The 139964-nt window shown below is 38.9% G+C and overlaps 2 protein-coding genes across 4 annotated transcripts; both read right to left on the bottom strand.

Moving 5' to 3' along the window:
- Window positions 1-24258: 24258 nt before the first annotated feature.
- Window positions 24259-88016, bottom strand: UGT80B1 (UDP-Glycosyltransferase superfamily protein). Of its 3 annotated transcripts, none has more exons than XR_016099385.1 (15): window positions 86677-87999; window positions 82750-82898; window positions 82145-82384; window positions 79490-79601; window positions 64357-64527; window positions 53493-53556; window positions 51660-51717; window positions 51366-51543; window positions 40543-40673; window positions 28188-28290; window positions 27040-27116; window positions 26625-26672; window positions 26030-26179; window positions 25796-25911; window positions 24259-24684 (listed from the first exon to the last, which is right to left on the bottom strand). XR_016099385.1 is itself a non-coding variant. In XM_088945531.1 (15 exons), exons 2-15 carry the CDS (start codon window positions 86900-86902, stop codon window positions 24484-24486), a joined length of 1908 nt encoding a protein of 635 aa, XP_088801657.1. In that variant the 5' UTR covers window positions 86903-87102; window positions 87414-87992; the 3' UTR covers window positions 24259-24483. The 3 variants fall into 3 exon arrangements, 2 of the variants coding, with proteins under 2 accessions (XP_088801657.1, XP_088801656.1); XM_088945531.1 differs by lacking the exon at window positions 25796-25911 and having other exon boundaries at window positions 86677-87102; window positions 87414-87992; XM_088945530.1 differs by lacking the exon at window positions 25796-25911 and having other exon boundaries at window positions 86677-88016.
- Window positions 88017-116580: 28564 nt separating this feature from the next.
- On the bottom strand, window positions 116581-119332 carry LOC148851581 (monooxygenase 3-like). Its single transcript, XM_088946600.1, has 5 exons — window positions 119008-119332; window positions 118690-118752; window positions 118358-118535; window positions 118019-118244; window positions 116581-117624 (listed from the first exon to the last, which is right to left on the bottom strand). The coding sequence occupies exons 1-5, from the start codon at window positions 119226-119228 to the stop codon at window positions 117062-117064; spliced, it is 1251 nt and encodes a 416-aa protein (XP_088802726.1). The 5' UTR covers window positions 119229-119332; the 3' UTR covers window positions 116581-117061.
- Between the last annotated feature and the right edge of the window lie 20632 nt (window positions 119333-139964).

Raw genomic sequence — 139964 nt, forward strand, 5'->3', positions numbered from 1 at the left:
CAAATCCTTGCTTCTTCTATTCAAAAAAGTTGGGGTTACATCTCAGTGGGCATTCTAACGACTCTAACTATCTTTAATATAAGAGGCAAGGATTTGGGACTGTTAATTTTTTATCAACGTTTGGATGATTGATAAAGAAAATGAAATGACATTAGAAGACAAATTGTGTCTTTTCAAAATGCCACTTAATAGCTGGTTAACGTAGGTACTAAATTGATACATTTTGAAAGTTTGGATACTAAATTATTGTGTTTTAAAGTTTAGGGACCAAAGTAGCACTAGGCCCAAAGTATATGGTACTAATCGAGAATTTTCTGTTTTAAATTTTCATTTTTTTTTCAAAATTTGGAAAACACACATCTGAACAAGGCTTTAAAATATGTCCCTTAACAGAAGCCATTCTGTCGATCGCTTTCTGGGTCAATGGTTCGACCGTTCAATTCGAACGGGCAGCCCATTCCAACGTGTCAGCGGTTTCTGGGTTAATGGGTCGGCGGGTTATTTCTACTTTGTTGTGCTTATTAGATCCGGTCCCGTTTGCAACAGCGATGCTGACGAATCTAGCCATCGTGGAAGTGAACAAGGTGACCATCAGTGCCTTCCCGTTTGCAATTATAGGTCTTGTTTCGCTCCTTCGGAATGACGACAGGAGGGGGAAGAAAGAAGCAGTGATGGCTCTTTACGCCCTATGTTCCTTCCCTGATAACAAAAGGAGAGTTGTTGAATTTGGGTCGGTGCCAATTCTGATCGAAATGGCTGGTTCTAGTATCGAAAGGGTTGTTGAGGTTCTGAGCTTGTTGGCCAGATTTTGGTAATGAAAAGTTTGATGGTTCTGTCTGGATTTTGGTCAGAGTGTTATTGAATGGAAGTCCACGCGGTGTATAGCATGCGCCCAAAAAAATGTATTGGGAGGTTAAGAGCGAGGTCAGTGAAGAAATTTGTTTTGGATTCCTCGAAGGTGAGAATGAGATGATTAGAAGAAATGCTTCGAGTTTGATTCAGACTCCACATAGGTGTTCATCCATGCTTTGATTTGAGGTGGGGTCTGTGGAGGTTACTTTAGTTCTGTTCATTAGCCTTCCTCTGTTGGATGGTCAATGTATCTTGTACATTCTCAATAAACATATCAAGTTTTTATTTTTGTTGTTCATATAAGAAATCTTCATTTTGATCCTCTAAACTGCCGATCAAGGAAATAAAAAAAAAAAAAAATCTGTATTCTGAAGACAGAGAAATTGTTCTGTAAAACTTCTGAATAGCTGTTTTTATTTCTTGGAATATTGTAGACAAAATTAATTAATTCTACCTGAGCTACACAAGTGCCTGACTTAACTACTAGACTATGATCAATATTAACTGTTTGCTCCGGAAACTCGTCTAGGAATCCAAGACGAAGGGAAGCTTAGGTCTTGATGGGCGGAGGAGTTTAGCATCGAGTTCTAAATATTGAGATTAATTCCGCGTTTAAAGCGAAAAGGAACAGAAAAATACTAATAATTAATAATTTAAGGAAAGACAATGAACAGTATAAAGTAGAAAAAAAGTAGGGTAAATTATTGAATCTTCCCCTAAAGCTTTTGGTTATTGCTGAAATCTCCTTTGAAGTTTGGTAATTGCAATTACCTCTCTTGAACTTTTTGACATAATTGCAAGTTAATAGACCTCTTTTGTTAGAATTCTCTAAAAGGGAACATGAAAATGTACAAAAGACCTATGATTTACTTTTGACCAAAATATTTATTTTTCAAATTTTCTGTTAGTCCAAACCCTTTCAATCTCTTTTTTGAAATTGATTTATTTTTAAAATTTGACATTCATATTAATCACTCAAAGGTAAAGCTGCAATTTTAAATTTTCTTTTTTTGTTGTTGTTTATAAAATTTGTATTTTTTTTTTGTAGAAACCAGCCTCAATAATAGCTGCATTGGTATTTTAGACATTTCCTTGCCTCTTGTTAGAAGATTCTCACAGGAGGGGGTGTACTTGCAACTATATCATAAAGTTTAGGGGAGTTGATTGTAATTACCAAACTTCAGGGGAGGGTTTAGCAATGGTCAAAAACTTCAAGGGAGACTTCAGCAATTTACCCAAAAAAGTAAGATATTTCATAAATTAAAGAAAAGGGTATTTTAGGCATTTAAAAAAATTTAAACAATTTGACAGAACCTGATGGAACACTAATAGAATGGGGTCTTTGTCTAATGACTAAAGTTAAGGGGATCTTTGTTGCAAATGAATGTTTATGAGGGTCTTTGTCATTGACCCCATAGTAGGGGGGGCTTTTAATTTAACCCTTATTATTTTAACTTATCGTCATAGATTGACCCATTTGATCAAAATGGTTAAATTGCTGACCTACCATGGAAAAAAGAAGTGATTTTGTTTCTAGATTAATTTTTAAAACAGAGATTTGGAACAATAAATTAGATTTGAGTTTTTTTTTTTTTTTTTTTTGTAACAATGACTGGATGAAAAATGATTTAGGAAACTCTTTCTGCAATCGACATGAAATGGGGAAATGCCTACTATCATTAGTTTCAATGTTATCCAATTGCTGTGGATTATTATTAGTCTCCGAAAATTTCAGATCTCATTGGCAGCAGCAGTTCGGGACAAAAACCCCATCACAGCAAAAGTTAATCTAATCTACGATTGTAATTGCAGGAAGTTGGTAAAAAATTGCCAGTTCATTATTTTTGCCAATATTCAAGGAATCAAAACCAACCATTATGTTTGCCAATATTTATAATTTTTCTTAACAATACAAAGTCATATATACAGGCAAACAACCCTTAGATGATCCAAAAATCAGTTTGAGGTGGTAGGTGAATCTAACGGTTAAGTTGCATCTAGTCATATTGATACTTGGGTATAGCCACACTTACTTCGAGCAAGGCAATCCAACAGGGTCTTAAGTCTTCAATCTTCATCCAAGAAGACGTATGTGGCCCAAATCATTGGGAACAAAACAAGCAAATGGCAAGGAGCTTAAGATGACCTTCCTTCCCTTGCTAGTTAATAAAGACTGTTCTTTAAATGTTTGACAAATCTAGGTTTAACGACTCTTTGCAAGCAAACAATTAAAGACGATTTGTGCAATTCATAATGCAGAAGGAAACAAGGGTCTGTTTGGTTGTAGTTATAGTTGGAATTGGAATTAGAATCTTTTTGGTTTAGACAGAAATGAGATTGAGAATAGAAATAAGCAGAAATGGGATTTCATTCCCAAGAGAGGGGTAGGGAATGACTATTCCTTCAAATAGGAATAATGTGATTGAGATTCTGATCCCGCCCAACCAAATAGTTGGAATCGGAATAGATCATTTTAATTCCGATTCCAAACCCTTATTCCTACAAACCAAACGGGGCCTAAATTTACTCGAAACATTAATTACTGATGTTGGATGTTTTAAATCCTACTACCAAATAAACAACAACTATTGAGATTCTCTCTGCATGTATACATCTATCATGTTCGATATTATATACTTATAAGCACATTGTCCTAATAATTTAAAAGCAACATCGCCATACATAAAATGATCAAAATCAAAAGAGCCACTCCCTACATTTATCAATGCACTCATCAGTGACTCTGAAGTACTTCCGACGCCAATTTTTACTCACAAGCAGCGGAATAATAACACCCAAAAGCCCAATGCATAACAAATAGCTACATATGAATAGAAAAACAAATCTCCATTCATAACCTTGGCTAACAAATTCTCCCGGCCTAAATGGTCATTGCCATAGGATCCCGATGACTGGTTATTGAACAACGAACAATTGACTTGCAATGCTGGTCCGCAGAGTTCATGGTTACTAATATAACTACTCTCATTAAAAGTGAGAAAGTTACTTTCTTAAGGAATCCTGCCTGAAAGATTATTGAAGGCTACGCTAAAGGAAGAAAGAAAATGGAGTTTAGTTATTTGAGGTGGAATCCTTCCATCTAGTCTGTTGTGAGAAAGATCCAAACTTTCTAACTGTTCTAGATTTTGAAAAGATTTAGTAATTTTTAATATAATAATATTTATTAAATTTATGAATAGGATTTAGTAACAATATTTATTAAATTAATAATTACCTAAATTAAATTAAATTAACAGTATTTATCAGTAATAGTTAGTAATTATAATATTTTATTAAACAATCAATAACAATACTTTTAATAATATTATTAATTATTTTTAATATAACAATAATTACTAAATTTATTAATAACAATATTTATAGTTTTAATTTAAAGTAAAATTAACATCAATATCTATTTATTAACAATATTTATAATAACAGTAATTATTAATTATAATTGATGTCACCGTTTCTGGTCACGTACCAATTTTTTATTTTTTGGCTAAGTACCTCGTCATTTGACCTGCTCCCAAGAGAGGATGGTGGAGCTCCCTGTTGGCGAACTGCCTGGGGGAGAGCTATGCCGAGTTGCCTGAGCTATGCCGAGCTGGGGAGAGCTATGCTGAGCTCCCTGGTGGTGAGCTACCTTGGTGGACTTGTCATTTGACTTGCTCCTAGGCGGCCTGTAACTCAGAGGATGGTGGAGCTCCCTTGTGTAGCGCAACCCGATTGCCCTCTACATGTGGTGATCTTCTCTCCTTTGTAGGTGGCGGGAGCTGAGGGACCTGGGAGAATTGAACCAGGGGGCCCGGGGGTATTTATCCGGTGGGGACTCTCCGATGCCTAAGTTAGCACTCTGATTGTAGAGAACTTGAAGATGATATTGGAGGAATGAGAGAGCTAGAGAGCAGGGATTACCTCCATTTTTTTCATTCTCTCCCTTGGCTTTGGGGGTCGGAGTCCTTATATGGTGGTGCCTAGTCACATCAGGTGTAACCGCCACTACCCTAGCCATTACTGCTAGGACTGAGGTGGCAGGTGCATGCTGTTGCTACAGGGTACGGACTCGCCAGGCGTGCCATGCTTTTTAGAGACGGCAGGCACGACACCGCCTGATAAGAGATGTGGGCGCTACCACCAGATCCAACAGGTACGGATGTCAGGCAGGAGATCTTCCTGCGATATGTCGAACTGCTCTTCTACGAGCTACCTTGCAAGTGGCGAGCTGCCTGGGGGAGAGCTATGCCGAGATGCTTGTGGCAAGCTCTACCGAGCTTCCTGCGGCGAGCCATGCTGAACTATTTGTAAGTGGCAAGCTATGGCAGGCTCTGCCGAGCTGCCTGAGCTGTCTGTAAGTGGCAAGTTGTGGCAAGCTCTGCCGAGCTGCCCGAGCTATCTATAAGTGGCAAGCTCTGCCGAGCTGCCTGAGCTATCTGTAAGTGGCAAGCTATGGCAAGCTCTGCCGAGCTGCTCGAGCTACCCAGTTGTCAAGAGGCTGCACTTGGTTTGCATGAGGTGTCAGGTGTCACAATTTCACTGGAGGGCCAAATCCGCCCTCATCAATAATCACTAATCTTATATTAATAATTTATAATAACAATATATATATACATACGCCCTCATCAATAATCCTAATCTTATATTAATAATTTATAATAACAATATATATATACATACGCCCTCATCAATAATCCTAATCTTATATTAATAATTTATAATAACAATATATATATATATATATATAAGGGGCTACACAATGGAAGGTACCATATCGCCCAACCCTAGTAGCAACGGAATTTGATCCTAGGTCTTTGCTACAACTACTAGAGATCTTACCAAATAAGCCACCGTCAAACTAAATTTGTTTATTTAGTTTGGTTCGATTTAGTTTTCATTTCAATAACCAAATTTGAGTACCCCTAGCTTTCATTGCTTGTGGCATGACATTTGCATTTTGAGATGGAAAATGAAACCCCAAATATACATGACCCATACCTTTGGTTGTAATGTGTTTGTTGTCTCTATGTCATTAGTGAATAAAGGTCAATAGGGATGGTTGGTCATCGTTGTTATAGACTAAATATTAGATTTTGGTCACTATGACCAGTATAAGAATGTAGCAATACAAAAAGCTTTCACTAAGAGGGGAGAAGAGAAGAAATCTGACTTTTGGTTCAGGTTTGAATCATTTCAGGACTAGGTGGATAATCGCGACAATATATCTAGAACTAGAATAAACTCATTGGTTCCGATTCCTAGAGCCATAACCAACCTAATCAGTTCATGAACATTGTGTTTCATCGGGTTAAACCTGACTCATTGAATGCCCTATTTCTATGTAATATAAAATAACATATATATTATCTATAATATACATATAGTTAAATATATGTGGGTCAAGTTAAGCCCAAGGCAGGTTTAAAGCATTAGGCTTATGCCCAACCCTAAAATTTGGGGCTCTAATGAGGGTCCGTGCCTCAACTAGGGCTTAAACACAAAATCTAGGTCCAAGAGCAAAATTTTCCAACTCACTAAAATGATCACCCTTGTTTTATGGCAAAAATAGTAGGGTAAGGTGCTTTCAGTACTTTAAAACACATAGGTAGCAAAAAAGTTACCCAAGACCAATTCATTAGTTCTTGGGTTAGACCGGTTCGGTGGACGGTTTTGGCCTTTATTTGGAGTAAATAGGGTTAGGTGTATGAATGAATTGGTTAAGGGTTGGGTCATGGTTTAACAATAATCTTACAAGCTAGTCTTGTCCAATTTTCTAAACATTGGTTAGTGTTATATGTTTTATTATATACAGAATAAATAATGTTGTTTTGAAATATGTAGAATATATTGATTTATTTATATTTTATTTTAGTTTTTCATCTTTCACAAATAAAAAAAGTTAAAAATTACACTTTGAGGCAACAAAATTGGTAAAGTGGTTGAAATAATTTATTAAATAAATTATTAGTTATTATTTAATTAATAAAATAATAATTAATAATTACTTATCTATATTGTATAACTATTACTTTACTAATAATTTATTTATGAATTTAAATAATTTAGTTTAATTGTCAATATTATTTTCATTCATAGGTAATTAATTAGTTTACTATAAGTGGTTTTCATATATAGTTTATTATTTTCTATAAATTATTAATTTACTTAATAATTAAATTATTTTTGGTGATTAGTTTTAATTAATCAAGTAATAATCAATACTTATTTATTTTATTTTAGAAATTATTTTCTTTTTATTAATGTACTTATGAAATTATTAATAATTTATTTTCTTGTTTAATTATTATTAAATAGAAATCATTAATTATTATTGTTATGCAATAGTAATGAGCTAATAATTTGTCAATTATTTTCATTTACTTTAATAAATTCTTAATTATTAATTTACTATAAAAAAGTAAATAATAAATATTTTAAATGAATATTATATGATTATTATTTATGAGCTAGGAATAAAATGATTGTAGCTAAATATGATTAAATTCATAATTATAGCCACAAAGTTTTAGTTATCCGTGACTATAATGATAAATAGCTCTTTAGTCACGGACAAAATAATTTTTAACCACGGACAAATTGTCCATAGCTAAAGGTCAACTTCTGTTTTTGTAATTTATAGCCATAGATACATTATAACCGTGGTTATAAATATCTTTTAGCCACGGATAGAATAACTTTTAACCACTGACAAATTAACCGTAGCTAAAGCGCTCAATTTCTGCTTTAGCTACGAATACTTTATAACCGTAGTTATAAATATCTTTTAGCCACAGACAGAATAACTTTTAACCACAGACCAATTGTCCGTAGCTAAAACTCAACTTTTTGCCATGAATATCAGATTGTCCGTGGTTTTAACCACAGAATAACTTCTAAGGCCCGAGCCCAGCCCAACCATCGGGCCTACAACTTGGGCCTGAGCCCGACCCTCATAAAAAGCCCGAGCCCAAAATTTAGCCCATATTGTTAGCGGTTGAATAGAGGGAGAGATTATAAAGAAAACAATAAAAAATGTATATATTAAATTATAAATATATATATTTTAATAAATATTATATTATTTATATATTTTATATAATATATAAAATACATATTATATATTTTATAAAATATATAATGCTGAGTCGAGCCAAACTTTTTTGACAAATCCCGAGCCCAGCCTGAAACATAATCGGGTTTACTGTGTTAGGCCCGAGGTCAGGCCTGCGGGCCTAATTACATGACCAAGCCTGACCGGGGTGCGGGCCAGGCCGGGCCGGACCATCGGGCTACCCGACCCATGAGTAGGTATAGTTATATCCCATGTTTTAGCTACGTTTTTTTTACCGTTGCTAAAGTGCCGTAGCTATAGCCGCATTTCCTGTAGTGTGGCAGAAATCTCAGCTTGGTAATTTGTTTTGTAAGCCATCATCACTACAAGGCTGCACTGCCATCCTTATTTTTTAGGCATCGTCTTCTTCGTTACAAGCAGACTTGAAAATCTGGTTGGGGCTAGCAGAACAGAGGCCATTGTTCTTCACCGCAAGCTAATTGAAAAATCTGAAAATCTGATCCTGAAAGCTCCATCACAAACGAAGACATTGCTACAATCACCAAATCTGTTCGTTCAAGATTTCCCAACCTTTTTGGGTTGAAGTTGGGCTGAATCAAGTGATTTCACTATAAAACCCCAAGTGGGACAAGCATTCCCAATACGAACTCTGTAAGTTCGAAGGCCACTTTAATTATTTACTTATTTACTTCTGTTTGTTAAGCCAATTAAATAAACTCAAACAAATATTCGATTCAGCCACTTATTTGTTTCTTTACATTTGTTTTTGTTTTTTCTTTTTGATTCCTGGTTTGTTACCTATTGAAAATATACACGAGAATCAATTTGCGGAGTGGCTTGAACCTGTAAATATCAGTTCATGACAGACGCCAAGTAGAGACTTGACAAGGCAGTCCACAATCAGTCTACATTTGACCTTAAAAGCTAAGTACTTCTTTGTTTTACTTATTGATCACCTGTGTGTGTTATTTCTATTATGGCAAGTAAGGCTATTATTATTGAATTAAGTAAAACTGAGAAGTTAAATGACACTAATTTTTCTACTTGGAAGAGAAGGATTAGACACAGTGTTGCTCAAGATGATTTGGATTACTTATTAGATACTGATGTATTTGCAAATCTTATTGAAAATGCTTCTCTTGCTGAGATTAGAAAATATGCTAAGTATGAGAAAGATAATAAGATTGCTCGTTCTACTATTTTGACTTTCATGGAACCTGATGTTGAAATCTTATTTGAAGAACATAAAACACTAAAACAGTATTTGATGTTGTTACTAAAGGAAGAAGATTCCATTACTGATAGTGTTAATAAAATGACTGTTATTGCTAAAGAATTGGCTGCTGTTGGTAACCCTATATTTGGCAAAATTCAGGTTTCTACTATTCTACATAATTTATCTAAATCATGGGAACAAGTAGTAATTTCACTTAATTTATTCGGTACAACTGTCACCATGCAAAATTTACCCATGTTACTTACTATTGAAGCCGAGAGAAGAAATAAAAAGAAGAATTCCCATGCCTTAGTAACTAGTCCTACTCCGCTTGAACTGTTTAAATTGGGTGAGAAACCCAAACCCAAATTCTAAAAGGGAAAGGGTAAATGGTTCAAAAAGAATAACTTTAACAAAAAGAAGAAAATAAATTGTTATAATTGTGGAACTCTGGGTCATTCCAAATACCATTGTCCTCAAAAGAAACAAAAGCCTGTTACTAACACCAAGGACATAGTTTGTGTGGTTTCAAAAGTATTCATTGTTGATTCTGATTTGAGCTCGTGATGGATTGACTGCAGATCATCTCAACATGTTGCAAGATCAAAAGAATTCTTTACTGATTTGAGAGAAATGCAACCTGGTCAGCACAAGCTTTTCATGGAAAACAACTCTTATTGTGATGTCTTAGGAGTAGGAACCATAAAAATCCCTGTAAAGGATGTAATCAATTTCATTTTGTCAGACACTTTGTATGTTCCTACTCTTAGGAAGAATCTGATTTATGTACCACGACTTGATGAAAAGGGTTTTGAAGTCCGTTTTAGGAGTGGGAAGGTATCTATAGGAAAACATGGGAAAAATCTATTATGGGAGGTGAGAGAAGATGGTTTGTACCGACTTTCTATTAATAATAAGATTTCTACTACTTCTACTTATATTGACTGTGCTTTGTCGATTTAGACTCTTACAAATGGCATTTGAGGCTTGGACACATAAATAGTGACAAATTAAAAGGATGTGTGACAATAGTTTGTTACCTCAAATGAACATAGCTTTTAAAACTTGTGAACCTTGCTTGCAAGGAAAAATGCATAGAAAACCATTTGGAAAAGCTAAGAAATCTGAAGAACTCCTAGAAATCATTCATTCTGATGTTTGTGGACCACTTAATGTGAAAACCCATAGGAAGATGGAGTACATTGTAACTTTTATAGATGACTTTTTGAGATTTGGCTTTACTTATTTATTAAATAAAAAATATGATATTCTAGATAAATTCAAAGAATTCAAAACCTTAAATGAAAACCAAACAGGAAAGAAAATAAAAATACTTAAGAGTGATAGGGTGGAGAATACATTTCCAAACTATTTGATAGTTTTTGTTTAGAAAACGGAATTATACACCAATTAACTATTTCTTACACACCCTAGCAAAATGGGGTGGCTGAAAGAAGAAATAGGACCCTCTTGGACATAACTAGATCTATGCTAAGTCATTCGAACTTAGGAACCAATTTTGGGGGGAAGCTTTATCTACCGCAATTTACATACTAAATAGAGTCATTACAAAGATTAATAAACTAACTCCCTATGAACTCTGGATAGGTAGAAAACCTGATCTTACAAATCTGAAAATATGGGGATCTATTGCCTATGTTTGGGTACCTAACCAACTTAGAAACAAATTGGATCCTAAAAGCTTTAGAGCAACATTTATTGGGTATTCTGAAACATCAAACATTTATAGATTTGTGAGACACAAATCTTATGGTTCCCTTGAACTAGTTGAAAGTAGGGATGCTGAATTTTTAGAAGATGAAGTTGATCCTAACGATCCTAAGAAGTTGGTTGACCTTTTTGAGATAGAAAAAGAAAAGGCTATTGAAAGTCCTATTAACTTTGAACCTCCTAATTTGGACATAATAAATAGAATACAAAGAGAAAGAGTTTCCTCTTCTAGATATAAAGACTTCTATTCATTTCAAAATGATTATATAACAGATTGTGAAGCTGATCCATTAAATTTTATAGAGTCAATGGCCTCTGATGATCATGAAAATTGGAAAATAGCCATGGACGAAGAGTTTGATTCAATGGTTAGGAATCAAGTTTGGGACTTAGTGGAATCACCCAAGGATAGAAAAGTTATAGGGTGCAAATGGATATTTAAAAGAAAGTTAAAACCCGATGGGTCAATAGATAAATATAAAGCAAGATTGGTGGCAAAAGGCTACACACAAAAAGAAGGAATTGATTTTGAAGAAAACTATTCCCCAATTGCTAGATTTACATCTATTAGAATAATACTTGCTATGGTAGCCTATTTTGATTGGGAACTATTTCAAATGGATGTAAAAATTGCATTTTTAAATGGGGAACTCAATGAAGACATATATATACAACAACCAGAAGGGTATATAGTAAAAGGGGAAGAAAGAAAAGTGTATAAACTAAAACAATCATTATATGGATTAAAAAAATCTCCCCATATGTGGTATTACACTTTTCACAATGCCATTATAAAACTTGGTTTTGTTCCAAATACATTTAATCATTGTGTATATGTCTTGAATAGTGGGAGCTCCATTATATTGCTATCTCTTTATGCAGATGATATCCTAATTGCTGGAAATGATTTAGAAATGATAGAAAAAACAAAGGACCGGCTGAAATCCCAATTTGAAATGAAAGATTTAGGAGATGCCTCATTTGTTCTTGGGATAAATTAGAAAGAGATAGGAAAAATAGAACACTTTCACTAGCTCAAGTAGTGGGTAGCCTAATGTACGCCATGCTGTGTACTAGGCATGATTTAAGTTTTGTCATTAGTTTAGTTACTAGATATCAAAGCAATCCAAGAAAGCCTCATTGGAAAGAAGTTCAGTACAGATATTTATTTGATATCTACCAAAAGAAGGAAATCCAGGTAGACTATGTGCCTACAAAAGGTATCCTAGCTGACTCATTTACAAAGGCTATTGCAGGTGATACTTTCAAGAGGCACAATTATAGTTTGGCTCTCAAATGCTAGCAAATGTCTCTGGCATAAATGGCCAAGTGGGAGATGTTAGTGTGAGTGGCCAGATGCACTCAAATGGATAACCTTGGTGTATGGATAAATCCTACGGCCGATGGCTCAGCCTACACCAATGGGTAAAAATGTTCATACTGCTAAATAAAGCATAGGTCTTATTCTCCACTTGTGTTATTTACTGTTACAGCTTGATTCACTCTTATTGGATAAACATACTGTTGCCATGTCAGATCCACTTGCTTGATATGATCAATGGTTTGGCTAGGTAGTTGAGAAAGCTTGGGCAGAAAATCCTATCTAGTGGGACACTTGTGTCTGACTTAACGGGCTGAATAGGTCCAAGTGCGCCTAAATCCATGCTGCAGAGAATTGTTACTGTTAGCACTCTAACAGTAACTTTCTTGAACGTTAGAAGAAGCACACACACATATATATCTATCTATCTATCTATCTATATATATATATATATGATTCTGTTCTACAGAAAGTGTGAGCTTCAACTTTGCTTTGCAAGGAAAAAGCCATTTTGGATCTTAGTCAAGTTGGGTCGAATCTGTATTCTTTGGCTCAGTGTCAGCGCGTCAGTCAAGTGTTTCATTTGCCCTCTATCAATCTGCTGTTGAATGATCAGGGACTAACAAAATTGGCCGGGTTATCATTCCTTAAATTATGTCCTTCTATACGGAACCAAGCTTATTCAACCTGAAACGCATGCAGAAGCCCTCTACAAGATATTGAGCTCCTCTCTTTTCTTTTCTTTTATTTTTTTCTCTTCCTATCTGATTTATTTTTTCTCACTAAATCTTTTTTCTGATTTTTTTTATTTTATTTCTCATATAAATTATTAGTAAGAAATTCTGCATATCCATGTGAAAAAAAAAAGCCTATGAGAGCAATTTAAGGAGGCAAGTTTCCACTGCGATTCATATTGTAGTCTTAAATAATCCAACAAATCAATAACTATTCATATTTTATTTCAAAAGAAAATTATTCATGTGGTTGGTTGTCTTAGATTAATCTGAATTTTATAGTTATGCTTAAACTATTTTCTCTTTCTTAAAGTGATCATTATATATTGAACATAGCAACGAATCAGGCTTTCATCATATCTTATGGAAACTAATTCTAAAATTTGGGCATGGGACCGACATGAGTTTTCTCAATTGGTTGTTTCTTTTGGATGCTACAAGACCCTACGAGTGAAGGTTCTTTATATAGAAACCAAGGTTTTTAAAACCGATTTGAAGAATGAATCGGTTAGGGCTCCGGTTTCTAAGTCGAACGATCTGATTGTTCAAACTGAACGGTTGGCCTGTTCTAATAAAATAATAGAAAAATCAAAAATCAAAAAAATCAAAACTGTTGAACGGTTCAACCACTTGGATCAACGATTTGCTGATCAAATCAACATTTTTTGCAAATATCCGGTTTTAGGGAAAAATGGAAGCTGATCGGTTCCTGGTTTTTCCAATCCAACCGTCTGGTCCAGTTCGGTTTTGAAAACCATTATAGAAACAAACTATAGAGAATTCTTGTTTTGATTTATCTTTTACAATTATAAAACAAGCTTTAGTTCTATTTGTTTAATTTTAAAATGAAAGGTCTTTTATGGACTTGAGTGAAGAAGCAAGTCAAAATTTTCATTAAATTGGAATTCTATAATAGATAGGTTGATTTTGATCTTGCTTTTAATCTCATGTTATACAAAAGACCCTTTGGCCATTTAAATCCTTTATTGTTACCAAAGAAAAAAACTGTTCCCGTTATTGTTGTTGTTCCTAATAATCGGAACAATCAATTTTGTAATGTACTTGTGTACAGCCTACTAGGTTAGGTTATATGATTTGATTGGGCTTACTGTCTATTGGTGGAGAATGAATAGTCTTAAAATACATTACACTGAAGTACTGAGGAACGTGATGAATCTTTCCAACTAAGTAGGGTAATCAAATTTTTGGGCATTCTATTATAGTGGTTTTTATGATTCAGTCCACCCTAGGTGGAGCTAGGATTTCCTAGGGTGGACTGAATCCTATCCGTGGATTGATGTTAAATTCATGGGCAGGATGTGGTTTATAAGGGGATTACTAGTATACTAGGAGGGGACTGCAAAAAAAAAAAAAAAAAAAATTTAAGGGGATTGCAGCCCAAAAATCCCTATATTATATGTCTCCATTATCTTAATATAAAGGGTAAAATATAAAAACCTTCCCCAAAGTTTCATTATCTTAATGTAAGTGTTGTAAGGGTGGTATGAGGATAAATTTTGTGAGGAATCCAGTCTCAACTACTTTAATATCATATGTTTCCTTAATACGTTACTTAAATATTCCCACTCCAAAGGTAATTGTTTGTTTGTTGGAATAAGAAAAAGAGAGAGCATTTTATATATATAAATCGATAAAAACATTTCCAATATAATATATATATATATAATTGAACAAACATTTAATTAATGAATTATTTAATTAAATGTGAAGAGATGGCATTGATATAATTGGTATCTGTTGGAAAACTTTTAAGCTCATTTTGTGACAAGTAGATTATTTCCAATGAAGAGAGAGATTAATTCACCACTGTAACTGCACAGGGCTTAAGTAGGAGAACTTATTAAGAAATGAGAATAACCCACTTCCCACGATTTAATTAATTATCAGCCAGTAATTAGCAGGTAGACAGTGAAGAGATTGTTAATCTATCTCAGGCATATACTCCTTGGTATTCAAGGCCAAAGATTAAAAAAAAAAAGAAGTCAAAAAGTCTCTATATATGTGACCATTATCAATTCTAAATCACTCTGCTTTGGTGTTATCTATAAATAGAAGGGAGTTGACCAGCAGAGAATCATGTGGAAGTTAAGGGAAGAAACCAAATTGTAAGACATATGCACGAGGCCTGTCAGAATTTCAAGATCTTAGACCCGGAGCAAGGGAGATCTAATAGGTTAATCTATTGCAATTATGCTTGCTTCCTACTTAATTTGTGTGACTCTACCATCTTTCTTGGGCAAGGATTCATACCAGTTGATAGGATCCTGGATTGGATTAATCGAATTGTTTCTTTACATGGTCTTAACTCTTACGAATGCAGATTCTTTTAGTTGTAATGGTACTCTGTTCATGGTGTGAGGCGCTATCAATTAAAGTGGATTGAAATTGAACACCCTCTACAAGGGAACCATGTGATGCAGGGGTACCATTCCCCCTTTTCTGCTTCCGATATATGGTTATATGCTTAGAACTAATAGTGGGTCACTTTTGACAGCCTGAAGGTGACAGGTTATTTTGGGTGTGGCATGGGTGTTTTGGAAGCAGAGCTTCAATCCACCCTAGGAGTTTTTTCATTTGTTTTGTGAAATCTCAGCAGCGCAGCTGAGTATTACGGCCTTGTTGTGGCTATTAATCACTGTCTGACTCCCTTATAGGGTTGATGAATAGTACAACATCACACCAAAAGTTCTTTTCTTATTGAACAGGATTCAAAACCACACCACCGCTAGAATAATTCATCCAACACACCAGCTGAGCTAAGCTACCCCTCAGTTGATAAAAATGCCTTTTTTATTTGGGAGCTTATCAAATGGTTGTATTATAAGCATTTTGATGATATTACTTTTTAAGTATGATATGATATAAAAAAAAAAGTATGGTACCGTAAAAAAGTGACATATTTATATAATTGGTTACCTGTTGGTAGTTCTGTAAGCTTGTTGGATTGCATGTAGAGTATATCCAATGAAGAGAGGTTATGAAATAGGCCTGAGGGTAGGCCTTCCTTGGTTAGAGAGTTTTCCCCTAAACTCAATTTCTTGACATTCCTCAATCCACTCAATCCTGCAGAGAAGTGAGTGCACCCAAATATGTATTAATTGCAAAGCTATAATTAGTAAAGTGATATATATGAAGGGGGTAGTATTTTTCTGTACCTTTACGAATAGCTGGTAAGCCTTTGAGACTATTTCCCGATAAATCATGGAATTCCAATGAAGTGAGATTTCACCACGGTAGCTGCTGTCCTATTCCTTCATCTTCAACGCTCGGATTGTTGTAACTTAGGTCCAATTGTTTAAGATTGTTGATTTGGCATATTGCTGATAGCATATATACAAGTAATTAGTTTATATTTATATTGTGCATGCGAATTTGTTTGTAAGATGGTGTATGTATTGATTGTTCATGCGTTATACCCTTAACAAATGGTGACGAGCCTTTCAGATTGATGCCTGAAACTACAAGCTTTTCCAGTGAAATCAAATTACTTCGCCTTCACTACTTCCATTATCATCATCGTCCAAATTGTTGTAATAAAGCTTCAATTCTTTGAGATTGGTTGCTTGGCATAGTGCTGCAATGCAATAAAAGACAAATTGTGTTATATATATCCCAAACCCCAAACCCAATAATGCATGAACCCATCGACATTATAAATAAATTAATGGTAAAGATAATATAGATTTATAAGAGGATCAATGACCCCTTTTAAATAACTAATAATGTCTTCATACTTTTATTAAAGACATTTGATGAATCATTGATACTATTGCGTGATAAATCAAGTGATTCCAGATTACGGAATAATCAGCAACCCACTGGTAATACATTTCCAACATTATTACCAAAATCGAGATTGTCGGAGGACAGGTCCAAATGTTTGAGATTGTTGGCTTTGCGTAGAGCTGCATATGCATACATTATAATTAGCAATGTTAATAAACTAATTAACATTGCTGTCATCTGTTAGAAGATTTCGACTTAGATCCAGCGAGAGATTTTTGGCTCCACACAGTGCTAAGACAACACACCACCAAAAACAAGTTAGATAAAAGCAGAGTATGATTGTCAATAAGAGTAGTTCGACAACAAATTCAACAATTACTCAGTTGTTAACAGTGAGGAGGAGATATGACGTTGATTCCCACTCAAGTCCACTTGTTCCAAGGAGGGGAGAGCACGCCCTACACACTCAGGGAGTCCATCATCGCCAAGATTGTTATCACTCAGGTCCAATGTCTTAAGATTGTGCAATTGGCATAATGCTGTACAAGTCAATAAATATATAAATATTTTTAATACTAATTAATTTAAGCATTGTTTGAAATTAATTTGAACTAGAAATATTGAATGAGTCGATTGTGATATTTGACCGCGCAGGCTGTCGGCTGTTTAGAAGTTCAGCACCCCGCATTTTGGTTGAAAATAGATTTAATCGTTAAAAAATGATGTCTCAAAAAGATACACAAAGCCCGCTAAGGAAAGTTTAATGGAGTTTTTCAACTCTTTTTTTTTTTTTTATTACGTCTTCAGATTAATAAGATTACTGTTTTTAAAATTAGACTGGACCGGACGGTCGGACCAGAAAAACCAGGAACCGGTCACCTGATCGGTTCCGCTTTCCTCCAAAACCATTTTTTTCCTCAAAAGCATTGATTTTGGTCAGCAAACCGCTGAACCGGTTGGTTAACCATTCAAACGGTTTTGATTATTTTCCAATTTTTTAATTTTTTTTGTCAGAATGAACTGGCCGTTTGGGTCAAACAGTTGGACCATTCAAACTGGTAGCCAGACCCCTGACCGATAAAATCATGAATAAGATCATAATGCAAAAGCTTACATAATCTTTTAGCTATCAAATTTGTCAATAAAATAATAGTATTAGTGTGCGTATATAAGAATTTTAGAAGCAAAAAGTTGCATTAATTACGTATGTACCTTCTGGCATAATCCAACCATGGATGTTGTTTCCACTTAAATGAAGGGATTGCAGGTGTTGGAAGTGAGTGAAAATGGTAGCATTTGGGTGCCATTTTCCTAGTACTGTACCATACCTCACATAAGAAATATCAATCCCAACCACCGGGGATAGAGTAGAAGATAAGTCGCACGCCACCCCTTTTCATTTACAACAATCATCTCCTTTATCCCATTTATCAATTATTGACAACACTTGTGGATGATGATGATTGAGTAGTGAGTCTCTGAGTTGTAAAAGAACCATCCTTTCGTCCTCCATACAGTAGTACCTTTTTGGGCTTGGGTTTGGGCTTGGATGATTGAGTAGTGAGTCTCTGAGTTGAATTACAACAACATCATCTTCTTACACAAGCACCAACTACACCTCATCTCCATCCTTCTCTGTTTAATTTTCTGCTATTTGGTTAATATATATGTAGTCTAAAGGTAGCCTTAAAAAGGAGGGAATTTAATTATTAGCTGAGTCAATTCTGAAGTCTTTAGTCTTCAACTACGAGTCAATTTTGTATGAACGGGATGTTTTATTCGGAGAAGTATGGATAGGTCCATTGTAGATTTTTGAATTTTAATGCAGAACTTAAACATTTAAAATGTTAAAAACCCTCAATTTATAAATCAATACCCACCTGTAAATTAACATCAATTTCGAGCTGACACCCACCTCTTTGGGCCTAAAAATTTTGACCTCTGAATTCAACCGTCATTCTCCCTTTATTATTCACTTTTCCTATCCACTCTTTATTCGACAGAAGTGGGGCGGCATTGCACTATATAGTCAATTTGTAAATGCACGTGCACTTCAACTACGAGTCAATTTTGTATGAACGGGATGTTTTATTCGGAGAAGTATGGATAGGTCCAATGCAAATTTTTGAATTTTAATGCAGAACTTAAACATTTAAAATGTTAAAAACCCTCAATTTATAAATCAATACCCACTGTAAATTAACATCAATTTCGAACTGACACCCACCTCTTTGGGCCTAAAAATTTTGACCTCTGAATTCAACCGTCATTCTCCCTTTATTATTCACTTTTCCTATCCACTCTTTATTGGACAGATGTGGGGCGGCATTGCACCATATAGTCAATTTGTAAATGCGCGTGCACCATTTAATCAATTTGATGGTAATTTAAAGTAAATATAACGTGCGGAAATGTAGGACTTCTCTTTGTTTCGTGGAAGTAAGTTTCTCAGCGCTGATGATATTTAATCTACATTCTTTCAGGTCCTCGTTGTTTATACATGCAGAGACATTAATTTCTCCCTTCGCATCATCAATTGAAAACATTGCACTGAAAAATTGCAATGTAGGAAAAGAAAGGTTTTGTTTTCGTTTTTCCTCGCGACATGATATGTCAAAAGATTTAATGCAATGGAAATTAAAATGAATAATCTGATGAAATTGGTCTTTATAATCTGGTAAAATTCAGAAGAAAGCACTGCGAGATAGGGCTATAATCGGTCTAACTTGGATCCATTCTAGTCCGGATCCAATCCATTTAGTATGTGAGTAAGAAAAACCAAAGAAAAAAACTTAACTGAATCGAAAATTTCGGTTTATCGAATTAGTCGGTCAGTTTGGTTTTGGTTAATTAATATAGAAAATCAGCGGCTAACCAAACCAATCGATACACTTATTTTTTTATATATTTATATAAATTTTATGCATATATTATATATTATAAATTAATAAATATGTATTATATATAAATATATATTTATAATAAATAATATTATTTATTATTTAAAATATAATTATATATATCTAGTTTTTTATTATATATATTTATAATATATACTATAAATATAAAAAATCGATGGTTAATCGAACCAGCCAACCAGTTAATCGATCGGCTTCGGTTGTTGGTTTCCCAAAACCAGTAATACTGGTTTGGTTTCAAAAATAGGTCAATTTTGGTTATCAGTTTTCCAAAAAGTCGGCAATACTCGTTTGGTTTCAAAAATAGGCCCACGATTCAGTTAACCAAAACCATGAGCACCCCTACCAAATCCTATCTGAAGTCTGAATTTGCTTTATAATGTTTAAAACAAAGGAAATTCAAAAAGTTAAAAAAATGTAGATTCTAAGCTCTGGATCCATATTGTATAACGAAGCATCTTGTTGAAAGGATGTTTCTCCTAGATAGATAGAAAGAAGGTGCTGAGGTGATAACCAGGGATGTCAGTGGGTCGGTTTTGGTACGGGTTTGTCTCAACCCTAACTCGCCCCTACAATGCCTCAACCCGAACTCAACCCCACCCACCTTCAAAACACATAATTTTTTAACCCGACCTAACCCTATAAGGTCTAACCTGATACCAACCCGACCTAACCCGTAGCATTTCAATTGTATTTTTTTAACACATTTTGAAGACCTAAAATCTATTAATCAGGTTAGGAGATTGTTTCATAGATTCTAAGGTGTTACTTTTCCCATTAAAAAAAAAAGAAGAAAAACAAAACCAACATGTAAATAAATTTTAAACTTTTAGGGTATAGAGTTAAAAGTCAAAACCTAAACCCGACTCGAGTTGAAGAATCAAAACCTTAACCTGACCCTAAAGCCAAATATGTTGACCCTAATTTAACCCTATAGAGTCAGGTCAAACTGAGTTTACCATTTAATCCGACCCATTGACATCCCTAGTGATAACATAACTGGCCACATAAATAATAAGAATAAATCGTGATCTTCCCATATGGAACTTCAGCCCTGTTTGGTTCATTGGAATAGGAGTCTAGAATTGGAATCAGAATGGCCAACTGTTTAGTTGGGTAGAATCACAATCCTATTCCCATTCCTTATGGAATGTCATTTTCCCATTTGAGACTGTTGGCATTATCCCATAACGATGGCAATCTGAAATTTCGCTTGAGCTCGTCAAATGCAACCTAACATTCCTTGGTCCATTGAAAGTCTTTAGCTTTTTAATGACTCAGAAAAGGGGTATGCATTGTCATGCTGGCTTGGACATAAAGCAACTAAGGGTGGCGATTCAACTAGTGAGTCTTTGGACTTCCTTAACACACCTCAAAGGTTGTATATCTAGGATTGCCTAGATCTTCTCGAGATTGACTTCGATACCACGTCGGATAACCATGTAATAGAGGAACTTACCCAACTTGACACTGAACACACATTTGTTTAGGTTGAGCTTCAATTTGTATTTTCTTATAACATTAAACACATCGATAAGATCGACAATATGCAAACAAAAAAATTTACTCTTAGCGACCGTGTCATCTACATAAACTCATACTTTATTTCCAATTAAATCATAAAAAAATCTTATTAACAAGTTGCTGGTAAGTCACCCCAACATTTTTAAGGCCAAAGGGAATGACCTTATAACAATACAAGTCAGTCTCAGTTACTGCGATAGTTTTTTCCTGATCTAAAGGATCCATATACATTTGGTTGTATCCTAAATAGGCGTCTATGAAACTAAGTAACTCAAACCCCAAGGTGGCATCTACATATCGATTTGTTATAGGGAGTGGAAATTTATCCTTCAAGTAGGCTCTATTAAAGTCGGTGTAACCAACGCATAATATGTGTCACTTCCCATTTGCCTTTTTGACAAATACTAGGTTGGCTATTCAATTCAGGTACTCCATTTTTCTTATGAATCTAGCATTGAGGAGCTTCCTGACGTTGCCAAATGTCCTCCATGAACATTCAAAACTTACATATAAATACCTTATTGGTTGGCCCCACATAACATATATAGGGCCACCCATTAATGCACCTTTTGTGAGACGTCAATACTTGACTCCAAATATTTTTATAAAACCATATTGCCACACAGGTTATATGACAAAAACGTAAAAACCAAAACCTATAAATTTTCTAGGTTAAAGAGATGGACGATGGAAAAAAACCAAAATTGTGAATCAACATTGTTAACCGTAATTGATGAACTCAATACAAAAAGAAAGAGAAGGGCAGCTTGTTCTTTCAGCTGGAACCTGGTAAGTCCTTTTAAAACCAACCAATGACTCATTCTTCAGTTCCAAAAAATTCCACCGAAACTGAAATAGATGAACACTGACAAAAATTCTCTTTCTTTGTCTAAAGACTCTAAAACAGTAGGATTAGTTAAATACAACAAAGAAACAAAAGAAAAAAGATGTTTTTCTATTTCTTTTTCCTTCCATCGCCCATTATTGGCAAATGGGGATGTTTATAAATGATGGTTTTGGTGTAGGTTCAATCATTCGTTGAACTCTCTTTTCCTATGGTTCTATTCTTGTTGGCTGTTACGTCCGATGGTTGACTCTACTTGAAGCAATCGCTTTCTTGAGTCTCCCTTTCAATTATGCTAATGAACAAGCCCCATTTCATTACAGCTCATCTTCTTGTGATTTGATGAGGAGTCTTAGTTGGAATTAAGAGGTTTAAGTAATTTCAGATCAGTGATAATTCTAGGGGCAAGTGGATGGTTGATTTTGACGAAATGAGATCTGGGTTTGGAGAAGTTATGGTTCTTCAAATCTAGAATCTAGAACATAGATCTGAGTAACTCTGCAATTGGATCATGAACTGTTGGTAATGGTGGCACAAATTCAAATACTAGAAGACATAGTGAAGTTGCTCTTGGCGTCACTGTATAGAATCTGAAATATAGATCTCATGAAAGCTCTACATGCCCAGAAATTTAGAGCTTCAGATATGAAGATTGAAAGTCCACCACTCCAAGTTATTCAAAGAAATTGCGGCCCCGTTTGCAATCTTTCGGCTGTTTACATGGCAGACTGAGTCTTTTTCCATTTGATTCGTAATAGATTTAGATTTAGTCGCCAAAAGTCGGTGTGTCGAAAAGACGCCATTTTGATTTGATTTCGAAAAGTTCCAAATGAAGTTTTTTTTGTCTTTCTCACGTTGAAAGACACGGAAATATGCACAAAAAGACGTGTAGAAGCCAAATTAGTTTCGAGCTGTTCTGTAATGGGCTAATGGGCTCATGTTGGACCAATATCCAATTCACAAACAGCCCCCTAATCATGATGATTGGTTTAGGCAATATGATTTGCCTAAGATTTCAGTTTTCTGAAAAATCCTTACTATAAACCCCAAAAAAGAAAACTAATTTGTCCTACACTGTTTTAAGGGTGTTCGGATGTAGTAGTTATGTTAAGTAAGCACAATGAGTGAACATGTAATAGCTGTGTAACACATGTCCCAGTTAATGTGCTTTTCATCCAAACATTTTTGCTCCATTAGACAGAAATTATCCATTATTTTATTATCTTTATCAAAATAATTAAAAATAAAAAACAATGAAAAAAGAAAGCGTAAATGAGTCCCAACTCCTAACTCAGTCTCGATATCTAAATGGCCATTATTTGAATGAGATCTCTGCGTTATGGTTTCTCTCTCACATCTATGGATGTGAGTTTTCATTTATTTTTCGTTATATCTGTGTTTGTTGGAGATGTTTTTTGGACAGATTTGAGAGACAACGGCTTTGATCCAGGCCTATGAAGCATATTTGGGATCTTTGGTTCTATTCATTTTAATTTTCGTTTTCCCTCTATTCTTTTTCTTATTTCTGTTGGGCCTTGGTCGAATTTGTGTGTGGTGTGCCTTTGGGGTTTGCCATGGGTATCCATTTGTTTTGTAGACTTTTCCGACGATTCTCAAGTTCTCTCCAGCAACGTTCATGCTCCAACTGTTTTGGTTTCTGTGGGGCTCATTCCATAAATGTTTGGACGGTGAAGCATCAGGGAGAATTTTGTAACAGGAGACAATCTTGGGCCTCTCCTGCTTTCACGTTTTCAATATTGCCATGGATTACATGTTTTCTCTATAACCCTTTGAGGGTTTTGCATACTTGATACAGACTCATTTGATAGGGAGACACACTTACTGGCTTCACCTCTGTTGGAGGCATTATCTGACATTTTTGGCGTTTCCTAAATTTGTCAGTTGCGGAGATTTTTCAAGTTGTTTATTTGCAATGCTCGTGATTACCTATTTCTGTCTCAGCACGCTTGAGTATGTTTAAATCAATTAATAAAAACTCAACGTATATTTAATTCTTTTACCCTAAAATAAACTACCGTGCTACTTTGGTCGCAAAATGCAACTCTAAATTGATTAGATTTTACATTTACAAAAATATTAAAAAAGGGTCAGTAGTTTACAAGTAAATATATCCTCCGCATTGGTTCACCAATTGGCTTGATTCAACAATGGACCAAAAATTCTCCAGGCAGGGCTAAAGAAAACAAGTATTTCGAGTACAGAATTCTGATGAAACAACAGGTTATGAAACCTTCACCAACTGGATATTTCAGAACTGAATAAGACCAAGAAACCCGCATAATGCAACTGCGACAAATTATTGCTACTTAAAAGTTTAAACTGAGAAATAATAACCTCGATACATTTAACTTATGCTATGCTAAATGGAGAAAACAATATAAATATGGATATTTTACTTATTACAAAATGAATGGAATACCAGAGCTGACTGGCCTAAAGAACAAGACGTATATCTATACAACACGTAAATCACCCACGTCAAAGGAAAAATAATAAAAGAATATTATGATGCACAAGGTAGGCAGCACCATTTCTCAATTAGCAGAAATAGCCACTGCAAAGGGTTCGGTTGGTCATCTTCCTCTGAGGCTGCATTTGTCATCGGTAGCTCTGCTGGTAAATGCCGGTGGAATGCGTCAACTGCTGCTGCAACTCCATCCTCATTCTCTATCTTCTGTGCTAATTCTGCTGCTTGTGACTTCACCTGAATAAATAAATAAAGAGAAGAAAAGATAAAGAAACAAAACACCGTCTAATACCTAATATAGATGCAACATATGATAAGAAAACCCTAATTCTTTCGACTGGAAACTTTAAGTATGCAATGAGTAAGCTCCAATTAAAGCTCAACGCCTCAACCATATATTCATTTGGGACATTATAATTTAGGGAGGTCCTCCTCCTAAGGTACCCTCTAAGCCAAAAGAAGTTTAGGTTTTATATTCACATTTTCCATCTGCAGTTTCCACTTTTCACATTTCATTCTCAAAAACACAAAACAAGATCAATCCAGTCTTTCAAGGTGCAGGACAGCTGTGAAATTATTGGTTTATTCAACTGACACTATCAAATCCCAATTCAATAAGCCACTTGTGAAACCGAAACCAGAGAAAGCAAAGAAAACAATGTAAATAAACAAACACACACACACACAAAAGTTTTACATGGTTAAATGGTTGCTTACATCAGTGGATGAACCCTAGAAAATTTCACTATAACCTCAATTACACACAGAAGTTTTACAGAGTTCTTTTACTTATAAACCCTAATTCAATCCCCAAAGAGAATATATAGCAGTTGTATGGTCATTTGGCAGCAAGTGGAAAACGGATTTGTGTTACTGGGAAAAACTAGAATGAACAAAGGCAACTAAAGCTGGTCACACCAACCCCAAACTTTTAGGTGGCTCTTGCAAACCAAAAAAGAAAGACATTTTTTGAAAGGATTAGGGATGACTTAATATGTATATGGAGACACTCTTTTTGGCAGAGACATAGGAAGTGCATAAAATAACAAAAATAACTATATATGGACAGGGTACAATCAAATTTATCCTTCAGCTACCATCTCATAGAACCCACTCCCCCCCCCCCCCCCACACACACAACAATGTCTAGGCAAGTGTGTACAATGCACTCCTAGAATACAGCACCCTAAAGAATCTAAGAATAAAAAGATTCCAGTACCAACCTAGATGAAAGGAAGCTTGTCATATACCAAAAGAGAAAAAAAGTGCTCATTCAGAACTAAATTCAGTTCCAAACATGGAATTTCAGTTGGTACTACTAGTGCTACTACAACTGTTTTTGTCATACCAATGTAAGTGTAAAGTTTTTCCCCAATACAAATCTGCCAATCAGCACAGAGACAAATTTGTCATAAAAGATTCAGTAGTGTCCAAAGAAATGTTTACACTTCCACTTGATTAAACCTGCACTTCAGATTCAAATATGCAAAGAGAGGAAATCGACTGTTGTAAGCAATTCAATAGTAATCCATTTCTAGATAAATTTAGCATGATTTGGCATATGACGACTACATCAAATTACCTCTGGCTGGAGCATAAATCTTATAGCATTTGAAAGGGATTCCACATTGAGCTCAGTTATAGGTATTGGTCTGGGTCCCAGCCCTATTTGATGAACCCTTTCACCCCAGAAGAACTGATCTCCAAAGAATGGAACAATGGTTGTTGGACACTGATAACAAAATAAATTGGCATTAGATCATTTATCATATATTTAGCTAGGATAATTAAAAAGAAATAGATTTCAGAAAATGAAATTTAACGAAACATCAGATGGCATAATTGCGTAGTTAATCCTTCAAAAAGAAATTTCTCTCTTTTAACATAATGCTAAAACTTGCTTTAGCAAGTGGCCTCTCAATCTCATCAATGCAACTTTTTTTCTGATTTCTTTTTTCTGAGAACTTTTATCGAAAAACAGAAAACACCAATTCCAACAAACCAACCTTTCCGCTGTCTCTATATCACCGCATGCAATACATGCATTTTCTACATGTTGATAAGTAACTTAAAAATGCCAAAAACACCACTTATTCAAACAATCTGAAGCATCAAAACGAACAAACTCAAAAAGTACATCAGAAATATGATAATGAAAAATTTTTAAGAAATATTACCCCAGCCCTTAGCCCCGTTGCAGTTGTACCAGCACCACCATGATGAACCTGTATATTTGCAACAAAAAGGGATTCCAATTATTATATTTGAGAAGTCGGGATATGTTATTAATCAATTATTGATCTTTCCTCTCATGCAAACAAATTCAGATAAAGCATCTCTTAATTTCAGAACCGTCATATTGTGGATCAGAATTAAACAGTATCTTGAAGCAGAACAAGAGACCACAAAATTAAAGCTATTTCAAATGGAATAAGAAAGAATGAAACATTACTTCTTAATAATTAAGATGTAAAATATCTCACACCAATATTTAAATTCATGAACATGCTAGAATTAATATATTCTTTCCAATAAATTTCAAATCCATGCATGCCACGGTGTCAAACATAAAATGTACATTTTAAAACTCACCACTGCAGAGCATTGAGGAAATAACCAATCATGAGGGCAATCCTCAAGAAGGAAAACACTGTCAGGAACCTCTAGAACTGCAAATTACAATCTCAGTTAGGGAAGAAATGCAGTTCAAAAATAAATAATGCAGTAGGATTAGAATTTAAGATAATAAATTGAAAGCGAAGTTTGACAATTGAATATATCCAGCTATATCTCTACTCAGATAGAATGATGATGGCCGGTCAAACAATTTTCTTTTTAGGATACTAGTTGAATGGCACGCATAAAATGCACATGCAAGAGGGGAAGGAGAGAGAGGGAGAGAGAGAGAGAGAGAAAGAGAGCTAGGGGTGTAAACAGATTGAATTCAAATTCAAATAAGCAATATCCGAATTCAACTAATTATTTTTGGTATTTAATATTATTATATATAAAATAAATATTTATTTATATTCAGTATATAAATACATAAATTTATCTAATATAATTTAAATATTATATATTATAAAATATTTAAATATTTTATATAATATAAAAGAATTATATAATCAACAAACTTGGATATTTATCGAATTGAGTCAGGTCATATCCAAATTTGACTGATTAAGATGTTCAAATTATCTGAATTTGATGTCAAATCTCAAATTCAAAATCGGATTTTCAGATTTTCATATGGTGGTCTTTATGTGAAGCCAAGGAAAGTATTAGCATTATATAATAAAGATTTTTTAATAAATATATTATATAGTAAAGATAAAAAAAGAGATGTCACATGAAAATCAATGTGAGCTCTATAATAATTTTATGGAGAAAACAAGGGAAAGTTGTGGAAGTCAGAACACAAGGACATGAACTGCATGGTAAAATTAAAACAGAATAATGTGCAATCAAGTAAACCTTAATTCAAGCAGAATTTACAGTCTAACCATCTAAGACAGAAGCAAGCTTATGTTCTAAAACCAATCAACAGAACTAATAATGGGTAGAAGGGCAAGTAACTGTCTAAAATAAGTGTCAATGCCAAGAAAGGCCAAAAAATAACCAGCGACTGATATAAATAATGTATTCTTACATAGAGCACACAGAGAGCAAGAGGCCCATCAAAAGTAATAAGAACTTTTTTTAGGAAAAGTAATAAGAACATTGAAATTAAGGGCACTTACAGATCCCAAGATCTCCCCAACCCCGATCAATTATACCCCTTTGTCCCGTGCACTCCAATGCCTCCAAAATAATATTTGTAGTCTTCCTGGCATCTTCAAGAGGCTTAACAAACAAGCATGATTTTCAATTAGAAACATCCTAAATAGTAGATATACGTTTATATTAGTAAGGAAGTAAACCTAAAAATATCAGTATTAAAGAAACATTCTATCAAAAAAGTATGAACACAACAAATGTAAGTTGCAAATCTCATTGATAATGCAGCAATATTAACCTATCAATATCTATCTGCATGATGTATTATCAAAAGAAGAAGCCAAATGGAGAAATTTCAAAAATTTAGGGAAACTTTCAAGGTAGGACAAAAGAGGCACCAATAGAATTCAGAACTGCCATATGAGTTACAGCACATAAGCAACTTGGCAATTTTTTATCAGTAACTGTAACATTTATTAAAGTTTAAAAGAGAAAAATGTTGCAAGGCTTAATTGTTCTTCATAACTGCTGTTAGTAGGACAGTTTCAGCGACTAGCCCTTTTTTTCTTTCTTTTCTTATTGTTTTTATCCTAGGATATGCCGCCAGGGGCATACTTGTAATTTCATCTCTTTTATAAAGATTAATATAAATAGAAAACTGGCAGCAGCCAGTACTGATTTTTTTCTCCTCTCATCCGTACCTCTCTTTCTTTCTCTCTCTCTCCCCCTCTCAATCACCACGAGCAACCACATGGTATCAGAGCAGGCTTTCTGGGTTGGAGGAGACCTATGATCCTAGCTTCAACCTTTCTAAAAGTGATTGGATGTGGCTACCTTTACAGAAACCCTAGCAGCGGCTTGTTTTCAGTCCTCTCTGGCGGCTGTATCTGCAGAAACCCTAGTAAGTTCTGGCGGCTACTTCTGCTGAAACCCTAGTGGTCCCTAGCGGCGGTTTTCTGAGAAACCCTAGCAGTTTCTGGCCTTAGGGTGGTGCTGGTGCAATGAAACCCTAATCGAAGAAGCGTGTTGATGGTGCAAACTCCTCAGTTATCCAGTGCTGAACAGGTGTGTTTTTGTTTTAGTTTATCTCAGTACTCTTTATCCAATGGTGCGTAGGGCTCATGCCTTGATTATATGATTACTAGTTTGGACATTGGATGGTTAGAGTGGGGGAACCACATTCAAACTGACAGTAATGTCTGTATTGGTGGTGCTGAACCGATGATCGGGCTGTTTACTGTTCTGTTTGGACGTTGTATTGACTGAACCCTTATTCTCAGCAGTAGTCCCCGTGTTCTCAGCAATTTTCAATAATTTGTTGCTCACATTTTAGGAGCAAACCCTGAGTTGCCACATTCTAGTTGTGGCGGCTGTGCTGTTGGGTGGCATTTGGACTGGTTTTTTTGTAGCATTCAATGGTAAATCATGAATTAACCTCACCGGGGAATACACCAACCCGCAACACAGCAGGTATGGGAGGTGAAAACATGGTTTTTCCCATGCCAATTACCCCCTTGAACGGTCTGAACTACCTAGAGTGGGCTAAGAGTGTAAAACTCTATGTAACGGCAAGGGGTAAGGCTGGTTACATCAATGGAAGGGTGAAAGAACCCAAGGGTGAGACGGCCGAACATGATAGGTGGGACCAAGAAAACAGTATGGTGATGTCTTGGTTCCTCGCAGCCATGGAACCTGATGTGAAAAAGAATTTTATGTGGGCAGACACCGCCAATGAGATCTGGGAACAGGCCAGAATTACCTATTCTGAGCAAAGGCATTACGCCAAGGTGTACCAATTGCAAGCTGAGTCCTCAACATGTAAACAGGGAAACCGTAGCTTGTCCTCATATTATTCAGCCCTTACCTCCATATGGAAGGAGTTGGACCATTATCAGGCCATAGAGTGGAAACACGATGATGATGCTAAGGCCTACAGGAAGCTAGTCTCTCAGCAACGAGTGTTTGTTTTCTTGTTAGGGTTGAACCCCTTATATGAACCATTGAGGGTGCAAATCCTAGGAAGCAAAGAATTGCCTACGGTACACGAAGTATACTCCCTTGTCCAATCTGAAGAAAGCAGGCGGAGTGTGATGGTTACAACTGAGGGGGAGTAACAAATTGCCTTGGTTGCGATGAATAACAGCTCAACAGGAAAGAAAGGTGATCCTAAGAAGGCAAATGATAAAGATAAACTATTTTGTACCCACTGTAGACGGTCACGACATACACGTGACATTTGTTGGGACATCCACGGGAAACCCAAGTGGGCAACAAAGAATCAAGAACAGGGTAAAGGTCATGTGAAAAGAACAAGCACAGCACATGTGGCAACTCAAGACACTCAAGTTGCCGATAGTACCTGGGACCCCCCTAATAAGCCTGACCCCAAGGAGGATATAATGAATTCATTCAGAGAGCACTTGGAATCTTATGGTAGGGCATTGCGGCAAATGGACAGCTCAGTCACTGGTACTCCCTCTACTTCTTTTGCATCTACTTCAGGTAATGTGGCTTCTGCATTCCATGTCACTCCCACAGATTCCCCTTGGATCATTGACTCAGGGGCCTCAAATCACATGACCGGTAAGCCTAACTTATTCCAGTCTTATAGCCTTTTGTCAGGAAGGGATAGAGTGAGACTTGCAGATGGTTCTTGTTAGCGTAGGGGTATTTCTGTCTTTATACCTAGATTAATGTTGTTGATCTGTAATGTTGTGTTGGAACAAGTGCTCCTAACTTAAGTAAGGGCACATAGATCTTTTTAGTTATTTTTAATAATAAAAATATTTCCTGGCCGACTGGGAGATGTTAGGTTGACTCTTCTAGTTCGAACCTGAATTCTCTCCTCTCTTTCTCTCTCTCTCTTTCACCTTTCTTCTTCTACATAACTGATCTCGGACAGGCAGAACTCTAAGGCAGACCAGAATTCTAACATGGTATCAGAGCTACTTGAATCTGCCTAGATTTCTGCTTGCCTAGGTTTCTATTCTCTGCGCACCCTATCTAGGGTTTTTTCCTCTTTTTTCTGTATTCGATTGGAGATAAGGGAAAGGGCTGAAAAGGAGTGATCGCCCTCTTCCCTTGGAGGTTTCTATGCCTCTAGTCAAGGTTGTATGTGGTTGGTTGATGTGATTTCTGAGATCGCCCTCTCCTAGTAGAGGAAGAATAGAGGGCTGAACTGTGTGTGCAGTGACTGTCGTGTGTGGACTGATTTCCTGCTCGTATGGTTGTTACTTCAGTGATAAGGTAAGAGATCTCAGTGCATGATATCTGTTATGGATTAAATAGGAAGTGTGTTTCAGACCATATGCTAGGGTTTCGAACAGTAATGTGCTAGGGTTTATGCTGGTTTCTTTGTGCATTTCGAAGGAAGAGATATGATCATATAGTGGTGAGATTTCAGGTAGTTGTAGGAGTAGGGTTTGTGGTGTAAAGAGCACACTTTTCAGCAACAACAAGTGCTGAAATCAGTGTGACAGGTGTGATAGGGTTCGTGGTGTAAAGAGCACACATTCTAGCAACAATAAGTGTTGCAATCAGTGTGACAGGTGTGACCTAGTGGTGTGTAGTGTGCAAATCTCAGTGATAAAAGAATTCAGCTTTCTGTTTTGGACTGTGAGTCGTGCCAGTTTGGGAAACACCATCGTGTTCCCTTTAGTTTTAGGATTGATAACCATGTGCCGAGTTCTTTTTCTTAAGTTCATTCAGATGTTCGGGGTCCTTATAAAGTGATGTCATATAATGAATACAAATATTTTGTCATTTTTGTGGATGATTTTTCAAGGATGACGTGGCTCTATTTAATGAAAGAAAGAAGTGAATTGTTTACCATTTTTCATAAATTTTATGTTGAGATTCGTAACCAATTTGGTACTCACATCAAAGTTTTTCATTCTGATAATGGCTGCGAATATTTATCCTCATCATTTCAGCAAGCTCCCGCATGCATCACATGCATGTTCCCAAACCTTTTTGGAGTGATGCAGTGCTTACCTCTTGCTTCTGATTAATCGGATGCCCACGTTCATCCTTGATGGTCATTCTCCGTTTCAGGTATTGTTTCCCACTTTGTCTCCATTTCCTCTTACGCCGAGAGTTTTTGGGTGTGCCTGCTTCGTCCATAATCTGGATCCCGGGAATGACAAGTTTGTGTGTGCTGATGTCAGCTTCTTTGAGTCTACTCCGTTCTTTTTGGGGTCCGGTGATTCTCCTTCCTCCTCATCACCTCCTCCTCTTCCACTTCCCGTTGTCAATCCTCCTTCCTTTGTTCCAGTCATGACCAAACCCTTGCCTCCGGTGCCACCACCTGTTGAATGCCCACCTATCTGTCATGTGTATACACATCGCCCACGCGCACCAGCTACTACTCCTCCGTCTACATCTCCGTCGACGGATCCGGCACTATACCCGCACTTAAAATCTGAGCTTGATCTACCCATCGCCAGTTTGTCACCCTGTTATCATCAGTTTTGTCCCTAAAGATGTCCAGGAAGCCCTTGCCTCTCCAGGGTGGTGCCGAGCCATGGAAGAAGAACTCTTAGCCCTTCATCATAATCATACTTGGGACCTCACTACTCTTCCTCCTGGGATGCAAGTTGTTGGTTGTAAATGGCTTTATACGGTTAAGTATCTGCCTGATGGTAGTGTTGAACGCCTGAAAGTGCGATTGGTTGCAAAAGGATACTCCCAAACCTATGGTATTGACTACACAGAGACCTTCTCACCGGTTGCTAAGATAGGGTCAGTTCGTGTTGTGATCTCTCTTGCCGCCATGTATGAGTGGCCACTATATCAGCTTGATATCAAGAATGCCTTTTTGCATGGTGACTTACTCGAGGAGGTCTACATGGAGCAACCTCCAGGGTTTGTTGCTCAGGGAGAGGATGGTAAGGTGTGTAGACTAAGGAAGGCTATATATGGGCTTAAACAGTCTCCTCGAGCATGGTTTGGTAGGTTCAATGAGGTGGTAAAGAAGTTTGGTATGAAGCAGTGCAAAGTTGACCATTCTGTATTTAGTCATGACTCTCCGGGAGGAAAAATACTGTTGGTGTTGTATGTAGATGATATTGTTATTATTGGGAATGATAACATTGGTATTGACAAGCTGAAGACTTATCTACAGGATCACTTTCAGACAAAGGATCTGGGTAAGGTGAAATACTTCTTGGGGATAGAGGTAGCGAGATCCAAGTATGGTATTAACCTGTGCCAGAGGAAATATGTGCTTGATTTGCTGGAAGAAACAGGCTTGTTGGGTGCCAAACCAGCTGAAACACCCATGGACACAAATACCAAGCTAAGCAGTGATATGGGTGAAGTGTTTGAAGACCCTGGCAGATACCGACGACTTGTGGGCAAACTGAACTACCTAATCATTACCAGACCAGACATCTCATTTGCAGTTAGTGTGGTAAGCCAATTCATGCAAAAACCTCTGATTCCTCATTGGAATGCAATTTTGAGAATTGTGAAGTATCTAAAAGGGGCTCCGGGTCGCGGTCTGATATACAAGAGTGGGGGAAAACTTGAAATAGAAGGGTATTCTAATGTTGACTGGGCCGGTTCTATGTTTGATAGGCGGTCTACTACAGGCTATTGTACATTTCTGGGAGGTAACCTGGTGACATGGAAAAGTAAGAAGCAGATTTTTGTGGCAAAAAGCAGTGCAGAAGTAGAATATAGGGCTATGTTGCACACCGCTTGTGAATTAGTGTGGCTAAGGAACCTTCTACAGGAAGTAGGGTACAACATTAACACTCCAATGAAGCTCTATTGTGATAATCAGGTTGCAGTTCATATCTCCTCTAATCCAGTGTTTCATGAAAGAACCAAGCACATTGAGGTTGACTGTCACTTTGTGAGGGAGAAGGTGCTGAATGGAGAGCTAGACACTACACATGTTAATATAGGAAATCAGTGGGCTGACTTATTTACAAAAGGCTTGAGTCGGGGAAGAGTGGACCACATATGTAACAAGCTGGGAGTATATGATATATACTCACCAGCTTGAGGGGGAGTTTTAGCGTAGGGGTATTTCTGTCTTTAAACCTAGATTAATGTTGCTGATCTGTAATGTTGTGCTGGAACAAGTGCTCCTAACTTAAGTAAGGGCACATAGGTCTTTTCAGTTATTTTTAATAATATAAATACTTCCTGGCCGACTGGAAGATGTTAGGTTGACTCTTCCAATTCGAACCAGAATTCTCTTTTCTCTCTTTCTCTCTCTCTTTCACCTTTCTTCTTCTACATAACTGATCTCAAATAGGCAGAACTCTAAGGCATACCAGAATTCTAACAGTTCTTTTTCTTCCATTGCAAGTCAAAGATCAATATCCCTTCCCCATGGCCTCAACCTGAATTGTGTATTGCATGCCCCTCAACTTCCCATAAACTTGCTTTCAATTAGTAGCATTACAAACTCCTTGAATTGTAGTGTGACTTTTTTTGTTGACTCATGTGTATTTCAGGACCTAACTTCTGGGAGGACGATTGGTAGAGGAAGCCTGGTGGACGGTCTCTACATTATCGACAACAAAGCTGGTCTCTCGGTGTCATCCTCAAAGTCGCATAGTCAGTCAAATAAGAGTCAAATTTTGTTGTGGCACAGTCATTTAGGTCATGTTTCTTTTGAAATAATAAAATGTTTGTTTCCACTTTTATTTAAGTCGTGTTCCGTGTCAGAGTTCATGTGTCAAACGTGTCAGTTGAGTAAACAATGTAGAACAACCTTTCATTCAAGCAATAAAAGATCAAATGTTCCTTTTCATGTTGTGTATTCTGATGTATGGGGGCCTACGAATGTAATCTGTAAGGGCAAATATAAGTACTTTATTACATTGATTGACGATTACTCTCGCTATACATGGGTAATCCCTATGCGTAGCAGAGATGAGGTTCCAAAGGTAGTGAAAGACTTCCAAAGGATGGTGTTTACGTAGTTCCATGTTGAAATATAGATCTTCCAATCCGATAATGCGAAGGAATACTTCCATGGGGAGCTCAATGAGTTCTTCGCCTCTCATGGGTCTATTCATAGAAGCTCATGCGCCAGAACACCACAACAAAATGGTGTTGCAGAAAGGAAAAACAGACACCTCCTTGAGGTAGCCCGCGGGATGATGTTATACATGAATGTCCCAAAAAGGTTTTGGGTGGATGCTATACTTGCAGTTGCGTATGTCATCAACCGCATGCCCTCCAGAGTATTGAATTACATGGTCCCTTATCAGTTATTGTACCCTTAGTCTCCTTTATTTTCCATCCCCATGAGAGTCTTTGGTTGTCGAGCCTTTGTCCATGATTTGTCTCCCTCCAAAGGTAAGTTAGACCCTCGGTCCATTCCTTGTGTCTTTCTGGGATACCCATCCTCTCAAAAAGGGTATCGGTGTTTTGACCCTGTTAGTCATAAATTTTTTGTGTCTATGGATGTGTCATTCTTTGAGTCCGAGCCATTCTTCCCTCCTCCTCAGGGGGAGAGCCGTAGTGTGGAAGAGGAGAAGCAGGTTCAGGTACCTCTTCCTTTTATTTCGGACCTCACTCCCTTCCGTGTCTTCCAACGTACTCGTCGGAGAGATCAGCAGTGTGATAGAAATGTGGAGTAGCCAAACACTGAGCAACTGACATCATCAGAATCCCAGGAGGTAAGTACAACCCCTAACCCTACTCCCACTATGGACGACCTAGACATCCCTATTGCCCAACAAAAGGGAGTCAGGTCCTGCACTACCAAACACCCCATTACCCACTTTGTTTCCTATGACTCCCTCGTACCGAGCCTTACTATTGGCAGTTGATTGCATCCCTGTTCCCAATAATGTTGCAAAAGCCTTAAAATACCCTGAATGGATAGATGCCATGAAGGAGGAGATTGATGCCCTCCACAAAAATCAGACTTGGGAATTGGAGGATCCTCCAGAGGGGAAAGAACCCGTGGGGTGCAAATGGGTGTTCACAATTAAGCACAAGGCATATGGAACAGTTGAAAGGTACAAAGCAAGACTAGTAGCCAAAGGGTACACACAGGTATATGGAGTTGACTATGATGAGACTTTTGCTCCGGTGGCTAAGATGAACTCGATTAGGGTTCTCCTATCCTTAACTGCTAACTTTGACTGGGATTTGCATCAACTGGACATAAAGAATGCATTCCTAAATGGTGACTTAGAAGAAGAGGTATACATGGTTCAACCTCCTGGATTTTGTGCCGAGGGAAGTGAAAACAAGGTGTGCAAGCTATGGAAGTCTCTCTACGGCTTAAAACAGTCTCCCAGAGCCTGGTTCAGTAAGTTTCACATGGCAGTTCAAGAGATGGGGTTCCATAGATGTCAAGAGCAGGTTGTCGTATTGATAGTGTATGTAGATGATATCATCATTACAGGGAGTTCGAGCTCAGAGATACAGAATTTGAAACAATTCCTTGCATCCAAATTTGAAGTGAAAGATCTAGGACTCCTAAAGTATTTCCTTGGGATCAAAATTGCTCGTTCAAAAAGGGGTATCTTTGTCTCTCAAAGGAAATACACCCTTGATCTATTACGGGATACAGGTAAATTAGGTGCAAGGCAGGCAGATACTCCTATGGATGTGGACCACAAGCTAGGTGACTGTATTGGTGAACCTTTGAAAGATGTAAAGCAGTTCCAAAAGTTAGTGGGAAAGCTGATTTATCTATCCATGACCCGTCCAGATATTGCCTATTCAGTTGGGGTTTTGAGCCAATTTATGCACTCTCCTAAGAAGCCGCACATGGAGGCAGTAGAGAGAGTCCTTAGATACTTGAAGAAACATCCAGGAACATGCCTACTATTTAGTAAACACAATCACCTAAAGGTGGAAGTCTTTACAGATGCTGATTGGGCAGGAGCTGTGGATGATAGAAAGTCCACTAGTGGGTATTGCACATATGTGAGAGGGAATCTAGTGACCTGGAAGAGCAAGAAGCAAAGTGTGGTAGCAAGATCAAGTGCAGAAGCTGAGTATAGAGCTATGGCACATGGGGTGGCCGAAGTCCTTTGGCTAAAGAACCTTCTAGGTGAGCTTGGAGTTGTTGTTCATAGTCCTATGTCTCTTTATTGTGACAACAAGGCTGCAATAAACATCGCTAGCAACCTAGTCCTACATGAGAGGACCAAGCATATTGAGGTGGATAAGCACTTCATAAGGAAGAAACTAGAAAAAAGGGAAATTTGCATCCCTTATGTCAACTCCAATGAACAACTTGCTGATGTCCTTACAAAAGGACTTCCGTGTTCGCGACACAACGAGTTATGTGACAAGCTGGGCATGATAGACATCTTCAGCCCAACTTGAGGGGGAGTGTTATAAGGCTTAATTGTTCTTTATAACTGTTGTTAGTAGGACAGTTTCAGAGACCACCCCTTTTTTTCTTTCTTTTCTTATTGTTCTTATCCTAGGATATGCCGCTAGGGGCATACTTGTAATTTCATCTCTTTTATAAAGATTAATATAAATAGAAAACTGGCGGTAGCCAGTACTGATTTCTCTCTCTCTCTCTCTCTCTCTCTCTCTCTCTCTCTCTCAATCACCACGAGTGACCACAAAAAACAAAGAAGTACAAATTGGACGTGGAGATAAAACAGCCTATCTCCAATGTCGAACTGCTTTAAACTGATCCCAAAACATTTGAAGCCTCTCAACCACTTGTTTTTCCAAAGAGTCAGCCCAAAACAACAAGGCGGTTTTGGGGGGATTGCCTAATTGCATTGCCTCAAATATTGTAGAAAATGAGCTCACTGCCTATTAGGTGTACGCCCAGCTGATGAGGCAGGCATTGAAGCATCTAAAAAAGCTAGGCAGACACATTTAAACATGAACAACATATTTTAATTGGTTGACTCATTCTATTAAACTAAACATGATTTAGCAAACAATTATTAAGTATTAACAACTCTGAACTCTTATATTTTCTGCACCTATTTCCATTTTATGTTGAAGATTCTTTTCTTTTTTGGGAATTTTTATGCTTCAAAAACTAAATTAAGATAATCTAAACAAATTATGTGAATGTTTCAATTGAGGAAAATTATGTGAAAACTTACCTTAGTGGCTGTTTGGTATGGAAATACTTATAATATCCATTAGTTTTTTTTTTCTTTTTTGAGAATGAGTAAAGTATACTTTCATACAAAAAGAATTCCCATACCACCAAACCCCTAGAGTTTGCAAAAAATATTATCATAAACAAAAAATGTACTATGATTAGAGCTGTTAAAACTTCAGTGTGCTGAAAACCAGGAATGTAGCTTGCCCCATATTTTCTGCCAAACATCATCAGCTGAAGATCCCTTTCTCTGAAATACCCTCCATTCCTCTCCTGCCATATTACCCAGAAGACAACCCCTAGAATCATTTGCCATATAGTTTTTCCTTTCTTATTCAAACCTTGCTCTCAAAGAACCATTCAACCTAAGAGCTTAAGCTGTTAAGTGAGGTCCTTGAATAGGGGTTTTATTCTCTATCATGCCCCCTCACACGAAAGCCCATTGGGCTTGAAGCGTGGACAGAACAGGCCCAAATATACCTTGTGCTGAAACTTAATTAATTAATTATAATGGGGGTGACAAGAGTCGAACACTAAACCACTTGGTCGAAGTGGCTCTGATACCATCTCAAAGAACCATTCAACCTAAAAGCTTAAGCTGTTAAGTGAGGTCCTTGAATAGGGGTTTTATTCTGTATCACTTGCAAATACTTGGTTTCCAGGAACGTCTGCACAGATTCAGGGCAATATATCCAACTATAAAAAACCTTAAGAATTTCTGTCCAAATGTCATACATGAACCTGCAATGAAGCAACTAGTCTACCCATTCCAACTCCTCATTGCAGAGAACACTATAAAGAATCAAGCTGCATCCCTCTCTTCAACAGATCATTTTTTTTTTGCCCAATCAATAACTGTTACTTTCATTAAATGATTAATGATGGAATATTCTTGCATCACATTTTTCTGATACCTATTCATTTTCATGCCTTACCAACCTGTTAGACTTTACTGATAACTGCCCCGACTTCTCAACTATCAACACCCTTCTATCCACTATTAGGAGCCATTTGTAAATCAGTCTTTGCAGAAGGTCTAAAAGAGGCTCCACCTCCCAATCATTTAAGGCCTTCTGAATTGAGAACTCCAAACACACCCCCCACTGGTAACCTGCACATAGTCAGCCATCCTTGCCTCTTTATCCATGGAACTCTCAAATAGAGAAGGAAGAGCATCCTTGAGAGGACTGTCCCACACCAAACATACCTCGCACCTGATTTCATTGGCAAAATAACTGTAGCTTGTTTCTATGCCTTTGAGCCTTTCCACACCAAGCAGCCAAAAGATGAGTTTTTAACCCTCAGCACACAGCCCATACTGCTTGCTTTATATTTAGCTTTGATCACACTTCTTCACAAACCACCCCTCTGCTCCCCAAACCCCCAACACCATTTCCCCAACAGAGCAATGTTCATTTCCTTGACCATTCAGATTCCCCCCCCCCCCAACACACACACACACACCTTTCTTATGATTGCAAACTTTTTCTAATTCACCATATGAATTATTGAATTATTATTATTCATTAGTTTACTTTTTAATGTAGTAGCTTCATTGAACTACTAATGCAATGTTATATTTTAAACATTGAAATTAATATATTTTTAAAGTTGTTATTTGATGAATATTCTTGCTAACTGTTAGTACAGATGACCGTTGGTTATTATGCAAAAGAGAATACAAACTTAACATGTAGGGGTTTTTTACTTGCAACAAGAATGAGGATGACAAAACTCAGAATGAACTTGAGAAAGAAAGAAAAGTAAGAAAAAGGAAATATATTATTGGTGATAATGATTAACGAAACCATTCCCTTTTTCTTGGTCCGTTATGGCATCTAGAAAGAAAGGAATAGATGTACTTTTCTACCGGTAAAGGAAGAGATGTATTTTGCAATAAACAATTCCTTCTACAAGGAAGGTGGCAGCTGATATTTGTTCTATGCTGGTGGAAAAAATCATGGTGCACTCTGAGTTCACAGATTTCTCTAGAATCTATTGGTTCACAGCTTTAGTCATGTTTAGAATTGTATTATACTATTATCAGCTAGTTAATCTCTCATTGGTCTAGTCAAGTTTTAAGTTTTCAGTTTTGCAAAACCTCTTTTCCATTTGTTGAAAATTTTCCTTTTAATATTTTTTTCTCTACTATACTACCAAAGGGAACAATGAAAATATTTCTAGAAGAGATTACTGCTCTATCTTAATCGCCTTTTGGGAAGTCTGAAGCACTTTTTGCAATGATTTCATACAGACAAACAGTATCTTTTCTTCACATAAAATCACATTGTGGATCTAGTTCTGCAGGAATGACATACCATGCTACCAAATCCTATATATATAGGTCTTGATCCTTTCTGAATCCAATCTGAAAACTCTTTCTTGGGCTGATATTTGGTTCCAAGGTTTAGGAAACAGAAACCAACGACATCTACCAAGGCACCCCAATCTGCACAATGACCATTTGAATTCAATCTGTCCAAAAAGTTTATGAGGCATAACATTTCCACTAGAAGTTCAAACTAACAAAATTCATAAACAATATAGTGACTAAAACATTCCTAAAACCGGCTTCACATTGTGGACAGAAAATTCTAAGTGCGTGTGACAATTGTTGAGAGCAAGGTTCAAAGTATCGATACGCCCGTGTATCGGCAGGGGCGTATCAGCACTAAAAACTCACCGCTTAATTATTGTTTTTAGTTTTTTTTCAAAATTTGATTTTCGGAGATGTTTTTTAAGTGGTTTTTTATTGAAATAAATGGGGATCCTGAAACACCTGTAAATAGGTGTATCGAGACCAAAAGATACGATACAATACGCCCGATATGTATATTGTATTTGGTTGAGAGACCAAAAGATACGTATCGTATCGTATCAATACTTTGAACCTTGGTTGAGAGATATATTGTATTTGGTTGTATTTGCCCATTTGGGTCGTTGGAGGTTACAGGGGTATATTTGTAATGTTGATAAACTTTGGGGACTTGTATGTATTATGAGGGGAAGAGGGGCCTATGTGAAATTCTGATATAATTAGGTTTTTTTATTATTTAAGCCATTGGTTGTGTGCGATTAGGGTGGAGATAGAGTGGATATTTTGTTGTGAATCTGTAGAGTGGTCAGCCATGTATCTCTTGTTCTTATAGTGGATATTTTTCCCTCTCTTCCAGTGGATCTAGGCTACCAAGCCAAATCACGTTAAACCTTGGTGTTTTCTCTATTTCTTCTTCTTATTTTCTCCTTGATTTGCTATTCTATTTTATTTAGTTGACGACAATTAAATACACAGTCAAGAAAAACATATTCAGTGCAAATGAATAGCATTAATATTTTTTTAAAAGACATCAGTGTAAAAATAGTGAAGGTCAAAGACTACAGCACCCTATATGCACGTTCCTTGTTTTGGTAAGAGACCTTGAGACTTTTTTTTCTCCTGGAAAGGTAGCCACGATTTGTATTGATATTAGAAAATAACTGATTACTATTGAAGAAAATATGTACACAAGAAGAAATGCAACACTACCCACAATTGTATCAGTGGCAGTGCAGCCTCATCCTCAATATACAGTGTTGCTACAATCAAAGAGCTTCCCAGCCTTGACCTGGCTAACTCATCAGCACTCAAATTCATTTCTAATTCTCTATGGAGATCCACCTAATTTGTACTCACAGGGATGAAAGATTGTCCCAGAACTCATTGGGCTAACGAGCCAGCCTCCATAGTCTTCTACCAGTCATTTAGCCCCACCTAATAGCATTACAAAATCTCCTTCAATAGTCTAAGTCAAGGGCCTGAATACCAGTAGGCCTAGGATTTCCAACAAAACTGCCATACTGGTTGATGTCACCTCTCCCATAGGAAGGGAGAAGGAAGGAAGGAGCTGTATGGGTGAATGGATTAGAGACAATTTAAGAATTTCCAGAATGCTTGTCTGTCGATCAATGAGGAAAACCATGAGGAACTCTTTAATAACCTATGTCCAATAGCTACGTACAACACCTGACCCTTCAAATGCTTCAGATGATGCTATTTAGTTTTTTTCGCTTCACATGGCTATTCCTTGCATCACAAACCCCCACACCACAAGGATAGATGAACAAGGACTTTCCAGTTCAGCATTCCTCTCATGTCGAGTCCAATCAGCTTTCATTGATAAAACATATCAGTGATCCCACCTGGGGCTAACAACTCCAAAACCTACCCAACCAAGGAAAAAGGGACATAGATTTCTAGTTTTATTACAGTTGATAAATACACCTGCAGTAATTCAGAAAATATAGGAAAAGAAAGAAAGAAAGAAAGAGAAAGGAGAAGAAAGAGGTTTCAGCAATAGGTTGTTGAAGAAGAAGAGAAGGGAAGAGAGAAAAGAAGAGTTTGAACCTCTCTCTCTCTCTCTAGCTCCCTTGATCTCTTTTATTAACTTAATTTTAAAATTAAGTACAATTACTTGAATGCCCTTAATGGGGCGGCCAACACTAAAGAAATAATTAAAGAAAACAAAACGAAAGCCCATAACTAAGGTCCATAACCAACAAAATAACCTCAAACACTACTTAAAAGAAATAAAAAGCACCAAGGACCATTCGGCCCATTTTCACTACACTCCCCTCAATCTGAGCATAGATGTCAATCATTCCCAGCTTGCTTACATAATGTTGAAGTTTTGCCTTTGGAATTCCCTTAGTTAGAAAATCTGCTAGCTGCTCTTTTGATGCAATGAAAGGAAGGCACGCCTTTAATAAAAGTCTATGTTATTTATCAAAAAAAAAAAAAAGGAAGGCACACCTCTTCTAAAGCCACTCTCACCCGTATAAAGTGTTTGTTTACCTCAATGTGCTTAGTTCTATATGCTGAACCAGGTTGTAAGCAATGTTAATAGCAGCCTATTTATCACAATACAACATCAGTGGCTTGTCACATGAAACACCCATCTCATCAAGGAGAGATCTAAGCCAATAACAACTCAAAAATCCCATGGACCACAGCCCTATACTCTGCCTCAACTAAAAGTTCTCCATCATTAGCTAAGAGTTTATGATTTACATCAATATGGGTAGGGGCAGGTTTAGCACCAAGTTTTCTAGTCTTAGTAAGAAGATCCAGCATATACTTCCACTGAGAAATAAAGATACCTTCCTTGGATCTAGTAACCTCAATGCCAAGAAAATACCGCAACTCCCCCTAAGTCTTTGATCTCAAATTAATAACTCAAAAACTTCTTGAGAGCACTAACTTCTTCTCTTAACAAAATGATTTAATTGTCTGAGTGTAGCTGAACTGAACAAAAGCAGTCATAAACCTATCAAACCAAGCACGTGGAGATTGTAGGCCATAAAGTGATTTCTTCAATCTACACACCTTACCTTGCATCTCCTTGCCATATTTACCAGGAGGAAGGGACATATACTTCTTCAGTGAGATCACCATTCACGAAAGCATTATTAACATCAAACTGATACAGAGGCCAATCATATTTCACTACTAAGGATAAATGAACTGTCACCAAAGTCATTTTAGCAACTAGAGAAAATATCTTAGTGTAATCTATCCCATATACTTGTGTATATCCCTTAGCAACAATACGAGTCTTATACCTCTCAATTGACCCATCTGCACGATACTTGATAGTGAAAACTCACTTGCACCCAATAGGTTCCTTCCCAACTGACAAGTCAACAATATCCCAAGTATTGTTTTTATGAGAGGCTTCTATTTGAGTCCTTATAGCATCCCTCCATTCTGGTGTGGCTAAGGCTTTTGAAACAAACTTTGGGATGGGTTGAGGAAATGGAGGCTAGAAAGGCTTAGTAGGATGGGGACAACAAGCTGTAGGAAAAGTGTTTGGAAATACAATGAGTTGTACATTTAGTCTTATCTTTTCGCAAAGCAATGGGTAGGTCAAGGTCTAGAAACAAGGGTGCTGGTGGTGGAGGTGTTGGGCATGTCCTCTCTTCAGTAAATGGAAGTGCTTGAGACTCAACTGGATGCGTGGGATCAACCTGTGTTTGCCTTAGCCTTTGCCGTTGGTACCACCTCTGGAGAACAAGATGAGTGATAAAAACTAGAGGACTAGCAAGAGGAGGGGGAGGAGAAGGAATGGAAGACCTCAAAGGAAAGGATCCTTCCACAGGAATGGGGGTAACTGTGGAGGGCTTGACACAAGACTCAACTAGAGTTGGGAAAGGAAGAGATGAAGAAACCAACTCAAGAGATCTCTCCCCCTTAGAAGGATGATTATAAAAAGGAACTGACTCTACAAAGGTGACATCCATGGAAACAAATCGGGTGCCACTAATGGGATCTGTGAATAAATCCTAGTTGTTTCTAGGTCAAAGTAGAGAAGAAGAAAGAAGAAAGAAAAGAGAAAGAAGAAGAAGAAGGAGAGGAGAAGAGTGTTCGGCTAAACTAGAAGAGAGGAAGTTCTTTAGTTACTCTCCTAGCCGACCCACTTGACTTTTATTCATAAAAAACTTGAGTTATAAGAAAGACAATTTAGTCCCTCATAGAAAATGGGACACATAACTTAAACTCAGATACAATAGACATTTCACTTTCAATAAGATACACCAAAATGACCAAAATACCCCTGACTCGAGCATTCTAACACTCCCCCTCAAGCTGGAGAGGATATATCATATAGTCCCAGCTTGTTACAAATGTAATATATTTTTCCCCGAGACAATCCTTTTGTGAAGATATTTGCCCACTGATTTCCTGAGCTCACATGAGATGTAGTTATTACCCCACTTATCACTTTCTCTCTCACAAAGTGACAATCCACCTCAATATGTTTAGTTTTTTCATGGAAGACAGGATTGGATGAGATGTGAACAGCAGCTTGGTTATCACAGTATAGTTTCATGGGTTTGTCAATTGAGAAACCCATCTCTTGTAGTAGGTTCTTCAGCCATACTATCTCACATGTGGTATGGGCCATAGCCCTGTACTCTGCTTCCACACTACTTCTTTCCACCACTGTTTGCTTCTTGCTCTTCCAAGTTACAAGATTGCCACCCAGAAAGGTACAATACCCTAAGGTTGACCTCCTGTCTGATAAAGAGCCAGCCCAATCAGCATCTTTGTACCCTACCATCTCAAGAGCTTCTCCCTTTTGGTATAACAAACCACGACCCGGAGCACCCTTTAGGTACCTAACAATTCTCAGAACAGCTTCCCAGTGAGGAACCCAGGGATGTTGCATAAACTGACTCACCACACTCACAGCAAATGATATATCTGGTCGAGTAATGGTCAGGTAGTTCAACTTTCCCACCAACCTTCTGTATCTTCCAGGATCATCAAACTCATCACCTGCATCCACACTTAACTTGGCATTGAGTTCCATAGGAGTCTCTGCTGGTTTAGCACCTAACCACCTTGTTTATTCAAGTAGATCAAGAACGTATTTCCTCTGACAGGTTGATCCCTTGTTTTGACCTCGCAACTTCTATTCCTAAGAAATACTTTAGCTTCCCCAGATCTTTTGTATTGAAGTGGTCCTGTAAGAATTTTTTCAGCCTGTCAATTCCATTGTTGTCACTTCCAGTTATGACAATATCATCCACATACACGACTAGCAAAATTTTTCCATCTTTTGAGTTATAGCTAAACATGGAATGATCAACCTGACACTGTTTCATCCCAAAGGCCTTCACCACTTCACTGAACCTGCCGAACCATGCACGAGGAGATTGTTTCAGTCCATAGATTGCCTTTTTGAGCCTGCAAACCTTACCAGCCTCCCCCTGAGCAATAAACCCTAGTGGTTGCTCCATATACACCTCCTCAACAAGATCACCATGTAGGAAGGCATTTTTATGTCAAGTTGTAGGAGAGGCCAATCATACATAGTAGCCAATGAGATCAACACCCGAACTAAACTAATTTTAGCCACAGGAGAGAATATCTCCATATAGTCCACACCATATAACTGAGAATATCCCTTGGCCACTAACCGTGCCTTCAATCGTTCCACACTGTCATCAGGAAGATGCTTCACTGTATAGACCCATTTACACCCAACAGTGTGCTTACCAGGAGGAAGGGTGGTGAGTTCCCACGTATGATTATATTGTAGAGCAGAGAGTTCTTCTTCCATGGCTTGCCGCCACCCTGGAGAGGTAAGGGCTTCCTATACAGTCTTGGGAATGGGAACCGATGAGAGTAATGATATAAACTTGCAATGAGAAGCAGAAAGGTGAGCAGTGGAAACATAGTCCGAAATGGGATGAGAAGTACAAGTACGTTTATCTTTCCGCAAAGCAATAGGAAGATGAAGATCTGAGGGAGAAGGAGCAGTAGCAGGATCTGTCGACGGGTGCTGAAGTGGAGAAGGAGCCGAAGCACTTCTACGGGTATACACTTGAGTAATTGGCGGCCTCTCTGTAGTAACAGGCATATGATGTGCATCTACAGTAGGAGTGGGAGCTACGAGAAGGGGGTCCACAACCGGAACAGGAAGAGGAACCACTGAGGGTTATAACACTTGTACCCTTTCTAAGTTCTTGAATAGCCAAGAAAAATACACTTCGTACCTCGAGCATCTAGCTTATCTACTCCAGGCTCCAAGTGCTGAATAAAACAAACACAACCAAAGACTCTTGGGGTGAGAGGAAAGGGAGAAAATGTGGAGAACAACACAGAGAAAGGGGATTGACTTCCAAGGATTGACATGGGCATCCGATTTATCAAAAAACAGGATGTAAGAACAGCATCACTCCAAAAGTGCTATGATACCATGTGAATAAACCCTAGTTGTTTCTAGGTCAAAGTAGAGAAGAAGAAAGAAGAAAGAAAAGAGAAAGAAGGAGAGGAGAAGAGTGTTCGGCCAGACTAGAAGAGAGGAAGTTCTTCAATTACTCTCCTAGCCGACTGATTTGACTTTTATTCATAAAAAACTTGAGTTACAAGAAAGACAATTTTGTCCCTCATAGAAGATGGGACACATAACGTAAACTCAGATACAATAGACATTTCACTTTCAATAAGATACACCAAAATGACCAAAATACCCCTGACTCGAGCATTCTAATAGGATCAAAACAACAATGCCCTTTCAATGTGAAGGCATAATTGATGAGGGCAGATTTGGCCCTCCAGTGAAATTGTGACACGTGGCACCTCGTGACAACTAGGTAAACACCCAGCCAACAAACTTATGAAGTTGGTGACCCACCCGGGCACCAGTCTGGCCGGCCTGGCGCGACCCCCGTGCCTCCGCGACCTGCGCACGGCCTGGCTTGCGGCCTACGCGAACTGCGCATGGCCTAGCACATGGACTGCGCGCAGCCTAGCACGCGGCCTGGCCGACCTGGACCAGCCTAGCACATGATCTGGCCAAACCACCCATAAGACGCCCACTGACAAACCTGGCCTAGACACTAACCCGCCAACTGACACAGGCGCCAACCTGACGACCTGGCCTAGACACTGACCCGTCGACTGACACAGGTGCCAACCTGACGACCTGGCCCAGACACCGACCCGCCGACTGACACAGGCGCCCCACTGACAACCCAGCCCAGACGCCGACTTGGCCGCCTGACACAAGCGCCAGCCTGACGACCTCGAGGAGTTCACCACCGTACTCCTGTTCTGACAGGATGTGACGAGTCTTACCATTTGGAGGCTTTTCACCCACCTAACCCGTGAGGACTCCGGTATATAAAGACCTCACCCCCCAAAGGGGAGGGGGATGAAAAAAGGGAAGTAACCCCTGGCTCTAGCTCTCTCATATTATCTTCAAAGCTCTCTACAATAAGAGTGCTAACTTAAGCGTCGGAGAGCCCCCGCCGGAAAAATATCCCCGGGACCTCTGATTCAGTTCTCGCAGGTCTCTCAGCTCCCGCCGCCTACAAAGAGGAGGAAAAGATGGAGTTCTCGCAGGTCCCTCATCTCCCACTACCTACAAAGGAAAGAAGACCACCTCATGCTAAGGGCAGTCGGATTGCGCCGCACCAGAGAGCTCCACCATTCTCTAAGTCACCGGCTGCCTAGTAGGGAGTTCGCCACTAGGTAGCTCTCCGCCAGGCAGTTCGCCACCGAGCAGCTCGCCACCAGGCAGTTCGCCACCAGGCAGTTCACCACCGAGTAGTTCGCCACCAGGTAGTTCGCCACCGAGTAGCTCGCCACCAGGCAGTTCGCCACCAAGCAGTTCGCCATCGAGCAGTTCGCCACCAGGCAGTTCGCCACCGAGCAGTTCGCCACCGGGTAGTTCGCCACCAGGCAGTTCGCCACCAAGCAGTTCGCCCCCAGGGATCTCGCCACCCCAAACAGTTCGCCACCAAGCAGCTCGCCACCGGCAGTTCGCCACCACAGCTCGCCACCGGCAGTTCGCCACCAGGCAGTTCGCCCCCAGGCAGTTCTCCACCAAGCAGTTTGCCAGTAGGTAGTTCACCACCAAGTAGCTCATCACCAAGGCACGCCACCACTGAGTCAAATGACGAGGTACTTAGCCAAAAAATTTTACATCACAAAACATTGGTACGTGGCCGAAAACGGTTACATCAATAACCAAGGAAGATACACTTCTACCCCTTGGGGTCAAACTTATGTCTCTTAGAACTAGGAATGTGGACATAACAAGTGCAACCAAAGACCCACAAAGGAATAGAGAAAATCTCAACACCAGGAAAGAGGACTCCAAAAGGATATTTTAACCCCAAGACTCGAGAAGGCATGTGGTCAATAAGGTAGGTGGCTGTTAAAACTGCATCACCCCAAAACTTCACAAGAACATGGGTAGCAAAAAGGATATGCTCCTTGCAACGTCCACAATATGTCTATTTCCTCTCCACTACTCCATTTTGTTGTGGAGTGAGGGCACAAGAACTCTGATGAACAACCCCAAACTTCTCTACTACACACATGTATCTTAATAGGTTGATATTCTCTAACACGCCCCCCTCACACAAAAGCCCATCGGGCTTGAAGCGTGAACAAGCACAAGCCACCCATACCTTATGTTGAAACTTAATTAATTATAATGGGGGTGACGAGGATCGAACACTAGACCACTTGGTCAAAGTGGCTCTAATACCAAGTTGAGAAATACACCTGTAGCAATTCAGAAAATATAGGAAAGGAAATAAAGGAAGAAAAAGGAGAAGAAAGAGGTTTCGGCAGTAGGTTGTTGAAGAAGAAGAGAAGGGAAGAGAAAAAAGAAGAGTTTGAACCTCTCTCTAGCCCCCTTAATCTCTTTTATTAACTTAATTCTAAAATTAAGTACAATTACTTGAATGCCCTTAATGGGGCAGCCAGCACTAAAGAGGTAATTAAAGAATGGCTCAAGTTTACTAAGCTACTCAAGCCCTATTAAAGTGGACAATTCCTTGAGAGCCAAGATTCTTGCCATGCTTCAAGGTCTTAGATTGGCTTTTCCTTACAACCTTCCAAATCTAAGAGTAGAAGGTGACTACAAAGTTGTCATTTTATAGTTTTTTTATAGATTCATGTCCCTGGGTTCTTAACCACTTGTTCTGGTTTCTTGAAATTAAGACTTTCACCAATTTTTTTAATGCAATACATTTACCTATATTAATAAAAAAAAATATTGATCGAAAGCATTGCAACAATGAAACATTGTTAAAATATTCAGCATTACATTTAATACAGATTAATGTTATACAAGGACATGGATCAAAGTGACAGAATTAAGCCATTGTACATCACCTCATGTACTCTTTTTTTCTTCAATAAAAAGTTAACCTCTCTCAAAAAAAAGGACATGGATCAAAGTAGTTAAAAGTGATTTGAGTGCCCATAATTTAACAATGGATATGAAATTAAACAGAATGGAATGGTGAAATAGGATTCATATAGCCGACCCTATAGTTGGGATAAGGCTTGGAGGGTGACGACAACAACTTTTCATGGAGATGAATATTAGGATTTGCATTGTGCACCATGGTTCTAGGTTTCACTTTTTCCAGAAACTCTCTCCATTTAGAGAGTTTTTCTCAAAAATCTGAAAATTTTGGGGAGTAGGAAGAACATTGGAAGTAGGGATGTCAACAGCTCACATTCAGAACGGCTTTGGATCAACTTGAAGTAACTCCAACCCTAACACAAACCAACCCAAGTAAGCAAAAATGGGATATCAAACCCAACCTATCCCACATATAGCACACTTTATACTAAACTGAGGCTACCTCTACAAATGTTTCAATGATGCATGTCAACGGGTTGGGTCCTGATTAAGGTTGACTCTACCCTAACCTGATAGGGTTGGGGCAATGCTGGTTTATCACTGACATCCCAAAATGCAAAAACACTAAGAAATACATGGAATTTATCAATGGAACATCAGGGAAACCTTAAAATAAGTATAGTTACATACTTTATTTATGAAGTCAAATTGAAGAGGCCTTGACAAAGACACACCTAATGGTTGCTCAGTCAACAAGAAAATTGCCTAAAACAGTAGACAAGTGCTTAGTTTCTAGTTTCATGAAGCCAGACAGCTAGGCAGTTATTTCCTGGACCTAAGGAACTGCCTGCTTTTCAAAACAGAACAATTAACAGAATGAAAAAACCACAGAACAGACCCCAAGACTGGATAAAGGAGGGTTGTGTCAGGTTGGTAGCCAGCACTAAAACTTTTTCCAAACTCTAATGAACATGGATGATTTGACTTTCAGCAACATATTTCATTTGAAGCAAGGTTCAAAATATCGATACAGGCTAATATGCCAGTAGAGCGTATCGGCCTATATCGGTGCTTTTTTCTCTTTTTTTTTTAATTTTTTCGAATCTGGTTCAGAAGGGTCAATTTAAGGCCAGTCTACCCCCTGAACCACTGACCCGAAACACCCCCCTGTAGGGGCGTATCAGGAAGCCCCCAATACGACACACACATATCGGGCAATATGGCCCAATATGTATCGAAATCTTGAACCTTGATTTGAAGTAGGGAATGGATTGTGAGTGAGATTTAGCAGAAAATAAGTGGTGCAGAGACAAACCTTCAAGCAATGCTTTTCCAGCTCTCTATCAAATTGTGGCAAACAAAATTTTACATATCAAAACAAAAACAAAAATGAAAAAGAAAGAGAAGAAAAGGAATGGAAAAACATAGATAACATCTAGGTATAATACATGGATAATCTGTACCTTAGGAGCAAAAAAGGCCATCCTTACCATTTGGTTTTGGCACAAGATGAGGACTCCACATATACCCTGTTGGCAAATGAGATATAGATCCATGGTATGTACTGAAATATGCAACAGGAGCAAGCTTCAACTTCCTTTTCCTGAAGTCATTTATGAATCCCCTTATGCCCCACCATATCAGTAAATCCACAAGAAGATATGAAAGCTGGATCCAGAAAAAGTGGAAAAATGAGAATACAAGATAAAAAGAAAAAAAAATGATATTCATTAACACACTAAGGAAAAGATAACTACAAGATTTACTGTGAACCAAGGGCATACCCAATAACCAGCACTCTGTGATACACGTGCCAATGGGTGAGGAAATTCATGTGTTGGCCTGCCTATAGATGATAGAAGTAAGAACATGCATCATTATCTTGAAAGCACTTTGCTTTGTTAAACTTCTTTTCCTTATAAAAGAAATAATCACTTTGATTTATTCCCATTACCATAACCTAGCACGAGAGTTACAATAATGGCCAATTGCCAAAATAAACCACTCAACAGAAGTTACATTACTTGAGTACAATACTCTGAGCTCATTGCTGAAGTCCTGATTTAAGTTCCCTCAAAAGCAAGACAATACAAAAATTGGTGTCACATTCCAAGTAGTAGAACAGAACTTGGTTACACATACAGTCAGGAGGAGCTCCAAAATTGCTTTCATTTTTATGTTTGAGTTTGACAGTATTTCCTTTTCATGCTGCGCCAATCAATAACTTTTTTTATATATGGTAAAGATATTATATTAATATTCAAGTAAAAGGGGGATGAGAAACCTTCAAAGCAGGTACAAAATGAATGCCTGTAACGAAGGAAAGAGCAGAAGTACTCCCAGAGAACAAAAGGAGAGGAGATTAGTAAATGGGAGATGGTTTCACCACTGGCTCTGGATAGAAAACACATATGAGGAGACAAGGCACATGTTAGGCCTTCTTTTCTACAGCATGTCACGGGTGTTAATCTTTCCAAGAAATACTTCCCAACATAAGCCTATACTTTAAGTGGGATTGGCTTGCATCAAACCTCTTTCACCGGAAAGTTCACCCCTAAGCGAATAGAATGTCTGAGAATTGAAAAATGAAGCACATGAGAAGAAACCATCAGAAGAGATTGACCACACTCTGTTGTCCTCTGTGTTCTAATCCAAGAAAACCTAATCCAATTTGACCAACAAAAGAACAAGGGAATCACATTCACTATCCCCTCAAACACCTCTTGAACCCAAAGTCCTAGTCAAATTTTGAAACAGGTTCAAATTTATGGTTGGAAAGGGGGTTGCAGCTTAAGGGGTGTGTCACCAAGCCACAAATCCTCCCAAAAGAATATTATATTCCCACATACTTGCTTCAAAACAAATGAGGTTAAAATAGCTTGGGAGTACCTCTTTGTATTTACCCAGCTGTTGTCCATAACACCAATGGCCTTGTGCTATTATCTCTTTCTAGGGGAACTCTCCATAACCATTTACCTAGCAAGGCTATGTTGCTCTAAATCAGGTTCCCAATTCCCAATTTCTAGGAGTAATCTACAAAGTTTAAGTGCCTTGCACCCATCTTTAGATTGTTAGCCTCAGCTAGCCCACCCTCCTTACAACTTCTTAACTTGGAATTGTGTCCCAATACTCATTATGGCCTAGGCTTACATTTCACATTTTAACTAACCTATCGATGTTTACAGCTTTTTAGCACATTCACATTTTCACTCTTTTATGGCTCCTGATAGAGCAAATAGTAGGACAGGGTTCATAAAGTTGGCCCCAAATAGTTAGAATTAAGGATGAGTTGAGTTGATTATATTTTTAACTTTTTCACAACTTAACCTTAGATCTTTGTGTTTTATTAATGAAACATGCAACCTTAATATCCACCGAACATGCTTACTGGCATTTCTTTCTAATGAGAACAGGTTACTTTCCCCTTAGCAAAAGCAACAAGGTTCCTTTTCAATATTAACTTAATAAGATAATAGAAAGTTAGAACATTCATCTTGTTTAAGATTTCAACATGCAATCTTAAATCTTTGTATTTGTTTTTATTTTCTTCTTTATTTATTGCCGAAAAAAAAGCATTTGTACTGATCATCATGGAAGAAAAGGTTGAGTAAACTCACGTCCATGGCATTGTGAAGAAGATATGAAGGGGTACACCAAGAGCTTCAGCAACATGTGCATGTCCTATAAAAATAAGCTTATATTAGAATATTTGGGTAAACTCTCTAGGAACCTACAAAATGAATAAGGTAACTACAGACGGTTTGAGAGGCAGACAAGTTTAAAATAGAAAATTCCAACACATGAATGTTAAAAAATATATAGGTAACATTCTGCTTCAGTAATTCAGTATCATTAGTACAAAAAAGAGGAAGTAAACGAAGAGAGTACATTAAAATGAATATTCAAATTTGGATCCAAGGTCCTTCTTTAGATTTTTTTTTTTCAAGTTTTAATAGAGTTGCTTGTACTTTTTCTGTTTAATCTAGTTGCTTTACTTCCTCTCTTCTTTCTCTATAGTATTAATTAAAAACACAAACTTTAATTTTATACTAAATGTTTTAAAAAGCCTATTAGCTCAAATTAAAATACATGAACACAACATAAAAAACATATTCAAAATAAAAATGCAAAAATAAAACCAAACATAACATATAAATCATATGGAAGCACTCAACAATTCAAACATGGAAAATTTTCAACCTGTTTATTTCCTTCCCAACCTCATTATCTCAAATAGCTAGCATGATATTAAATATTTTTCATTCCTAATTCTATGAGCCACCATTTGTACCATGCACCTTGAGGCAAGCCCAAACAAGTCCATGTTAGGGTCTTAAATTCTTAATTTGTATGAAAATTGGTTTTATAATTTTAATTATAGTTCCTTATCTTTTAAAAAAAATGTATTGTATTAAGAAGAATGAATGAACAACATTAGCAAAAAGCTGGTTCTCAGAGTTAGTAGGATTTGATACTAAAGCTTGAGGTTGAGGGTGTGGAGATAACCTCTCAAGAGGAGATTGCCAATAGGATTGTGGATCACTTCAAATCCATCTATCAAAGACCATTAGAGAATCGGTTAAAAGTAGGGAAGGAGAATTGGCCAACTTTGAACCAAACAGATAAGGGATGGCTGGAAAGAATGATTGAGGAAGAGGAAATTAAACAAGCTGTTTTTTCTATGGATAGGACTAAATCACCGGGCCCTGACGGATTTACAATGGCATTTTATCAGGACTGTTGGGACATAGTCAAAGAAGACTTAATTGGAGTATTTAGAGAATTTGAGGATAAAAATTTTGTGAGTCCTGGAATCAATGCCACCTTTATAGCCTTAATTCCCAAAAAGAATGATGCCAGACACCCCAAAGATTTTCGGCCAATTAGCCTGGTGACAAGCATTTACAAGATTCTGGCAAAAGTGCTCTCTAGGAGGATCAAAGTTGTCCTCCCCTCTCTCGTTAGCCAAGCACAAGAAGCCTTTATTCAGAATAGACAAATTATAGATCAAATCCTTATCGCAAACGAGAGTGTGGAAGAGATAAGGAGATCGGGCAGGAAAGGATTTGTTTGCAAATTGGACTTGGAGAAAGCCTATGACTTAGTGGATTGGAATTTTCTGCTGGAGATGTTGAGAAGACGTGGTTTTGGGGATAAATGGTGTAAGTAGATAAGAGGATGCTTACACTCTTGTCGTTATTCAGTGCTGGTGAATGGGATGGTTAAGGACTTTTTTTCCAGCCAATAGAGGCTTAAGACAAGGGGATCCACTCTCCTCTTTCCTCTTTACACTTGTTGCTGATGTTTTTAGTAGGATGATTTCCAAAGCAGATGAGGAGGGCCAAATAAAGGGATGGAGAATAGGGAGCAAAGGCATTCCAGTAACTCACCTTCAGCTTGCTGATGATATTGTTATTTTCTGTGAAGGGAATGAGTTAAGCAAAGTGGAGAACCTTAAGATCTTAATAAGTACCTTTGAGAGGGCCTCCAACTTGAAGGTAAATCTTGATAAAAATTGTGTGGCTGGAGTAAACTTGGAGAATAGGGAGATTGAATCCATTGCAGAATGCTTAGGTTGCAATATTTCTGTACTTAACCAGCCCGGAGAGGTTGCAACTCGTACCTTTCCAGTAGGACTTTGTACTATTTTTATTGCTGATTTATAAAATCATTCCAATTATCAAAAAAAAAAAAAGTTGGTTCTCAGAGCATCGACTTGTTTGGTCTTGCTTCAAGGGGCTTGTTTGAGGTTCTAGGGCTAGCCACCATGCTTCTTTTTTATCAATAAAACTTTCATTAATTCATCAGTAGAAAATTTACAAGTGGAAGACAAACACACTTATCTTCCAAGAGTCACAAAGAGCTTCAAGAAAGAAAAAAAAGAAAATACAAAGACACTAACGTTACAGCTTAGCCCAAAACAATGATGGGGAATTCCAGCTGCATCCAAATAAGGAGAAAGCCCAATCGACACCATTAGGTGAAAACCAGTCTCCCCATTTGCTTTACACAGAACACACCACTGAGGTGACAAGCAAGTATTGGGTTTCTTCTTTTGGAGTAGATCACCAGTGTTGATTCCTTCCAGATAGGCTTCCCAACAAAAACTACCAACCCTAGGAGGTATAGCTCTACACCAAACCTCACCAACAAGGAAAGGGGACAAGGTAGGACTGGTGGACTGACTTAAGATTTTGAAGAACGAAGCACACGAGAAAATGCCATTGGGGGTAGGTGTCCAAATTCTAGAATCCGCCCTAGTGGGGTTTAAGACAACGTTATCAAGAAGTGCAAGAAAACTCGAAATACAGTCGAAGACGGAGTCCCTCAAATCCCTTCTTAGACCCAAGTTCCACCCAATCCCAGAAGTGGAAGAGGACGGGGTGGTGAAAGACGAGATCAGCTCATTTTTCAAATCAGAAAGAGCATACAAAGACGGAAACTGATCCTTTAGAGGGGTGCTCCACACCCATGTTTGTTCCCAAAATTTTATGGAGTTACCGGAATTCAAGTCATACCTGATATTAGGGAAGAAAACTGGTAGCAGGTCATGAATGACTTTCCAAGGAGAATTGCTTGTGATCCTATCTTTGATTCTAGCGTCCCATCCATTGTGCTCCAGCCCATGTATACTTGTCACTATTCTAGCCCATAGCTTCTCCTTCTCCATAGGAAACCTCCACAACCACTTGCCCAACAGAGTCATATTCCTTCTCCTAATACTCCCAAGCCCCAAACCACCACACAACTTACTCCTACACACTATTTCCCAGCTAACTCTATGATCCCTCTTCTCCTCTCCCGGCTCCCACAGGAAATTTCTCATTATCTTCTCTAATCTGTTAGCAATCTTCACTGGGATTTTAAACACCAACATGAAAAAGATGGGTAAGTTAGCAAGCGTGGCCTTAATTAGTGTAATTCTCCCACCAAGAGAGAGGTAGTTGGCTAGCCACCATGCTTCAAAAAGCACAAAAAAATATAAAGTTAAACAAAAGTGCATGCCTAATCTGAGGCACAAGGCATGTCTTTTAAATCACTGCTCTCATCATAACTGTTCTCTCATCATTCCCAGTATATTACTTCTCTCCAAGTTTCAAAGTATTGATATGATACGCCCCGTATCGGGTGTATCATATCGTATCTTTGGGGTATCAATACCCCTTTTTAAGGTATTTAAAAAAAAACTCTTCTTTTAATAATAAATAACATAAAAATAACCTTCCTGTGAAATTTTGAAAAAAAAAAAAGATGAGTAAGGTTCAAAGTGTTGATGCACCCCTTCCAGCAGATGTAGCAAAGAAATTAGAAGCTAAAATGAGGGATTTTCTATGGGCTGGCTCGAAGGATAAGAACAAGTATCATTTGGTGAACTAGAAGCAAGTTCATGATTCCACGAGTGGGAGCCTAGGCATAAAGAATTTAAAACAGGTAAATGCGTCTCTGCTTGCAAAAGTGGCCATGGAGATTACTGAGGAACCTACCAATTTGTTGAGACAAGTAATTGCTTGGAGATATGGAACTAGAAATTTAAACTGGGACCCAGGTGAAGCATCTCAAACCTTTGGTTGTGCTCCATGGAAAGGTATTGAATCTGAATCTCATGATTTTTCCAAAGGAATTAAATACAAAATTAGAAGAGGCATTCAAATTTGGCAGGGCATCTGATGTGATAACACCCTGCTACATCTATCCTTTTGCTCACTATTCTTAATAGCCGCATATTCTGATGCACAAGTTAGTGAATGCTTTGAAATCCATAACAATAACGATGTTTGGTGTCCCAAATTCAGGAGATATTTCAATGATTGGGAGATTGCATCCCTCATTGAGCTTCTACAGAAGGTGAGCAGGTTTCACCATCTATCGACACAGCAGACTAGAGAATATGGATGTGGAACAAGTCTAGCCAATTCTCAGTTAAATCTAAGGCTGGGTGATGGGTCAACCAGTCTGACCAGCCGGTTAGACTGTGGGTTGAAAACACTGATATGAAAATGATATTTTACAAACAGGTATCAATAAAAAAGATGTTTTTCATATACCAAAAACATTGATGCTGTTAAGAGGTGCCGAATAGGAGTAGTTTAGTCTTCTTCTGTTTATTAAGTAACTTGCTTATGTGGCAGTGTTATTAGAGTTACTCTGCCCCACACTTAAGTAAGGTCATTTCTGTCTTTGTAACTACGATTAGAACCTAATATAGATTAAGGGGGTCGACTGAATGGGGGACCCATCAGATTTTCGACAGACCCTTCTTCTTCTTCTCTTCTTCTTCCTGTTCGGACTACTGTAGCAACAGACGAAACATGGTATCAGAGCAATGCTCCTGACCTAAGTCAGTTGGTAAAGCAACTCAGCACTATTCGTGACTCTTCACCCTCGTTTCTGATCAGTCGATGGAGAGAACTAGTTCGCCCTAGGTCAAACAGTACAACTTGTCTCTCTGCTGCACATAACCTTCTTCAACAAGGAAAGTGACTTCAGTAGTGAATGGTTGATTGATATTCTCAAAGGAAGGTCGGTTCTTTCTTCTTCTAGTGTTACTTATATTTCTAGGTAGAAACCCTACAAGAAGCTGTTGTACTGAGTAGAACCTAGAGAACTAGGTTCATTGTTGCCCTAGGAAGGGCTGTGTGTGCAGTAGCCGAATGTGTAGGGCTGCTGTAAGTTGTGGTAATAGCTGAATGTGTAGGGCTGCTGTAAGTTGTTGTGTAATAGCCGAATGTGTAGGGCTGCTGTAAGTTGTGTAATGCCTTCTTGATACGGTATAAGGTAGAATGCAATGACCTTGCCGAACTCCTTGTGGTTGTGTAATGCCCTCTTAAGTGTGTTAAATAAGCCTGAACTGGGTGCAGCAGATTTGGCTGTGTTGTGGTGCTTGAGTGGTTGTAAGAGGGCCTCTACTTGTGATTAGTGAATGGTAAACTGATACTTATGTGGGACATAAGTGTGTGAAATCAGCAGTAGTGTGAATAAGAACAAGTGTGTGAAGTCAGCAGTGGTGTTTAGAAGCTGCAATAGGGGCTGAAATATCAAACTGTGAACAACATCAATCAGCTTGTAGCTGAGAAGTAAAGTTAAAGACAACCGTGAAAAGGTACAATGGCAGCAATAGGAGATGGCTACAATGATCAGAAACCTAGTGTAGTAATTTCTTCCGACTACCTAGGAGTACAAATGACTTCAATTAAGCTAAATGGGGAGAACTATGTTCCATGGGCTAAATCCGTGGAAGTTTTTCTCAAGGAAAAGAAGAAAGCAAAGCATGTTAGAGATGAGAAGCCACCGGTTGACTCTCCAGGGTTTGATCACTGGGAACAAGAAGATGCTCAAATCATGACTTGGCTGTGGAATAGTATGAAACCCAAAACCAGTGCCAACTTCATGTTCCTTGATACGGCTAAGGATATATGGGAGCATGCTAAGAAGCTATATTCTGGACAAAATAACACAACAAGAGTATATCAGCTGTATTAGGAGTACTTTGATTTACAACAAGGAACCAAAACACTAGAAGAGTACTATGCCTGCATGAAGAATACAAGAATGAACTCAATGTCTATCATCCCCTTACTCCAAATATTCAAGTTCAGCAACAACAAAGGGAGCAGCTAGATGTTACAAGATTTTTAGTGGGGTTGAAGTCGGAATATGAACCAGTTAGAGCTCAAATATTGGGGGGCTCTACTCTTCCTACACTTGAGGAAGTATTCTCAAGACTTCGTAGAATCTCTTTGGGCCAGACAGAGAACCCCACACAGTATGATAGATCAGCACTTGTGACAGCTAGAGGTGGTGGACATAGTACAAGAGGGGGAGGTCATTCCAGAGGGGGCCGTGGCAATCCCATGATTGGTAGGGGTGGCCATGACTTAGGGGGAGGCCGTGGTAGAGGAAAAAATAATTCTACAAGGAAATGTACTCATTGTGGTAGGGATGGACACAGTGAATTTCTGTTATGATCTACATGGCCCTCCCTGTAAATGGGCTAATCATGCTGTAGCAGGCGAGGTTGCTATTAGTGATAGTAAACTGGCAGACCTAACTCCTTCCACATCTACATCTAGTTCTGGGAGGGAGATGGTGAGTGTTCCGCGTGATGAGTATGAACGGTTCCTTCAAACTACTTCACAGCATACCACTACCACATATGCCCAATCAGGTATCGCTTGCATGTCATCTAAAACTCCTTCCTGGATTATTGATTCTGGAGCCTCAGATCATATGACTGGGACTCCAGGTGTGTTCTCTTCTCTTGCTGAAACCTCCACACCACAAACTGTTACACTTGCCAATGGGTCCTCATCTCCCATCTGTGCTGTTGGTAATGTTGACTTGGCTTCTGTCCCTTTATCATCTGTTTTATACATACCTAAGTTTCCATTCAATCTTATGTCTGTTAGTAAAATAACCAAAGCTCTTAACTGTTCTGTTACCTTCTTTCCTTCCACTTGTGTTTTTCAGGATCTCAAGACGGGGAAGAAGATTGGTGGGGGGCATGAAGCTGGTGGATTGTATTACCTTGACGGCGGTGGATCTTCAATTGCACTTCAGACTTCCCTTACTCCTCTACAATGGCATTGCCGACTGGGACATCCATCTCTCAAGGTCCTCAAGATGTTGGTTCCATCATTGAGTCAGTTGTCAGTTTTACAATGTGAGTCATGTCAATTTGGTAAACACCGTCGTGTGTCCTTCAGTCCAAGAGTTGAGAGTTGTATGTTGAGTCCTTTTTCTTTGGTTCACTCAGATGTTTGGGGTCCGATCAAAATAGAGTCTTATAATGGGTACAAGTATTTTGTCTCCTTTATTGATGATTGTTCAAGAATGACATGGATTTACTTAATGAAAGAAAGAAGTGAATTATTTTCCATTTTTCAAAAATTCCATGCTGAAATACGCATACAATTTGGTGTTCCAATCAAAGTTCTCCGTTCAGATAATGGTCGTGAATACTTTCTTACTGCATTTCAACAGTATTTAGAACAGCATGGCATCATTCATCAGACCTCGTGTGCTTTCACCCCTCAACAAAATGGGGTGGCTGAACGGAAGAATCGTCATCTTCTTGAAATTGCTCGGTCTATGCCCACATGCATGTTCCTAAACGGTTTTGGAGTGATGTTGTACTCACTTCATGTTTTCTCATTAATCGGATGCCCTCTTTTATTCTTCATGGTCGATCCCCCTTCTCCATCTTGTTTCCCACTTTATCTCCGTTTCCATTAACTCCTCGTGTCTTTGGTTGTGTGCTTTGCTCATAATCTGAGTCCTGGAATAGACAAGCTAGATGCACGCTCAATTAAATGTGTCTTCCTTGGCTACTCTCGGACTCAAAAAGGGTACAAGTGTTACAATCCTATTGCCCGAAAGTGTTATGTCTGCCTTGATGTCACATTTTTTGAGTATGTCCCCTTCTTCTCCAGTCATGAAGCACCCCTGTCCTCACCCTTACCTCCTCTTCCTCTTCCTGTCAGTGATTCAGTTCCAGAGGCCGTTGTTGGAGTAGACTCATCTCCTCATCCAGTGCAAGTCACCACTGAACGACCACCGATCCGACAAGTGTATACACATCGAACGACACCGGCCCCTCCTCCAGCTTCTACCTCATCTGCGGATCCTCCCATGGCTCCTATTACTGAACCTTTAGATCTTGACCTACCCATTGCCTTACGGAAAGGTAACGTAGTTCCACACTCCATCCCATTTCCAATTTTGTTTCATTATCTCGTCTTTCTGCATCACATCGCCAGTTTGTTTCACTTCTGTCTTCTATTTCCCTACCTAACAATGTTCAAGAAGCTCTTAGTTCACCTGGATGGCAGCGGGCAATGGAGGAGGAACTTTCAGCTCTTCAACATACTCAAACGTGGGAACTTACTACTCTTCCACCTGGGAAGCATGTTGTGGGCTGTAAATGGGTGTATACTGTGAAATACTTGCCAGATGGTAGTGTGGAGCGTCTGAAGGCCAGACTTGTTGCTAAAGGTTACTCACAGGTGTATGGTGTGGACTATATGGAGACATTCTCACCGGTGGCTAAAATTGGTTCCGTTCGTGTCCTAATTTCCTTGGCAGTTATGTATGATTGGCCTCTCCTTCAACTTGACATAAAGAATGCCTTCCTCCATGGTGATCTAGTGGAGGAGGTATATATGGAGCAACCACCTGGGTTTGTTGCTCAGGGGGAGGGTGGTAAGGTGTGCAGGCTGAAGAAAGCAATTTATGGGTTGAAGCAATCTCCACGTGCTTGGTTTGGGAAGTTCAGCGAAGTGGTGAAGAGTTTTGGAATGAAGCAATGCCAGGTTGATCACTCAATGTTCAGCTATGACTCAGAAGCTGAGAACATTTTATTAGTGGTCTATGTGGATGATATTGTCATCACTAGTAGTGATAAATTGGGGATTGGCAAACTAAAGATATTTCTGCAAAATCATTTTCAAACAAAGGACCTTGGAACATTAAAGTATTTCTTGGGAATAGAGGTTGTCAGGTCAAAACAAGGTGTGAATTTGTGCCAAAGGAAATATGTCCTTGATCTATTGGAAGAAACAGGACTGTTAGGTGCAAAACCGGCTGAGACCCCTATGGAACCAAATGTTAAGTTGAGCAGTGATACAGGAGAAGTATTTGAAGATCCTAGAAGGTATAGACAACTAGTGGGAAAGCTGAACTATCTGATTATCACGAGACCCGACATCTCCTTTGCAGTCAGTGTGGTGAGCCAATTCATGCAGAACCCTCGTATACCTCACTGGGATGCAGTCCTTAGAATTGTGAGGTATCTGAAAGGTGCTCCAGGCCGTGGGCTATTGTATAAACCAGGAGGAAAACTTGAAGTAGTTGAGTATACAGATGCAAACTAGGCAGGCTCAGTGAGTGACAGAAGATCTACTACAGGCTATTGCACATTTCTGGGAGGAAATCTTGTGACATGGAAGAGTAAAAAGCAGACGGTTGTAGCCAGAAGCAGTGCTGAAGCCGAATATAGGGCCATGGCTCACACTACCTGTGAATTAGTGTGGCTGAGGAATCTCCTACAAGAAATTGGGTTTCACATGGATAAACCTATGAAATTGTACTGTGACAACCAAGTTGCACTACATATCTCATCCAATCCTATCTTTCATGAGAGAACAAAGCACATAGAGGTTGATTGCCACTTTGTGAGAGAGAAGGTTATTGCCAAAGAGAGAAATATAGAACATGTGGGCTCCAATGACCAGTGGGCAGATTTGTTTACAAAAGCTCTAAACTCAGGGAAAGTGAACTATCTATATAACAAGCTGGGATTATATGACATACATTCTCCAACTTGAGGGGGAGTGTTAAGAGGTGCCGAATAGGGGTAGTTTAGTCTTCTTCTGTTTATTAAGTAACTTGCTTATGTGGCAGTGTTATTAGAGTTACTCTGCCCCACACTTAAGTAAGGTCATTTCTGTCTTTGTAACTATGATTAGAACCTAATATAGATTAAGGGGGTCGACTGAATGGGGGACCCATCAGATTTTCGACAAACCCTTCTTCTTCTTCTCTTCTTCTTCTTCTTCTTCTTCTTCTTCTTCTTCCTGTTCGGACTACTATAACAACAGTCAAAACAGATGCGGACCAACCATGTAAAGAGCAACAGGTATTAACCTCATAATCAACACTACACAAAATTTTTTCATGAATAATACAATTAGAGATGCAACTTTGCAACAAAATCGTTGTAATTCATAAAAGTTAAATTCTCTAATAAAAAAAATCCATGGTAAAGATTCAATAATTGTATGTGTGATTATGAATACATCTAGGAAGCCAAGATGCCTAATGCATCATTTATGATCTTGGGAAAAGAAAACAGAGGTTTATTGTAGGCTAGAAGACCATTAACTGAACCAGGGAAAATAGTTGATCTGATGCAAGTTGAGGGTTCTAAAAAGGCTATGGAGGTTGAAAAGGACATAGGCTGAGGTACTAAGAAAAAGATGAGGACCCACAAGTCACCAATATTACAAAAAATATGGTCTCTGATAGAGTGGAATCACGGGCTCTGTGTACCCAAACCCAAATAGTTAGATTACAGCTTTGTCGAGTTGAACTAACTTGAGTAGGCCAACCACTAGACATTTACGCTCTTCAACCCACCAATTAAATGGTCTTAAAATATTTTAGGTGTAAAACTTATTCATACAGATGAAAAATGTTAATTATTTCAAACTAAATCCTTTTTATCATGCTTACTTGGAGCTCAACCGACTCTGCTCCTCACTTCTAGTGTTGTTTTGTGTTATTTAATAGATCGATCACTGGAGCCCATATTTCAAGTTTGACATAGCATATACATAAATCTCAAAAACTATCTTTCAAAGGAAAGACACTCAAAGGTTATGCTTCAATAGCATTATAAGGATTAAGAGGAAAGAAGCATTGAGCATAAAAGTATACTCTGGCCATCTAAGCTTCTAAGGTGTAAAACTGAACTCAAACACTCACCATATGCAGGAGGGTTTGCAATGATTGCCTGCGCTCTAAAAGGAGTGCCAGTGACCAAATCCGGTTCTGTGCAAGCAGGAAGAAGGGAATTAATAATAGCCTTCAGTTGCTTTCTCTGCAAAGATATTTCTCCGGGTGCAGAAGGAAGAAAACCCTTATTTCTGGCCATATCTGTAGTTCACATATAAATCCATAATTATGTAATGATAAAATAAAAACACAATATGAATCTGATAGTCAGAACTACAGAAACATGCATCAGAAGCAGGATAATGCACAAGATAACATAATTCAGGCTAATTGTAATGCATGTCTAAGTATTATTTAGTTCCTGGACATTTGAAGCCATAAGTTAGCTGAAAAGTTACAAACCCTTTCAAATTCACCTAAAAGAGATTTTTGAACAATTATTTTCTTTTAAGTTTTCCTTGATTTAATACAATTCTTATTTAAATTCTATTATACCCTACTTCATATACATTTCTTTTGACTTCCAAGATCAAAAGTATCTTTGGTGGAGTGCAGTTCCATGGACAGGGACACATCAAATTAATTATTCTTACACTGTTCTTATGTGTCTAAGGTGATAGAGTACAGTCCTTACTACATTGATGGGTGGGATGTTTTTCATTATCCACCATGTCAATTATGCAGAGCTGGCTAGTTAAAAGGTTTAAGTAGAAGGGGAACCTGCTTCCATTGGCCGTGTTCTGGTGCATTTGGTGGGGAGAGAAACGATTGGATATTTCATAATCAAAGGTCCAATGAATAGGATGTACTGGAGAGGATTAAAGGGAATATATTCCCATGGCTGTCAGTGCACAAGGAGTTCAGAAATTTAGAGTACAGCAGATTCTTTGACAACTACATACTTTTTTTGTTAATATCTTGCTCACAAAAAGTATGTATAGTCTGTCACATATTTGGGTTCATGCTAAACCCATATTGTAGTATCTTTGTGATAGTATTACAAATATATAATACCTTTTATATAAAGCAAAAAGAATTAGGCAACTGAATATATAGAGTAAGGCAAAAAGAAGGATGGAAGACAGAACAAAGATAGCTAGTTTATTCTATAAATATTAGCAGTAAGAAACTGTAAAGATGTTTCAAGATATAATTCCATCACTGTTAAAACTTGTTTCAAAAATAAGTACTTTACAAACATCTAAAGAAACCTTTACCATAAGAAGCTTAGTTTTACACTCTTTCCGTGAGGACACAGAAGAGGCCTGTTGAGAAAGTGATAGACGAGGAGAGAAGAGAGGGAGAGAGGAGAGGAGAGCCGAGAGGACTGAAAGCCCCTATTGAACTTAGGGGACGAAAGAATGATCTATTATTATTTATACTAGTACAGCCGAACAGTAATCCAAGAGGAAATTACATCAGTACCCTTATGGTACTAAACCTGAATACATAAACATAAACAACTGACAACACTCTCCCTCAAGTTGGAGCATAGATATCAATCATGCCCAACTTGTCACAAAGATCATGATGTCTGGAAAGGTTTAAACCCTTTGTAAAGATGTCTGCAAGCTGGTTCTCAGAAGTGACATAGGGGGTACACACTTCGCCTGTGATAACTCTCTCTGATAAAATGCTTGTCAACTTCGATGTGTTTTGTTCTATCATGTAGCACCGGATTGGCAGCAATGCTTATAGCTGCTTTGTTATCACAAAATAGAGTTATAGGTTTGGTCACTGGAAAACCCAACTCCCCCAACAAATTCTTTATCCACATGCCTTCAGCAACCCCGTGGGCCATAGCACGATATTCAGCTTCAGCACTGGATCTAGCTACCACATTTTGCTTTTTACTTCTCCATGTAACAAGGTTCCCTCCTATGAAGGTGCAGTAGCCACTAGTAGACTTTCTGTCACTTTGGAATCCAGCCCAATCTGCATCTGTATAAACTTCAACTTTCAAATGTCCATGCTTTTGAAACAACAAACCAGTACCCGGATACTTCTTCAAATATCGGAGGATTCTCTCTGCTGCTTCAAGATGAGAATACCTAGGAGCATACATGAATTGACTGAGGACACCAACAGCATATGCAATGTTTGGGCGAGTCATAGAAAGGTATAACAATCTCCCTACGAGTCTCTGAAACTGTTTCACATCCTTGAGTGATTCACCACAGTTGTCATCTAATTTACGGTTGGGGTCGATGGAAGAGTCAACTAGCTTCACCCCCATCTTTCCAATGTCCTAAAGTAAATCTAAGACGTATTTCCTTTGAGAAATGAAGATACCCTTCTTTGATCGGGCAACTTCAATTCCAAGGAAGTATCTGGCAGGTCCTAGATCCTTCACTTCAAACTGAGTTGCAAGGAAAAGTTTCAATTTCTGAATTTCATCCTCCCAATCACCAGTAACAATTATGTCATCCACATAAACAATTACAACAGCAATTTTACCTTCTCCTTTTTTCACGAATAGTGTGTGATCTGACTGATATTGCCTGTATCCTTTCTGCTGAACTGCCACATGGAATCTACTGAACCAAGCTCTTGGTGATTGTTTCAGCCCGTATAAGGACTTCTTCAACTTGCACACTTTCTGTTCATTTCCTTGGGCTAGAAACCCAGGAGGTTGAATCATGTACACTTCCTCTTCAAGGTCACCATTCAAGAATGCATTCTTGATGTCCAGTTTGTGTAAAACCCAATCCAGATTGGCTGCAAGAGAGAAAATGACTCTAATGGAATTCATCTTGGCAACGGGGGCAAAAGTTTCAGCATAATCAACTCCATACACTTGAGTAAATCCCTTTGCCACTAAGCGAGCTTTATACCTTTCCACTGTTCCATCCGCCTTATGTTTGACTATGAACACCCATTTACATCCAACTGGAACCTTTCCCTTGGGAAGATCAACAAGTTCCCATGTGCCATTTTTGTGAAGGGCATTAACTTCTTCCCTCGTGGCATTTGTCCATTCAGGAACTGAAAGAGCTTCTGCCACATTCTTAGGGATAGGGACACTGTCAATAGAGGTAAGGAAGGCACGGAATGAGGGTGAAATGTTCTCATAGGAGACAAAGTTGGAAATGGGATGTTTTGTGGTGTACAATCTGACCCCCTTCCTGTGAGCAATAGGACGGTCAAGATCATTAGCAGTAGAGGAATCATTTTCAATAGGTTCAAGGACATCATTGGGAGCTAAAATACCTGAGTGAGTATGATCCTCCCTCGAGGAGTCTGGTGGCACAGGAGGTACAGCTTTCAGATTCTCTACAGCTCTTGGATTTGGCTGGCCTTTGCGACGGCGAGAAAAAACACGAAAAGGTGGAGGGTCAGGGAGAGAGGGAAGCTGAACTAGTTTCTCCTCATGTCTACACTCCCCCTGAGGAGAAACATGATAGAAAGGCTCATCTTCAAGGAAAGAAACATCCATGGAGACATAGAATTTACGAGAAACAGGATCAAAAACACGGTAGCCCTTTTGAGTGAAGGAGTAACCAAGAAATATGCAAGGTATAGCACAAGAGTCCAATTTCCCACGAGTGGGAGACAGATTTTGGACAAAACACCGACAACCAAAGACACGAGAAGGAATAGAAAGAAGGGGAGCCTTAGGAAAGAGAAGTTGATGCGGGGCTTTGTACTCTAACCGACGAGAGGGCATACGGTTTATAAGGTAAGTGGAACAAAGAACAGCTTCAAGCCAAAACCGTTTGGGAACATTCATATGAAGTAGTAAACCTCGAGCCACTTCAAGGAGATGTCGGTTCTTCCGCTCGGCCACACCATTTTTTTGTGGTGTGCGGGCACAAGAGCTATGGTGAAGGGAACCGTGCGAAGAAAAAAATTCCGTGAGGTCACTATGAAAAAATTCTTTTGCATTATCTGATTGGAAAATTTGGATTTCAGTTTGAAATTGAGTGAAGACCATCTGCTGGAAATCTTGAATGATTTTTGGTACTTCTTCCCTAGTTCGCATCGGATATACCCATGTAAATCTAGAATAATCATCAATGAGGGTAATGAAATACTTGTAGCCACTCTCAGATGGTAAAGTAACAGGGCCCCACACATCAGAATGAACAATGTGAAATGGAGATTCAGATTTACTATGTCTTTGAAGAAAATGAGTTCTACAATGTTTACTCAACCGACACGTTTGACAAGAAAAGTCAGAGACAGACATTGACTTAAACAGATCTGGGAATACAACTTTCAAAGACTCAAAAGACAAATGACCAAGACGACAATGCCATAAATAGACTTTTTTCTTACAGGACTGACTCATAGACTCTATAACATGAAGACCAGCCTTATTCTCCAGCATGTAAAGTCCATCAGCCATATGACCCCTACCAATCGTCCTCCCCGAGGCCAGATCCTGAATCACACAATGAGAAGGGAAAAAAGTCACTGACCAATTTAAGGAATTAGTAACACTACTAACAGAGAACAAATTAATGGGAAAGTTTGGAACATGAAGAACATCAGAGAGGGTAAGGCCAAGAGGAAGAGAGAGGGTTCCTTGACCAGCTATGGAAGAGTATGATCCATCGGCTAGTCTCACCTTGTCTCTTCCAGAAAGAGGGTGATAGGTTTGAAAGTAAGAGGACGTACCAGTCATATGTTTAGATGCTCCAGAATCAATGATCCATGGAGAGTCATGGGTGTGAGAAGCAACATGGAAAGCAGTGGCAGGGTTACCTGACGTAGATGCAAATGAGGTTGAGGGAGGAGTATCCATCTGACGAATTGCTCTACCATAGAGCTCTAAATGGTCACAGAAGGAATTCATAATGTCCTCCCTCGGGTCAAGTCCAGTGAGATGTGTCTGAGTCACAGTAGAAATGGTAGGCTGATGCTCCCGAGTAGCCATGTTAGCCATGTGATGTTTCTTTGTATTTTGCTGCCCGTACTTCTTATTCACCTCTGAACTTTGCTTCTTAGTCAGATTTTGAGCCCATTTTGGTTTCCCATGAAGATCCCAACAGGTATCTTTGGTGTGTCGGGGTTTCTGGCAATGAGTGCACCACAATTTTTCCTCATCTTCTGTTTTTCTCTGGAGATCGCCTTTCCGGGAAGAAGATCCCCCACCAGTAGATACACCCCATTTTGCAACTAACACAACAGCATCCCCACCAGGGTTGTTCATCAAATTTCTCCTGCTTTCTTCAGATTGTACAAGAGCATAGACTTCCTGAACAGAAGGGAGATTCTTAGAGCTGAGAATCTGAACTCTGATAGATTCATACATAGGATTCAGACCATGTAAGAATGCAAACACCCTTTGTTGGGAGACAATCTGTTTGTACTTCTTAGCATCCTCATCACGTTTCCAATCCACACTTTGGTAGTGATCCAACTCTTTCCAGGCAGATGTTAAGTCAGAGTAATAGACCGATAAACACCTCTCCCCCTGTCTACAAGTAGAAGATGTTGCCTGCAGTTGATAAATTTTGGCATAGTGTCTCAATTCTGAATATGTAGACTTTGCTTGTTCCCAGATTTCATTCGCAGTTTCAGCCCACATGAAATTCTTCCTGATTTTAGGCTGCATGGAAACCAAGAGCTAGGACATAACAATACTGTTCTCTTGATTCCATCTATCATATTCAGCACTCCCGGAGGATGGTTCTTTTATCCTCCCATTAATGAAGCCTATCTTCCCTCTTGCAGTGATGTATAACTTGATCCCTCTTGACCATTCTAGGTAATTTAATCCATCAAGAGGAACAACAGCCATAGGGAAGGATAGGTCACCACCCCCACTCATTCCATTCAGCATCGTGGAGATTCTAGATGTGGCTGAATCTTCACTATTCATGATTTCAGGTTTAAGAACACACAACACCCAAGGCACACTGCCTCACAGAGCTGTTACAGAAAAAAAAAAAGGGATCTTATGTCCTTCGGTCCACAAAAGAAGAAGCACTTGCTATTTCAGCATACAACTAGGTACTTCTGACCTGCTGTTTCACAGAGAGCCAAGAACAAGCACTGTTGCTGCAGCACTTGGACTAGTCTGTATGACCTACGGTTTTACAGTTTTCATACAACTCCTTAGTAGAAGAGAAACACAAGGTGATAGTTCACCATACACCTAATCGGCTGACACCAACTTCAGGGAAGCCGAACAGTCACTGAGATCAATAATGTAGCCGAACAGCAAGAAAAGTCAAGGAAAAAACTTCAGTCCATCAACAATGTAGCCGAATAGTAGTGACACACCAGAGGAGAACACCACATTCGAATTTTAAGGCATCAACAGTCCATCGAAGGGTGCAAGAAGAAAGAACAACAAAAAACAGTTTCAGTTGAATACCAGGGCACCCGAACAGCAGATGGACAGTACCTTCTTGAACTCCAGCCTCTCTGCAAACCAGAACCTCCTCTTCGTACAACAGGTGACAGACTCTCTACAGCCGAGCAATCAATGAAAACAGCATATGGGCCAGAACTCTTTTCTGCACTAGGAAGCTGAACAGTCAGGCCGGCACCTTCTTCCTTCTTGAAGTCGAGCATCAGGGATACAGCTTCTAGGAGATGAAGAGGCAATCTACTTGGCATTGGAGAATGACCTCAACTAATTTGTTTTCAGGCCTGGACGAACTTGCTCTGATACCATGTTGAGCAAGAGCAAGTGATAGACAAGAGGAGAGAAGAGAGGGAGAGAGGAGAGGAGAGCCGAGAGGACTGAAAGCCCCTATTGAACTTAGGGGGCGAAAGAATGATTTATTATTATTTATACTAGTACAGCCGAACAGTAATCCAAGAGGAAATTACATCAGTACCCTTATGGTACTAAACCTGAATACATAAACATAAACAACTGACAACAGGGCCCAAGTAACAAACACCAGTCATGAATTTACTGTATCCCAATGCCATTCACCTCAATTGGGTTAGGTCTAAGGATGTCAACAGGTCAGGTCTAGGTAGAACTAGTCTTGAGATGATTATTAATCGGGAAAAAGTAATAGACCCAGTGTTAGACAGTTTATGCCCTTAGCTCCAATCAGATTGATGTACATATGCATTTATTGTAAATAAATAAAAGTACATAATTGATTCATGTTATAATTGGTGTGTTTCTATGTAAATTACCCTTAAACTGGACACTTATGAGACTCGTGTTAGTTTAGAATGTTCTCAGCCGTTGGATAGACTTGGGAAGTTTATCCTGCCAAGGCTGACACCGGTGTGCTGCCAAGAAGGTTGGGGCAACCTGTCTCAACTACCAGGGTTGGACCCAAAGCTCATGCAGTGTGTGTTTGTTCGAAACACTGAACCCGGACCAATTTCCAATTATGCCTTGGACCTTGGAGACTGGTGGACGAAACTGGAAAGTTACACAACCCCTAGACTCGATGATGGTACTGCACTGAGTGTAGGATTGGGTTGTCTTTGATATGCCAATCAGTGATATCCTTTGGGGGTCAAAACCTAGGTATGTTGGGACAGCCTGAGAATTCACTCAAGTGGGTGATCATAGTGACAAGATCAGCCCCTTTGTCAGACAAAGTAAATGATCAGGACTGCACTCTCTCTGATGGAAACCAAAACTACCGGTAGTCGGTTTCAAACTTGTTTGAGATTTGTTTTGCAAAATATATTTATATGATAATATATATTATGTTTTAAGAAAAAGGTTTTAATTCCCGGGACCCATCCGAGAAGAGAATGCAACACTGCACCTTGTAGCCAGGGGAGAGGTCCTTCCTTGTCGAGCAGTGTTTCATCATTATGGGCTGAGAAGTTAAGTGTAAGAGACCATTTAGGGTTGTTTTACCTGATGGACTATATCTCACTTAAGTCCATTGTCCTTGGGCCTTCATAGGATGGCTGGACTCAATGATCATTTAGTGTAAATGTTGGACCCATTAAGAGCTCATACTGATGGACTCAGGGGTTCACTGTACTTGATAATGAATTTGGCCAGGCTTTTTCACAAAAGTTGGGCCGAACCCATATGGGATTATGTGAGGTCATTATTGGGGTCCCATGACATACAAAGTGAGCCAAATGGGCCAGCAACTATCTAGGGTCGTGAGCCACTTACTTAATGGGCCTAAATCCCGTGATAATTAGATTAATCAAGTGGTCACATGAGAGCTTAAGTAGTCATGTGACATGGGCAAATATGGGTATGAATATGGATTTGGATCAGCAATTAGGATAAGAAGATAAGTCTTATCCACTTAAAGAGTCCAAATCCAAATAAAGATTTGGATTAGACTCCTCCTAATTGGATTAGGAGTGTTGATCCTTAAGGCTTATAAAAGGTGGAGGGAGAACTGCTCTAGTTATCACATCTGCTCTCAGTTCTCTCCTACTCTCGCCGCCTAAAACCCTAGTTCGACCTCCAGTTCTTGAGCTGATAATAATCAGTTCTGATTTCTGATTTTTGCAAGAAAATATCAGATTCAATTTGTGCTCACTACCCTTGCTCGATCCAAGTTGTTGGATTACAGTTTTTGCTAAAAGACTGTGTTGCTGAACCGACTTCAATTCAAGTTACGCCATCTTCAGTGGAAGCTGGTTATGGTACCATCTTCAGGCGTGAACTACCACTATGGGAGCTACACTTGTGGATTCCGTATAAAGTATACTTCACCATTCTTTTTGGTTTCAAATCTGGTCCGGTTCGGTGCAAGAATGATCCTTGAAAAATGCAATTTTTCTAAAACTAAGAATACGATTCCCAAAAGGGTAAAAGAAATTTTTTGAAATTTCGCCCAGCCATTTAGCATGGTTCGGCCATCCATATGATGGATTTCCCCTTCCTTCACCCAGAAACGTCCCAATTAATAGTCGGGCCCTATCAGGTCTTACCCAATAGACCTAACTATTCTGAAAACTATATATTTATTTATGTGAATAAACCCTAGTTGTTTCTAGGTCAAAGTACAAAAGTACCTCTCCTAGCCGACCCACTTAACTTTTATTCATGAAAAACTTAAGTTACAAGAAAGACAATTTTGTCCCTCATAGAAGATGGGACACATAACTTAAACTCAGATACAATAGACATTTCACTTTCAATAAGATACACCAGAATGACCAAAATACCCCTGACTCGAGCATTCTAACACTCCCCCTCAAGTTGGAGAGTATATATCATATAGTCCCAGCTTGTTACAAATGTAATCTATTCTTCCCCGAGACAATCCTTTTGTGAAGATATTTGCCCACCGATTTCCTGAACTCACATGAGATGTAGTTATTACCCCACTTATCACTTTCTCTCTCACAAAGTGACAATCCACCTCAATATGTTTAGTTCTTTCATGGAAGACAGGATTGGATGAGATGTGAACAGCAGCTTGGTTATCACAGTATAGTTCCATGGGTTTGTCAATTGAGAAACCCATCTCCTGTAGTAGGTTCTTTAGCCATACTATCTCACATGTGATATGGGCCATAGCCCTGTACTCTGCTTCCGCACTACTTCTTTCCACCACTGTTTGCTTCTTGCTCTTCCAAGTTACAAGATTGCCACCCAGGAAGGTACAATACCCTGTGATTGACCTCCTGTATGATATAGAACCAGCCCAATCAGCATCTGCGTACCCTACCATCTCAAGAGCTCCTCCTTTTTGGTATAACAAACCACGACCCGGAGCACACTTTAGGTACCTAACAATTCTCAGAACAGCTTCCCAGTGAGGAACTCGGGGATGTTGCATAAACTGACTCACCACACTCACAACAAATGATATATCTGGTCGGGTAATGGTCAGGTAGTTCAACTTTCCCACCAACCTTCTGTATCTTCCAGGATCATCAAACTCATCACCTGCATCCACACTTAACTTGGCATTGAGTTCAATAGGAGTCTCTGCTAGTTTAGCACCTAACAACCTTGTTTCTTCAAGTAGATCAAGAACATATTTCCTCTGACATAGGTTGATCCCCTGTTTTGACCTTGCAACTTCTATTCCTAAGAAATACTTTAGCTTTCCCAGATCTTTCGTATTGAAGTGGTCCTATAAGAATTTTTTCAGTCTGTCAATTCCATTGTTGTCACTTCCAGTTATGACAATATCATCCACATACATGACTAGCAAGATTTTTCCATCTTTCGAGTTATAGCTAAACATGGAATGATCAAACTGACACTGTTTCATCCCAAAGGCCTTCACTACTTCACTGAACCTGCCGAACCATGCATGAGGAGATTGTTTCAGTCCATAGATTGCCTTTTTGAGCCAGCACACCTTACCAGCCTCCCCCTGAGCAACAAACCGTGGTGGTTGCTCCATATACACCTCCTCAACAAGATCACCATGTAGGAAGGCATTTTTTATATCAAGTTGTAGGAGAGGCCAATCATACATAGTAGCCAATGAGATCAACACCCGAACTAAACCAATTTTAGCCACAGGAGAGAATGTCTCCATATAGTCCACACCATATAACTGAGAATAGCCCTTGGCCACTAACCGTGCCTTCAATCGTTCCACACTGTCATCAGGAAGATGCTTCATTGTATAGACCCATTTACACCCAACAGTGTGCTTACCAGGAGGAAGGATGGTGAGTTCCCACGTATGATTATGTTGTAGAGCAGAGAGTTCTTCTTCCATGGCTTGCCGCCACCCTGGAGAGGCAAAGGCTTCCTGTATAGTCTTGGGAATGGGAACCGATGAGAGTAATGATATAAACTTGCAATGGGAAGCAGAAAGGTGAGCAGTGGAAACATAGTCTGAAATGGGATGAGAAGTACAAGTACGTTTTTCTTTCCGCAAAGCAATAGGGAGATGAAGATCTGAGGGAGGAGCAGTAGCAGGATCTGTCGACGGGTGCTGAAGTGGAGGAGTCGAAGCACTTTTGCGAGTATACACTTGAGTAATTAGCGGCCTCTCTGTAGTAACTGGCATATGATGTGCATCTGCAGTAGGAGTGGGAGCTACGGGAAGGGGGTCCACAACCGGAACAAGAAGAGGAACCACATAGGGAAAAGAAGAGACCCCGGCATTGGAGAAAAAAAGAACTGATTCAAAGAAGGAGACATCTGGGCACACAAACGATTTATGAAACTTAGGGTTATAACACTTGTACCCTTTCTGAGTCCTTGAGTAGCCAAGAAAAATACACTTCGTAGCCCGAGCATCTAGCTTGTCTACTCCATGCCCCAAGTGCTGAACAAAACAAACACAACCAAAGACTCCTAGGGTGAGAGGAAAGGGAGACAAAGTGGGGAGCAACACGAAGAAAGGGGATTGACTTCCAAGGATTGACATGGGCATCCAATTTATCAAAAAACAGGATGTAAAAACAGCATCACTCCAAAAGTGCTTTGGAACATGCATATTGATCATCAAGGACCGAGCAGTTTCAAGAAGATGTCTATTTTTCCGTTCAGCTACACCGTTTTGTTGTGGGGTGTAGGCACAAGAAGTTTGATGAATTATTCCATGATGTTCTAGGTATTGCTGAAATGATGAGGAGATGTATTCTTTGGCATTATTGGAGCGAAGTATTTTCATATTAACACCAAACTGGGTGCATATTTTAGCATGAAATTTCTGAAAAATAGAGTACAATTCACTACGGTCTTCCATAAGATAGATCTATGTCATCCTTGAAAAATCATCAACAAAGATTACAAAATACTTAAACCCATTGTATGACACCACTTTAACTGGACCCCATACATCAGAATGAACTAAAACAAAAGGACTTGAGACACGACTATCAATTCTTGGACCAAATGAGACTCGATGATGTTTTCCCAACTGACATGACTCACAATCTAATGATGAAAGATGACTCAAGGAAGGAACTAGCAGCTTCAAAGCCTTGAGAGAGGGATGACCAAGTCAGCAATGCCATTGGAGAGGATTAAGAAACGACTGAAAAGCCACTAGAGGGCCACCACCATCAAGGTAATACAAACCACCGGCTTCATGCCCTCCACCAATCTTCGTCCCCGTCTTGAGATCCTGAAACACACAAGAAGAATGATAGAAAGTTACAGAACAATTAAGGGACTTGGTTAATCTATTAACAGACATAAGGTTAAAAGAGAACTTAGGAACATATAAAATAGATGCTAAAGACAATGAGGAGAGATCAACATCACCAACACCACAAATAGGAAATGTAGAACCATTAGCAAGTGTAACTGTCTGAGATGTGGAGGTGCGAGAAAGGGAAGAAAATACATCAGGAGTCCAAGACATATGGTCCGAGGCGCCAAAATCAATGATCCAGGGTGAGGCTTTGGAAGCTAAACAAGTCATACCTGAATGGGCAAGTGTAGCTATGTTCTGCTGAGTTGTTTGAAGGAACTGCTCATATATTGCCCGTGGTACATTCACCATTTCCTGATCGAAAGCACAAGTGGGTGTGGAGGGGGTTGGTGCAGCTTGCTGGCTTTCAGTAATTGTGCTACTACTTTTAGATGTAACATGGTTAGCCCAAGTGTTAGGTGGACCACGCAAATCATAGCAAAAATTAATTGTGTGCCCCTCTAAGCCACAATGTGTACATTTTCTCTAAGCATTACCCCTTCCTTTTCCACGGCCTCCCCCTGACTCATGGCCTCCAGTACGGCCACTGGCCCGGTTAAACATGTGTCCACCACAGTTGCTTGGAGGGCCACTGCTGCCACCACCACTTCTACTTCCACGACTACTCCTTTTAGTCACTACCAAACCAGATCTATCAGAGAAGGAAGAATGTTCCACTGGCTCAATGGATGTCCTCTTAAGACGGGCAAAAACTTCTTCAAGTGAGGGGAGAGCTGATCCCCCCAATATCTATGCTCTGACAGGCTCATACTCAGCCTTCAAGCCCACAAGAAACCTAGTCACATCAAGTTGTTCACGTTGTTGTTGTTGGATCTGGACATCTAATGTGAGAGGGTGATACACATTTAGCTCATTGCGGATGTTTCTCAAACTTGCATAATACTCTTCTAAGCTTTGACTTTCTTGCTTCAAATTGAAGTACTCTTGGTATAACTGATATACCCTAGTTGTGTTGTCTTGTCCAGAGTACAACTTTTTAGCATGATCCCAGATCTCTTTGGTTGTATCTAGGAACATGAAGTTCACACTAATCTTTGGTTCCATGCTGTTCCAAAGCCATGTCATTATCCGTGCATCATCTTGTTCCCAATCACTGAACCCAGGAGAATCAGAGGAAGGTTTCTCTTCCCTCACATGTTTTACTTTCCTCTTGGCCTTCAAGAACACCTCCACAGATTTTGCCCATGGTATATAGTTCTCACCATTCAACTTGATGGATGTCATTTAAACACTTAGATAATCTGAAGAGAGCATGATACCTGTTTTGTTGTCATTCCCAACTACAGTTGAAGCCATCTCAATTATGTCTCCTCTGAATATACACCACAATCTCACACTTGTCACAAGACTTATCCCACTTACAATACCACCAACCCACTTTCTTCAACTGCAGATTACACACTACACTCTAAAGCTAAAATCATTCAGTCAACACATCAAACACTTGGACTGCACACTGCAAGACCATTTACCACCAACACACCACTACTGAAATTACTCAGTCATTTCATCGAACACTTGTTCTGCAAACTGCAGAACTGATTACACACAAGGTCTAGGGGTTCACTTTTAAGCATTTAAAAACATAGATATGCCAGCCACCACAACACAATCAACACCACACCACTGCTGTTGTGGACATCAGCAGTCTACAACTCTTCTTTCAGCACACATGTGAGCAAGAAAACACAAAAAAACATGACTGATATGTGTATCAATTTCACCCAGCACCACAACAACTAACTTTCGATGCACACAAAAAAAAAATCAGCATTCACAATCCATTTCTGAACACACAACAGCAGTGTCCATACCTGTATACGACCAGCCCTCTTCGTACACTGAATAGAGAATCTAGTATACCACTTCAACGACCACCACAGTACCGTCCAGAGGCATTCTCACCTCCAGGCCCTCAAAACGACAACTCCTTTTCAGCCCTTTATCGAGTCTTCAATCAGATCAGCTGTAGGATGAAGAAACCTACTGTGAAGCTGGCGGTGAACCCATGAAGAAGACAGCAGTACGAAAAAAAACGAATACCAGACCTTAATGCCCCGATACCATGTGAATAAACCCTAATTGTTTCTAGGTCAAAGTAGAGAAGAAGAAAGAAGAAAGAAAAGAGAAAGAAGAAGAAGAAGGAGAGGAGAAAAGTATTCGGCCAAACTAGAAGAGAGGATGTACAAAAGTACCTCTCCTAGCCGACCCACTTGACTTTTATTCATGAAAAACTTGAGTTACAAGAAAGACAATTTTGTCCCTCATAGAAGATGGGACACATAACATAAACTCAGATACAATAGACATTTCACTTTCAATAAGATACACCAGAATGACCAGAATACCCCTGACTCGAGCATTCTACCAAAAATGATAGTAAAATACTAAATTGTTTATATGTTAATAAATTAAACAATTTAACTAATATTATTATATATATTATCTATCAAATTTACCATTTTAAACATAAAATATAATGAAATTATAATAAAATCAGGAAAATATTATACATATATATATATATATATATATATATATAAATTTAGTGAAATAATCGGTTCAGGACAAACAAGAACTGGAACTGACTCGATTATTAACCAGGGCAAAACCAACATAATCAGTTCGGTTCAGGCAGTCGGGCAGAACCGACCCATTGACAACCCTAATTAGGACAAATCTTGTGGAAGATGGCTAAGTGATATTCTGGGAAATTTTGAAAGAGAGGAGTAGAATAAATTTTTCACTCTCCTGTTTTGCTTTGTGAAACTTTATATCCTTACTAAGATACACTATAGGAAGAACATTTTTAGGTAATTCATGAGATTAGTGTTGCATTGGGGGGGGGGGAGACTTCTAATGCATCTGTACACACAACCAGTTATCTGAGTAAAATCTTACAATCTGATGAGGGTTATCATCAATATTCACTAGTGGCATGAAAAATCTAGAAGAATCAACAAAAAAGGTTTGAATAAGTCCACATGAAATCAATTATAATACAGGACAACCCATAAAGAAAGGCCATAATCAAATTAAACTTATACCACAATATGAAATGACAATTTAGAGAAGTCTAACACATGAAATTAAAAGGACTAAGTTCCACATTAGGGACCTCTTACATCCTGCCAAAACACGAGGGTCACCACCCAAAGGATAAAAATCTATACCAGCTGAACGAACAAAGGTGCAGAAATTAGCATGAGTTGCCAATCTAACATGATGACCAAACTCCTGCATGAAAACATCAAGCCAATGTTAACTATATATGATGGCAAAACAAGATCATTTCTTTACAGTAACATCTTGTCAGCAATAAACAGAAGTTAATTGGCAATCAAAAATTAGAAGCACAAACACTATCACTCTTTACAGATGCAGGATAATAGACCAAACAAAGACAACACTGCCCTGGAAAACTACATGGTAAAAGATTTACCATTTTCATTTCTGATCATTAAGATCTGCCAAACCTTTAGATTAACAATTTAGTTATAGTTCATAGAAACCTGTCACTCCCACTTCCCAAGAACCATTAGCCTTCAAAAGTAACATGCATATAATGGATAGAATATCAAATAAAGTTTCATTTTTTTCCTTTTTTGGGTGAAATTTAGCATATATCAGAACAAAACAAACTCTTATGAAATTAAATTCATCTCTCAAACAGTTTCCTTCGAAAGAAAAGTGCTTCCAACGTGGAAAGTTATCTCCACATTCAAGCTGTTATAACCTGATAATATAGAGAGAAAAGAGAAGAAAAAGAAGGGAAAGGATAGAAAAAGGATGCCTGATACAGTAGCGAACAAGAGAAAAAAAATAATGTGAGAGAGAAAAAGGGTCAACCTTAACTGTTATTCCTCTTTTGAGAACATGCAAATTACAGAAATGCCCCTGTTAAGTGATCCTTAACAGGGGAAATACAATGCTATACCCAAAAGACAGAAATGCCCCTTACAGGCATACATTTCAACATAAGCATTCACATGTGTACACACCAATCACAAAATTGGGCTGAATATTCTTAACCTAGGGTTCCAAGGTTGATCAGGCAAGTCAAAAGCACACAGAATACACACATGAGTATTTCTTTGCACAAAAAATCTCCAAAACTCCTAATTTGGAAAACCTAACCATGTAGGGGAAGCTATGTTAGCTTTTTCAGGGCAAACTAATGTTGTGAACTCTGCAAAATCTGAGATACATGTTGTACTTCAAGGACTAAGATTGGACAATGCATCTGGCTTCTTGGGACTACTAGTAAAAGGAGGCTCAAAATCAATTATGAGCTGATTAAAGGGATAAATTGACAGACTTTGGAATATAGATTATAGAAGCAAGACACCTCTGCAACAGTGTAAAAGCAGAATTGCTATGGAACCCATAGTCAGCCAAATCAATCATAGATTCTAGTGCCAGTTAAAGAATAGGGAGACAGGATCTATGTAAGATTAAGGGGGCTCTCAATAGAGAAAGGAATAGCATCATGCTAGTTGTATTCAATTTTATACTTTGTTTTTGAGAATGTACTGATGTACTCTTTTACATTAACATTGTACATTTCTTACAATCAATAAAGGATATAGCCCACTGATCAAAACAATAAGAAATCTCCTAATTTGTCATTTTTCCCAAAAATTCCTGGCTTTTGTACAAAAGGTTCATGAAACTGGATTATTTCCAGATTATCGATCATCAAAAGATGCTGGATGTCAGTACTAGTACATCTGCCCATGCAGCACTTTACTTGTTTGCAGAGAACTCAGACGTAAGGGGTCATTGCTTGGTGCAATGGTAAAAGGGATGACAAGTATTAAAACCCGTATTCAAGTCTAACCATGGCCACTTGTGAGAGAGAGAGAGAGAAGTCCAAAGGTATAATACAAAATACCCCAAATGGTATAATTCAAAATTTAGTGGTCACATTCAAAAGAATGTCCACAGAAACATCAGCTTTATAATTAATATCAGAAGTTCAGAACATTATTGTCATTATTATCTAGAAATCCACCAGATTTTTGACAAAAACATGATCCTTGAGACTGCATCATCTTGGTTCCCTTAATTAACAATAAATAAAAGAATGGTGGACACAGCAGAAAATGGATTCCAAAATAAAGCAAGGATATATGGATTACTAGAAATAGCTATTGGAAAAAGTAAGTATACTTAACATTTTTCCAGCTATGGATGCACTAGATTTTTTTCCATAGTATTTTATTTTAATCATACAACTTTAATATTCATATAGATCTACTAAATTTTGAACTTTTGACATATTTGCAAACAAAAAACAATACCAGAAATCCAAGTAACATAGAACATATTATATTACATCATAAAAAGGGGATCATCAAATAAGCACATCTATATTTGGGTATACAATACATTAAATCAGATCACAAAAGTCAGAGACATGTATAGAGAGCTAATACATATGACAAAACTGGCATCTCAAGCAAGCATTAACCAGGACCAACTGAAAAACTGCCTTCTTATTTATAGAGTCAATTGGATATAATTCTCAACATAAGCATATCCACAAAAAAAAAAAAAAAAGATGTGCAGACTTTCAATTTTAGGTAATTCTCTAACAATTCCTCGATATACAAACCCATATGATACATATTGCTTTATACCAGCCAAGGAACAATGAGCACAAAAATTCTACTTAATGCTAGACAGAAAGTACAACTGTTTAAAAAGAAAAGAGAAAAAGAAAGTATGTCACAAAAGAATAAAGAAAGCATTGAAGTAAAGTAAGGACTCATATTTGCCTGAAGTCTCTTTGCCACAGCTAGAAAAGGCTGAACATCTCCTCTTGTTCCAACAACAAGCATTGCAATTTTCAATCTGGGAATTGATTTATTGAACTTAGCAGCATCCTCAACACCAATGGGTACTGAATCAACAGTATCAAGCTCTAACAGTTGTGAAGCTACAGGTGCACTTTGAGCTACATCAACCTCCACTGTCCCGTCATTTTGGATTTTGACTAGGTTCACAATTATCTTTTTCTGAGAACCAACAAAAGGAGTGGCCATGATCAATAAGCCAAAAAAAAACAAATAATAAAACTATTTTGTTGCCAAAAACAATCTCACAGGAAAGACTGGGTGTTTTGCATAAAGACAAAAGGAGAAACTATAATGAGCAAAAAAAATGGAATTTTGGCATCTGTAATACAACACAGCTATGCATAAATACAACAGAATACATCATATATTCAGAGAAATATACATATTAGAGTTATGCATAAAGAAATGCATGTCATTTTGATGTGTCTTTAAAGTGTATATACTATATAGATACATATATGAGCAAGCATAACCATTAATACAACCCTATTCATGCTTCAAAAGAAAAGGATTCAGATATTAACCTTCTCACGTTCTGACAACCTGTCCAATTTCAAGTCAGACCTCGCAGGTTCCTTCTTCTCAGTCTTAAACCTAGACAAGTTAGCTTCATGTCCCTCAATTATCAGACTTTTCTGGGTCCTCACTGGTGCAGTGTTACAGTGCTCCAAGCCTTCAAGAAAGATACTTCAAAGTCAGTCAAAGTAACAAAAATGGTTTCCACAATTCTTTTGTTTCCAATCAGTGATCAAATTATCTATTTTCAAGAAGTCCCATTTGGTTCCCAGTTGCCATTGCCCAGAATTGCAGATTTGATCTGATTGTGACTCCAGAAGAATCAGTGCCAATCAAAGCAATTATTGCATAAGATGATGAAAAAAAAAAAGAATATAAAGAAAGTATAGGAGCAAGATGCTGTCCCAAAATTAATCAAGAACTCCGTTTTCCATATTAACATGGTTTACAGAACAAAAGGCCTCTGACATAGGAAATCATTGTCTACATGGAACGCTTGAAGAGACTAGTTTTCACTTTCGAAATAACAGTGATAGCTCCCTTTCCAGTGGATGATCTTCAGGAACATTATATCTTTGCAATCTGAAAGCAAATTAATGATTTTTGGACCTTTAAGTAAATCAAATCTCTGGATTTATACACCTCATTTCAAATATTCTTCCAGCAGTAAATACAAATAATTCTTCCCTTGTAAAAAGAGCCTTCTTTCTAAAATCACTGTTATACAAGGTTATTGGAACTGGAAGGACCATGAAAAAAGCATACCTGATGAGGTGTAATGTAGGACGTAACTGTTGTCTTTTAATGGGAACTCTTGCTAAGTATTTTAATTATGTTGATTTCCCTACATTGCTTTTTTTTGTCGGTCTTCAAACACAAAGGAATTTTGTCTAATGTTTACAACATTAACATCATAAAAGATTATGTTGTTACAGATCACAGTAAAAAAAAGAGAAATTTTGCACCACTTTACTCCAAGGTTCAAAGTGCCGATACTCTCAATATGCAAACTTTGTGTATCGAGAGTTCCGGATAACCAAAATCATTATACTTTTCTTTGAAAAATTGACAGGAGAGTTGTCTAATCATAAGCCAAAATATTAAAAAGCTAAAATCTTAAAATTCCTTAAATTTTGTGATTCAGTAACCCAAAGATACAATAGATAAGCCCAATATGGGGTGTATCATATCAATACTTTGAACCTTGCTTTATTCTATTAACTATGAATACCGATATCAAGTTTACAACCTAAATGAAATTTTAAAATGTTAGAAATTTCTTTCAAGTTCTTCTTTTCCTATGTAAATTTCAACCAAGTTGTGTACAAAAAATTGCATTACTGATCCAATTAATATCAGCACAAATAATTACCTCAATGAAAGTTTATAATATTTAAAAAAAAAAAAAACTGAGAAATATCAACGTCCAAATTTTGGTTTTACTAGGAAGAACATAGTTTCAAAATTGATATCAAAAGATAAAAAGTGTTATCATGTACTGATGCATAATTTTAGTCCCCAAACCACACATCCTTCCTTTTTAGATAATGTCAGATTTTTTACCTTGTTCAGCACCTCCCAAACAAACACTTCAATCTTTGGCAGCCTATGGACTTTCCAAATTCTTTAGAGAAAAAGGGTGTTAATGGTGCAACTTCAGCTTAGGACCCCCAGGAAAGACAAGCAAGATAAAAGACCATTTGATTCAATAGATCACACACACCTTATTATTACTAAACTTCAAGATAAGAAATATCTTATTGAGACACTTGATGGCATTACTAACCTCAATCTATAAGACATCTAAGAAACAAAAAATTCCAGGATGGTCTGACCAGTGATTTAAAAGGCATGCCTGAAGCATGCCTATGCACCTTGCCTAGGTCCTAGGTGCAGAACTTTCAGGAATGCATAATGTTTAACATCACATTAGCTATTTGAAGTAATGCAATTGGGAAAAATAAAGAGATTAAGAGCTTACATGCTTGAATATGTTTTATATGTTATGCTTGATTTTATTTTTAAATTTTCATTTTAAACATGTTTTACATGTTATGTTTATTTATTTTAATTTGAGATAATAGGTTTTTATAAAACAATTACTTTCAATTTTAAGTTTATGTTTTAAATTAATTTTTTTTTGCATTTTTTTAATGTTTTTACCATTTTTTTGCATTTTTGCACCTTGCTTCAAAAAGGTCGCCTCACCTAATGACTCGCACCTTGGGCGCAAAATTGCCATTGCACTTTTAAAACACAGGGTCATATATATGTATATAATATAGACAGCCAACGGATTTTCATCATTTCATGAGCAAGAAATGATGGTTCCATTGCCAGGGCATAAATCCAACTTATCAGAGTGCAAGCCATACTTGCTTTGGACCACTTAATCCATAAGCTCTTTTTTTCTTGATAATTATCCATAAGCTCTTAACTTCCTGCAATAATCATCCTCCTAGAAGGGAAAGATTCCTTTTCTTTAAATTTCACAAAACCTCATTGAACCTCTTCAGTAGGTTGCTCTCATTGAAAGTTCAATAGATATCCAGAGGAGGTCATCTCAACTCATAAAAATGCCCCATCTAATTTCCTACCTTACTTCCTGTCTATGTTTCCTATTGGTTAAAAGAAGTTTTTACCACAATATCCAAATTGCAAATGATCCTGTTCTGTGTCTCTTAGAATAGCCAAAATTTCTAAAGATTCTTCTGATCTCTTTTATAAATTTTATTATAGCATGAAACACAAACATGTAACACACCAGAAAATTAGAGATGGAGTTAGCCACATCTAACTCAATTAGAAGCACCATGTACCTCAGCCAACACAACTAGCTTCTAAGTTTCCAAGAACTGATCTTCCATCACTGGTTAAAGAATTTTCTACTAGAAAAAGAAGCATTACTGTGCAAATGTACTTCTGTGTGTGTATATACAAGGGAAGCCCAGTGCATGAGGCTCCTGCCAATGTTGGGTCTGGGGAAGGGCAGATTTACGCAGCCTTACCCCTGCACTCTGTGTGTGTGTGTATTAGAAATTTAATCTCACAGATACGCATGCATCTTGGGACAGAATCCATGCCTAATTCTTATAAAGGTAGAATCATAAAGAAAGGATTATGCAATGGTAGATCCTCTAGATCAATGAAAAAGGAATTACTTGAAAGTTTTCCCTCTCACATTCCACACAACTGATCATAAAAGATCACAATAATGATGATAGTAGCATTAACAATGAAAAATAAAACAAACTTCAAGCAATAGAACTGTATAGTTACAATGCTGCAATGAGGTGATGATTAGAGGGCTTGAATGCCAGCAGAAAGTGAAGAATTTTGAGAAATCAATTCCAATAACATGGTATAGTCAGTCACATGGTGATTTAGAATTCATCCCCCTTCACTGTGGACACCACTAGATTCCATTGAAGAGCGAAGAAAAGAAATTAGTTCTTTTTCCGTTCCTAGGAACAGCAGAAATGTTTACTGGAGCTTAAATAATTGCCATACTAAGTGGTCCATTCCATTGGCTATCAAGTGCTAAACTACATCTCTAGATGGAATCCAAGGTAATAGCTCTAAGTATTCCTGCGTCTGTCTGGTCTATCCTGTGAATACTAACCATTGCTGATGATGAGTTGCGGAACCTCAGCAATGTACAGGTGTATGTTAAGTAGTTTTATGGTCTAGCAGTACGAAGCCTCTCTGTTAATTAAATCACTGTGGGAAAGATATGTGATAATAGATTCTTAAAAATTTAATTACTTTGAGAAACTGAGCAAGGTTATGCCAGAAGTTTATCACGGAGAAAAGCATATTCCGATGCATAGAAAGGCACTCTCAATGCTCCCTCAATATTCCCAAACTGACTATTATATCCTTAGATTCATTATCAACAATACAAGAAACTCAACTCCCAGAAATCAATTACTTACTTCTACGAGGTGAAGCCCGGGCATTCAATTCTTTGGTCTGACAAACCTCCGATGCAGATGGATGAGGCGGGAAATCCATCTTCTCGTCCACTGCAGTGACAAAAGAACCAGAAGTGGCCACCTTGTTTGGTTTGATATTGTCGGCTTCAGAATCCATCACTTCCTGGCTGCCAACAGCATGGTCTTCTAAGTCTTGTCTTAAATGAGCAGTTCCATTACTCTCCATTTCATCAACAGTCGCTTCAACGACTGAAATCCACTGTACTTGAAGCTCGAAAGAGTGCAAACGAGCTCAGATCTCGTACCAGATGAACACATCAAAGACCATAGCTAAAACAGAAGCCTACATGTCAAGAGAAGACACCAAAAGCACGAAGAAAGGAAGGACCTTCTAGCGTTTTTCCCAAAATCTTGACCAGCGAACCTCTATTCCCAAAACCACCAGCCAATCAAACACAGAGAAAGTTAGGTGAGCACGTTTCCTATCGTTCAAACTTCGAAAACCACTAAAGATCGACCAAAGTATCAGTGGTCAGAAGAGAACAAATGAAGCCGAAAGTACAGAACGCCCATGGTAACTTGGCAATACCTACTGACAACTCATCTTGAGCAGAAGCTAACGCCCTCAATTAATAAAGAGCACTTAAAACTTTGTAAAAAAAAAAAAAAAAAAAACACAACCAAACCTTCAAAGAAAAAACTCAGCAAATTCCCCGACCCCTGGAAAAGATCTGTACCTCTATAAGTAACTTGATCGAACTTAACAATTCTGCAATCTCAGCAATCTCAACACTGACAACCTCCAAGAATCCAGAGACTCCTCACAATATCCAAATTGCAGGAAGAAATACCAGAACAGAACAGAACAAGACTTTGAATCTCTTTCCCCCAAACCCTACAGAAAGTCTCGGAACACGGCGCACTTCAAATTAATCTGGAAGCATCTCCATAAGTAACCAAAGATTCTCAAAGCATGATTGAACACGATAGATTAAATTGAAGTAACTAAACAAGGTTGTCAAGAGCTTCCCTTACTCCAAGAACGAAGAGAAGTGGTAAAATCCGATAGAGTTGCACAGAGTCGCAGACCAGAGAGCTTGGTTCCTGAGTGGCTGAACAGTTGGAGACAAAGACCGAAGAAAGAGACAGAGAAGTTGAAGCATTCGTCGTAGTGCAGAGAATGAACTCATGAAGTTTCTCACTTTCTCTCTCCTTGAAGCAAGCAATGGTGAATCACTACGTGTCCAGCGGGGGTCATGGATGAATCCCACAGTCCACTGAGATTCGCCCGCCTCGTCGGGCAAAACACCAAGGTCGGAATCACAGACAGACTATATGCCTCGCATAAATCAAAACATATAAATATATAATACGGATTCACCAAGTCATAAAGCCCATAGCCGTTGGATTGGAACCTTTATTATCTCTAATTAACAACAGATGCAAATAGTACCGGGGTCCACCTTCAAGACTAATGAGAAGTAAACACATCAATGGACGTGTTTACTTGAAGCACGACAAAAGAATGGGTCATTGAGACATGGAATCTAGGACGCTATTCCTTCCACCCCCAAAGGAAATTGCCTTTTTCTTAAACAGTGTGTCTCATTTCGGTTTTTTTTGGCTCCAAGAAGGCAAGAAGGCAAGAAGGACCGCTATATATATGCCTGATTGCGTGGGATAAAGTGATTTCATTTGTAAGAGTAAATGGAGTCAATTCCGGAAAAGGCTTATAACTAATAACCGGTGTCATAAAGAGTAGAGCCCATCAGCCCAATCAGGTGGTACATAAAAAAAAAAATAAAAATAAAAAAAAGCCCTTCCGGTATCATACCTGATTTATCCGATAAGAAAATATTTTAAGATAGGCTAGCGGTAAACTTCGAGAAAACAACGGTACTGAAGCGTTAAGAGTATCGGCCACGTTAAACGAAGGATTTAAGGAACCGATACAATCGCCCTCCGCCCCGCATTCACATGGTACAGCAATCAACGTAGTGCGTTTGCATCGTGATTTGGCCCCAGTGTTACAAGCAGATTGCACGCAACTCAAAAGTCAAACACGTGGAATCAGAGTTATTTATTTTCTTGTAATAGAAGGGAAAATAGAAAAAAATGTAAAAAGAAAGAAAGAAAGAAAGTTAGTGTTTACATCCGTTGCTGTTTTCTTGAAAAAAATGGTGTCACATCGCTGACACATCTGAAATTCGTTTATTTCAAACAATACTCATGTTTAGTTATGTATTTTTCTCATATCACGTCTCGAAAATTAAAATTAGGAAAAATGTGATATAAACCAATCGTACGCTTATATATGACATTGGAAAACACCTATATATTAGCAATAATAATAATCTAAAACAGAGAAAATAAAATGTTTTTTACCAATGCAGCACTGTTTGCTCAAAAAGCATAAGGAAATGGTATTGGTTCCAAACATGTCCAATAAAATGATCCAAGAACAGAAACGCTTTTCCATCAGCTTCAGGTGGTGGTGGTTCAAGGATTAATCTGTTGAGGTTATGGGTAAAATGGGTTAACTGATAATATCATATCTTGTTTTGCTCTCCTTATCATAGCATACATTGACAAAATGGGTTAAATGGGTTAATAGGCAATATCCTTATGAAACCTAGAGGTGGGAGATGGAGAGGGTGAAGGATTGGTTGTGTTCCAAATTCCAATGTCGATATACGCCTACAAAGAAATCAAATATACCAATATCCCAATTTTATTCAGTAATTTTCAGTTTTGGATTAATTCAATGCCATTCATCCGCATTTGAATATTGAATATATAGGATTAATGAATCAAATTAAAACTTGTCAAAAAGTAATAATTGAAAATGATTTTGATATCTTTACCATAATTCCGGTACTTGCCTTGGTTTCAGACATGTCTGGACCAGTCACCCAATCACCCCCACACCCTCATTCCCCACTCAAAACAAAAAATTCTATATTTATTTTCTTCATTTTTTCCATTCCATGAATTTATGACTCCTGTAAACATAAACAATACAAATCCAGTTTTACTAGGGCTCAGTTTGGAAGGAGTATAAATACAAATATGTACAATATAAATAAATACAAAATAATATATAAGGTTTTACACTCTATATATTTGTATTTATACTCTTTCCAAACTCAGCCTAATAGAAATTTATAAGTTCTGTGGGCGTGAGCCATCTATCAACTTTAAGCAATAAACATAAGTATAATTGGAATGAGGGGATCGATTTGGATCAGAGATGTCTTATTGGAGATGTAATTTCAAAAAATTGGAGGTAAAATTCTGAAGCATTTCTAAAAATATTATCTTTACAATATTATTTGCCCCCATTTAAATTATTGAGTTTGCTATTGGTTTCAAGCAAATTTGAAACTTAAATATTTGTCCCCAATTCCAAGGATTTTGGTTTCTACAAACCAAACAGACCCTAAATATCAATTGATTAAAACTTTGGGCATCTTAAAATTTTGAATCAAGAGTGCCTATATTTTGAACCTTGGTTTTTTGCGCATTGACAAAACCCTCCTATATCATCCTCACTAGTATTAGTATTGAGACACATTATGACTTTGATGGGAAAAGGAAAACGTGCTGGTCAAGTGGACATGAAGCTAAACTAAGTATCTCTGTTATATTTTAAAGATAAATTTATTCTTTATTTGTGAAAGCCTTGTTAATATTTTTCTTTGGGGAGTAGGAAATTGAGAGTTGTGTTTTATTATTATTATTTTTTTTTTTTTGTGAGAAAACTATATATTGTTTCAAGTATGCAACACTCATACTTATGGGTGTCAGTGGGCCAGGTTTAGGTTGGATCTCATTCGAATCAAAATGAATTTGAATGAGTTGGATGGACTAATAAGACATATTGAATTGGACCATGGTTTGGACTGGTCCAAAGTATCTATTAGATTGGATTGGACCTATTTCATCTATAATGGATTTATATTGGACTAGATTGAGTGAAGCAATACCTGGTTCATTGACAGAAGATAAATAGTATGGGTGGGACCAGGTTTGGGTTGGACTCAATCTAAATTAAAACCAATTTAAAGAGATTGGATGGTTCAAGCATTTAATTGAACCAATCTAGAATGGTCCAAAGTATTCACTGGATTGCAGTGGACCTAGTCCTCCATTTGTAATAGATTCATATTGGACTGAGTTGGACTGGTCCAATATCCGGTCCATTGATAGCCCTATTCACACCTTTATCCCTGTCCTAATAATAACAAATATATGGAGAAAATCCATGACAAAAGAATGAATGAAAATGAAAAGCTTATCTTTAATGGTAAATACACATCTTATGAAACGTGAACCTAAAAATATAAATAAATCATGTAATATATTGATTTAAATTTTAATTTAACATACAACAAATATTTAAAATGCTCTGCTATTGAACTTTATTTTCAATTGATCAATCATACTTTGCTTTTACATCATTACACGTCTCTCTTTCTCATATGTAGAGTATAATTTCTACTCTCTCTCATCTCTCTCATGTGATGGGACATATGTGGAGTATTTGGGCACATATTAATCCGGTATGTAATAACTACTCTTATAAGTAGTTGAATATCTTTTTCACAGAAAAAAAAAAAAAAAAAAAACTATATATATATACACAAAAGCATTCTTCTATGAACAAGATTTTATGTTAAAAATTGAAACAATTTGCAAAGCAGTCTGATGTTATTATGAATATTTTCTTATTAACTTTTTAAAATTTGGGATATAACACAAGAACTCCATAGGAGGTCACCCATCCTAATTAATGCTATTCTCGCCAAAGCACATTTATGGGAGTTGATGCATTGGTGTCGGTATGATTGCACTGTAATGTTAATATGAATACTAGTAAGTGTGCATATACTTTGCATGTGGCAATTTTGATGATAATGATGATAGTAAATAATATGTTTCCAAAATTTTCTGTAATTTTGTTCTTATTTATCACACTTATTTTTATTTAATCTGATAAATATACAATAATATTATAGATGTGCACAGATATCTTCTACTTTTTTTTTTGTATTTTTTATGCTTTTGGTAGAGTTCAAATTACATTTTATGCTTTGACAATTGGAGAGATCAAATTCAAAAATATGGATATTCTAACCATGAATAGGATTCAATGAATGTTAGTGGAATTTAATACCTTAAATATATGACTTAACGAAGGATTGGAATAAGGAGAAAAATAGTTCAAATTACATTTCTGTCCTTACAATGAGAGAGACCAATTTGAAAAATAGTGTATTTTACTCAAATAGAAAATTCCACACTTTTAATAGTATTATAGGTACAGATGTGGTCTTAAGTTTTTTATTCATTAATGTTGTTAATTTGCTTTGTTGACTCAACTAAGGTTTTGCACCATACATATTTGTATTTGTACTCCTTCCAAACTGAGTAATTTTTTCTATTAAAATGAAAATTTACTCCCATAATAGCTCAAGATTAAAGGATCAATTCTGCCCAATGAAAATTCCAAAAATCAAAACCCACTCACTTTTTTAAGTAGTAGAAATATAGATGGGCATCCACATTCATGTAATTGATATAGAGTTAAAGATTGTATGAGTGGACAATGGGATGTGACCAATCTAATGGATCATATTTGATGGACGGACTGGAAGTCTGGAACGGCCACAAGATCTCTCAAGTGGCAGATACAGGCGTGTTTGTGTAGATAATTAAGGCTCAGTTTGGAACGAGTACAAATGCAAATTTGTAGAATGTAGAAGCTTGTATTTTGTATTATTTTGTATGTATTTGTATTATATAAATTTACATTTGTACTCCTTTCAAACTGAGCCTAAGGTCCTTTTAATTCCTGTCCTTACATGGGCTGGTTATTTCTTTTTCTTATTATCTATATCAACACAGAAGTTTAAAAATGCTTCGCCAAGTTTTTGGTGTTTGGTTTCTTTTCCTTTTTAATTCGTTTTCATTAATTAGCTACCATGTCATACAATAGTCGTCATTTGTCAAAAAGAGGATGACACCCATCGCAAAATGCCAAAATTGTGAAGAGATAGAACCGAACTAAATTGTTTTGTTCTTGCAATTAACTTTGCCTTGATGATTAAAGCAACACATTGATGGATTGGCAACAAGAACAAGAATTAAATGGTTTGAAAACTGAACAAGTATTATTTATTAATTAATGATCAGAACTGAAATGGAGTATGAAAAAATTTGACAAACCATAAAGGCAATAGAATAGAGGTTGGAGGCAATTACACGCAACCAGGCCAACCATAAAGACCAAGGAAGAACCAGCCACATTGTAGGAAGAAAAGGGTTACCCTCTCTTCCTTGTTTGAAACTGATGATGCGCGATCTGGTCAAGTACTAATTGCCAGTTATTTCGTCTCCGACAGAGTTGGAGTTGTCTGAAACAAGGAATGAACTAGAGACTTCCGAGGAGGAACCCGGTTGGAACACTCCGAAACTCAAGTTAGTGTTCTTGAGGAGGCAAGAGGAAACAATGGATTCCAAGACTAAAAAGTACAAAAAATCACATACCTTCTTCCCCCTGAGATGGGGGCCTTTATCGTCACCTTGTATACTTACTTCCGAACCCCTGTCAGTTCGGGTATCATTACCTCTACCAGATCGGGACACTTCTTCTGCCAGATCGGGGGTCATTTCGGGTGTCATAACCTCCACTACCAGTTGCCAGTTCGGGTGTCATAACCTCTACTACCAGTTGCCAGTTTCCAGTTCAGGTGTCATAACCTCCATTGTTCCTTGTCAAGGCCGTCCTTGCCACGTCTGAGATGGCGGTGGCAGGTGGCCAATGGGGGATGGTTGTCATGTGTCGGACCCCTAATCAGTAGGGTGTGCCGCCTCCGTGTATGCGCTTTCTGGGCGTAAGGTATGGTTTAGTCAGGCGACTTGATGCCAAAGTGGTGTGCAAGGTGGTCTTGAGTTCAGACAGAGTATGGCCCAAACAGCCCTTGGGTGGGCAGTTCGATTCTTTGCTTTTTGTAAGGCTCAAGACCTTGAAGGGAGAGCTTGGGTTTCTCCTTGGGGAGTTTGGGGCTCTTCAACTCGAAGTTCGGTTTGTAGATTCCACTTTGGGGGAGCTGACTTTTTGCTCGGAGCTCGGGTTGTAGGGCCCGCTGTCGTGCCGAGCTGGCATTTCTGCTAGGTCACTCTCGGTTGCTTCCACGTGTCGTATGGCCAAGGGGTCGGGTCAAATCTTCCTCCATCAATTGCCCCCACTCCCCATGCTCGGGGTCTTGACCTGGCATGGGGAGTTCACGGGATGACAGGTGGATTTGCCTCGGGACACTCTGGCCTTGGTCTGAGACTTCTCTAGTTTGACCCGCTTGTGTTCCTAGCTCAACCGGGGCTGGCTTGGTTTGACCAGGGTTCAGTCCCGGTCTGCGCGCAAATGATTTCAAATTTTCAAACTTTTAAACATGCGCGCCAAACAATTTCAAATTTTTGAACGTGCGCACCAGAGTGTCTTTTCTTCGGGGAGTGCGCAGCTAACTTTGCAGGGAGCCGTTGGATGGTTTCTATATTGGCCGTTGATGCGCAGGTCCAGTGGCTTTAAATAGTGAGGGGACCCCCAGTCACTTTCCTCTATTATCTTTCAGCATTTGTTCCTTGAGCTCGCATCCAAGCCTGTCAACTTGCGTCACTCGTTCGCAGTCCGGTAGCTTTTCCTGGTGAGTCCTCATCTCTCTTTGTTTCAATGTCTAGCTTGGGTAGTTTACATAGTCTCCTGGGGGGTCCGATGTTGGTTCTACGAACCGAGCTGCTGCCCCCGACAGCCTTAGTGAGTCTGAGGCGGGGCCCGAGGTAGAGCTCGAGTTCGAGCCCATATATCGAGTCACCTAGGGTAGTTTGGCATCCACCTCCCGCCGAGGTTGGGTGCCAGATAAGTTTGGACCTTCCATTGACGCCTGAAAGGCTTTGGTCCCTTATTGTCCAGTACAACCTGCCTGGGGAGTATACTTACTTCGTACCTTCGGGCGACTTTCCTTGGGAACACGGTCTGAATGAGATCGTGATATTCCGGGAGCAGCTTGTTGTCAGGCTGCGCCTTCCCTTTCATCCTCTTATCATCGAAGTCATGAACCAGTTCGGCATTACTATAGGTCAGCTCCACCCGAACTTTGTTCGTAACCTTGTTGGGACTATCTCTCTATGCTGTGAGCACTGCCTTCCTTTAGACTTGTAAGTCTTTTTAGCTATCCTCATGCTCAAAAAACAGTCGGGTCCCCTACCCGGGCGTAGGAGGGCATACTACTTGTCACCTCGCCCGAGCTTCAAGCTCTTACACGACCTTCCAAACAAGGTCCTGGCATGGAAGCGAGACTACTTTGTGGTTCGAAGTGCTACGGGATGGTCATTTCCTACTGAGTAGGGTTTGGCCGCTCCTAACCCCGGTGTTACATTAGACGAAGACACGGTGAAGGGCCTCCAGGACTAGGCTCGAAAAGGGCTCAAATTCGAAGTCTACCTGACGGAAGACAAGCTTATTCAGGCCGGTCTGAGTTCGGGTAGGTTTCCTGCTCAAACGAAGATACTTGCTTTTTCTTTTATTCCCATCTTCTGACGTCGAGATCCCATTTTCAGGTGTTATGGAGGCAAAGAAGACCTGAGGTGCGAACTTGTTCGCTGGCATGAAGAGAAGGAAGCGACCTGTTAAGCGGGTCCATGCCGATCCTTCTTAGGTTGCGGAGCCTGAGGCACTGAGAATGGAGCCTCCCGGGGAGCCCGAGGTGCCCCCTTCAGTTCAGGAAGCGGTAGGGGCTCCCTATGCCAACACTGCCTATACCCGAGCTGTGCCTTCGGGCTCGGGTAGTCACGAGGAGGTTGGGAGCGTGCTGATGCCGAGCTACGCTCTCCGAAAGAGCAAGAAGGCTATTTGTCCTGAGGAGGTCGCGCAGTGGGCCGATCTTCCTACAAATCTCATAGGCGCTGTGCTGCAACTCATGCCATGGTGGTAAGTTGGAGCTGTTTTTTTTTTTTACCGAGCTGATTTGTCCTCGTTTTGGCAGGTGAACTCCTCTATCCATGCTTTGGAAATTCAGGCAGAGAGGGGCTTGAAGCGAGCAGAAGCTGCCGAAGCGGCTTCCCGTGTTGCATGGGCCGAGCTGTCGAGATCCCGAAGGGACAAAGAGGCCTTAGGAATGGTGGTGAGATATATGGCCGACCTGAAGTTGGACCTGTAGCATCAGGTCGAGTACCTTTAGGAAGATATTAGGGAGAAGACTCAGATCTTTTCTCAGGCCGTCGAGGAGGCGAAGGTGAAAGCCGTTGAGGATTACATCGCTATGCCGCTCTTTGACGACATGATGGTGGGCTCGTACAGAAAAGGTTTCAAGTTGAGCCGGTGGATGATAAGGAACACGCACCCCGAGCTCGATGTTAGTGCCATAACCACTTCGTGCATCACTCAGGAGATGGCTGCCGCAGCTGATGATGATGCAGACTCCGAAGATGAAGCGGGTCCTTCGGGTGTTGTCGAAGTCCCTGCTAAAGTCGAGGAAGATTGACCTCTGGGCTTGTGAGCTCGTTTGTGTTTTTTGTTTGTTTTTTGCTTTTTCTTTTTAAACACTATAAAGCAAACATTTAGTAATGAAGTACTCCTTTTTTCTTCAAAAGTGTTGTGCAAATATTCTCCTTTTGCCGAAGTGACTATATACCTGAGCTGCTAGACTTAAGCCCCGAGGCGAGTTAACATAGTAAGGCTATGTGCTCAATCTGTTCTCCGCTTGGGTTAGTTAACATAGGCTGAATTGGGTCTTGGGCTATGCACCTCGGGATCCATACTTGTGCAGATTGCTTTCGTTGGTGAGGTGTCGAGGTCATCTTTAGCTTGATATTCTGCCCCTTTCGGTGCCGAGGTCCTTGTTAGTTCGACATTCTAGGCCTTAGGGTGCCGAGGTCTTTGCTAGCTCGGCATCCTAGCCCTTAGGCTCTGGTAGTGGCTCATGGCCTGCTTAGTTTGATAATTTATAGGTAAAATCGTCTTAAGTTGACGATGTTTCATGCCTAGGGTATCTGTTTACCTTCCAGGGTCTCGAGCTCGTATGCTCCCCCGAGTACTCTCTTCACTCGGTAGGGTCCTTCCCAGTTCGACCTGAGTTTGCCAATGCCGGGCTCAGGTACCATGATTTTGCGGAGGACCAGGTCGCCGAAGTGAAAGTTTCGTCTCATAACTCTGGCGTTGTAGTACCGAGCTACCCTTTGCTGGTATGTTGTGGTTCTGATGTATGCGAGGTCCCTCTCCTCGTCAAGTAGGTCGAGGTTGGTACATAGCTCATTGTTATTAGTATTATCGTTGTATGCTTCCAACCGAAGTGAAGGATTTCAATTTTGGCTGGGATGATTGCCTCCGTGCCGTAGGTGAGGTTGAAGGGAGTTTATCCAGTGGCAGTCTTCTCTGTAGTTTGGTATGCCCATAGGACGCTGGGTAGCTCGTCTGCCCATAACCCTTTAGCTCGGTCTAGCCTAGCTTTTAGTCCGCGGAGGATAGCTCTGTTCGTGACTTCTGCCTGACCGCTTGCTTGTGGGTGTGCAACTGACGTGAAGTTTTGCCGGATCCCCATGCCTTGGCACCACTCTTGGAATTTGATGTCTTCGAACTACTTGACGTTGTCGGAGATCAGCACCCGAGGTAGCCCGAAGCGGCACACTATGTTCTTCTAGAAGAAGTTCTAGACATTTCGAGCTGTGATGGTTATGAAAGTTTCAGCTTTAACCCACTTGGTGAAGTAGTCTGCTGCCAGTACTAGGAAATTCCTTCCTCCTGTTGCTGGCGGGAATGGTCCGAGTAGGTCGATACCCCATTGTGCAAAGGGCCATGGGCTGGTGAGGTACTTGAGGTCGGCAACAGGCTGATGGTGAATATTGGTGCACTTTTGGCACTTCTCGCACTTCCTGATTAGCTCGATGGCGTCTGCTTTCATTGTTGGCCAATAGTACCCCTGTCGTAGTGCCTTCTGAGTGACGGCCCTACCCCCCAAGTGTCCACCACATAGGCCTTCATGAATGTCACGGAGTACGACCTTGGCTTCGGGAGGTCGCAAGTAGCGCAGGTAGGGGAGCGTGTAGGATCTTTGGTACAGTCGTTCGTCTATCATGATGTACTTGGCTACCTGATGCTCTACCCTCCTGGCGGTGTTGCATTCTACGGGGAGGGTTCCATGTAGCAAGAAGCTCGCGAGTGGATCAATCCAGCTCGGTTCTGCTTGGGCGACAGGAGCGACCTCCTTTGCCCCCCGAAGAATGCTAGGCCGAGGTAACTTCTCTATGTACACCGTTCTCATGATGTTGTCACTGGTGCTGGCTAGCCGGGACAGGTCGTTGGCCTCAGTGTTTTCTGGCCTCGGGATTTGCTTGATGAAGTGTGATTGGAAGCTAAGCAGTGCTTCTTTTACCTTTGCCAAGTAGGCGATCATAGCTGGCTCGCGGGCTTCATATTCCCCTGTAACTTGGTTGACCATGAGCTGGGAATCGTTGCAGATAACTATGTGTTTTGCCTTTACCTCTTGCGCCAGAGCTAGCCCTGCTATCAACGCCTCGTATTCCGCCTCATTGTTGGATGCCGCGAACTCGAAACGTAGTGCGTACTCCAGTTTTGTGCCACTTGGATCGCGAAGAACTACACCGGCTCCACTGCCCTGCTGGTTTGAGGAGCCATCTACGTGACGGATTCAGGGCTCTTCATCCCAGTTCACGCTCGCCCTAACCAGGAGAGATACCGAATCGGGCGCAACCTCATGGGGCTCAGACTCAATCGGCTTGGGAGCTCCGAGCTCACCCGAATTGGGAGCCTCGTGCTCAACCGGGCTGGGGACCTCGGAACCGAACGTGCATTTTGCGACAAAATCCGCCAAGGCTTGAGCTTTGATAGCGGTTCGGAGCTTGTATTGGAGATCATACTCAATGAGTTCGATGGCCCACTTTGTCAATCATCCAGAGACCTCGGACCTGAGTAATACTTGCCTCAAGTATTACGATCTCGGCTTCGGCAGGTCACAGTCAACACAAGTAGGTGATCGTGTAGAACTGTCGGTACAACCGTTCGTCAATTATGACGTATTTGGCTGCCTGGCATTGCACCCTCTTGGTTGCATTACGGTCCACAGGGAGGGTTCCATCTAGCAAGAAGCTTGCAAGTGGGTCAATCCAGTTCAGCTCTGCTTTAAGGACGGGAGTGACCTCCTCTTCCCCACCGAGAATACTAGGCCGAGGTAAGTCCTCTATGTACACGGTTTTCATGTTGTTGTGACTCCTGCTGGCTAACCGGGATAGAGCATCGGCCTCAATGTTCTCTGACCTCGGGATTTGCCTGATGAAGTGTGACTGGAAGTTGAACAGGGCCTTTTTTACTTTCGCTAAGTATGCGATCATGGAGAGCTCGGGTGCTTCATACTCGCCCGTAACCTGGTTGACCACGAGCTGGGAATTGCTGTAGATGACTATGTGCTTTGCTCTTACCTTTTGCGCTAGGTTTAGCCCGGCTATTAGTGCTTCGTACTCTGCCTCGTTGTTGGATGCCGCAAATTCAAAGCGTAGTGCGTATTCCAATTTTGTGCCACCCAGGCCGCATAAAGACTATTCCAGCCCCGCTACCCTACTGGTTCGAGGAACCATCTACGTGAAGGATCCAGGGCTCCTCATCTCAATTCGCGCTTGGCCTGATCAGGAGAGATGCCACACTAGCTGCTATTCCTTGTGTGTCACTCCTCTCTTGGCTGTTGCGAGCTGCACTGCCGGGTCTAGGCGCGGTATCTGCAAGCATGCGTCATTAAACCGCTTGATGTAGCCCCGGATGGACTCTTCTTCTCTCTGGACTACTCTGAAGATGCTCTCCTCGGTTCGGGGGCACCGTTTGCTAGTAACAAAGTGCGCGGTGAAGACCTGCACGAACTAGGTCCAGCTTCTTATTGACCCGGGGGCCAGGTTCCTGTACCAGGTGCGGGCCACCCCCTGAAGGTGGTAGTGAAGGCCACGCACATGCAGGATTCACTGGCCCTTGCCAGGTGCATTTGGGACTAGAAGGCATCGACGTGGTCGTTGGGGTCGAAGGACCCATCATACTTGTCTAGGGAGGGGAGTTTGAAATCTCTAGGCACAGGGACCGCAAGGAGTTCTGACGAGAGGGGAGAAGGGACTGAGAGAATAGGGGCAGCTTTTACCTTGTCCGAGCTTGTCTCTTCTTTACCTCGGAGCTCAGGCAAGACGCGGGTGGTAGTTCGGCGACTTCATCGGCGTATTCGTTGCTGCTTAGAGGGACTGGTATTGGCGCTGCTGGCCTCGGTATTGCCGAGCTCGATGGGCCCGGACTGTTGGTAGTCCGCCGCTAGGACGCCGAATCGATTCTCTGTGAGCGGGAGCTCAAACTTGGAGTGTCGAGGTGCTGACTTGACTGGCAAGGAGGTTCCCAATCCGCCGGTGAGCTGCGAGGCGGGGGTGATTAGTCTTTCCTACTGCCTGGGGATGAGGCCTGGATCTTGGAGGGGTTCTAAAATTGGGAGGCTTCTCCTCGGTGAAGGCATCCGCTCTGAAGGGAGAGCTTAACCGGCCTCGGAGCGGGGTGCCGAGGTGGAAGCTGTGGTTGGTTTAGAGGCAGTTGGGGGAACTGCTGCTGATAGTGATACTGAGAGATGTGGTGCAATATTGGCTGTTGATGGAGTTGATGTTGCTGGAACTGCTGCATTTGGGCTTGCATTGCCCGCATGCACTGCATCAAGTCAACAAACTGGTTTTGGCTAGTCGCCAGAGGGACAGCAGTTGGTTCGGCAAAGGTTGTCTCGACAGGGAGAGGAAGGGGAACATTCACAAGTGCCACCATGTTTGGTGCATTGAGGCTAGGGATTCCGTCCGTCGATAGGGAGATGGTGAACTGTCATATGCACACTGTGGCAGGCTGGGGGTGTTCCCCTACAACATTCAAGTCAGTGTTGTGCCTACTCTTGCTAGGAGAAGCCATGGAAGCTAAGGTTTCTTTGAGAGAGAGAGAGAGAGAGTTAAAGGTTAGGGGAGGCTTTTTGAAGTTTTCCCACAAACGGCGCCAAATGATGATGCGCGATCTGGTCAAGTCCTAGTCGTCGGTTATCTCGCCTCCGACAGAGTTGGAGTTGCCTAAAACAAGGAAGGAACTAGAGACTTCCGGGGGGGAACCCGGTTGGAACACTCCAAAACTCAAGTTAGTGTTCTTGAGGAGGCAAGAGGAAACAATGGATTCCAAGACTAGAAAGCACAAAAAATCACATACCTTCTTCCCCCCTGAGATGGGGGCCTTTACAGTCACCTTGTATACTTATTTCCGAACCCCTGTTAGTTTGGGTATCATTACCTCTACCAAATCAGGTCACTTCTTCTGCCAGATCGGGGGTCATTTCGGGTGTCATAACCTCCACTGCTAGTTGCCAGTTCGAGTGTCATAACCTCCACTGCTAGTTGCCAGTTCGAGTGTCATAACCTCCATTGCCAGTTGCCAGTTCGAGTGTCATAACCTCCACTGTCAGTTGCCAGTTGCCAGTTCGGGTGTCATAACCTCCACTGTTCCTTGTCAGGGCCGTCCCTGCCACATTTGAGATGGCAATGGCAGGTGGCCATTGGGGGGGGGGGCTGTCATGTGTCGGACCCTAAATCAGTCAGGTGCGCCGCCTCTATGTACGGGCTTTCTGGGCGTCAGGTACGGTTCAGTCAGGAAACTTGGTGCTGAAGTGGTGTGCAAGGTGGTCTTGAGTTCGAACAGAGTATTGCCCGAACTACCCTTGGGTGGGCAGTTTAGTTCTTTGCTTTTTGTAAGGCTTAGGACCTTGAAGGGAGAGCTCGGGGCTCTTCAGCTCGGAGTTCGGTTTGTAGGTTTCCCTTTGGGGGAGTTGACTTTTTGCCCGAAGCTTGAATTGTGGGGCCCACTATCGTGCCGAACTGGCATTTCTGCCAGATCACTCTCGATTACTTCCACGTATCATATGGCCAAGGGGTCGGGTCAAATCTTCCTCCGTCAGAAACCAAAGTGGGTTGCCTCACATTCAGACAAAGATATAACCCTTTATCAAATAAAGAGAGCTGAATAAATGACTTTGTATATATTGGATTTATAATCTTATTCAATGGACACTAGAAAGTTAATAAAGCCTGTTCACTGAAGAGTATAATTCATCAAAATTCACAGGGATTGTTTTAATCTGAAATAGAAAGATTTCAGATTTAGAAGTTTAACCAATCAAAATCACCCTCACGAAATTTGATGAATCTTCGTTTAGTAGGGGTAAGTTGGTCAATTGATTAATTGACCATGATTCTGAAGTTCACTTGATGCTATATTGGGTCCCATGATAAACAAGATAACAGACCTCAAAGGTGGATAAGTAGTTTACCTATGTGTCATTAACACTTACTTCCTCCTGCCTCTCTCTTTATCTCGGTATCCTATATTACACAAAAAAATGTTCAAATCTCATTTATTCAGTTAAATTTTATCAGAAAAACACTTAACTAGATAAACAAGCGATAATGAATAGACTTGACTAGATAAACAATTGGCCTCTTGGCTTGTCATTGATTAGATAACTAGTTACACAGCATGGCAAGCAGCAGATCCGGGCTCAATGCCCAAGACGCTCAATTATGGCATGAGGGTGATGTAAGTGCCATCAACTTTAGGCTGACTCAACTTAGCCTATTTGAAAGAGATATCATTCATGTGGACCAAGAGAACTAGAGAAGGTAAAAGTCCTCTGAAAGTGAAGAGCATATTCTCTGTATCTTCCATGGATACCTTTCTTGTGTTGTATGTGCATGTCTTGGGTAATTCGTAAACAATGCGTAGATTATAATACAATTATGCACAAGTTAATTATTATTTCTTTTAGTTTCAGTTTACAGTGAAGTAAGATGGTTGCCCTACCTACAAAGGGGAAGCCATGTTTTGTCACCAGGAAAACCCAGAAATCATTCTTTCCTTTTTTTTTTTTTTTTTAATCTTTTTTCAGCCACGTGAAAGGGTGGCATGATAATTTGGATCGTTCATTGTGTCTGTCAAGCAATTATGGATTGAGAACACCATAGACAATGGTGGAACCATGAATATAAATACCACAAAATTTTATGCATTTCTCATGGGCCCCACCTTATCGTTCACTGTATCTGTTTATTATTGACGAGTGCAGCACATAGACCGGGTAGCCCGATGGCCCGGCCCGCACCCCGGTCGAATTTGATCATGTATTTAGGCCCCCAGGTCTGATCTTGGGCTTAATACAGTAAGCCCGATTATGTTATGAGTCAGGCTCGGGATTTGTCAAAAAAGCCTGGCCCGAGTCCGGCCCGGCTCAGCATTATATAATTTATAAAATACATATTATGTATTTTATATATTATATAAAATATATAAATAATATAATATTTATTGAAATATATATATATATTTATAATTTAATATATACATTTTTTTATTTATAAATTTTCTCTCACTCTCTCTCTCTCTATTCAGCCGCTTCAACAGTAGTAACAATACGGGATAATTTTGGGCTCGGGCCCAAGTTGTAGGCCCGATGGTCGAGCCGGACTGAACTCGGTCTCAGGCCTTAGAAAAATCTGTTAATACAGAATGAAAGGGCGGCCCGAACCCAGCCTAGCCTGGCCCATGAACAGGTCTAGCAGCACAAATAAGCCCAAGAAACAGTCTTGGGCTCTTAGGGCCTAGCCCAAATTGCCAAATGACTACCCCTCATTACCCATAACCCCCTGCCAACACTGGTGCCAAAGGGATTTGATCCAAATCTCTACAACAACTAGCCAAAAACCTTACGAACTGGGCCCCCACTAGTTGGTATGAACAATACATGATACCCTTGAACTAACGTAATCCTATATAAGCAAAACCCAGGTTTGCAAACAATAAGGATCGAATCATTTTTTTTAAAGGAACGAATCAGATATACCAAGATTCAAATTTGATTTCTTAATATCCAGCTACAAAATGTCTAATTGAATATTATCCATTGGATTAGGGCCATATCCGGATGCTGATATCATTACTTAATTAAAAATAAAAATTATCAAAACATTATTTATCATCAACAAAATAAAGAGAAAAAGATTTAAAGATATCTTGAAGTTTTTATAAATTGACTTAAACATATTCTCAGTTTTTTAAATGGATTTAAATATACCCTATAGGCTGACCTCAATAAGCTAGGAAAGTTGGCGAAGCATTGCAAGCCTTAATTAAGAAATCAAAGTCTGCAAGACAATTCATCTACCATTTAACCTTCATAAATAATATCCATCTACTCATTCTATTGAAATAATTAAAAGAAGCAAGAATATAACACAAGAACTCATTTATGGAGAGAGAGAGAGAGAAGAGAGAGAGAGGCAACATACCCAGAAACAAAATCCCCATTCTTGGCTAAATGAAGGGCAGAGTGAAAGACCCCAGTAAAGAATTTCTACTGTTATATCATCAGCTCCATTTTCCCTGCAAGATAGAGAAAGAATATTTTAATCAGCCATCACAATAATGAAGCCATGAAGAACCGTTAGCACATGAAGATCAAGATCTTGTATCCTGAGTCCAAACAAATCTTCTTGTATATTTTTTTAAGCCTTAAAAATTGCACATATCTCGAATAATAGATATAGGGTGTTCTCTAACATTAATGTTTTATTGTTTTTCTTGTTTCTAAGAATGCCACATCAACAGAAAAAAGGATTTGGCCTTTTTTTTTCAAAACAAAGTGAAAGCATTTTTAGTTGTGATTGAGGAAAATAACCTTGTTTCTAAAATGAAAAGTACCATTCAAAGTTGAGGTCAACCCTACCCAACTTGGGCCAACCCTTCAAGTTGGGTTCAGATTAGCCCAATTTCTTCACTTCTTTACATCACCATCTAAGTCTTGCCCCAACTATATTGGATCGGCTACAGGAATCCTGTTTCACCATTCCATAGTCCTTTAAACAAAAATGGATTGCTCACTTCTTAAGCTTTCTTTAACATAAGATTGGCTGGTTAACTTTAAGTATACTAATATTTGTGTACATGCTTTGCATGTGATAAATTTTGTGACGATGATAATACATTTCTAAAACTTTTTGCATTTTTTATATTTCTACATCTATAAAAATTATTCTTATTTATAACATTTATTATGGTTCATTAATATAAAGATATGTCCAAATAAAATCCTTGCAAAGATAACGAGAATTAATAATATTCTTATTATTCTTATTTATTAGTTTATTAATAAAATTAATAATTTTTATTAGTTACCTTCACCAAAATTTTATTTGAATTCTTATTACCTTTGCAAGAATTAACTTCTATATGATAAATCTAACTTCAGCTCCTTCAACCGCTAAAAACCTTACAATAAACTGCTATAAAAAATATCACTTATTCTTATAGATATCTTGCCATCCAACGATGTGGGTTTAAGGTGAGCAAATAAAAAATTAACCCACCATATGGTGGGAATAAAGAAGAGAAAACCATTTGCTACCTTAATGATCAAGAACTGAACTAATGAAAATAGGTTAAAAATATTTAAAAACAAGAAAATAATTTAAAGAATAAATTGTTCACCCATTTGTAAGTTGGAAATCTCTTCATGATGATTAATGTGGCCCAACATTGGCTATTGAGAACATAAGATGTACTTTCAGGTCTTTTTTTTATTTAAATAAATGAAAAGGTAAATTGCTAAAACCTCCGGCAAAATTGTTGATCATTGTTGACCCCCCCCCCAAAGTTTGGTAAATGCAATCAACCCCCATGAACTTTTTGACATAGTTGCAAGTAGACCCTCTGTTAAAATCTTCTAATAAAAGCACAAAAATATCCAAAATACCTATGTAGTTACTTTCGACCAAAATGTTTATTTTCCAAAATTTTCTTCATATCAAATGCTACCCCAATCCCTTCTAATCTCTTTTTCAGAATTGATGTTCTTTTTTTCTAAATTTGCCCTTCATATCAATTGCTCAAAGGTAAAATTGCAACTTTAAACTCTCTTTTTTCGTTGTTCATAAGTATAGACCAGCCTCAATAATAATTACATGGGTATTTTAGACATTTTTATGCCTCTTGTTAGAGAATTTTACAAAGGGGGTCTGCTTGCAACTATGTCAAGAAAGTCTAGGGGAGGTAATTGCAATTACCAAATTTAAAAGGAGGTTTGGGAAATGGTCAAAAAATTCAAGGGAGGTTTCAACAAGTATCATGGTTTGCTTTTCAGTTATTGAACAAAAAGAGGGATTTTTGTGTCTTTTCCTAACAAGCATTAAATGGAAATGATAAATAACATTCTTGTCATTGACTTGTTTTACAATTATGAGCAAAAAAATGGATTTTTGTGTCTTTTTTGTAATAAGCATTAAATGAGAAAGAAGAGTCATTTCCTAATAAACATTAAATGAGAAAACAAAATTACATATTTACCATTGCCCCTTCTATAATTCAAACCTTAAAGATGTGGTATTTTAATCTAGTCAAAATTCCAGAAATCAACCACATCTATTCATACTTTTATAGATAGTATAGATATGGGGATATAGTTATGATGCTTTAAGAGTACCATATCTATGCTACACTAAAAACATTAATAATAAAAAATAAAAACTGTCTCACAATTCAAACCATTAATACATATGCATAAATAGACTAGTAAATGTGCACATGACTTGCATGTGGCAATTCTAATGATAATGATATCAATAATAAAATTTAGATGTTCTTGTCAAAGCTCATATAACAAAGGTAAATAATCAAAGTATGACTGATATTATAAAAATGATTGATATCATAAAAAAGATAACCAATTAGGTGGTTATCATCATCATCTAAGAGCCTTGTTGAAACTATATGGGATCAACTACATGAATCCCCCCCCCCCACACCTTTCATCATTCAATTCTATTCAATGCTATACCTATCATTAAATTGTGGGCACCTTATATTCTTATCATTTCCACGTAAGTCCTTGTTGATTTACCCCTGGCTCTTCTAGCCCCTTCAACATCAAATTTATCACCTTTTTGAACAGATTTTATATATATTTATTTATGCACATGACAAAACCATTTCATTCTACTTTCTCTCAGTTTTCTCCTTAGCTACTCCCAAGTTCCTTCATATACCACCAAACAAGTGGTATTAAATAAAATTCTTTAGTGGGATATGATCGTTAAAATTCCTTTTTTTTTTTTTTGGTAATTAATGGAAGCAAAATTCAACTAGCGAGACTTAAGGGGGAAACGAAACTTAGAAAGATAGAGTCGAGAACGCCTAAAGCTACGAGTAGAAAGTCAGAGAAGTATTGAAGGCCGCCTTGTTTACTCAAACCTGATTAGCCAAGGAGTCTAGACTCTAGAGAATTATGGTCTTGCTTTATATGTTTAAAGAGGACCTTAGCCCCATGGTCCGAAGGACTACGGGTGTCTGTTAAAATAGACTAAAGCAGATGGAACTCCAGATTCTGCTATGTGACAACGAGATTACATAGCCGTCGAGTTAGAGAAAACTACCGCCTTTGAATCCTGAAATAGAGGGCTTCCCAAATCCAAAGCTTTAGTGTCTGCAATAACAGAGGAAACAGGATAGTAATCACCTTTAGTAGCCAAGAACCACCCATCAGCTTTAAAAATTATGCAAGCAAGACCAACTTCTACAGATTGACTGTCCATGCTCGCATCATTGAAGATAAAAGCTTCCACCTTGAATGATGCCCTTACCTCCTACGTTAGAGTTGGGCACTCTAAGACCTCTTCCCAACACAATTGCAAAAAGATGATTCGTTTAACTTGTCACCAAAGATTCTTTTGGTGTCATGCTTTCTAGCAGCATATATAATGTTAAAGACATGTTCATCGCTTTTGTGAGTTCTTTGGGTTTTTGGATCTTGATACAGCTAGTTAAGTTGTTTTGTTTGTTTCTCTTTTTATTGTCTTGTCTATGTTTGTAGTTTTTGTTGGTAGTCTCTTGTTGTTTCCTTTATGCTAGTTAGTTAGATTTTATTAATTTCTCACTGTGAACGAACTGATACATTATTCTATATGTGTTATTTATTCAGAATGTTTATTGTTAAATACATGTTCATTTTTTTTTTTTTGTATCTTCATTATTAATTTTATGACATCACAAGTTAACTCTTTTACTAGGAGGGAAATGCAATTGCAATTAACTTTTAAAACATTGATTTTATCTCATGGTCAAATCAACTGGTGAAATAGGTAAACCCATCACCAAACAATGATTTTGAGTCTATTTACAACCAAAACTTGCAAAAGACCATTTACTTGATTATCAACATGGTGGCCTAATTGAATAATTTGTGGACATAATTAATGGAATCTAATAATAAAAAATAAAAGTACCTTAAGTATAGGATTCAAAGAATAGGAATTAATATGTTAAATATGGGATTTAATAAGAGGGAATTGGATAAGTTACATAGTAGTTTTGAAATTATATTCTTTGCCCCCAAAATGAAGAATGTACAAATTCAAAATGAAGGGTGTTTTAGCCAAGAAAATTCCAGAAATCAACAGGAGTTAATACCTTAAATATGGGATTTAATGCAAGGGAATTGAATAAACTATATAGTAGTATTGAAATTATATTTTTTGCCCCCCAAAATAAGAATGTCTAAATTCAAAATGAAGGGTGTTTTTGCTAAGAAATTTTATAGAAATAAATAGGAGTTAATACCTTAAATATGGGATTTAATGAGATTGAGTTGAATAAATTAAATAGTAGTATTGAAATTAGATTTTTTGCCCCCAAAATGAAAAATGTCCAAATTCAAAATGAAGGGTATTTGTGCCAAGAAAACTTATAGAAATAAATAGGAGTTAATACCTTAAATATGAGATTTAATGAGAGGGAATTTAATGAAATGAATAGGGGTATTGAAATTACACTTTTTGCCCCCAAAATAAAGAGTGTTTAAATTCAAAATGATGGATATTTTAGTTAAGTAGAATTCCAGAAATATTAGGCCTCATTCGTGAACTTTATAATAGTATAGATATAGATGTATTTGTATAATTGTACATATATTCAACTATGAAGACATGTTGGGTTCAAGTTGCCAAAGGCCTCAACCCTTACCCAACCCAAAATTAAATCATCATCATTATCCATGCCTTATCTGGTTATCCCAACTATATGGTGGTGGGCTCCACCCAACCCAAATGGGCCCAAGTTGCACCCCTACTTCTTACAAGTGCCGTCTAAAACTTCTGCAAATCACTTCAATCACGTTTAAATGAATTTGAGTCCAAATATGAATAATAAATAGTAAATATGAAAAGTAGTTAATACCCATTTAATCAGAACTTCTATCTGAATATTGTGTGATTCATAAAGCATAATATTAAATCACCAAAGGAAAACATGTTTCTAATTAAAATCAGAAATTCAAGAATGTGTTTCTGAGTTGAGTTAGTTTTGGAAGCAAGAAATGCACTACACAACCAATAAAATGTGTTCTATGTTTTAAAACTCAACAAAAAGGACAATACACAATAGACAATTCACATCGGAGAAAACCCCATTAGCATCTAATAGCTCTACTTGACAAAACTATTTAATCTTTAATAAAATAGCAAAGGTAAATGCTAGGCTTCCATCTTGGAAAGAGACAATTAAAAGCCGAACCGCTTTGACTAAAACTCATTCTTAATCTATCCATATGCTGGCAAAGGAAACTGAAATAGTCCATACACCTAGGTGGTGTTTGTAACATTTTTCAAATCTCTTAAGTCCAAAAATGTTGCTTTTCAAATGCTATCTATATATGTTTGGGTTGAGTCTAAAATAAGGATCTGAAATGCATTTTTAGATCTTAAACTTTAAGACCCAGGCCAGACACTAAGCGCAATCAGATGCGTTTCAGATCTGACCGAAAGTCTTAAAATATCTTTGATATTTTTAATAATGACAAATTATACCCTCATTTAAACTCGATAGAAGCCTATTTGATCTGTTGCCATCGAACGAGAAGGGAGACGGTGGTGGAGAACTCAAAGAAACTCGATAGAAGCCTATTTGAGCCTTGATATTCACCATCACCATTCTCCCTGATGGTGAAGGCGCCACAGGTTGGTTACGGCACTAGCCCTTCCAGTTGCTTCATCGTTGACATCTATGAAGCCATCGTTCGAATCAAGCAAAATTGTGTTACTCTCAGCAGCGAAGCCATGGTCTCTCTTCCCTGTGAAGCCATCATGCATAATATCGACCTCTAGGAAGCTATGGTCTCTCTTCCCTACGAAGCCATCAAGCATAATCTCAACCTCTACGAAGCCATGGTCTCTCTCCCTTGTCTTCCCACCGCCAACGCTACAATTCTCAACAACGGCAGTTAACACCCTCTCTCTCTCTCTCTCCTCCACTCCCGACCACTAATGTCTCTGCCCCATTCACTTCCTCTACAACTAATGTAAAATAGAATACTGCCACAAGTGATGTAAAATTAATTATTAACTCTCTTAATTTTAATTCATTGTTAAATATGTTAATAGTTTTTAAGATATTAATTTGCTAATTATTTCATAGACTTTATTACTATTTTTATAATTTTTATTTGTATAATTATTAATTATTTTATTTTTATTAATTAATAAATATTTTAATAGTTTTAAGATATTAATTTTCCAATTACTAAATATTTTCTCATTGCATCATGGACTTTATTGCTATTTTCATTATTATTTTAATTTTTAATTATTGATTTTTAATTTATAAGTTTATATGTATTTTTCAATTTTATTCTTATTTTAATAAATTATTTTTATTTTTATAATTTATTGATATTTTTAATATTATTTTTGAATTTAATAATTTATTTTTATGAAATAGAGCAAATTGAACTCAAAATTATTAAATAATTTGTTTTAGGGGTAAAATAGTAAAATCAGAAAATTTTAGATGCCGAATATTCGATACAACACAAACAACCTTGTCTATTCAAGCCTCTACAAAGTAGAAAAGCATTACGACTCTTCAGATTTCAGACACTTTTAATATCTTTTTAACTTTCCAGATTTCTGATTTATAAAACACCACCTTATAAGTCCACAACTCTATCTTAACCATTAGCGCAAAAAACTCTATCTTTAACTGGGTTAGTTTCTTCCATACTTGATATTTCTCCACCAAGAGAAACGCAGTTTGCAGAATAGCCAGATTTAATTATTATCTGTTACATATGGGATAGCTACATCATCACTTTATATTCATTATGGACCATAACTTATATCTAAGGCAATAATTATATTGGGTCCGTTGCATTATCTAGGATGTCTGAACCGTTGGGCCCATGGTTGTCTAGCCAAAAGAAAGGAGTGTAGGCCTATGGTTCAAACATATAAGGGCCCATTTGGGAGGGCTGAAGCTTTGTTACTTTAAAAAAGTTACTACAACAAGGTTCATGGAAAAACCAAGTTTTTGAGCTGAATGATAGCTATTTGGGCTTTCATGTCTTTACTGTCCGTGTGAGGCCAAGCTCACCAAGCCAGAAACGCTGCAACCAATACAGGCATTTAATGGCGACTGACCATGATAACATCTGAAGTGGCGGAACCGAAAAGCTTTATTGATTTGTATTTTTAAGTTTTTAGTGAATAGGGAGGTTATAGGTTTCTTAATGGCTTAACCGGAATTTGGGTAGTTTACGAAGATAAATCAGTGGAAATCAGCTCAAAAGACGGTGTTACCAAATATATATTCAAATATCAAAGAAAAATCGTATCTTCCATCTCCCAACTTGAATCCGGTTTCTCAGACAAGTTTCCACTTGACTCCAAACCTTCAAAAAGATGAGAAATAAATTGATATAAAAACTTGACCGAATAGTGACCGCCAATATTTATAGATGTTCTTCAAGTCCACCCATTAAGGACCTTGATGCCTTTAAGCGTTTCGAATCTCTAACAGCCCAAGTGGTACACACAAGGAATGGATGATCATTGGTCCGATGCTTCGGGCGAAACCAATTCCCAGGGTGTGACGGGCGGTGTGTACAGGGCCCGGGTACATATTCACCGCGGCATGCTGATCCGCGATTACTAGCGATTCCAACTTCATGTTCCCGAGTTGCAGAGAATAATCAACCAATGAATATTTTATTTAATTATTTTTTCAACTAAGGCTCTCAACACCGATGGAGTTGAGACACAATGGTTTGGTAAGATTGTAAAATATGGACCGACCATTGTGCCCATTTACACTCTGTCCTGTTTAGTTGGAGGTTACCCAGTTTTCTGGTTTGCTGCAGCGGAAGATTTACACGACTATAAATTCTTGTCGTTCTCCTTCTCCATTTCATTTCGATTGGAGATCTCTCTGCTAAACCTCATACCCGCTGAAAACACCCACGATAACAGAAAATGTTCGATTTGAAAAACACAAGGCCCCTCGAAATGAGGAACAGCAGACCGAGCTCTATTAAAGAAAACCCTAAAAATGCAAATTCATAGGTTCCGCTTGCTTTCGTGTTGTCTTAGAGTTGATCTTTTCTACTCCAGATTTGGCAGAATAAAGTAAAAGACCGCTAGACTTATAGCGGGAACTTGAAGTAAGGCAGAAGGAGAGGAGCGTCAATTAGCAGTGGCGAGAGAGAGAGTGAGAGGCGGAAGGAATGGGTTGGGATTGGGTTGGTTCGGTCATTTCCTTTTCATTAAAATGATCTTATTGTAATATAATAACTTTTTGTTGAAGTTCAGCTTGGAAAAGAGTATAAATACAAATTTGTAGAATATAAAATCTTATATTTTGTATTATTTTCTATGTATTTACATTATACACATTTGTATTTGTGCTCTTTCCAAACCTAAGGAAATAAATCTGATTTAACAGAATGACATACCATCATACCTCCTCAACTTTTTGTTAAAGTTCAGCTTGGAAAAGGAGTATAAATACGAATTTGTAGAATATAAAATCTTATATTTTGTATTATTTTCTATGTATTTACATTATACACATTTGTATTTGTGCTCTTTCCAAACCGAAAGAAATAAATCTGATTTAACAGAATGACATACCATCATACCTCCTCAACTTCATACAAAAGAGACAACCCTGATCTATCTTAACCTGAGTGGAGCAGGAGACGTGAGCACCTCCCCACAGTCATAAACTCATAGGATCTGTTTTGTTTACAGCCAGAATCGGAATTGAAATGGTATATTGTCATAATCTATTTGATATGATTGGGAACGGGAATTAGAATAAACTGGAATGAGGTTTCATTTTCAAGGGAGAAGACCGTTTTCTCAAATAGAAAAATGTCATTCCACCAGAAACAGGAATAAAATTCTAATTTCACCCAATCAAACAGTTGGAATCAAATCGGATTCCAGCCCCTATTCCTACAAACCAAACGGGGCCCATAATGTATTACACCGGGGATGTAGTAGTTGAAACCCCAGAGAAGATTGTTGGTTTAATGAAATTCGACCAGCAGTGAGCCGAAGTGTTTGACCTATATCGCAGATTAGAGCCCACAATCAAAGTTTTGAATGCATAAAATGTTAACCTGAAGCCTGAATGACGAATGCTAAATATGGTTATTTTATTCCCCATAAGTGATTATGAAAATGGATATCTATGTTAATTATAACATTAATATTAATAGTTATTTTTAGAATAAAATTAATATTAAAGATATAAATAATAATAAATAATGATAATAAAATAATAAAAATTACTAGTATTTTAACAATAAATAATTGAATAATTATAATTAAATAATAAAAATTATTGTACTAATAAGTGATATTTATTAATTTAATAATATTTTATTTATTATTAAAATAACATTTTAGAATTATTATTTATAAAGTTTTTAGTAAGAATGTTACTAATAACAAATAATGAATAAAGGGAACTTTGGAGACAAATAATAAAAATGTTGTCAGGTTTCACGTCCGGTATTAAAAAGAATATCCTGATGCCCGAATTCATTTACTTTTAAGACATTAGAGGTTGAAAACTGATCAAAAAAACAACGCCTTAGTTATATTTGTTACTTATTATGTGCCTTTTAGATTCGGCTTTTCTCTTTGGTTTATGATGTTGTTATCTTTGTCTTGATGCTTCATTATCAAATGGGCTTTTTTTTTTTTTGTCCATGGACCATTGTGTATTATGCAAGACTTTCTTTTTTTTTTCCTTTTTTTTTTTTTTCTTTCTTTGCAAGGGACCAACCTTTCCAAGCTAGGTAGATAGGAAGTGTGTCGGGGAGGGACTTTCTGAACTGAGTCCATTTAGACATTTCATTGAACAAGCATTGTAACATACTAATATGGTTCTTTGACATTTTACTAATGTCAATCATGTGTTCATTGATTTGGCACCGAGTTAGGTTCATCAAGGTACTCAGGAGATGCAAGTTAATGTCATTGAGAGCTGGAAGATTGCAGGCCGAGACCTTAGTTGCCAAGAGGTTGACAAAAATTCAGGGGCCCATGAAGAGTTTGGGTCTGCTGATCTCAATACATTGCGGGCCATTTTCACCCAGTTATACACATCTAGAATATCCGTTGTACTTTATATTACTGATATTTCCCACTTTATATTACCAATATTTCCAATGTGCAGCTGGATGAGCGTGGCCAACAGTGTATTGTGTTCAGTAGATCTGAACTCTTGGGTAAAGTAAAACCTCCTTTAAGCTTCTTAAAGATAACTAAGATACATCATGCAAATGGGGGTGTAATTTGTTGATATGAGAATTAGGCTTGAACCAAGGATTAAAGTATTGTATCAAATAAATCAGATACGGATATGCTTTGAAATGCATGGATACAAAGAAAAGATATAAAAACACTTGGATACGCTAAGTAAATGCATACAAATCACATAAATACATTAATAATACTAAACCAAAAGTTGAATTACCTATGAATAATATATAAACACATGAGAAATTCATACTTCAAAAAGGTTATATGAAGAAAAATATTACAATAAACTATAAAAGGACTTTAGAACATTCAAACATCATACAATAATTATTACTCTTTCAATTTTCATAATTATATGATTTTAAATTTTATTAATTTTTGGGAATATTTATTAATCTAGTATTTTTATTTAAATAACAACTCTTTTTTAAATAATAAATATATTTTCATTTTTAATATATAATATTTTTATTTTACATATAATTGTAAAATAAAACAAATAAATCATTTAAGGTAGATAGAATAAATTATTTATAATTTTCAGTTTTTATTAATTTTTTGGGGAAATTAAATCTTAAATTATTCATTTCAATTTTTATAATTATAATTTTCTGTTTTAGAATAATTGTGTTGGGAAATTTTATTTATCTAGTATTTTTATATAATAATTGTATTTTTTTCAAATAATAACTATATTTTCATTTTTAACATATAATTATGTGTAAAATAAAATATATAAATCATCTAAGATAGATGAAATATATTATTTTTATAATTTTTAGTTTTTATTAAAATTTTTGAAAATTTTAAATCTTAAATTATTTATTTCAGTTTTCATAATACTATTTTTTTAATTTTTATTAAAGATGAAAAACAATCCAAAATTAGTCAATATATAGTTTTGTCAAACTAGGCATGGATACGCCTCCGTATTAGTGTGTGTCGGACCGTATCCACCGATACGATGTGATACGGCCCAATATAGAGGTGTATCGTGCCGATACACACGACTTGTGAGTTATGTATTCAATTATGGCGTATCCCGTATCTATGACCATGGATATGGATACGAATGCCCCATATCGAGAGTATTGTATCGATACCTTAATCCTTGGTTTGAACTCAATTTGAACCGCAATGCAAGTTATTTGAGATCGGTTCAACTTGAGCCAATAATAAATAAATTAGTATAAAAATTATAAATAAATGTATTAAATAGTTATAGATAAATTAATATTATAAATATTGTAAATAAAAATATATTATGAAATCAATTATAAATTCATGTATTTATATTATAAATAAGCCAATTATAAATAAAATTTGATTCGAATGATCAGACCATTCGACCCAGAATTTGGACCCTTAAATGGTTCATTGTCCGGGGTATTATGAACCTCAAACTTAACTCGACCAACAACTTTGCTCACTTGAATCGAACTTAATTACCGCAAGCTTGAGTATTTAGCAAGCCGAGCCCGATAACACACGAGTAGAATCAACTCACTTAAACCCCTAGATGCAGTGGGCCAAGAGTAACAATTGGTTTCATATCATCCGATCAACCACAGGAGATTTGATGATTGAGGGTGCTTCGTCATGATCAGTTCTCATATTAGAAGCCTCGGCATTTGATCAAGGTTTAGCTAAAGCCTTAAGTAGTACTGGCATCCATAATTTTGGTAGAGTCCGATTACCAGGACCTTATCTCAAGTATAAATGGCAGAAACTCGGCCATCGGCATTGAGGTGTGTGTGACATATATTATCTTGGACATCAAGATTTAGAATCATAACCTTTTGGCCATCGGCATCGGCATTGAGAAGTATCTGTAATAGTTAAAGTCTTTTATCATTCTTTTAGTTGATCTGATATAACGTTATTTAGGGTCCGTTTGGTTTGCAATTAGAGAATTGGAATCATAATCAAAATCTTTTAAAATTGAAATTGAAATGGTCTATTCTCATAATTTATTTGGTTTAGACAGGAATGGAAATGGAATTGAAATCAGTAGAAATGGAATTTTATTCCTAAGGAAAAGGTAGGGAATGGCCATTCAAACGAAGGAATGTCGTTCCAGCAGGATTGGGAATTGAATTCTGATTCAGCTCAACCAAACAATTAGAATCAGAATAACCCATTCCAAATTCCAGACCCTTATAAATCAATTTGTTCTTTTTTTTTTTTTTCTGGCCATGGATACTGTTTATGCAAAAAATGATTCTACCACCATTCCGAATAAACAACATATATAGAATAATGTATCAGTTCCGTTCACAGTGAGAAATTAATGAGATCTAGCTAACTAGTACTAAACCAAACAACAAGATACTACTAACAAAAAGTACAAAGCATAGACAAGGCAATAAAAAGAGAAAAAACAAAACAACTTAACTATCACATGGCAAAGACTTGAGGAAAGACTTGAGGAAACCGGTCTTCCAACCAAGAAAATCAATCACAAAGGGAACCGGTCCTCCAACCAAAGACTTGAGGAAAGACCCAAGTTAGCAAGCCTATAAGCTGTTCTATTTGTATCACATGGCAACCAAGCTGAACTTGAAAGATTTGTCCATTGTGATGTGCAGAATGTCATCATCAACAATAAAGACAGTATCTTGATGGGACCCCGTTAATAATAGCATAAGAATAACCAGTTGCAGAGTGTGTCTAGTTCAAAAAACACCTAATCAATCTTGGCCTGAGAGCCAACAGAGAATGGAAAATGAGGCAACTCACCACAGTCATAATCTACAACATCAACAATCTTACTGAACAAAAATCCATAGAAGACGGTATCCCTAAGGAACTTCATCAACCATCCTGACCCCAATTGTTGGACCCATCCAGAAATATAGGACCCCATGATCAAACCAGCGGCTCTCCATCTCCTCTCCTTGGTGTATCTCTCTAAGGCCCCAGCCACCTCTCCTGGAGCGATTCTCCCGTGCTGGAGAAGCAAATTCCCCAAATGTCGCCCAAGGACGACTGCATCCTCAAGCGCAGCACAACCACCTTGGCCAAGATCAGGTGTCATAGGGTGCATTGCATCACCCGCGACTGTGATGTTCCCCTTGAATACTTTTCCAAATATTAGGTCCCATGGAAACCTGAACATCAATGGGGCTAATGACAAAGTAGAAAGCTCAGCATGCCTGACCACCTCCAAGTACTCTGAAGGGAAGTCCTTGGCTGAATTCTCTATCACGTCCTGCTGTATCTGGCGAGGGTCGGCTTCCATACCTCCACCTGGCAAATATGTTGGGCAAGCAATTGATTATTGGTGACGTGGGAGCCAATTATTAGATGGTTGGGTTGAATTATAATTCAATGGGTCGGGTCTAGGTAAAATCAACCTCAAACCAATTACTTATCAAGACAAAATTATAGACCAAAATTGTCCTTGTGTCTGACCCGATAGTCCTGATTATATTAAAAATTATATATTTTTTTATTTATATAATAACTTATATATTTAAATTTTGATCATATAACCTTAATAAAAATGATAAAAAAACTATTAGTGGAACCAGAACCGTTATAATTGGTTCAATCGATTCAGGTCTACCGGATAGATCCGACCCATTGGCAGTCCTAATTCTATCAATGAAGCCAACACTCAAAAATGGTGAAAAGAACTCACTTGTGGGTTTAGAATTGTGGACGATGAACCAGTAGATCTCTTTATCAGTGAGGGGAGCAAAACCACCCCTTTCCCCGTTGTTTATGTATTGATGGATGTCCTCAACTTTGTGGCCTTGAGGATACACAGCTAAACCACGCACTGCTGATCGACCAGAATGGACTGGATCCATGAGTCCCAACCAACGTGCCACAACTGAGTGAACCCCGTCGCAGCCTATTAAAACCTGTTATCATGACCAAATTAAAATTAAAAGAGAATCAACTACTCCACAATCCTAAACATTTCAATACTCTTGATCTTTAACTCTCTATTCTAACCAACCCAATAGGGACTAACCTTGGCTTTGATTTGAGTTCCATCATCCAAGTGTAGGATAGCAATGGATGAGCCTTCAAATGTTTGGGTCTCAATTGAACTGAGCTTTGATGAGAAACGAATTGTACCAGGTGACAATTCTTCTGCTAAAGTCTCTAATAAGTTTTTCCTGTGAACTGCTCTAGGCTCGAATTTTTTTCTGGTTCCAAATGAGTAAAATGTTTATCAATATCAGTCCATCTACTCATGAATGAAGCTCTATATATAATAGTTTGTATCCACCCAATATGGAAGGAAGCCGGTATAATTAATAAGAGAGTACTCTCGTAATAAAACCCTCTTATGTTACGAACCTTTTAGAGCCCGTAAAATAAACCTCTTGTGTAGCTCCACTTGCGATATTAGTGATGTATCCCCTGAAAGACCCACAAGAATTCACTTAACTATAAATCAAAAACAATTCACTGAATTAATTACTAGATAGTTTAATTTCATAGTAATTAAAACAGAGATAAGTTTAATTTATGGAGGATCAGTCCCCAAATCAAGATGAACACTACTTGGGCTGAAAAATGAAAACCAGCTTCTCTAGATATTTGAAAAATAGAATAGGAACAAGTGTTTCAATCAAATTCACTTCACTATAAATCAAAGCCCCAATACTAGTGTACCTTTGTAAGGAGGGGTAAATGGAGGTGAGCTTGTGATCTACTCCAAGAACTTGAAGAGCGCGCCAGGCATTTGGGAAGAGTGTTAGTGCTGCACCGGTGGTGCGAAGCTCCTGCGACCTCTCCAGAACCAGAGATCGGATACCAACCTTCTTTAGAGCTAAAGCAGTTGCCAACCCCGCGATCCCTGCACCCACGATCACTACATCCTCATTCATTTCCATCTCTCTCTCTCTCTCTCTCTCTCTCTCTCTCTTTGATGTGCTCTCACCCTCTCCCTCAATCGAGGCCCAGCTTCCACAAATGGACAAGCTGACACCTCAGTCAAATCACTGCTCTCCTAGACAGGATTTGGAATGTTCAAAAGTTTAATTAACACTTATTATCCAACATAGATTGTAATCGTCTCTAGTAGCAAGTCTAGCTCTAGATCGAACCGTTATTGACCCAGTCAACCCAGATGGTAAGACCATTTGGCTCTGGATATCGTTCAAACAATCGGTTCCATTTTATCCATCAATAGCTACTTTGCCAAAACCCATTGACTTGCTAAAAGATCCGCGCGTTCAAGCAGTTGAACTGTCAATCCATTTGATTGAAAAGGTCAAAGCAATTCCGATTCCGGGTCAAATTTTGAAATAATGCAGAAAAGTTGACTGTTTGGAAGGAGTGTTTTGAAGCTCACATGAAGCTTCCAACAAGCAAAAAATCTAGGCCGAGAAGGACTTTTACCAAGCTTTTTTCGGTGTCATTCATTCTGTTGCCCCTGTGAGGTAATGATTCGGTAATTAAAATCCAATTAAGTGGCGTATTAAACCAGAGTTTGTCCTCCTGCATCGAAACAGACTGTGGCGTGTGCAAGGCTTACGGAACCAGTAGTCAACAATCAAATTTCAATCGTGGCTGCTTTATTCCTTGGACAAGACGCAAACGGAAAAGAAATTTTGGGCTGTAGATGCAAATGTATCGGATTAAACCCAATTTGGATTTGATGGACTGCAATCCGGCCGGTTTTAACTGTAAATGATTTCGCCTCTGATTGGAGAGACAGGGAGCATGAAACGGAGAAGATGAGGGAACTCCAGGGGGAACCTGGTGAGATAACTTCGAAGCTAAAGTTAGTATTCTCTTAAAGGCAAAGTAAAGACCAGATGGTGCAAAGTTCATATACATTGTTGTTGGGGGTAGGGGACCTTTCATAACCACTTCGCGTACTCACTCCGAAGCCCCTATCAGGTCGGGTATGATTACGTTTGTTTCTGCCAGGTCGGGTGTCGTCCTTTCTACTGGGACAGAACCGCCACTGCTCCTTGTCGGAGCCGTCTCTGTAACTAGAGATGGCGGTGTCAGGTGGCCGTGGCAGGTGGCCGTTTGAAGTGCGGCTGTCAAGCGTTAGATCCCAAGTCAGTCAGGTGCGTCGTCCCTGGGTACGAACTTCCTCGGTGTCTTCCTTCATCAATTGCCCCCCACTCCTCACGCCAAGGGTCTTGCCCTGGCGCGAGGAGTTTGCAAGGTGGTAGGTGGATTTGTCCCGTTCTTCGAATCTTGATAGCGTGAGGCGCTTTGTCAGGGTTCTTCGGTTTTCTGGAGTGTCTCAAAAAGGCGGGAGACGTGCCTACCTGCTTACAAATGTTGACAGACATGGCAGCGTGCGTTTATTTTAAACTTCAAAAAAAATTGCGCCGTTGGGAACGTGACAGCGGGTCTTTTGATTTTGAAAAAAGCGCGCCACTGCCGTTTTGAGGAGACGTGCGCAAGCAGTTGTCAGTTGCACAAAGATGTGTGCGACGCGTTGTCAGTTTTAGAAAGACGTGCACTGGTGCATCGTCGATTTCAGAAAGACGTGCGCTGACGTTTTTTCCATTTCGGAGAGACGTGAGTCAATCGCGTCTTGGTCTCAGGGGACGTGCGGTCAGCGCGAATGCGGGCCGTCGGATTGGCTTTGATCTGCAATGTTGGTTCTTGGTTACTGTAGCTATAAATAGTAGGGGACCACAGTCGATTCGTCACTTCTGCGGTTTAATTCTTGAGCTCGCGTCCAATTTTTCAGCTCGCACCCAGGCCTTTCAGTTCGCGTCTAGGCTTGTTATTTCGCCTCCAAGGTCTTCTTGCTTGTTTCAGTTTTCGGAGCCTTCGAAACATTTTTTCAGGTGAATACTTTATTGAATCCACCTTTTCTCCTCGATGTCTAGCTTGGATAGCTCAGACGATTCTTCGAGTAGGTATGATGCAGGTTCTATGAACCGAGTCTCACCCCTCCGATGGCTTTAGTGATCCTGAGGTGGAACTTGAGGATGACTTCGAACCCGTAGGCAAGCCACTTCGGGCAATTTGGCATCTACCTCTCGTCGAGGTCGGATGCTAGATAGGTTTGGTCCTTCGACCATGATGCCCGAGGAGCTCCAATCTCTTATTATTTCTTACCGTTTTCCCGGTGGGTACGCCTATTTCATTCCTTCAGGTAGCTTTCCTTGGGAACATGGTCCTGATGAGATTGTGATATTTCGGGAGCAGCTCGCTGCGGGGCTGCGATTGCCTTTCCACCCTCTTCTCGTCGAGGTCATAAACCACTTCGGCGTTACCATTGGCCAGCTTCATCCGAACTCTATTCGGAACTTGGTGGGGACAACCTCCCTTTTTTGCGAACAGGGCTTCCCTTTAGACTTGGAGATATTCTCCTCTATTTTAATGCTGTAGAAACAAGCGGGTTCTCTTCCTGGGGGAAGATGGGCGTATTACCTGTCTCCTCGCCTAGGTTTTAAGCTTCTACATGAACTTCCCAACAAGGTCCCGGCGTGGAAGCGGGACTACTTCGGGGTGCGAAGTGCACAAGGGTGGCCTTTTCAGACCAGGTGGGGGGAGGCCGCTCCTGATTCTGGTGTCACTCCCGATAAAGAGACGGTGAAGGGCCTCCGGCAATGGGCATGGCAAGGGTTAAAATGTCATCATTACCTAACGGAGGCCAAGCTTATTGTGACCGGCCTGAGTTCGGGTAGGTTTCTTGCTTAGAGGTTTCTTGTTCGCTTTGTTCCTTCGTTTTTTCTGATGCCGAACTCTTTTCTGCAGGTGTGATGGACTCAGAGAGGACTCGTGGGGGGCGCCTGTTCCAAGGCATGAAGAGGAGGAAGCGGGTCGCCAAGCGAACTTGTACCAAGCTGACCCAGGAGGAGCCACAAGTTCCAGACCACACATTGGAGGATCTGCCTAGGGAGCCTAAGGTGGCTCCTTCAATGCAGGATGCGGCAGGGGCCCCTTACGCCGAGACCACTCACACGGGTGCTCCGCCTACTCTGTGCTCCCGCTTACTCTGGGTCTGCTCATACGCGAGCTGGGCCCTCGGGCTCGGGAGCTCAAGGGGAGTTTAGGAGCGTGTTGTCACTGAACTATGCTATTCAGAAGAGTAGGGAGGCCACTTTCCCCAAGGAGATCGCAGCGTGGACCGATCTTCCCTTGAACCAGATTGTCTGTCGTGTCGTAACTCATGCTATGGTGGTGAGTCAAATTTCGTATGCCCTCTTTGTTTTCTATCCTTCTTGTTGTCGTTAATCCTATCCTTTGTTCCTTTTGATAGGTGAACTCTTCTATTCACACCTTAGCAGCCCAAGTGGAGAGGAGCTCGAGGCAGGCGCGAGCTGCCGAAGAGGCATTTCATGCTGCCGAGGTGAATACCCAAGCTGCCGAGGCGGCCGCTCATGTTGCCGAAGAGGTTGCTCATCGCCTGCCACGTTTTGACAACCTGATGGTGGATTCTTACAGAAGGGGATTCAAACTAAGCCGGTGGATGATCCAGAACACGTACCCCAACCTTGATATTAGCGTCATATCCACTTCGTGTATAACCCAGGATATGGCCAACGCTGCTGATGGAGAGCCGGATTCCGAGGGCGAGGTAGGGCCTTCGGGAGTCGTTGAAGTGCCTTCTGATGGAGAAGAAGTAGCTCCGGGCTTGTAATTTTTTTTTTTGTATTCTTCCTTTCCTTGCAATGAAATAGACAATCTTTTTGGTTAAGTGTTGTTCTTTTTTCCAAACTGATAATTTGTCAAACTAATAACATGCCTGATCTATTTCTTGCTCAGATTATTGCACTCGTGCGACCTGTTTCGATGTTTAATGCTTGGTCTCTGCTTCGCCTTAGTCTTGACTGATATTTTGCCGAACTAATAATATGCTTGACTTTTCTTTGCTTGCCTATGTCGAGGTTCCTCTTGTTAGCTCAGCATCCTGGCCCTTGGGCTATTGTAGAGGTTTCGTCCACTTAGCTTGGCGGTCTATAGGTAATATCGCCTTAAGTTAACGATGTTCCACGCTCGGGGTACTTGTTTGCCTTTTAAGGTTTCGAGCTCGTATGCCCCCCTGAGCGCTCTCTTTACTCTACAGGGCCTTTCCCAATTTGGTCCAAGTTTGCCCACGCCGGGTTCGGGCACCATAATCTTACGGAGAACCATGTCGCCGACTCGGAAGCTTCGCTTCTTCATTCTGGTGTTGTAGTACCGAGCTACCTGCTGCTGATAGACCGTTGTCTGGATGTGCGTGAGGTCTCTTACCCCATCCAGTAGGTCGAGGTTGGTACGTAACTCATCTTCGTTTCTATTCGTAGTGTAGGTACTTCGATTTCCGTTGGGATTACCGCTTTAGTGCCGTAGGTGAGGTTGAAGGGGGTCTCTCCCGTGATGGTTTTTTCTGTAGTTTGGTGAGCCCATAAAACACTTGGTAGTTCTTCCGCCCACAACCCTTTAGCTCGGTCTAGACGTGCTTTCAATCCGCGTAGGATGGCTCTATTCATTACTTCTGTCTGACCGTTTTCCTGCGGGTGCGCGACCGATGTAAAGTTCTACCGAATTCCCATACTCTGGCACCATTCTTGGAACTTGATATCCTCGAACTGTTTGCCGTTGTCGAAGATCAGTACCTGATGTAACCCAAAGCGACATACTATGTTCTTCCAAAAGAAGTTCCGTATGTTTCGGGCTATAACTGTTGCTAGAGGTTCGACTTCTATCCACCTTGTGAAGTAATCTACTACCACCACTAGGAACTTCCTCCCACCTGTTGCTAGTAGGAATGGCCCCAGGAGGTCGATGCCCCATTGTGCAAAGGGCCATGGGCTGGCGAGGTATTTGAGGTCGAAAGTATGCTGATGGTGGATATTGGCATGCTTCTGACACCTTTCGCATTTTCTGACGAGCTCGACGGCTTCTGCCTTCATCGTTGGCTAGTAATATCCTTGTCGAAGTGCTTTTTGGGCGAGTACTCTGCTCCCTAGGTGTTCGCCGCACAGACCTTCATGAGTGTCGCAGAGTATGATCTCGGCTTTGGCAGGTCACAGGCAACGCAAGTAGGGGAGCGTGTAGAACTGTCGATACAACCGTTCGTTAATTATGATGTATTTGGCTGCCTGGCATTGCACCCTCTTGGCTGCATTGCGGTCTGCAGGGAGGGTTCCATCTAGCAAGAAGCTTGCGAGTGGGTCAATCCAGCGCGACTCTGCTTCAAGGACGGGAGCGATCTCCTCTTCCCCACCGAGAATACTAGGCCGAGGTAAGTCCCCTATGTACACGGTTCTCATGTTGTTGTGACTCCTGCTGGCTAACCGAGACAGAGCATCGGCCTCAGTGTTCTCTGACCTCGGGATTTGGCTGATGAAGTGTGACTGGAAGTTGAACAGGGCCTTTTTTACTTTCGCTAAGTATGCGATCATGGAGAGCTTGGGTGCTTCATACTCGCCCGTAACCTGGTTGACCACGAGCTGGGAATCGCTATAGATGACTATGTGCTTTGCTCTTACCTTTTGCGCTAGGTTTAGCCCGACTATTAGTGCTTCGTACTCTGCCTCGTTGTTGGATGCCACAAATTCAAAGCGTAGTGCGTATTCCAATTTTGTGCCAGCCAGGCTGCATAAGACTATTCCAGCCCCGCTGCCCTACTGGTTCGAGGAACCATCTATGTGAATGATCCAGGGCTTCTCATCCCAATTCGCGCTTGGCCTGATCAGGAGAGATGCCACACTAGCTGCTACTTCACGGGGTTCAGACTCTATTGGCTTGGGAGCTCCAGGTTCACCCGAACTGGGGATCTCGGGCTCAACCTGCTCAGGGGCTTCAAGGCTGAATGTGCACTCGGCAATAAAATCTGCTAAGGCTTGGGCCTTGATGGCGGTTCGTGGTTTGTACTGGAGATCGTATTCGCTAAGTTCGATGGACCACTTCATTAGCCGACTGGAAACCTCGGGCTTGAGCAAGACTTTTCTCAGAGGTGTGTCAATTAAGATGATGACGGTGTGAGCTTGGAAGTACGGGCGGAGTTTTCGAGCTGAAATCACCAATGCATACGCTATTTTTTTCTATCTACGGGTATCTCGTCTCTGCTCCCTACAGAACTTTACTAACGTAATAGATGGGCCGCTGGACCCAATCTATTTCCTTTATTAGTACCGAACTGACCACCTCGTCGCTCGACGAGAGGTATAGTTCTAAGACATCGCCCTCTGCGGGTTTGGCTAAGGTTGGCACAGTGGCAAAGTAGGTTTTTAGCTCGTCGAATGCGAGCTGGCAATCTTGGGTCCATTCGAACCCTTTGCCTTTGATTGTCTTAAAGAAAGGCAGGCAGCGGTCTGCCGATTTGGACATGAAAGCGGCTCAGAGCGGCTATGCGGCCATTTAGCCTCTGAACCTCTTTTACTTTTCACGGTGGTCTCATATCTAGGATGGCCTTTATTTTGTCCGAGTTGGCCTCAATACCGCGCCGGTTGACAATGTACCCTAGGAACTTACCCGAGGTGACACCGAAGACACACTTGTTTGGGTTCAGTCCCATTCTATATTGACGCAGAATTTGGAAGACAGAATCTAAGTCTTTTATTAATTCATGTGAGAACTGTGTTTTGACGACCATGTTGTCTACATAACATTCTATTTTCATGCCAATTAAGGGCCGAAAAAGCTTATTTACAAGTCTTTGGAAGGTCGCCCCAGCATTCTTTAGTCCGAAAGGCATGACCTTGTAACAGTACAGGCCAAACTCGGTTATGAAACTGGTTTTTTCCTCGTCGGACTAGTCCATCTTGATTTGGTTGTAGCCTGAGTAAGCATGCAGGAAGCCTAGTAGCTTATGTCCCGAGGTCGCATCCACTAGGCGGTTAATTCGGGGCAAGGGGAAGCAGTCTTTTGGGCAAGCTCGGTTCAGGTCAGTGTAGTCGACGCACATACGTCACTTGCCGTTTGCTTTTTTCACCAGCACTGGGTTGGCTACCCAGCTTAGGTAATGAACTTCCCTTATGAAGTTCACTGCGATGAGCTTTTCGACTTGCTTCATCGATCGCCCTCCAGCGCTCCAGGGCTAAGTTTTGAAGTATGAAACTTACCAGTTCAGTTCGTAGTGGCTCCTTGACGGAAGCACCGATCTGTAGCGTTCACACCGGATCTATAGCCGAGGTCGGGACTGTGACTGCTTCCTCAATGGGCGAAGCTCGTTCTTCGCCCTGCTTCGTAGACTGCTCCAGTTTGAGGTTGTCGACTGACTTGGTTTTTCCCTTTAGGACGACAAAATAGCATTTGCGGTACTCAAGCCGGTCGCCCTGCGCTACCTCCACACCGAAGTCCGTGGGGAACTTCATTGCCAAATAGTAGGTGGAGATCACTGCCCGCAAAATATGCGTAATTGGCCGCCCTATTATGGTGTTGTACGGGGAGGGGGTCGCGACCACCAGGAAATCGTGGTTGAGTCTTACCACGCACGACTATGTGCCGACTTCCACAGGTACTGTTATCTTCCCCAGGGGCCTGACTTCCTCTCCGCTGAAGCCCACCAGAGGAGTGTGTGCGGGCTTCAACTCGCTTCTCTGCAACTGTAATTGGTCGAACGCCGATTTGAAGAGGATGTCCGCCGAACTGCTTGAGTCCACAATTACGCGCCGGACTTCGAAGTTGTTGATCCTTAGTTTTATGACGAGCGCGTCGTCGTGGGGATAATGAACACCTTGCGCGTCGTCTTCTGTGAAAAAGATCGGTTCTTCTGTCTTCGGCCTCTTTGGAGGGTTATGCTCCTCTCGGGTCGCCTTGCGAACTGACGTCTGTGCTGCTGCCAAAGTGCAACCTGCTACCACCGAACCGCCCACTATCATGTGGACGGTTCCCCGAACTGGCCTCTCTTCTTGGGGAGGTCGCTACAAGGCTTCGGACGGTTTGCTGCTGGACTCAGGGACATCCTTTCCGTGTTCCCCTTGCCGGAGATACAAAATTTCTTAAGTATCTGCGACGGATGAGTCCCTCTATCTCGTCCCGGAGATTATTACATTGTTCGGTACTTTGACCGTGATCTTTATGAAAACTACAGTATAGATTTTTATTTCTCTCGTTTGGATTACTCTTTAGGCGAGGTGGTCACTTTATGTAGGGGCGTCCTTGATCGTCATCAAGATCTCGGTCCGCCTTGTGTTCAACGGCATGTAATCCGTTCGAACTGCTAAGGGAGCTCGGGACGGCTGGCTTGGCTTTGCCTCTCGGGCCTGGCTTGTTCTGTCGCCTGGCTTGGAGGGCTCGCCTTCTCTTTTTCTTTTTTCGACCCCGCCTTCGGCTCTTTGGTTGATTTCTTCCTCTGTTCTCATGAACTTGTTTGCGAGCTTGAGGAAATTTGCCACAGTTGCTGGCTGGCTGGCCACCACGTGCCATTTGAATTGCATTACCCCTCTTTTGGTCGTTGCGAGCTGTACCGTGGGGTCTAACCGTGGTATTTGCAAGCATGCTTCATTGAACCGCTTGATGTAGCTTCGGATGGGTTCTCGTTCCCTCTGGATTACCCTGAAGATACTTTCCTCGATTCTGGGGCACCGCTTGCTGGTAACAAAGTGTGCGGTGAAGGTCTGCACGAACTGGGCCCAACTTCTTATTGACTCGGGAGCTAGGTTCCGGTACCAAGTGCGGGCCACCCCCCTGAAGGTGGTGGTGAAGGCCACGCACATGCATGACTCACTGGCCCTAGCGAGGTGCATTTGTGACTGGAATGCATCGACGTGGTCGTTGGTGTCGAAGGACCCATCATACTTGTCCCGAGATGGAAGTTTGAAGTGTCTGGGCATGGGGACTGCCAGAAGTTTTGATGAAAGGGGGGAAGGAATTGAGAGAATTGGGACAATTTTTACCTCGTCTGAGCTCGTCTCTTCTTTGCCTCTGAGCTCAGGTAGGACACGAGTAGCAGTTCGGCGACTTCATCGGCGCCTTCTTTGAATGGGCCTGGTGCTGGTGCTGATGGCTTCCGTGTTGCCGAGGTCGATGGGCCCAGAATGTTGGCCTGCTGCTAGGGCGCTAAACCAGTTCTCCGTGAGTGGGAACTTGGGCTTGGAGCGCCGATGTGACTTTGTGTGCAAGGTTCCTGACCCACCTACGAGCTGCGAGGTGGGGTGATTTTTCTTTGCTTTCGGCCTAGGGATGAGGCCTGACTATTAGGGGGTTCTGGGGTTGGGAAGCTTCTCCTCGGTGAGGTCATCCACCTTGAGGGAAGGCCTTAACCGGCTTCGAAACAGGGTGTCGGGGGGGAGTAGTGACTGGTTTAGGGGTAGCTGAGGGAACTGCTGCTGATAATGGTGTTGGGAGAGGTGGTGCAGTACTTGCTGTTGCTAGAGTTGGTGTTGCTGGAATTGTTGCATTTGGGCTTGCATTGCCCGCATGCATTGCATTTAGTCGTCCAACTAGTTCTGGCGGGTTGCCAATGGGACAGCAGTTGGTTCAGCGAAGTCTGTTTCAATAGGGAGTGTAAGAGGGGTGTTCAACGAAGGAGGGTTCAGGGGCGCCACTGCTTGTGGCACATTCAAACTGAGGATCCCATCCACTGAAAGAGGGATGGTGAACTACCCAATGCACACCTCGAGAACTTGGAGTTGCTCTCCGGTGGTGGATGTTTCTGTTCCACGTCCGGCACTATTGGAGGAGGCCATGGGTGTTGGAGTTTTTGAAAGAATGGTAGGTAAGAGAGGTGAGAGAGGTAAGAGAGATTTAGAGGGAGGCTTTTAGAAGTGATTCCCACAGACGGCGCCAATTGACGGAGCGCAATCCGGCCAGTCTTAACTGTCAACGATTTCGCCTCTGACTAGAGCGATGGGGAGTCTGAAACGGAGAAGATGAGGGAACTCCGGGGGGAACCCGGTGAGATAACTCCGGAGCTAAAGTTAGTATTCTCTCAAAGGCAAAGTAAAGACCAGATGGCGCAAAGTTCACATACCTTGTTGTTGGGGGTAGGGGGCCTTTTATAACCACTTTGCGTACTCACTCTGAATCCCCTGTCAAGTCGGGTATGATTACCTTTGCCAGCTCGGGTGGCGTACTTTGTACTGGACAGAACCGCCATTGCTCCTTGTCGGAGCCGTCTCTGTAATTGGAGATGGCGGTGTCAGGTGGCCGTGGCAGGTGGCCGTTAGAAGTGCGGCCGTCAAGCATCAGATCCCAAGTCAGTCAGGTGCGCCGTCCCTGGGTACGAACTTCCTCAGTGTCAGGCATGGTATGGTTTGTTCGGTTTGGCGTCCTGGAGGCGATGTGCTGGAGTGGTGAGCGAGGTGAAGTCTTGAGTTCGATGGTATGTCCTGTATTGCTATAGTGCATACCAGGTCGGAGAGGCGTGTCCCGAACTGCTATAAGGCAAGCCAATTCGGTGAGGTGTGTCCCGAACTGCAGGCGGGCCAGTTCGGCGAGAAGTGTCCCGAACTGCTACATGGTAGGCCAGTTCGGGTTACTGTCTGAGTGGCTTGGGGCCTAAGGGAGAACTCGGGCTCCTAGTAGGGAGTTCGAACTTCTGGTAGGGGAGTTCGATCCGCTGGTTTCTCCCCTTGGTGCTCGCGCCTTAGACATGCTTTTGTGCCGAGCTGTTACCTTTGCTACATGTTACGTAATTATGAGGTCGGGCCAAATCTTCCTTCATCAGGATTCATATTCGGCCCGTTTTATTATAATCGGATCTGAAAAATGGTCCATTCATTGATCACGTATTCACATCGAATTGAGATTATAAAAAATCTTTAGGATGAAGTTGTATTGGTATTAATATAAATTTATTTTCCTATTTATAATATAACTTTTGTAAATTTATGCTAATTTTATATAAACTTATTAATATTTTAATAAAATCTAATTCAAATCAAATCCAGATCAGATGTCTGAACATGTAGATTTCAAATTTACTTTTTGCATATCCGTCAAACATTGAGTTGGATTCAAATCTTTTTGTTACCGCATTAGATTCGGATATACTCAATCCAAATTTGATTTGATCCATTTGCAACCCTAAATGATCTCTTCAACCTATTTCTAAATTAGAGTTGATATCAGTCAAATTCCACAACAGCTTCTTCCACCCCATTTTCAGGGAGAAAGTATGTAATCCTCTCTTTACTTTGGCCTCTTACATTTCAAATAAAGCAGCTAGCATGTCGATTGAATGGACTCTGGATCTCTTGCCCATAAGAACTTTGCCTATCTCTACCCACAACACATTACTCCTCGTGAATTTGGAGCATTTCCCTTTACATAATACTATGCAGAATATGAGATGTTCTCCATGTGTGACTGCGATAAACATGAGAGCAGAATTTGTGTGAACGGGAAATCCGAACTCGACTGAATGGGTTTAATATTGAACACCTCCTTAGGAATGCAACATGAGCCTAGACCAACCCAGCCCAGAACTTTAGTTAGGAAGTCTACACTTTCCAACCAATGGGCTTGGGTCAAAATTTTAGATTTTTCATTTTATGGGCTGATCATGGATCTAAGGAAGCCCAAGTCCTGTCTAATTTTGGCCCAAAATATACAATGCAAGGTTTAGGGTATTTTAATGCATTGGACCTAATTGGCTCACTTGAGTCTGATTCACCAATCCAAACCTGGCCCAGACCCGGGCCAAATCGTAATGTATTAAAAATTTTAGTTCAGACTGGACCTGTATTGGGTAGATTGGACTTGACCTCGGGCTCATACCTTAAGCCCTAACTTTAGGATTGATCTTGGTTTAACCTTCAATTCAATCCAACCCAGCCCGTTCAAGTTGCACCGTAGCATACGCCTCATCTTCGGTTTGAGATCCTTCAATGATCAATGCCAAATATGAAACTAATTCGCAATTTCACATGGAGTTCGAGATTCTCATTCTCTTAGAAAAGCATGGAAACAGAAGGTAGAGGTGCGAGCATCTGAATATGGATACAAACAAATTAAATCGGATTAGATTCAAATAAGGGTAATATCTAAATCCAATCTGATATCGCATATATGAGATCAAATTTGATCAGATCTCACAAATGGTGAGATCAAATCAGGGCCCCACAACATTGTCCCCACGACGTCCTACAGCACATCCCCACTGTGTATAGGGAACATCTTTGGATGATATACCAAAAATGATGATGTCATCATTGGGAGATGTTCCCAATACACGGTAGGGATGTGTTGTAGGACATTGTGGGGGCTGATTTGAACTCACAAATGGTTATTTGAATCCAAATCCATTAAAGATGTTAGATACTCAAATCTGATTCAACCCAATTCAAATTATGAAAATTTTAACAAATTATTATAAGAAAAAAAAACATAAAAGTCTATATGAAAACAAAAAAATATAAATATTTTTTCAATTATTTTCATCATATATATTAATATGTACATGTCTTTCTATACAAAAACTTGCAAAAATACAATAGAAATATATTTATAAATATATATATATATATATATTCTTTCATAAATAAATATATTTATAAACATATACATATATAAAGGTTGGATCTGATCGAATGGGGTGATCTAAATCTGTACGAAATGATGCCCCATAGCACATCTCAACCGTGCATTGGGGAATGTATCCTAGCGATACATCCACGGTTAGGCTAGGCAAAAGACGGAAAAAGTCAGACAGAACCTTAGCTGCGTAGCGATGAGCTAAAACATCAATCTCAGGCCCTTGATGCATGGATGTGACCCCACCTTAAGTTTGTTAGATGACGTTAGGATGGGGCCACATAATACACCGAAGGCCATGATTTCAGAAAAGTCAGACAGAATCTCAGCTGCGTAGCAATGATGTAAAACATGAATCCCAGGCCCTTATGCATTGATGTGACCCCACCTTAAGTTGGTTAGATGACGTTAGGGTGGGGCCACATAATACACCGAAGGCCATGAGTTCAGTACGCTGGTGTAGCTGATTTCACCTCGGCAAGTGTGAAATCATAATCCAGCATCAATACATTTCCTGATTACCACCTTGTAATTTGTGCTAGTGCCACTTTGGTCCGGGAATTTTAAAATACTAGTATTAGAATTTTCAAAACATGACAATCCATTGTTAGCTAGTTTTTAATCAGTCATTAAGTAGCATTTGAAAAAATACACAAATGTCCTTTGAGTATGATTTAATTTTTTTTATTAATCATCTAAACATTGACAAAAAATTAATAGTCTCATATCTTTGCCTTTTCTATTCAAGAAAGTTGGAGCCATCAAAATGCCCACTCAAACATGACCCCAATTTTTTTGAATGGAAAAGGTAAAATTTCGGGACTATTAATTTTTTGTCAATGTTTAGATGGTTGATAAAAAAAACCAAATAACACTTGAAGTGCATTTGTGTCTTCTTTAAAATGCCATTTAACAATTAGTTAACAACTAGTTAATAGCGGTAGATTGTCACATTTTAAAAGTTTGGGTATTGAATTGTTGCATTTTAAAGTTCAATGACCAAAGTGGCACTAGGCCCAAAGTACAGGATATTAATCGAGAATTTTCTTTTTTATATTTTCATTTAAGATAGGAAACCGTCCAAATACTGGAATCTGTCATGCCTCAAGAAATAAACAACATTTGCATAGCAAAATCAAACTGGACATATGGTCCAATGCTTTTAAAACCAACCCAAAGGCTGAACCGCTTTGCCTTCAAGTCATAGGTCACCAATTCGACTGGTAGGGTCAAATGATTAAGACCATGCCATGCCATCATCTCTCTCTCTCTCTCTCTCTCTCTCTATATATATATATATATATATACATATATGTTTTATCAATAAATAATGTATAAATATATTTTAGATATGCTATATTTTTATATTTAATTTATATTTTTAATTCAGTTTAATTTTTTATTTATAAAAATATTACAAATTGCAAGTTGAGACAAAAAAAGGGTTTTTTTTTGTGAAAATAGCAAGACAAGATGCCTACGGCTCCTTGGAACGCACAGATCTCGAAAGCTTACCCAAAATAAAAAAAAAAATCACTCCAATCAGACATCGAAGTGCAAAGCTAATGGCCTCCGAAAGTTTACATACATTGAGTGTACAACCCACGACCTGATGACCAGGTCGAACGGGTCAACGATCGAACAGGCTGGGTCAAATGGTTCTTGACCAAGTTAACGATTTTTTACCATCTGATTGATCTTGACTGAACCATACCTAAAATCTTGGTCAGGTAATGATTCGAACGGTTCGATCAATTGGGATCAACATTGGGTTGAAAACATTAGTATGGACCCTACTAAATTAAGTAGAGAAATCGACGTCGAAATTTCTATTTAATTGGCTGATTTTAGTGAGTTTCAAAAAATCGATCAAAAATCAATTATTGAAATCAGTCTTGAATCACCTTTGTTGATGATTTCTTGATTTTTAGCTGATCCAATTTTTAAGGATAACATGGCATCGAACATGACATTGAATAATAACTCTAATACAAAAATAAATCGGCCCTTAAAAGTTAATATCAAACTGACTCACATGGCATAAATGACATCAAACAATAATTTTTTATGATTTTCAAAAATCGCTGATTCCAAAAATCATAAAAGTTTCATTAATGATTCCAAACATCACCTAAAAAACCAACAAACCTCGCTTATCATCCACGACTCACGAGTTAAGCCCTAATTATTAATTACAGAACGTAGGGAACCACCAAAACAGAAATCCTGTTTTTCACCGACAGCGCTTCAAGCCTTTACCCAACGTACTTTCCAACGCTTCCCAAATAGTCAAACCATTACGTCTTATCCATGTCTATAGTGATTAATCAATAAAGTCCACCAATTACAACCATCCAAGGCCAATTAATCTTCCGCTACCGAGACATGTTTACTTGTTTAATCCACCCTTGGGCCTACCGACGCTTACAAATCCCAAATTCTACGCTTCTGGGCCTATGTGATGAAAGCCCAGTAAAGTTATTGGTTGGTCCAACTAACATTTAAGAGGCTTGACCCAATATGATATTGAATCCAGCTGGTGGACCACGTACTTGGTGTCGGAGGAGGTCCAGAATTTTTTAATATCTCTCGACTATTAAATTCTGTACATTTAAGTATCTATTTACTATAACACCCCTATATTTATTTAAACCTATCCTATCATTTATACTTTATTAAAACAGCCTTTATAATTTGCAACCTATTTACTAGATCCGTCTTTCATTAAGAATTATTTATTTTACCATCCAAAATAGTAACATGATAATCTAAATTAACTGAAAAATGTTATTATTCAAAGATATGGATTTATGGTTGTTTATTTCAAAAGTACTTCTAATACTTTTTTATATATAAAATAAAATTCATCAAATGAAAAAAATAGAATAATTGTATGTGTTTTATTAAAGACAAAAATGATTTTTTTTTGTTTTTAGTTTCTTTTGATTAAATTTATTTAAGTGTATGTTAAAATTAAAATTATTATTTTCTATTTTTATATAATAAAATGTCAACTAAATAAATTATAGGAGATGTTTTAATAAAAAAAAAACTATAAGATAGATTTTAACAAATTTATAAAATTACAGGCATGTTTTAGTAAATGACCTGACTACAACCTACAACCTGATCCAGTGGTGGCAATTATTGATCGGTACTGTCAGCCCGAACTTATCCATAACAAATGCCTCGATGGGCCTGGGCTTAAATTCCAATTTGAGTCAGAGTCAGATGAGGGCTCTAATATTTCTACCGGCATCGTGAGATATCGGCTGTCATTCACTGATTTGGAGGTTACCTTAAATATTAAGAAAAGGCATAGTCGGATCTGGATCAATCTATCATCCGTTTGCAGCCGGTCATACTCTGTCCCCAAATAATGAAATCTACTTCACGTTTTCATTAATGCCTAATGTACATAACGGGATGTAAAATGTGGTGTGGTTTTTTTAAATTAACTAGCGGCACCCGTGATTTGTCAAAAATAATAAATCTGATAACTATAATATAATGTTGTTTAAAATAATTTATCTTTACTTTTATAACTTGTTATAAAAATAATAAAATATTGTTAATTATTTTTCCATATTATCCATTATTTTTTATGAATTATTATCCATCACTATTAGATTTATTTTATTTGTTTTACTTTATTAAATATTATAGTTTTTGTAAATATTACTTAAATATTAGTAAATACATAAAGATAGGTTGTTGTCATAATTAAATTAATTTAAGCCCAACTTTGAGGTTTAAGAATTCGAGTTGGGGTTGGGTTGATCCTCAGTTGGGTTTTGGTTGATCCTCAATCTAACCCAACCCCCTAAGTTGCAAGTTGTAACCCTAAGAGCAATGTGACATTTATAATTATCTGAAACAAACTGAGCTATATATGGAGCCCAATGAACCAAAAACATGAAAGATATTGGACTAGATTTTCATAGTGTATTAATAATTTTATAGGTTACCTAAATAGATTTTTTGTACATTTTTTATAATAAACAAAAACTAAATAAAAATTTTAATTTATAAAAGAAATCGTAGTTTTATAATTAACACAGGCAAGTTTGTCCCTTTCTCAGGCCTAGACAAATATTGTTACACTTGGGGTATGGGTCAAGTTGGGCAAGGCAACCTTAAAAACTGTTAATACAATATTAAATTTGGCCCAAGATCTTTTATTTCATGGTTCAATTGGCTACACAAATGAGGGTAGCCCATCCCCGATAGTTCCTTCGGTTTCAATATTAATATTTTTTATCTAAAATTAGTTAAAACCCCAAAAGTAATGTATGGATGGGTTGTCCTCGTTTTGGTTCAAATCCAATTACAAATGCCACATTTCTCTTAGGTGTGCAACTTGGGTGGACTGGGTTGGGTTGAGGATCAAGCAAAGCCCAACCTGTAGTCTTAAAGCTCAAACTCGGGCTTGGATTAATTTAATTATGACTAAAACTGACTTTATATATTTACTAATATTTAAGTAATACTTACAAAAATATTATAACATTTAATCATTAATAAAGTAAAATAAATACACAATTATTTTATTTAGTAATTAGCAATAATTTATTGTTAGCTATACTTGTGTTAATTTGTATTAACTTTTCTATTAATGTTTGTTAATTTTCATCATGGTTAGATAAATTGTTATTAATTTTTATAATTCTAAAGTGAATTTAAATGAATGTTATTTTTATTAATTTCTATTAATTTTGTTAAAAGTTTGTTTTGATACTAATTTTTAGTAGATTTTATTCAACTTCATTTATTTTAAATGGAATTTAAATATATGTGCACTATACAAATAATAGTTTCAAATTAAATGGCTAATTTAAAACTTCTATTGAAATATTACACATATATACTTACTTTAATTTTCATAACTTATCTTAGTTGTATTTTATTGTTACTAACTTCATTTGTTGGTATTATTGATTTTTTACTATTAATTATATCAAATTTTTTATTAATTTATTATCTGTGGAATTTAGGATTGGAAATAGGGAATGGACCACACTCCCCTCCTTGTCCCCAATCCCCACTGGGGAGAAAAATGAACCTCCGTCCCCAAAGGAGATGGGTTCCCTATCAAGGACCCAAGCCTTGAATTTTTTTCAATTAAGGAAAAAATATTTACTTAAGAGAAAAGAATTGAATATTTTCAAGTTTCAACTTTTAAAATATTAATAATATTTTAAAAATATTTAACATTTACATTGGCCTCTATACTTAATTGGGCATCCAAATTGATGCATGTTTTAAAAATGCCCCATAAAATGAACACTATAGGTTTGGATTAGAGACGAATTTGTCATGGGGCTACCTCCATCCCCAATACCCATAACCCCAAACCCTACTAGCAATGGTAGTTGGTCCCAAATCTCCACTAAAAAGATCCTGAAAAACTATCAACTAAGCCACCATTAATTGGTAACTTAACAATTCAAGTGACCTCCCCACACGGGTAAGTGTTCATGTAATTTTTATATTTGCTTTGCATTTATCAAGCTTTCTTGACCCAATCTGAAGCCTCAAATTGAAAAAAAAAAAAGTGGTAGAGTTTTAGAATCTAGCTACCAATATTATTATTTCTTATATTTATTTTTGATTAATATGACCAATATATGATATTAGAGATGTGCCTAAATGTTTTTTATTTTTTTGTATTTTTATACTTTTGAGTGTTTCCATCTTTTATTTTTATTTTTATTATTGTTTAATTATGACATCAAGAGTTGATATGTACAACCCAAAAGGTTAAATTGTTAATTCACCACCAAATAGAAAAATAACTCCACTTTTGGGTTGGTTGTAAATTTCTATTTTATTTCTCTCACCAATAAAAACAATTATTCTTTGTCACACTTATCTTTCTTTGATTGATGTGGTTAATTAATATACAATTTAAGGAAAGAGTGTGAGTTAATACCTTGAATATATATATTTAATGAGAAAAATGTAGTGGTTCAAATTACATTTTGTGTCCTCACAATTAAAGAGCAATCAAAATAAAAAATAGGGGTATTCTAGTCAAGAATATGATTCAATAAATGGTAATGGGAATTAATACCTTAAATGTAAGAATTAATGAAAGATATTTGAATGAGGAGAAAAATAATTATTCAAATTACATTTTTGTCCTCACAATTAGAGATGAATCAAATTCAAAAAATAGGGTATTTAGTCAAACAAAAGTTCTACATTCTCATTCACACTGTTAATAGTAGTATAGATGTAGATTAGCAAAGCAACTTTAGTGTTTTAGCAATATAACTAGTTAGAACAGGTGTCGATGACCTAGTAGTTATGAAGATCAGTCGGTGGTAAGGCTAGTGGACCTCACATAGACCCTATAGACCCTATTCTATACCACTCCCCTAAGTCCCTATGTATGTAATTAATAAATAAATACAACTACCTAGAAACTGCATTTGTACAAGTCCTTCCCTATTTACAGACTAAATCAGTAAATCATAGTGGACTGAATTGGGATCAAGTTGAATTCGCTCTTATTAGTATATGAATCTTAATTTTATTTTATTTGAATTCAACTTGTTAAGTTTTATCTTATATCAAATATAACCTAAACAGATTGGATTTGAATTCAAGTTGGATCAAAATCCTATTTATTGCGCCCCCTATTTAAGGCTGGATGAACAAGGAGTCCAACATGCCCCAAATTGGTTTGGGGCCTAAAATGACCCCACATGTACCCTTTTGCTATCCTCTATTTTTATAAAACTTCTAATTGTTTGATTTTTTGCAACACAACAATGATTCTTCATTTTTTCTGATTTTTGTTTTTAGAACTTGATTATCTGAATTAAGAAGATTTGTGCTAAATGAGTTCTAGAAAGAGAGGGGTTCATGTTAGATAAATATTATTTCTTCATCATATTTAAAAAGGAGCCTATATAATCACATTTAATTTTTGTTTTGAACGAAAAAATATTTAAAACATTTTTAAAGTATAGGAATATCCTATACATGTGCAATTATGTTTATGAATTTATAGGAATATGCCTGACAAAGTATAGGAATATCCTTAAAAGATTAAAATATCTCCAATAAGTATTGTTTGTTTTTTCAAGTTAAATCTTCAAGGATTCATTCATCGGGTCTAGTAGGGGGTTTCTCTCTCTCTCTCTCCTTTATGGGACTACACGGGTAGTCCATCCCCCTCCTTTAACACCCCCAACCTTGGTGGAAGGGATTTGATCTCCTACTTCCTAGGTCTCTACTCCAACGAGTCACATAACCTACCGACTGAGCCAGCATTAGTTAGTGTTTGTATGAGTTTCACTTGACAGTTGGGTTAGCGACTGTTTAATCAATAGTAATACCCCACAACAGCCATAAATCGTATATGCCCTATGGCCATTCCAATCTCTCACCTCACATGCATGGCCGATGTGGGGCTATATTGTTGGTTTAATAGTCTCACATCGGTAAATTACTATAGCAGGTGGGGCTTTTGTCACATGCTGAGGAAATGTTGGAATTGATTTATTGGGTTAGTAGAGAAGGCTCGAATTCAGCTTGTGAAAAATTTGGCTTGGCTCGGTTTCAATTGAGCTTGAGCCCAATTCACTAGCTCAATTATTAATCGAGCCTCGTGAGGCTCATGAGCCGACTCAAATATATACATACATATGTATGTATGTATTTGATATTTAATATATATAATAAAAATATTATAATTCTTAATTTTTTAAATATAAAATTAAAAAAAAAAAATATATATATATATATATATATATATTTTTTTTTTTATCAAAATCAAGTTCAAACTCAAGGTTTTGGCTCGAACCAAGCTTGAGCCTCGTACTATTTGGCTCGGCTCGAATCCACTCCTAAGTAGATGGAGATTTTATAGGAAATCTAGACTGAATGATGATATGGCATATCCAAATTGTTGATCAAATATAGCACCCTCCAACCATAGTGCTATGTAGGCTAGGTCTAAATAATGGAATTGGAATTGCGTTTCCCCCACCCGTTTGGTTTAGATGGGAATTAGAGTGAAATTTTCTAAACATGTACAATTTCCAATAAGGACTGACATTCGGTAAAGAGAAATAAGGTTTGGGGGATTTTAAGACATTTGTCTTTTTCTTTTTGTATCCAAATAGAGTGAGATTTTCATTTCCAAAGGGAATTGATGATGCATGGCTGGCTTGTTGGTATGTTAGCTGATCCGCTCTAGCATACGCCCAACTGATTCTTGCTATCGCTGATTT

This window comes from Nelumbo lutea, chromosome 5 (genome assembly GCF_056320005.1).
Source record: "Nelumbo lutea isolate HS-2025 chromosome 5, American lotus-T2T, whole genome shotgun sequence".
Classification (NCBI taxonomy): domain Eukaryota; kingdom Viridiplantae; phylum Streptophyta; class Magnoliopsida; order Proteales; family Nelumbonaceae; genus Nelumbo; species Nelumbo lutea.

Coding starts and splice junctions, on each gene's coding strand:
- UGT80B1 (XM_088945530.1), bottom strand. CDS start 86,902: ATGGAGAGTAATGGAACTGCTCATTTAAGACAAGACTTAGAAGACCAT. Junction 51,544..51,659: donor CACAGAGTGCTGGTTATTGG/GTATGCCCTTGG, acceptor TTCTGGATCCAG/CTTTCATATCTTCTTGTGGA. Junction 27,117..28,187: donor TTGGGGAGATCTTGGGATCT/GTAAGTGCCCTT, acceptor TGTAATTTGCAG/TTCTAGAGGTTCCTGACAGT.
- LOC148851581 (XM_088946600.1), bottom strand. CDS start 119,228: ATGGAAATGAATGAGGATGTAGTGATCGTGGGTGCAGGGATCGCGGGG. Junction 118,753..119,007: donor ATTTACCCCTCCTTACAAAG/GTACACTAGTAT, acceptor TGGGTCTTTCAG/GGGATACATCACTAATATCG. Junction 117,625..118,018: donor CCACAATTCTAAACCCACAA/GTGAGTTCTTTT, acceptor CATATTTGCCAG/GTGGAGGTATGGAAGCCGAC.